The following is a 131,739-nucleotide window of genomic DNA, read 5'->3' on the forward strand; positions in this document are numbered from 1 at the left end:
GTCCCACTCCACCTCTCTCCCATTGATGAGGATGGTTCGGTTAGTGATACCGGACGGATCGTCCTTGGTGCCGTTAAAGTTTGCTGGGACGCCGATCTGAGCACCTGAAGGCAGCCAGGGGACCCCAGCTCCGACAGGATGGAAGCCATACGCCGCAAAAGCACTGTACTTACAGCTGGAACTAACATCTGAGTCCGTTAGAACCTCCTGGAACACCTTCTCCAGGTTCTCTGACAGCTCGGCTGGCTCCCCTTTACTCCAGGCTTGGTATAGTTTCCTGTACGTGTGATCTGGAAAAACATGGTAGAAAATATTGGCAGCAAAAACTCCCCCACAGCCAGTAAGGAGGAGAGGGGTCCGATACCTCTGCACCAGAGCTGAGAATCTCAGAAACCTGGGTGCCATCTCCTTCTTTAGATGGTGCTGTCTCTGTGAAAGTATAACACAATGAGCCCAAGTTATCATCAGTGATACTTACAAGTACAGTCCACTTTAAAATTTCGACATAACTGCATTCGACATTGAGAGTAACTCCAATTTCTTTACAGTGGTGATGAATGGAACCAGGCGTCAAATACCGCATTGGATTTACTCTCTACAACGAACAGTGAAACTATATATCATCGCTGTTCAATGAAAAACATGTATCTCCTAAAATAGTAACTTGACAAAAGGAAAAAGCCTTCATAACTTTCAGTGGAAGTTAATGGGAAAAAAACTTAAAATTTGAGGTCATTTTGGAGTATTTCTATTGGTCTATTCCTCACAAAACACAACCTGAAAAATGACTGTGTTCAGTTGATGTTGTAAACCAAAGATCCACAAAAATTGCGACATGTTTTAAATTGGACAGCTACGATATGTCTTGTGAGCTTCATATATTCACTGTCCAATTAAAAACATCTATCTCCATTTTTGTAGATTTTAAGTGTTTTTCCTATTTCTCTAATGTTTTACTTTGGGATTTTTTTTTCATTAGCGAGTGATGAAAAGGTAAAAAAAATCTTCTTAAAAGGGCTTTTTTTATAGGTAGGGTGACCAGACGTCCACTTTTACCCAGACATGTCCTCTTTTTCAGACTTGATTCCTCTTTAAAATGTCCGGCCGGAATTTCACAAACGTCCGGGATTTTGTTTTTCTAGCGCTTACATAGAACTTCGAGAAGTTTCGTTTACAACCTAGTCCCGCCCTCCCCTACTCCGATTGGTTCGCTTGAGTGAGTGGCCTAAAATCTTCTGATTGGACGTTCTGACAGTAGAGCTACCGTTATTGGTCGATAACCTTCTCTGTAAACATTTAATTGGTCAGTCTGCACATCAGTAGTCCTTGTTTACCTCAGGCAAAGCTCATGTACCCACCCTCATCTCGAGCAGCTATGCCGAAACCTAAATGTAAGTTCTCGGATGAATTAAAAAAGAAATTCCCATGTTTTGTGTAGCAAATAAAGGTGTAAAGGACCTAAAAGCACACATAGGTTCAGCTAAGCATACAACGGCAGCGAGCCCCGCCCACAAGACGTGTCCTCTTTTTCACCATCTCAGATCTGGTCACCCTATTTCAGGGCTTAGAACACACTACATCCTCCGCGAATGTTTCTACTGCATTCATCATTTCAGACGTCTGGTTCCTATAACCGCCACTGTACTGTACTTACGTGGTGTACTTACAAATAATTTAACATTAAAACGCTTTGAGTGACTCACTCCATTTCTAAAGACGGGATTATACAAGGGGTTTGAGAATTATGTGGACTTCCCCTTTAAGTGCATACCAGTCCCTATAAGCCTCTAGAACCACGCACACAGGGCACGTTTCATAATGAACATTTTTTCTAACATTTTCCTACATTCAGACAGGAACAGTCAGAAAGCAACAACACATGAATAACGAATAGAGAAAATGTATCCTCAGTAAACAAGTACCCTGCCGCACGTTTACGTATAAATACATTTTTTAGTTTATTATCAGAGTTCTTAAACAATGATTAAATACTAAATCTACTAACTTTTAACAGAAACGTACAGATAAAAACAACTCATCTCTACAAGGACACAATAAACACCCGCGAAGGAAAGACACGCGCGTCGCTGAGGTTTTACGTCGCGCAGTGAAGGTGGGGGCGGAGTTAAGAGGAGCGTTCCACTCCGTTTTACAAGTGAACATCCCTTTGCCCTACTCCCTAATATGTATACTCTTCCCCCTAATCTTTACACCCTATTCCCTAGGGTGACCAGATCTGAGATGGTGAAAAAGAGGACGACTACTGACGTGCAGACTGACCAATTAAATGTTTACAGAGAAGGTTTATCGACCAATAACGATAGCTCTACTGTCAGACCGTCCAATAAGAAGATTTTAGGCTGCTTCACCACGCCCCCTTCTCACTCAATCGAACCAATCGGAGTAGAGGAGGGCGGGACTAGTTTGTGAACGAAACGTTTCTCGAAGTTCTATGTAAACTCTAGAAAAACAAAATCCCGGACGTTTGTGAAATTCCGCCCGGACATTTTTTTAAGTCTAAAAAAGACGACATGTCCGGGTCAAAGAGGACGTCTGGTCACCCTACTATTCCCTAATGTTAATACCCTACTCCTTTATGTTTATACCCCACTCACTAATAATTAATTAACAAAGTATTTTCAGTTGTGCTTTCATTTGTAAGGAAAATGTTAAACAATTAAACTACCGTTTAACATTCATATCGAATATATTTATGATCGGCTCACTCTGGTTTCAGTCCGTAGGTGTTCAGAAGGCCTGCCTCTAGGGCATGATTAGATTTTTTATTTGATAATAATTAGAATTCATGTCTAATTTTTTAATTCAATGTTCTTATAACAGTTTTCTACATTAAGAAACCAAAGCAAATCACAGATAAGTACAAAAATCTAGAAAGCAACTAAAATCGTTGTCAGTGTCAACAGTCCTGAAGCCTCTGGGGCAGGTTTAAGATGATAAGAGAAGCCAGAGATTATTGTTTAACCGACATATCACCGAATTAAAAAAAAAACACCAATAAAGCATCTCTCATAGGACACTCTGAAGCAGCTGCACATGCGCCTTCCGCAGCGTGCTCAGTGACAAGTGTTTGACAGAGGGCATAGTGGACCCGTGTTTACTGCAGTGATGGTGCTCCATCCTTTGGGATTAACTAGAGTGTCTTTTGTGATCCTGAAATAAGCATCCAACATCAGGTGTCCATTACTACTTGTTGCCGTTAAATCCTAACAGCTACGTTGCAACATGTAGTGTAGTCCTCCCAAGAGTCTCTGAAACAAAGGGAGACTCCCTAATAATACGCTTCATTTCAGAAGAAATGTGGGATGCTGAGGTGCCTCCTCTAGTGTTGGCTTTTGTGATATCAGAGAAAGAGTGACTCATAAATGAGCCGTTTCTAACAGACAACAAATAGCCTGTGGTGTTTGAAGTGTGGGTAGTAAACGTTTGAACATTATTTTAAACCTTTTTTACACCAAAATACAACATAAATACGAAGACAGCCGAATTTCAATGATATTGTCTCTTTAAAGCTGAGCACCTCGCTGTGGTGGAACAGTCCACTTTCACAAGTGGGGAAAGATGGAGCTTTCTTTTAGAAAAAAAATGCTATAAATTTCTATAAAACCGCATAGAAACTGCACTTTCTTCACAGCATAGTCTACATTAGAGTCTGTAGGTTCAACCTATGGTTATGACACTGTCATAATTTGTGCAAAAAAGCCAGAGTTAAGAAGGCGAGGCCATTCTATTTATAGCAGCAGCAGCAGATATAAAGATTGTACGTTGTTAAGAGTGTGTTGTTTATATGGCGGCGCAGCGGAGAGCTGAGAGAAAGGGCGATGTTTTTGTTCAATTTACGAAGAGAACCCTGTAGATTAACGTCTTTTTGTTGAGTTTAAAGGCTGTAAAAGTGATGTGGGGACGTTTTTGGCAGATATTCTCCTTAAAAAGGAACGTAAATCGTTTTCTGGTAAGCTGCTCTTTCTTCTTTCCTTCGTCGCAATCTGATGCAATGCCGTTGCTAAGTGAACCGTTTTACAGAAATCTGTGTGGGCGGTGTCCCAAATCTATGTACACTACATAGTGCACTACAGTACCATTTAAACAATTACGTACTTGTGTATCCAAACTGTACATACTACGTTTACAAAGGGTTAACTATGTGTGTATAAATTCATACTAAATAAGTACTGGGCTATTTGGCTGCATAAATGAACAATTTCAAAACTCATGTAGTGCACTACAAAGAGTACAAGGAGTGATTTCGAACGCGGCCTTCGTCAAACTGATGAAAACACTGAGGAGATTTTCCGTAGAAAAACATTCCTGTTGAAGTATAATCACTTCTTTGAAATTTCTTTTGAAATTTAGGCGTAGTGTCTCCAAGTAGTGAATTACCATATCCAAATATTAACAGAGTTTCTAGAAATAGTGATTTAGTGTCTGAAAATACTGACTGTTTCTTGGAATATTATCTCCAGAAATATCATTTCTTGTCCTTCTTCTTCTTCTTCTTGATATTTTATTCTTCCCTTATCTTACTTTCCCAAAATATTGACAGTATTTTCTTACCACCTCAGAAATATTGAATAAAAATGACATATTGACATAATATTTAAAAATAATGTATTTCCCCTTTTAAGTTGAGCATTAATGGTGTAGCCATCCCTCCATACAGGTTCAGCATCCACAGACTCAACCGATCCTGGATCAAAAATACTAACCATAAAAAATGAATCCAAGAATAAAATGTGTGTGTGTTATCCCTTGTGATGGACCGGGGCCCTGTGTGGTGTATGTTCCTCTGCCTTGCATCCAGTGATTCCAGGCAGGCCCGAGACCTACCCTGACCCTGATGTTTAGGCCTATATATGAAATACATGGTTTGAATATTGTTTCTTGTTTTGGTTTCAGCAGTGGGAACCAGTTCTGGTTTCAATGTTAATAAATTGAGCATTATGTGTCTCAGAGATTTTGCATTTAATGTAGTTCAAACATCCGGAGGAGCCGCTCTATGAAGCATAAGCTGGCTCAGTTCATAGACAACAAAGCACATTGATTCTCCGATATTCCGATACTGAATCGTATCATTAGTGTCCAGCAGTGCTAATATGAAGCACATTGTGTCAGTGGTCACTGAAACTGTGACAGCTGCTCCAGACCTCCTCGGACACTGTGTGGAAATTTTTGAAAGGCATTTCGGGTGGCAGCAAATGGAGTTAATTACAAAGCAATGTCGTCAGTGATGGTATCTTCGTCTACAGTGATGACAGAGCTGAATTCAAGAGGAAAAAACAAAACGGCATTGAGTTGTAGCACTTCAGCTGCTCCGGACCGAGGCTGAGTTTCGGACACAGTTGTTTTAGACAAAAGCCGTGTTGTTCAGTGAGACACAGTTCCAATTATAAGTGACTCTTAGTGACACATATATAAACTATTAATAAAGTCTTTGAGCAACTCTGTAACCCGTATACACACAGAGAACATGTCTGATTTTGATTTTCAGTAGACTATTCTGTCATTATATCTGACAATATTTTGACAATATGGCATAGTATGAATTGTAATGAGCTACTGGCACATGGTAATGTTTTCTTTTCTTTTCTCTATGCGTGTTATTATCTGAGGAACTATTTAGGATCTATGGATTATTCAGCAGTTATAATGGATGATTTGAGCGGATTGATTTCTACTGACGCTGTGGTGGTTTACATATTCACAAGCTTGATTAAGTTGAGGGGGGGTTGGGTGAGTTCTCAGAAAACTGACAGTGGGGATCTCCAGATGACAGAGTTTGAGTAGCTCTGGATTAAAACCACAACTCTTAAAGAACTGAGATAATATTTTATGAAGTTTTAGAAGGTTTAGTCTGTTCCGGTGTTGCTTGCATTGTTAATAACACTGGCACAGTAAAATACCAGAAAACATTCAGACAGCAGAGTCTTTCCTGAGGACTTAGTTCTGTAAAGAACTGCTCTGCTTCTAAAGTGAGTGGACACTGAGGGTTGGTCTAACTGGATGGGCTTAGGTCCCTGTCCTCTGTGTGTGTGTGTGTGTGTGTGTGTGTGTGTGTGTGTGTGTGCAAGGCATATATCACACTGCCGGGACAAGAACCAGTTTACACACCTTGTGGGGACTTGTATTCCTTGTGAGGGCCCCACACTGTAATCATTACCTTTTACGCTGAAGACTAACCTTTTAACCTTTGATTTAAAGTTATGTGAAGTTTAGGATTAGTGTTGAGCTAGTAGTACTTATAGTAAGGTTAATAAAAGAACTCCAAAAAGTGAATGAAAGTCTATATAATGTCCCCACAATTCACCCATACAAGATTGTGTGTGTGTGTGAGTGTGTGTAAGAGAGAGAGGGTTTGTGGTGTTTCCTGGTGTATGAAATGAGTGTGTGCTGATATGAAGAGGGTGGAATTAGGAAGGAAACCCGCTCCTTCCTCGTATTGTGGGCCGCAGGAAGAGGCCGGCCGTCCTCTCACTGATGGACATTTCCTCCCAGAGCAGAGCACAGCAGAGCAGCTAGAGTCCTTTCAGATCTTGACGCTGTCCTCATGCCTTCGCTGGAGTCAGGACTGAGTCAGTGGGTCAGCTGCAGTAGCTTCGTTATTTAGAAGAAGAAAGAGAGACTCCTTTTAGGTAAGAATGGATTCTTTCGGTGTCTCGTAACGTCTGAGGACATCAGCTGGACACTACCGTGACGAATGGATGGATTGATAAAATATATTGATGTTAAGAGTGGGATGGTTCAGGTTGATTATACGAGCTTTTATGACGTAATGCGGTTTGACATCATTCATCAGGGTAAATGACACGTACATAAGCCTTTATAGGTGTTAATGCCTGTGTATGAACATTTATAGTAAAGGGCTGCTTACTCTTCTAATGCAGACTTGTTTCTAAAGGGTCTTCACCATGAAGTGTCACGTTAGCGTACATTGTTTGAACTAAACTGGAATCCATCTTCGTTGTTTATTGAGTACGCTGACGAAACGTTGTGGTTTGGTGGTTAGTGAACTGGGCTTGTAACCGGAAGGCTGCCAGTACGATCCTCAGAGCCGGCAGGTCATGATTGAAGTGCCTTTGAGCAAAGCACCTAACCCCCAACTGCTCCCTGGGCGCCGCGGCTAGGGCTGCTCACTGCTCCGGGCATTTGTGTTCACTGCCCCCTAGTGTGTGTAAATGTGTGTTTCACGGCACGGATTGGGTTAAACGATGAGAACAATTTCATCTGTGCGCAAGCACAGTGGCCAATAAAGTGATTTTAATTCTTATTCTAGAACATTAAAGGAGCGAGACTGTGCTTTGAGTGGATGTTAATTACAAATGTTGGTTTCCAGTTCATTTTGGACCGTTCCAGTCGTTCCGTTCATCACACAGTAGGCAGATATCCTCCTTGAGGTAGGACATTATTTCCACAAGGACACAAAGTGTTGCTGATGCAGAGCACGCAATAGCACCCCCTTGTGGAGGAGTGTAGGTTAATGTTACATGACATAACATGTATTCGTGAGTGAGTGAAGAAAAGAATAAGTATTTACATGAGCAAGTGAGTATGAGTGGGTGAGTATGTGGTTTTATGAGAGAGTGAATATGAGTGGGTGAGTATGTGATTGAGTGAGTATGAGTGGGTGAGTATGTGATATAGTGAGGGTGAATGAAGGAGAAAATGAATATGTGATTTTGTGAGAGAGTGAGAGAGTATGAGAGGGTGAGTATGTGATTTAGTGTGTTAATTAGAATATGTATATGACAACATGAGTGTGAATGAATGAAAGCAAGTATATGCGTGAATGAGAATATGTGAGGGAGTGAGCGAATGAATGAGAGGAAGAGAGTATGTCAGTGAATTATAGTGAGTAAATGTGTGTATGTGTCTGATTTAGTGCAAAACTGAGGTACCATACTTGTGTATTTATGTGTGTGGTTGTTTATTTGTTTGTTATGACATCATGTGGAACATTTCTGAATTATCTGAACTACTGGAAAGGGAAACTGTTCCCTGGGCGCAAGGCGGGAACAAACCCTGGGGGGGCGCCAGTCCTTTGCAGAGTGAGACACACTCACACATTAACTCATGCACTCACACCTCCGGACAGTCACCCAGAGGAAACCCACGCAGACACAGGGAGAACACACCAAACTCCTCACATACATTCACCCGGAGGAAACCCACGCGGACACAGGGAGAACACACCACACTCCTCACAAACAGTCACCCGGAGGAAACCCACACAGACACAGGGAGAACACACCAAATTCCTCACAGACAGTCACCCGGAGGAAACCCATGCAGACACAGGGAGAACACACCAAACTCCTCACAAACAGTCACCCGGAGGAAACCCACGCAGACACAGGGAGAACACACCACACTCCTCACAAACAGTCACCCAGAGGAAACCCACGCAGACACAGGGAGAACACACCAAACTCCTCACAGACAGTTACCCGGAGGAAACCCACGCAGACACAGGGAGAACACACCACACTCCTCACAAACAGTCACCCAGAGGAAACCCACGCAGACACAGGGAGAACACACCAAACTCCTCACAGACAGTTACCCGGAGGAAACCCATGCAGACACAGGGAGAACACACCAAACTCCTCACAGATAGTCAATCGGAGGAAACCCACGCAGACACAGGGAGAACACACCAAACTCCTCACAGACAGTTACCCGGAGGAAACCCATGCAGACACAGGGAGAACACACCAAACTCCTCACAGATAGTCAATCGGAGGAAACCCACGCAGACACAGGGAGAACACACCACACTCCTCACAAACAGTCACCCAGAGGAAACCCACGCAGACACAGGGAGAACACACCAAACTCCTCACAGACAGTTACCCGGAGGAAACCCACGCAGACACAGGGAGAACACACCACACTCCTCACAAACAGTCACCCAGAGGAAACCCACGCAGACACAGGGAGAACACACCAAACTCCTCACAGACAGTTACCCGGAGGAAACCCACGCAGACACAGGGAGAACACACCAAACTCCTCACAGACAGTCACCCGGAGGAAACCCACGCAGACACAGGGAGAACACACCAAACTCCTCACAGATAGTCAATCGGAGGAAACCCACGCAGACACAGGGAGAACACACCAAACTCCTCACATACATTCACCCGGAGGAAACCCACCCGAAGCGGAGCTCGAACCCACAACCTCCAGGTCCCTGGAGCTGTGTGACAGTGACACCACCTGCTACGCCCGAACATATCAAACACCCTTAAAGCCGTGTGCATTTGTCTGATTCATTCTGATGAATATTTAAAGCCAGGTTGATGTTCAGAAATTAATATTAAAATGGTGTATCCTATCTTACTGACATAGTATTTACTCTGTGGGATAATGAATTTTAACCTCTCCCTTATAGAATGGAGTACGGTAATTTCTTTTCAGCTTTTTAATATAGCAACAAGAGCGAGAGAGGTCATTGTTTAGATGCAGCATCCTACACAGCGAGAGATGGAAACAATTTGCAGCGTCTCGAACTCTATCGAGCTTTCTCTGTTTGTGTATTGCTTTATAAAAACCCCTACAATGAAATGGGGTTTTCTTGTGAGCTCTGCCAGCCGCTGGGGGAAAGCTCTTGAGCTGGGAGTGTGAGGCTGAAATGACTGAGTGCAGAGGAGCGTCAGAGCTTCTCTTTTTTTTGTGTGTGTGTTTTGCTGTGGTTTTGGTTTTGAGTGTGAAATGCTCATGAAGTGGTGAAGGGTTTTTGCTGCACTTCTGCGACTCCCACTCAGAATAATTCAATCGGTATACCGCCTCCTCGTTTCTACATTCACTGTCCACTCTCTCAGCCCCACTGACCACACAGGAGCACTTTGTAACTCTACAATCACAAGCTGTAGTCTACCTGTTGCTCTGCATACTTTATTAGCCCCATTTCCTCCTGTTGTTCAATGCTCAGGATCTCCACAGGGGAGGACTGATTCGGGTGATGGATCATCCTCAGCGCTGACGTCGTGGTGGTGTGTTAGTGTGTGAAACATCTCCTGTCTCTGACTTTACATCTACAAGGTGGACCATCGAGGTAGGAGTGTCTCAGAGAATAGAGTGGACAGTGAGTGTTTAAAAATGCAGTGCTTAAAAACTCAAGCAGCAACTGCTGTATCTGATCCACTCGTACCAGCACAACACACACTAACACACCACCACCACGTCAGTGTCACTGCAGCACTGAGAATGACCCACCACCCAAACCAATCCTGCTCTGTAGGGGACCTGAGGGTGTCCTGAGCATTTAAAGAACAAGATAAAAGGGGTAAGAAAGTATGCAGGACAAGATATCAACTACAGTCTGTATTTGTAGAAATACAAAGTGTAGCTGAGCCCTGAGCACTGAAGAACAGGGTGAAATGGGGAAAATAAAATGTCCAGAACAGACTAAAGTCTGAGAGAGAATGGGGAATGTAGGAAGCTATTATGTATATGTAATATAATAGGGCACTGTGGAGCAGCTGCACATGAGCCTAACTTCACCATGCTCAATAGCATGTATGGACTGGGGTAGGGGGTGGCTATAGAGAGCTTAGGAAGAAGTTAAAGTGATGTCTGTGATCCAGAATTCATCAAACAGCATCATTACCAACTTCATTAACATTTTTCTTCCTGAATGCCACAAATTCAAACAGCAATGTTCCAACATGTAGTGTAAAGCCTTCCTAACTAGAGCTGGATGATATGGTCAACATTTATATCACGATATATTTCTTAATTCTGGTCGATAACGATATGAACATTATAAAATCAATGAAAACTTCCAAGAAAAAACAAGAAACATGACATCACCATCAAGCATAAACCTATTGGCTTATAGATTCAGAATCAGAAATACTTTATCTCTCCCAGAGGGAAATTGCAGTTATTACAGTTGCAACCGTTTATATAAAAGAATAAACACTCTAATAATTAAAAAAATATATTGCAAAATGTACACTTTAAATTCTTACAGATACAATTAAGTGGCAGTGGTTGTGGTAATAAATATGGAATATTCTGCATAAAGCAGTTCAAATTATTATACCTTTTAATTATTGCACAAAAGAAAAATGAATTACATTATTGTTATTGAACATATGAACCGTAGTATCACACATTGAGGGTGGAGATATAGAGTCTGATGGCCACAGGTAGGAATGACCTCCTGTGGCGCTCTGTGGTATATTTTGGTGGAATGAGTCTGGCACTGAATATGCTAATATATTTCACTCACTGTGTCGTAGAGTGGGTGGCAGTCATTATCTATGGGATGCAGCTTAGACAGCATCCTCATCTCCGACACTGCCATCAGCAAGTCCAGTTCCTCACCCACAATATCACCAGCCTTAAGGATCAGTGTGTTGAGTCTGTTGGCATTTGAAACCCTCAACCTGCTGGCCCAGCATCAGTGTGCTGAACTGACGACAATGCCCTGTAATGACCGCCAGTCAGTGACAGATGCTGTAAATAATGCATATTGAAATATTGAAAATGTGTTTAAAAATCAAATCATATTATCACTGCTCAAAAAAACAAAGGGAACACCTAAACCACACGATGTAACTCCAAGTCAATCACACTTCTGTGAAATCAACCTGTAGAGTTAGGAAGCAGCACTGATTGTGAATCAGTTTCACCTGCTGTTGAGCAAATGGAACAGACAACAGGTAGAAATGAGAGGCGATTAGCAAGACAACCCCTATAAAGAGTAGTTCTGCAGGTGGTGACCACAGATCATTTCTCTGTTCTCATCTTTTCTGGCTGATGTTTTCGTCACTTTTGCATTTTGTCAGCCATTGGCGCCCTGTGCTCTTCACGGATGAGAACAGGTTCACACTGGACAGATGTGACAGAGTCTGGAGAAGCTGTGGAGAACGTTCTGCTGCCTCCAACATCCTCCAGCATGACCGGTTTGGCAGTGGGTCAGTAATGGTGTGAGGGGGCTTTTCTTTGGAGGGCTGCTCACCCCTCCATGTGCTAGCCAGAGGTTCCCTGTCCGGATGTACCGGGATTAGATCCTCAGACCCATTGTAACACCATATGCTGGTGAAGTGGGCCCTGGGTTCCTTCTGATGCATGACAATGCTAGGCCTGATGTGTCAGCAGTTGCTGCATGATGAATGCATTGATGCTATGGACTGGCCTGCCCCTTCCCTAGACCTCAGTCCAATCGAGCACATCTGGGACACCAACACCACGTTACACCACAGACTGTCCAGGAGTTGACTGATGCTTTAATCCAGGTCTGGGAGGAGATCCCTCAGGAGAACTTCTGCCGCCTCATCAGGAGCATGCCCCAGGAAGTGTAGAGAGGTCATACAGGCATGTGGAGGCCACACACACTACTGGGCCTCATTTGAACTTGTTTGGAGGAAATGTCCACTGAAGTTGGATCGGCCTGTAATTTGATTTTCCACTTTTATATTGAGTATGATTCCAAATCCAGACCATGGGATAATAAGTTTGATTTACATTGATCGTGTTTATGTTCTCAACCTGTTCCACTATGTGATGAATAAAGGTTTTCAACTGGAATATTTCATTCATTGAGATCTAAGGTGTGTTACTTTAGTGTTCCTTTTATTTTTTGATATGGAATTATTTTCCAGCTCCAAATAGAAGCTATTACTATTACATCAAAGATGGGGACACAAACGTGTAAAGAATATCTTTAAGAAATAAGACCACTGGATTTCAGGATGACCTCAGCTTTTGGCTCTGGACACAGCAGCATTGTTGCACAAAAACATAAGTGCCAAAGGAAATTTATGATGGCTAAACACACTAGACTTCTCAACATCTGGTGAAGGGAACGGGCATAATTAAAGCGAACCCCAGACTGAGAGTCTAGAGGAGACCACACTTCACTTCCTCTGTGGTTCCTAGGCTTGTTTTAGCTCTTGCTCCAGTGGAATATCGCTCTCAGACTTCCGCGTCTCCTCTGAAAGTGCTGCCTTCCCACATTTACCATCCAAACCACAAAACGAGTGGGTCCCCCTGTTTCAGCTGTGTTTTAGATGATTATCAAAGTGAAAATAGGTTCACACTTCATCTATGAGGAAAATAGTTGGGCACGTTGTATTGTAAAACAACACAGTAAGATTTGGCAGTTTTTTTTGACTCACAGGCTCCCCCTACCGATGCAGAGTGTAATTCATTTTTACAGCACGCCTCCACAAATGACATAGTGCAGTTTCTGCTGTGCTGAGCCCAGAGTAGCATCAACAGAGGCTCTATTCTCCCTCTTACAGTTCAGTAAATCTTTCTCTTTGAAAATCAACAAGCCTTCCCCAGTCATCCAAGAGTACCCAAACATTTGCACAGGCCCAGGACAAATCTCACGAGACTCCATTTGTTTTTCAGATCTTCAGATCATACTCACAGCACATTCTCCATCCCTGTGTTTCTAGGTTTAGCCGGCGTTGCTATGGCGACCAGCGCAGTCCCCAGCGACAACCTCCCAACCTACAAGCTGGTGGTGGTGGGGGACGGCGGCGTGGGCAAGAGTGCCCTCACCATCCAGTTCTTCCAGAAGATCTTCGTCCCCGATTACGACCCCACCATCGAGGACTCGTACCTGAAGCACACTGAGATCGACGGACAGTGGGCTATTTTGGACGGTAGGACTCTCCCAGACACTGTGCTAAGGATGAGAGGATGCTTCAACATGCTTGGAGGAGAACACTAACTCCACTTCTGTCATGTTAGTTAACAGATGCCTGCACTGAATAACATTTAGGGGGGTGATGGGGATGAGAGAGAGACCCCAGAAAGAGGGCAGTTGTGCTGTATTCTCCTCCAAGCGTTTTGAGCTCCTGAGGTTGTGCCTTCATCAGTTTGAGAAGGAGGGGCGGAGATTCTCTTTGGTGTCTTGACTAAACTGAGGCAAAATATTGGGGTACAAACCTCACCTCCATGTGATTTAGTTGCACTGTGTTACAGTAGACGTGTGCTGTGTTTGCAGTGCTGGACACGGCTGGGCAGGAGGAGTTCAGTGCGATGAGAGAGCAGTACATGAGGACAGGGGACGGCTTTCTCATCGTGTTCTCTGTCACGGACAAGGCCAGCTTTGAGCACGTGGACCGCTTCCACCAGCTTATCCTCAGGGTCAAAGATCGGTGAGAGGAACACGGGTGCAGGATGTTATTTCATTTATTATAAAATATTATTATTAGTGTCACAGTCACATAGATCCAGGGACCTGGAGGTTGTGGGTTCGAGTCCTGCTCCGGGTGACTGTCTGTAAGGAGTTTGGTGTGTTCTCCCTGTGTCCGTGTGGGTTTCCCCCGGGTGCTCTGGTTGGTAGGTGAATTGGCGACTCAAATGTTTTCTTAGGTGTGAGTGAATGTGTGTGTGTCACCCCTCCAGGGTGTGTTCCTATCACCCCATGAATTTCCGGGTAGGTTCCGGACCCACCGTGACCCTGAACTGGATGAGCAGTTACAGACAATGAATAAATAAATGAATGAGTGATTTTGTGATCAGCTGATAACTGAAGCTAGAGTCCACAATGGTACGCGTCATCCCGAGTGACTCAGGGGTATAAGCAGTGGCCCAGTCACTCAGTCTGTTTGCATTCTCTCTCTCTCTCTCTCTCTCTCTCTCTCTCTCTCTCTCTCTCTCTCTCTCTCTCTCTCTCTCTTGCTCTTGTTCTCTCTTTCTCTCCCTCTCTCTCTCTTGTTCTCTATCTCTCTCTCTCTTGTTCTCTCTCTCTCGTTCTCTCTCTATCTCTCTCTCTCTCTCTCTCTCTCTCGTTCTCTCTCACACTATCTCTCGTTCTCTATCTCTCTCGTTCTCTCTCTTTCTCTCTCTCTCGTTCTCTCTCTCTCTCTCTCTCTCTCACTTTCTCACCTCTCTCTGTCATTCCTTAATTTTCTTTCACTTTCTCTCTCTCCACCCCTCCCTCTCACTTTCTCTCCCACCCCCACACCTTCTCTTTTTTCCTTTCTCTCCCTGCTCCCATCCCCCCCCCCTCTCTCTCTCTCTCTCTCTCTCTGTGTGTGTGTGTGTGTGTGTGTGCTAGTCTTCTTGTTGAGGAGACTGAGAAGCAGAAAATATAGAAAATGGGAAGAACAGAGTAGTAACAGACAGAGAGAGAGACAGACAGAAAGAAAATAAAGCAAGAAAAGGACACTTAGTAAAGGAGAATAAACAGAGAAAGAAAAACATAAAAACAGAAAGAAAAAGAGAAATCAAACAGGAAGCAAACAGTGTGAGAATGGTGGAGGGAAAGAAAAGAGAGAGAGAGAGAGATGCAGAAAAAAGGAAGGAAATGGTGGGCTAATAAATTACATTAAAAAAGAGAGTAAGGAAAGATGGAGAGAACTAATGAGGAACACTGTACCCTTCTCAGCCGAGTTGCTTTAACTTCTGTCACATTTTCTTCCCAGAGAGTCCTTCCCCATGATCCTTGTGGCTAATAAAGTGGATCTGGTTCATTTGAGGAAGGTGACAAGTGACCAGGGCAGTGAGATGGCTGCCAAACACAGTGTGAGTCTTCCATACACACACACACACACACACACACACACACAAACAGCCTGAATGTTCTCAATAACAAGTATTGATCACTAGAATGTGACACTCTGGAGTAGCCATGCTGGAGCTAGAGGGGTCTAAAGAAACCCAGCACTGGGCCGTGGAGCAGTGGAACTGTGTTCTCTGGAGTGATTGAACTCCATCTAATACCTCTGGGATGAGTTGGAGTGTTGTCTGCAGTCCAGAACTAATCGTTCAATATTAGATCCTCACCTCAGAATTGCTCTTGTGGCTGAGCACCATCGGATCCTCACAGGAATGTTCCAACCTTTAAATTAATAGAGCTTTTCCACTGTGCCATACTCAACTCAACTCAGCTCTACTCGGCAATACTCACTTGGTCCTCCACTATAACCCTCTCATCTTGGAATGTAGCCAGTGTCATCTCAAACAGAGTAGAGTCGAAACAGAGTAGAGTCCAGTAGATAAGAGTATGGACCACACAGAGTGTGTCCACAATGTACCCAAGTGTCCTAACATGCCTGGACACAGTCAGGGTCAGTCTTAATGACCAGTCTAAAGCCTTAGGTTAAAATACAACAGCTGTTTTCTCATTTTTCCTCATCCGTACCCAGAGACATTTCCGTCAGGATTCCCTGCAGATTTCCTGAGAACATCTCTGCTCTAAAACTGCAGACTCGCCCACAGCTCTTCTGTCCACCCTCAGCACTGTCTTTAATTAGAAAACGATGAACCAGCCCAAAACCCAGGCTGTGGATGTCTGTCTGGACACAGAGGAACACACTCTCTCTGAGGCTGGACACCAGTGGGACTGGCAGCTATTGAAACCATGTGTTATTTTGGTGTTCGTGTGGTTGCTCATTTGTTTTTAATATATTTTCAGGATGTAAAAATGTTAAAATAACTGCCAATGGCATTGGATGGCTCTTTATTTCTTTATCACTCCAGAGAAGGCAATCTTTATAACCCTATCCCCAATGCTATAAAACCCTGGTACTGGGCCTGGTGACTCTGAGGTCATGTGCAGCTGCTCCAGAACATAGCATTTTATATCATGCTTTTCTATAGAGATCATACACTGCATATCCACAGTGGGTGCAGCTTAAAGTAACAGAATGTACAGATTATAAAGGGTGTCTTCAAATGTTTCAATATACAGTGTATGTAAGGATGCTGTCCCAAATGGGGTTTAGGCCTAGTCCTGGACTAAATACACTGTATATACACATATATAGACTATAGATACTTAAGCAACAATAAACTGTACACATCGAACCAATTCTTACATATAGATACTTAAATATCCTGATGCCATATAAAACTGTTTGTGTGTTTTCCCTGGTTTGTGGGCTGGAGTGTTGACTCACTCATAGAGACAGGCTGTGATTAAGTCCAGTTTTAGCGATGCGCCAGTCGTAGAGACTGTATTTTTCGCTCCTATTTAAAGATAATGAGTCACGGGGGATGGACGAGAGAAGCTTATACTGATTTCTCCTTTCATTCACAAAACAGATTACGTACATTGAGACGAGTGCCAAGGACCCGCCGATGAACGTGGACAAAGCCTTTCATGAGCTGGTCAGGGTGATCAGGTGAGTGACCAAGATGCGAACCCACTTCCACAGGTGACAATGATGCTATACCACTGTGACCGAGGTTAACGCAACACTAGGTCGTATTTTTACCATAAAATTACAGCTTCAAAATCGTTGTGGCGTTCCACTGAGCTGTAACAGGAAGAATAGAGCCTTTGTGTTTGCTATTCCAGGCTCAGCACTGCAGAAACTTCACTATGTAATAGGTGGAGGAGGGTGTCTGCTCATAGTTGTGTATTTTGTAACCTGGCTGCCATTTAAATAGACAGAAAACCTTAGTCACAAGGTTTTAAAGCAATTTTAAATGAAGGAGAGTCTAAATTAGAGTTGGACGATACGGCCAAAATTTATATCACAATGTATTTCTTACTTTCAGTCAATACAATATAATTCCGATATTGATATGAACAATAAAATAGCCACAGAAAAATACATTAAGAACTAAAAGAAACATGACATCACCAACAATCAGCAACCTCCAGGCTTTGTCAATGTTAATATTAATACTTTAAAATTATAATATATTTACAGTGTCTGTCACCGCCAGTCAGTGACAGACACTGTAAATAATGTATATTAAAATATTGAAAATTATTAAGTTATTTAAAAATGTTATATTGCGATGTATATTGATTGAATTATTGTCCAGCCCTAGTGTGTCCTAAAGGAAAAGCTACTTATCTCACCATCACCGTTTTCCCTCCCTCTCGGTTTTCTCCTTTTTTTTCCCCTCCTGGATTTGTCTTACCTTCCTCTTCCTGTATTGTGTTTCCTCCTCCTTCACTTCACCTAGGCAACAGATCCCTGAGAGGAGTCTGAAGAAGAAGAAGAAGATGAAGTGGCGTGGAGACCGAGCTGCCACCTCGCAGAAGCTCCACTGCAGCATTTTGTGACACTTTCCTCGACTGGGCTCCAGTAAACAGTCCAGAATTGGACGGTTCTCTGAGTGTGACTCTTCTCTCGGGACACTGTGTTGGGCTGGGGAGGACTACAGAACCGGGCGGGGGTGGGCTATAAACGCCAAAAAGGCCTTTAAAAACGCCTAAAGATGCTACCGGTTTTGCACACACTGAGTGACCGCAGGAAAAATGGAGGGTCCTGTCCGGAAGAGGTCACTTAAGTGTTGTTGCATCTTTCCTGGTTGTCTAACATCCAAGGGCTTTGGTGGAAGTGGGCAGAACTTGGCCTTTGTTGTCTCTGGACACGTCTGAAGTGCTGACGAATTTCGGCCAGTTAAAGACTTTTAATATTTGGTGCATCGGGAATCTTCAATACCTCCGTGAAAATGGCCTTAACCCTTCAGCACAAGAAACTACAGGCATCACAGATATGGGGTTCATCCATTTTGCACTAATATACGAATCCTTTGCACTTTTACTTGGAGTCAAGGGGTCAAATCTTGGGGTCTTAGTGTTGAAATGATGGCTTGTTTGCCTTTGTTGAAGTGGTCAGCGGTGTTCTTTCTAGGTAAATGTAGTGTGGTCACTTCAGCTGATGAAAGAGGTTATATTTATTGCCACCAACATCAGCTTTCAGGCCAAAATATCAGTATCTATATTTCTTCATCTTCACCTTACCTTCTCAGGCCAATGTAAGACTTGGCAGACATATACTTCTGGCCCAAACAGAACCCTTCAATCCACCCTACCCAAAATCCCACCCCCCTGGAAGACTATGTACAGACTATGGCATGCTACGACATACAGTATTTACATTTACAGCATTTGAGTGATGCTCGTATTTCAGGCTAAATGCAGTACAATTCTAATCATGTTATAGATGTAGGATACAGAAGTTGTTAGGGCTCATTTGTCCGTATACGGATAGGATTGGACCGTCCAATCCAGACTCTGTGTTTGTGCATGTTCTCTGGAAGCTTAAACAGAGCCGGACCACTAGACCTCTTTAGGGCAGTGTAGCTACTAGTTCATGCCCCACTCCTAGGTCTCAGGATTGATGTCTGGAGGGGACCACAGCGAAGCAGGTTACGGAATCCCCAGGAGACGTTCGAAAGCACTGTCCCTCCTCAGTTTCCCTCCAATATCACCCTGCGCCCTCTAGTGGAGCTGTTGATAAAAATGTAACACAACGTGAAGGATGCATGGAAGTGAGGGTTACGTACAAGGTGCATCTCGCTAAATTAGAATATCATCAAAAAGTTAATTTATGTCAGTAATTAAGTTCATAAAGTAAAACTCATATATTGTGTAGATGCATTACAAACAGAGTGATCTACTCCTAGCGTTTATTTCTGTTAATGTTGATGATTATGGCTCATGGCCAATGAAAACCCAAAAGTCATTAGAGAATTAGAATAATCAACACAAAACACCTGCAAAGGTTTCCTAAGCCGTTAAAATGGTCCCTTAGTCTGGTTCGGTAGGCTACACAATCATGGGGAAGACTGCTGACTTGACAGACGTCCAGAAAGCAGTCATTGACGCCTTCCATTGAGTGGAAGGAAAAAGTGTGGTAGTGAAAAGTGCACAAACAACAGGGAAAACCCCAGCCGTCAAAGGACTGTTGCTCAGTGTCCAAAGTCTTGTTTTCAGATGAAAGTAGAAATCAGAAACGGTTTGGGAAGCCGTGTCATCTGCTGGTGTTGGGAATCTATTGGCTATTGTCAAGAGGAAGATGAGAGGCACCAGACCCAACAGCGCAGATGAGCTGAAGGCTGCTATCAAAGCAACCTGTGCTTCCATGACACCTCAGCAGTACCACAGGCTGATCGATTCCACGCCATGCAATTCATGCAAAAGGTGATATGATGATATTCTAATTTACTGAGATGCTCCTGTAGTATTTCCACAGTGAAGGGAGCTGAAATCAGACATTTACTACATGAATAGCATGGGGTGATTACCAGAGTGGGGACTCTGAGAACCTTAGCGGGCAGACCGAAGAAGTCCAGCATGGCTAAATACTCGGAAGGATCACTGAATTAGGAACACCTACGTGAGCAGCACAACACACACTAACTCACCACCACCACATCAGTGTCACTGCCATCAGCCAAATCGTAGCTGCTCTGTGGGGGTCCTGAGCATTGAAGAACAGGGTAAAATGGGGATAAAATATGCAGAGAAACAGATTGACTACAGTCTGTAATTGTTGACCTACTAAGTGCTTGTGTGTGGTCAGTGGAGCTGATAAAACACAGTGAGTGTAGATACTAAGCAGGGGTTCCTAATCCAGTGATCCTTCAGAGTACTCCTCTAATAAAGCGACCCGAGGGCCCACATTTCAATGCACATGTATTGACCTCAGATATTATGTGGATGTTGATACTGACCATCCACTGACCGACTAAACAGGGTAACAATGAAAGTAACTGTGACCATGTTGATAATAGCCATTATAGACGTGGCTATGAAGCAGCTCTGAAGCTTCTGCTGTTCTGGGAAGGCTTTATACCAGAGTTTGGACCATTTCTGTGAGGTTTTGATGGTATTCAGCCATGAATGGGTTAGTGAGGTCACATGCTGATGTTAGAGGATTAGTTTTGGATCACAAACTCCACTCCAGCTCACCCCAAAGGTACTGAATGGAGCGCTATCACTCCAGATGATGCAGTTCCTGTGTTTCACAGCTACGTGTTGGGGGACTTTATACCCGTTTAGTTGATACTTGGCATCGGTGGCTCATGTGCAGCTGCTCCAGAGCGTTCTGTTTCATTTCCAAGCTTTTTCAGTGGAGATAAGTGTGAAGTAGTGTGTGCGTAACTGAACATTTGCATATTAATGTAGCTGATTATATTATGATAGAGTATTGTCCACAGAAGGCAACGTCCTGGACTTTAGGGAGCCAGTGGGCAGAGTGGACCATAGTGACCCTTGGAAAAACCTTCTGGAAGGATCAGTGCAACAGTTTTGGACCCAGATGTCTTTGCTGGAATGGATTCATGGTTTAAATCAATGACTCCTAAGATCTTTTACTGAAGTGGACCCAAAAACTCACTGCCTTAGGCTTGACCCTATTAACGTCCAGTGTTTACATCCAGCATTAATCCACAGGACAGTGACATGCAACATCACATTAAACAGACTGAAAAATATACTAGTATTCATTCATTCATTCATTCATTTATACACCTTTTGTAACAGCCTCATCCTAATCAGGATCACAGGTCAAGGCAGGGAAACACCTGTCGCACTCACCCTGTCACTCACACCTGTGGATAGTTTCACACACACATCTTGTCACTCACACACACACACACACACACACACCTATGGACAGTTTCACACACTTACCCTGTCACTCACACACACACACACACCTGAGGACAGTTTCACACACTCACCCAGTCACTCACACACACACACACACACACACACCTGAGGACAGTTTCACACACTCACCCTGTCACTCACACAATCACACCTGTGGACAGTTTCACACACTCACCCAGTCACTCACACACACACACACACACACCTGAGGACAGTTTCACACACTCACCCTGTCACTCTCACATACACACACACACCTGTGGACAGTTTCACACACGCACCCAGTCACTCACACTCACACCTATGGACAGTTTCACACACTCATCCTGTCATCATATGTGGACTGTGGGAGGAACCCGGCGCACACAGAGGAAACCCACACAGACACAGGGAGAACACCCCACACTCCTCACAGCCTCTGTGACTCCCCCCACAGCGCCACTGCCTCCCACACATTCCGTCATCTGACATGATGTGACGATTGCTGCCTTTTACACTGTGTGAGAACTTCATGAAGAACGGACCAATAGCAAAGCTCCACAGTGACTTGGACCCTCTGCTGAGAGCTGCCATTCGGGAGATACAAGGATTTCGTCGGACAGTGGTGATTAACGTGTTGTAATGATGTGCTTGAACTTGATCTTTTTTGTTGTGAGTTTGTGGTTGAGGCTACATTGTCAGATAATTTGATACATCTGTGTTTATTTAAATAAAATGTTATGTTTAAATCCTGCGTAGTTTTTTTTTTCTCCATCAATAAATAACTAAAAATACATTACAATCCTGCATCTGATTAACAGCTCGGCACTACATTCCCATTGGCTGTTTGAATCATGAGCTCTTATTGGCTGATTGATTCCTGTGAATCTCTTGATGTAATCCTGCACTCTGATTGGCTAATTTAATGCAGTGTTCTGATTTGTTGTCTGACTCCTACAGTCTGATTGGATATTCAAATCCTGTGTTCTAATTGGCAGATTAAATCCAACACATGAAGCTGTTGCCTGGTCACACAAACTGTTTCAAATATTTTGTGCAATCATACAATTTGAGTCCTGCGTTCTGATTGGAGGCCATCATAAATTTGGGTGGGTTTATATAATCTCCCTGTTCATTCCTATTATGGCCAGTAAAAGATACTGTCGATCTGTTCCTGGCCACTAGAGGGCAGCAGCGCATTAGAAAAACAATAGAAATAAGTGAATACATGAATTTCCAGAGTTCTGAAACGTCTTTGTTCTGCAGGAAAGTTATAAAAATGCTCTGTTTCTACTATTAACAATTTGCTTTTTTCCAAAAACGATTAAAAGAGATGTTTTGGTATGTAAATTAGTCACATTTCACTTAACCACCCCCTATTTTTCATTCCAGGGATTTTCATGTGTGTACAAAGTCACTGAGGGTGGTCTGATCTGAAGTGCTCTGTTCCAGAAGATCTTCACAGTTGTGGTGAATGGAACCAGACTTCTGAACACTATAAAAGCTCCTCACAGGCCTAAGGCCCGACACTTCAACTCATGGTGATTTTGAGAAGGATTTGAGGTCTATTTTACATGCAGTGTTTTCACTGACTGTCCTTTCTTAGACCAAATTTGCCAACTAGGACCCCTCCCCACCCCCACCACCACCACCAGAACACACACAAGACCCTCTGAGATATTACGCATCACAATGCGCCCCTTGTCAGACTGGTTCAAATCTTTACGCTGAACATTACTCCTGCTTCCAACATCTACTTTAAGAACATACCGTTCACTCACTGCCTGACATACAGCCCCCGTCCTCCTCCCCGCCCCCGTTGAGAGGGGCAATCAGACAGACTGTCTAAATAACGAATCTTCAGCCTCCTAAAGCGTGATCAACACAATAGATGTTCATTTGCATTAGCGCATATTTCACTGGTCTGTTTCCTTTTGTACAGTGACAAAGCCCCTGGATTTGCAGCTCATTTGCTTTATTTTTCTCTGCTATACTTATGGTGGAGATGTGAAAATCTACACAAGGGTATTGTGATCTCTAAGACATCCACTATACGTTTAAATAAAAATTCAGTGCTAAAAGAAACCGAAAAACAAAATTATATATATATTTTTTTTGGCATTGTTTTTTATAAAACTCAACTCACATGACATAAACAATCACATTGCTTTAGAATCCCTGAATGAACTAGTTTATGATCCATGGAGTGGGTCCTCCACATGGGGGGTTAGGTAGGGTGGGGGTGGACATTTTAAAATAATTTCAGTGCAGAATCTCTGATTTCTTGTTTTATCCCATGTTTTCTGGATTAGGCAGTGCACTTAAACTGTTGGTCTTGTTTCACAGTGTGTGGGTTGGTGGGCTCCAGATACACACATTAGTGTGCAAAGAATTTTTTTTGATATGTCTCATTTAAAGGAAATAGCCACAAAAATTATCTTAAAGCAAATCCAAAGGACACATGATGTTGTTGATGTGAAGCACTGAATAGCACCCCCTTGTGATGACGTTTGTAAACATGAGTGAGTAAGTTAATGAAGGACACATTACCCTATCAACAAATATCCCAGCATATTTAAAGGAACGCTATAGGTAAAATTTGGTCTTTTTGTTCCTGGGCTCCCCTACAGTTACAAAGTATTTCTTACCCTTCTACAAAAAGTGCTCTATTATAGCTCAGTGGAGCATCACAATGATTTTAACTGTGCTATTTTAAGTTAAAATACTACCAAGTGTTCCTTTAAAGCAATATTTTTGTTATGAAAAGGGTCTAAGCACAGTCTAAAAAGTCATGACTCTAATCAACGCATTACAACATTAACAGTTCTAGTGTGGCACAAATTCCCACCATGCAGAGTTAAGCTGACCAATTTGTCAGTAAACAGCTGCAGCAAACATCTGGATTTCAAAGGTGAGGCTGCTGAATGTGGGGTTAATTGCTTTGTAGCTTACCTGTAATCCCAAGGCCTCAGGGTCCTTTCTTTCATACCCCTCTAGCCGACGTTTGACACTGTGTATGGTGTCTTTAGAATCATCTATAGCTTCTCAAGAGGGTCCTGTTCCAATCCATGCTTTTCTATAGAGAATATACACACTTTGCACACAGTTACTGGAAGATTACACCCTCACACACTGTATGCCTCAGTAGTCCTCCAAAGACGTTTAGCATGCGCGTCCAGTCTTCACAGCTCAGCATCTGCACCCTTGTCCTCCTCTGTCCATCTGTAGGGGGACATTTAGGGACTTCAAATGCAATGGAAAGACCTAGGGGATGAATATGGGTCTCTCTACATGGCAATCCATAAACACACACACTAATTAAGTCCACATGTGACCTCCTGCTAGGCTGAAAGCAAAAGCAATTCCAAACTCACATACCATTATCATTGACTCTTACTACAACTGTGAATTCTAATGAGTTATTGCCTGTGCCACAACCACAGCTCTGACAATGCTTTCCCCAATGATTTCTCTATCTTTATGTATGCAGTACAGGGTTGGAGGAAGCAGGATTCAAAGGCTTATCAGCATCCACAACGTCTGGCTCATAATCAACTGTGCGTTGGAAAAACAAGGGCAGTATCATTTCAACACCGCTCTGCTTTTAGCCTCGAGGCTTCAGGAGGTGATATATGTGCTAATGTAAAAGAGGTGGTTGTCTTGATGAGTTTTTTTCCACACACCATTTACCACCTTTATTCTTCTCAATAATGAAAGGGTTAACACGTAAACAAGCTGATTGAGAGTGCGAGAGGCTCAAGAGTTTTTCACAGTGGTGGTGAATGGTACCAGCCGTCTTAGGGGGTGTGTCCACATGTAGCCGAGGACACAAGAATCACATGACACACAAAGGGGTGTGGCTACCAAAGCACAAGGACCACAAGCACCCGTGAAATGTGAACAAAACAATGAAGCACAGAAAAACCAATGCTGTATTCCCTATTCACTACATAATGCGCTACTTTGGGGTTCCACCATTTTGTAGTAGTGTCAGACCCTTTTCAGTGGACTCAATTAACACATCCCATAATGCACTGCAGAAGTTAGTGTACAACCCATGTACATTAGCTGGCACCAGTGGATAGCAGGTGGATACCCATAATGCACTGTGCCATTTGGTAAAAATTCCCATGAGGTAGTGTTCCCTATAATTGTGCACTATATAGTGAGTAATAGAGGGAATAGTGAGTAATAAGCCAATTTCAAAACATGCCAAGACAGAGATGGAAAGAATATAGACACAGAGCCAAGAACAAAGAAACAAAGAAAAGGGCATGAGGATGCCGAGTTGACCCTCGATGCCGGGTGCATGAATAGGTCATCACTTTGTTTGGACTGGTTCTGTACACATGTGTCCTGGCATTCTAGTGATTCACGTATATATCTAACAACATTGTTATTCCTCTCGCAGCTGTGAGAAAAACAGCCAAGCTATTATGATGCCAAAGAGCATGATTAATGCAGCCAACACAACCTGGACGGCAGCAGGCCAAAGACACATTTACGCTCTCGCAGCTCTGAGAGTGTCACAGAGGGACACACACAGCAATAACTCAGAACTCCTGCGAGTGTGTGCTTGACATGGACATGGACATGGACACACTTTCACAAACTTGGTATGGACTTTACTGAATGGGTTTTTGAAAAGTGTCCACCGCTTGACAGGCACAGCCCACCCATTTACACCTGCTCCAGGGAAGGTGGCTGTTAGGAGTCATGCCAAGAGACTTTTATTGTTGTAGCGTGGTAGGGGAGGGGAGTGTTTGAGTGACTGGGTGAGTGTTTGAAACCGTCCATAGGTGTTGTTGAGCAACAGAGTGAGTGTGAAGATGCTTTCCTGACGAGTGTGAAAGTTGCTAATGATAATGCAGCAAAATGGGAAACGTACAAATATAACATTTCTCGCCTTCACTGCTCATTTCAGTTGCTGCAAAATGTGTGTGTGGAGTTGTATTTCATTCGGAGTGTGTGTGATATAAAGGAGTGTAATCAGCCCCAGCACAGAAATCAACATGATGCTTCATAAATAACTAACACTTGACCTTGTCTTGGAGCTAAATTACACTGCGGTCTGTCTACCCTGTGATTAATCTATTTCCGACAATGATAGAATTCCCACCTTGATTTGGCTGAACACACCAAAACTTTCAGTACACCGCTTTGCAGCTTTGACTTCTACAGAGCATTTTCATATAGAATAGGACACGCTGAAGCAGCTGCACATGAACATAATGGTACTTTTCCACTGCAGCGTACCTTCTCTAATCAACTCTGATTTTTGGACTATGGTCGGCGGTATGGCTACGGCGGTGGTAACGCTAAGCATTATTTACTCATTGTGGATTGACGTTTTCATGTTGTTGTTGTTTAGGCACAGCTCCATCATCAGTTCAGACAGATCAGTAGAGTTTGTTCCTTCAAAGTTGGAGCGTCCAGTTCTCGCTGGATTCTTTAGTCAGCCACCGATCCAAGGAGCGTTTGAACCTCTTCAAAAGACCACAGCGTAATTTTACGAACTGCCGTTGTGAGTCGAATAAAAACAAATACGGCTGTAGCTGGAGATTTTACAGATGGAGAGTTTGTGCAGGACGTCTGCATTGATTGATGTAGACTGTTGAAAGATTTTGTTCTCTACACTGAGCCCCGCCTCCCGAACCCACACCACTACAGGATTGGCTTTGTTGTTTCTCCCTAACATGTGAGAGGCTGAGGCTGTAATGAGGCAAAGCGCTGTAAACCACAGCTGCGTGAGAGACGTCGTCAACTTCGGGTCTCGTATTGATTAAGGAATAGTGCCCCCAGCTCCAAAGGTGTTTTAGGGCCACTTCAACTCAACTGTTTTGGAAATTCAATGTTTGCGCTTTTCAGTGAGTTTTCCCTGTGCACTCACACCCATGTGCCTTAAAAGTCAATGTAGATGTGCAAGCGGAACAAATTTCTGTCCCGTACTCAAGTGACTTTATATTATCGAATTATTATGACTTTAATCTCAAAATAAAAAAAAAAATTCATTGTCTGTAACTGTTCATCCAGTGCAGGGTCGTGGTGGGTCCAAAGCCTACCTAGAAACACTGGGTGCATGGCAGGTACACACTGTAGGGGGCGCCATTCCTTCACAGGGCAACACACACTCACACATTCACTCACAAACTCACACCTATAGACACTTTTGAGTTGCCAATCCACCTACTAACGTGTGTTTTTGGACCATGGGAGGAAACCGGAGCACTCGGAGGAAACCCACGCAGACCCAGGGAGAACACACCAAACTCCTCACAGACAGTCACCCGGAGGAAACCCACGCAGACACAGGGAGAACACACCAAACTCCTCACAGACAGTCACCCGGAGTGGGACTCCAACCCACAACCTCCAGGTTCCTGGAGCTGTGTGACTGCGACACTACCTGCTGCACCACCCTGCGATACACTTTGTGTATCAGTAATAATTAAAAGTATATTTAAGACGGTAATGGTTTTAAGGTGGTACCTGAAATTTAATTAATATTCACAGCAGAACCAATTTTTTAAACCAAAAATGATCTCCACAGGTTTAAGTCTTGCATTTGTCTGGCTGTGTGTCAAACTTAACTGCACTAATGGTTGCCATCAAATCTTCACAGCAATGTTCCAAACGGAGAACAAAAACCTGAAGTTTGGGTTTAGACTTCTGAGACAGTAGCAGGTCCCTTAAATTCCTTAATCGTCCTGTTTTAGGGTGGTCACTGACTTCTGCACAGCTCTGTGTTTATTTACCTGTTGTACCAGGGTAAGAATTTCTTTCAACGTTTAAAATGCAATAGGTCTTCTTCAATTGCAGACAAAAACAAACAAATAAACAAGACAAGGAAGGCATAATTAATGTAAGACCTCGAAGTTAAGAAATAATAAAGAACGGCTGTTAAATGAATGCAGCAGTTTATTTCCAGAGGAAGGCTTTCTTTCAGACAGGTTATCTTAATTCTGTGTATAATTACTGCTGGATATGCATTGAGTGCTGTCATTATAATGTGCTTTGTCATACTTCTCAAATTTACTGCGGCAGGCAATTATGCGCATTATAATTACAGCACCTGAACAAATTCTAATGTGTGTGAAATGAATAAATGCGAGATTTATTTCTGCTTATGAATACGCTTCAGCAAATGTACTCCTGAGTAGTGGCATTTAGTCAAATAAAGCTAGTCCTTGAGGAGCTGGACAGACCAGAGTCGATGATTGAGGATGTCAATATTAACATGAAATTAATGGAAGTTTTATGACTAAGTCCTGTGAGTTCATTAATTCACATATAGGCCAGATCTCCAGGGGCTGGTTTTCGACTCTATTAAAGCTGTCTAGTTGGGAAAACCTGAACCTAGTTTTTCAAAATTGCTACATTATTTGATCCTGAAGATTTAATTCTGGAATCTGTAATTACCTTTAACCCGGATTAAATGCTACATCTGGGATTTATAAAACGTGAAGCAGAAATCTTGGTTACTTTTGATACCAAACGCTAGCATAGTTTTTAATCCCACATTGAGAGGAGGATTAAAGCTGAATTAACAAATTCTGAGAACACAATTGGGCAGCAGGTAGTGTCACAGTCCCGCTCCGGGTGACTGTCTGTGAGGAGTGTGGTGTGTTCTTCCTGTGTCTGCGTGGGTTTCCTCCGGGTGACTGTCTGTGAGGAGTTTGGTGTGTTCTTCCTGTGTCTGCGTGGGTTTCCTCCGGGTGACTGTCTGTGAGGAGTGTGGTGTGTTCTTCCTGTGTCTGCGTGGGTTTCCTCCGGGTGACTATCTGTGAGGAGTTTGGTGTGTTCTTCCTGTGTCTGCGTGGGTTTCCTCCGGGTGACTGTCTGTGAGGAGTTTGGTGTGTTCTTCCTGTGTCTGCGTGGGTTTCCTCCGGGTGACTGTCTGTGAGGAGTTTGGTGTGTTCTTCCTGTGTCTGCGTGGGTTTCCACCGGGTGACTATCTGTGAGGAGTTTGGTGTGTTCTCCTGTGTCTGCGTGGGTTTCCTCTGGGTGACTATCTGTGAGGAGTTTGGTGTGTTCTTCCTGTGTCTGCGTGGGTTTCCTCCGGGTGACTATCTGTGAGGAGTTTGGTGTGTTCTTCCTGTGTCTGCGTGGGTTTCCTCCAGGTGCTACGGTTTCCTCCCAAAAACACACGTTGGTAGGTGGATTGGCAACTCAAAAGTGTCCATAGGTGTGAATGTATGAGTGTCTGTGTTGCCCTGTGAAGGACTGGCGCCCCCTCCAGGGTGTATTCCCGCCTTGCACCTAATGATTCCAGGTAGGCTCTGGACCCACCGTGACCCTGAACTGGATAAGGGTTACAGATAATGAATGAATGAGAACACACTTTGTACAGAATTTTTTTTAAACAAACCTGTATTTGGGAAAAATAATTAAAAACAGTCACACAAATAAAATATTTAAATAAAATATTTAAAGTTACATTGTAAAAAACTTGTTTAAAACATATTCTAGGTAATAGCATACTTAATCACAGGAAACCAGAGCACCTGGAGGAAACCCAAGCAGATACAGGGAGAACACACCAAACTCCTCACATACAGTGACCCAGAGCGGGGCTTGCACCCACAACCTCCAGGTCCCTGGAACTGTGTGACTGCAACACTACCTGCTGCACCACCGTGCAACACACTGTGTGTATCGGTAATAATTAATGGTATATTTAAGACGGTAATGGTTTTAAGGTGGTAACTGAATTTTAATTAAAGTTCACACAATTTTTTAAACAAAAAGTGATCTCCGCAGGTTTCAATCTTGCCTTTGACTGGCTCTCTGAGTTAGAGCAGATCTGAAGAGTGCTGTCACCTGGGATTTGCAGAGAGGACAATTTGGCCTCTGTACCAGCCCCTGTCTGCTGAAGGACTGTCCATGAAGATGATGGCAACATTAGCGCGAGGCCGACGACTTTAATGCTTGCCTTCTCCTCATTTAAAATCAAATTGGGTGACCCACAGCGTCGACCCTTTCAGCTGTGCGTCAGAAACTCTTGGAGACATGTCAGGAATCCATTTCCTCTTGCCGTTTGTTCTTCTCTCTCTGCATCTCCAGACCAGCTCTGGTCGAGTGCAGCACGGCTGAAGCGATGATAATCAACAAGCATGAGGCGGAATACTGATGCTTTAAAAAGCCTGACCAGCACCAGAGCTGCTGACATTAGCCCTCCCTTCAGGAATAAGGGAGGACGATTGACTTTCTCAGAGCATAACTTTGAAAATGTCTGGGTGAGTGTGAGGGTGAGTATGTGAATCTGTCCACAGGTGCGAGTGTGTGAGTGACTTTGTGAGTGTGTGAAACTGTCCACAGGTGCGAGTGTGTGAGTGACTGGGTGAGTATGTGAATCTGTCCACAGGTGCGAGTGTGTGAGTGACTGGGTGAGTATGTGAATCTGTCCACAGGTGCGAGTGGGAGAGTGACCGTGTGAGTGTGTGAAACTGTCCACAGGTGTGAGTGTGTGAGTGACTGGGTGAGTATGTGAATCTGTCCACAGGTGTGAGTGGGAGAGTGACTGGGTGAGAATGTGAATCTGTCCACAGGTGCGAGTGTGTGAGTGACTGGGTGAGTGTGTGAAACTGTCCACAGGTGTGAGTGAATGGGTGAGTGTGTAAAACTCTCCACAGGTGTGTGTGTGTGGGTGACTGGCTGAGTGTGTGAAACTGTCCACAATTGTGAGTGTGTGAGTGACTGGGTGAGTATGTGAATCTGTCCACAGGTGCGAGTGTGTGAGTGACTTTGTGAGTGTGTGAAACTGTCCACAGGTGTGAGTGACAGGGTGAGTGTGTGAAACTGTCCACAGGTGTGAGTGAATGGGTGAGTGTGTAAAACTCTCCACAGGTGTGTGTGTGTGGGTGACTGGCTGAGTGTGTGAAACTGTCCACAGGTGTGAGTGTGTGAGTGACTGGGTGAGTGTGTGAAACTGTCCACAGGTGTGTGTGTGAGTGACTGGGTGAGTGTGTGAAACTGTCCACAGGTGTGAGTGTGTGAGTGACTGGGTGAGTGTGTGAAACTGTCCACAGGTGTGTGTGTGAGTGACTGGGTGAGTGTGTGAAACTGTCCACAGGATGAAGTAGCTACAGACGAACGAATGAACTGTAAAACTTTTCAAACACAACTTTTAATCTGACCATATCAACTGCACATTTGCAATTTATTAAGCACCTGAACCTGTTCTCAACCTGGTCCTTGCAAGTTTCTCACCAAAACAAGAGATTTATCAGCAGGAGGTCACAGAGCTCCTTCCTTCCGCTCAGTAAAGCACAATTCCAGGTAAAATCCTGGAGCCAGACGGCCCTGTTCCCATCCAAACCAGAGTTGGATTCCTCTGGGATCTGGAGAAGCACGTCCAGGCACTCAATACATGCCTGGGGACTGGCACCGAGCTTGTTGTTTTCCTGTGGATAATGAAAACCTTCCTTTAAACCCATAAAACGTCTAGTCCCTGCTCTTGGGTCCAGCTTCCAACTGGCCACTTGTATTACTCATGGGTAGTTGGAGCTGTAGTCAGTGTAATTACTGAGTAATAAGCCCTGGGATTTAATAAGCTGGAGATGAGTGGGTTAAAACTGATTGCTCTCTTCTGTAGTTGAGCAAAATCAGAGGCTCTTAGAAACTTGGCTGGAACCTGGTTCTCTTGCCCATTCATTCAGCAATAATCATCTTTTTCAGTTATACATAGTTTTAATAAACAAAAATTGAAAAGTGCAGCAGGGTGCAGAACACATGGTCCTCTCTGTAGTGTGTGAGTGAGTGGGTGAATGTGTGAAACTGTCCACAGGTGAGAGTGAGTGAATGGGTGAGTGTGTGTAACAGTCCAAAGTTTGTGTGAGTGAAAGAATGACTGTAAAATTGTCCAAAGGTTTGTATGTGTTACTGAGTGAGTGTATAACATTATCCACAGGTGTGTGTGTGTGTGTGTGTGTGTGTGTGTGTGAGTGTGAGTGTGTGTAACAGTCCAAAGTTTGTGTGAGTGAAAGAATGACTGTAAAATTTTCCAAAGGTTTGTATGTGTGACTGAGTGAGTGTATAACATTATCCACAGGTGTGTGTTTGTGTGTGTGTGTGAGTGACTGGGTGAGTGTGTGGTGCCCTCTGGACTGGTGCTCTGTTCAGGGTGTGTTCCTAGTGTCCAAAGATTCCAGGGAGACTTTGGAACCAATGCATGGATGAAGCTTCTACAGCATGTGATTGAATGAATGAATTAATGAACAAACTAACGAACGAACGAACGAACGAACGAACGAACGAACGAATGAATGAAAAACCAGGCAAAATTCCTAAAGAGCTGATATCTGTTTTTTAATTGCCATTTTCTAACCCAGTTCTCTCACAGGTCCACCCCCATTACTGCTTCCAAAACATCACTGCAGCTCTACACACTTGGAGGAGAACACTACCTGCTCAATTCTGTCATGCTGCTTTCTTTTGAGTGTCCCATTTTTGCTGCAGTTGAGCATCTAATCTCTTTAGGAGTTTGAAAATGTGTGAAGGAGAATGTTTAGCAAGAGCTCTAGAAAATAACTTTTCCAGCATTCCATAACAATGCACAGTCATGGGTCCCTCATCTTAATCCCAGGATGTGTCCTTCCGGATGAACAGCTGTTAAAACCCTGCTGAGAAATATCAAGTTGTCTAAAAATGAGAGGAACGGTAAGTACACTAAGTACAATCCAGTCCTTGAGTAAACACTGCGTCAGAGAGAGGCGGCAGGGCTTCACCTTTTGTTGATTTATACTGTGTTTGGAGTGGAACGCTGTTCCGAGATTAGTCATTAAGTTCAGCCTCAGAGTTTGAAAAGAGGGAGTGCAGGAAAAACAAAATGATGGACTCAAAAGAGGTCAAGCAACAGGAGAGTAGTCTGATCACCTGCTGGGCTGCATGTCCCTGCTGTAGAAGGTGTGTTCAGTCAGCGTCAGAGTACATGAGGGCTGGTTCTCCAGAACAAGAACACCAAGAACGGACTTGAGTTCCACTGAGGAACGTTCTTATGGAGTCAATTGGCAAGAAACGTTTTTCTGACACTACAATAAAAGGTGGGATTTTGAGCTCAGTCTAAATTTGTCAAATCATGATCCAATGTGTTAAGTTCAAAACCTGGCACTGGACCGTTAGGGTCTAATGCAAATATGTTGAGCTTTGGGTGGCACTGGCGGAAGCTGTATTTTTCATTGTAATTATGTGTGGAACTGACATTGGGGAGGAAACTGGGCTAAAATCATCATCACCATCAACAACAACAACAACTTTCTCTCTTGCTCTCGTGGGAGGCAGTCACATTTTCTTCCTCTCCGCTCCTTATCTTTCCTGCTTGGCTTCTCTGGTCTTGTCTTGTCTTCCCTCAGAGACTCTCTAGCACCGCTCTTCAAATTAGAGTTCGAATTAGAAATGGAATTGATCAACTGGTCTCTCAATGCTATTGACACCATCTTCTCGGGGGAGCCCACCTGCCCTGATGGAATGATGCCAGGTGGATATGCCATGGATGGATGGGAGAGATGGCGCGTGGTATGTCTGGCGCCTCTTTCCATCGAGGACATTGAAGATGTATACTTATTCGGACCTACAATCGTGGGCTTTCTGCTGATTGGATTAGGCGTCGCGCTGGAATATTGTGAAATTAAAAGAGGTGGGTCAGTTGTAAACAGTCCAAGGAAACTGCCCAAAATGATTGATGAGATGGGCAGAGCCATTGGTGCACAGACTGGGACTGTGAGTAGAAGCTTGGATTCCATCATGGAGCAACTAACGGCTTTGAACTCTAATTTCGAGTGTTTGGAAGACCAGAGCAAAAATCAAACTTTGAATCAGAGGGACTATAGGTCTCTGATCTCAACAAACTGAATTTATCTGTTTTGGCTGCCCCAGCTATCAGCGGCCTCGAGCTGCTGATAGTCAATCTCCCCCACAGGAATGGTTGCTATGCACTCCCCCCACACCGCCATGAACACGCCTCCTAACTGCTTTTGTCCACGTTACTGAACTATCTGTGTGTGTATTGCTTGTGTGCTACAGGTGTTGTTTTTTCAAGATCACACACCGTGCTTCCTTTAAGGCACAGCCTGGAACCTTTTTTGTTACCAACACTTTTCCTGATGTAATCCAGCTGTTTCTTCTAACTGTAAGATGGCGCGGGGAACCTGCTGCCGTCGTGTCTGTTGCACATACCTTACCTAACCCCTGTTAATGTGAGTGGACAGATGGAAGGTATTTCGCTGCAATGTTGTACTTGTATAACTTTGTATGTGACAATATAAAAGCTATTCTATTGTATTCTAACAACAACAGCAAAAACAGATAAAGAGATGTGGTGAAGATCTCACTGAACCTTAAAGATGCTGAGTGTCCGGGTCTCTTGACCCCTTGGTCTCAGCTGATAAACACAGAAGTGATTAGTGGGGATGCCGTAATGAGGACGAATAGCTTTAGAGCTGGATTCAACAAATTTGCTACATTCCAGTCTGGTTTCAACTACAGATGGCCCCTACAGACGAACAAAGGGACTGAAAGAGCTGTAATAGATGCGCTCTTCCTGCTGCTTTGGGAAGTAGAGGCTGTAGATTCTGCAGCAGTGTCCACCCTGCTCGTGCAACCTTTCTGCAGCTATCCCCTGGGGGAGACGTTCAGGCAATCCCCTAATGTCTCCCCCAGGTGCCGGGATGGCTGACCAGGGCTCTGTGTGACTGTGTGTTCATTGGGTTAAATTCAGAGTCTCAATTTCCTCAGAGTTAACTATGTATTCTTCTCTTCCTTCATCTACTTCTTTGTGCTTTACTTTTCTTCTTCTTTATCTTCTTCTACATCTTCTACTACAGCTTCTTGTTTTTGTTCTTTGTTCATATATTGTCAGATGAAACCTCCCCAGTCTGGAAGCTGCACACTGTTTTTAATGCTTAGGGTCTTAAAGCACAGGCTCTTCCTGCGGTTGTTTTTGTTGTTTTTGCACAGCTCCCGCTGTGAGTGGTGCCGTGTATAGGTTTTGCTTACAGTGCAGATACAGACGTCATAAAACAATGGGGCGTTTTGCGTTGGGAAGCAGGTTTATCTTGAAATATTGTTTCCTCGTACTTTTTATATTTAGCCAATTTATCTTATGCACCAGGGTGACATCATAACTATGGAAGCAGTGTATCTGGGGGGTGGGGGGTGGGGGGTGGTGGGGGATTAAGAACCCTCTGTGAGCACTGGAAAACTGAAATACTCCATATACACTGTTCACCTAAGAATGTGTCAAAACCCTGAAGTGAAAAGGTACATTCAGAATATAATGATCTGCGAAATCTGCTGAATGCCTCTTTTTCCTCTGTTTAGAATTTAAAATGGTTCAGTCATTGAGGTCAGTAAGAACCACACACTGCCAGGTCTACAGCGTTTTATATCTCTCCACAAACAGCAGTGAACTGCACAATTTTATAGGGAATGATGATGATATAATAAAGGGATATATCTCTCTACAATGAACATGGTTTGATAAATAACTTTGAGGCTAAATTTTATTAAAGAATGTGTCCGTAACATATTTGTGGTGCATTCATTTGTCTTACCAATATATTTTTAATAAGTATATAGCATGTGTAGTAAACATAAAATAATAATTTGTGAAATACCAATAGTCAATATGTAAACTAATAAAGTAATAGTTCAATTGCAAGTGAAGCAACTGTGTAACTATATTTCGTATTAAATATGCTTTACTCTGTAGTTATTGTGTAATAATAAATTAATAATTTGTTATAATCGTTGTATGGTAACCAAATAATTAAGGGATTAATTGTGAAAAAAAGTATTTATTGTGATATTATTCTATTCAAAAAGATAGGCAAAATGTCCTCCAGGAATGTGTGTGTGTGTGTCTGTCTGTCTAGCCGTCTATGTTCTGTACACAATTGAAGTTCACAGGGGTCAGCAGAGCTATTAAACTAAATTCATTCTTTTATATTCTAGGAAATCTTTTAGTTCTTCTCTAATACACTCTAACACACACTAAACATTAATTTCATTGTTGCAGAAGACCCCATTTAAAGAAAGAGTCTCTGAAATCACAGGCTTGATTGGAGCTCTTCTCTAATGGACATGATTTTCTTAGAAATTAAAAACCACTCATTTTCAGAGAATGAGAGCGGTCATCTTTTCAGAAACCCTGAAATGAATGGACGCCAAGAGACAGCTTGCTCTTCAAAATAAACAATATACACAGCGAGGATACAGTCACTGGGCAATTGGGACTTAAATTAGGAAAATGACCCACAAAAAAAAAGACTAATCCCAGAGTTTTTTTTCATATAAAAATGAAATATAGTATCTATAAGTAATAATAATATAACACATAGTGCTTAGAGTGTTTAAACCCCTCAGTGTCACTGCTGGACTATGAATAGTCCACAATCAAAGATATGCAGCTAAAATTGTCCTGTGTCCACTGATGAAGGACTAGAGGGCGACTAGCACCAACTGTGCAGTGACAGATGAGCTACTGTCTCTGATTTTACATTTACAAGGTGGACCAACAAGGTAGGAGTGTCTAACAGAGTGGATAGTGAGTGGACACAGTGTTTTTTAAAACTCCAGCAGCAACTGCTGTGTCTGATCCACTCACACCAGCACAGCGCACACTAACACACCACCACCACATCAGTGTTGCTGCAGCTCTGAGACTGACCTACCACAGGAGTCCAGAGCATTTAATAATGGGGTTAAAGGGAGCTACATCTGGACTACATCCCATGCTCAGTGTGTAAGTGTAGAATGACAAATAAAGAAAAGACAAGAGTTTGGACTTCTTTAAACAGTTTAAGTACTGTTTGGGAGCACATTGTTTCACTTGGCTGTTACCACTCCCACTTTTTTCCTAGTTTTAGAAAACTCTCGCAATATATTCCTGGAGCCTGAAGTTTTCCGTTTTAAAGAGAAATGAAGAGAATGTGGATTCTGGCTTTTCCAAAGCTGTGAATGGTAGTTTGCTGCCACCTCTGCCCTGTCCACTGCACACATTGTGTAAAGCAAAGAGAAACAAAGGAAAACCCAGTGAAATGTGGATGTAACAGACTGAGAGGTTCCTAGGACTGAAAGGTTTACTAGGGCTCCTTTCTGTGACTCATCCCAGCTCTCATTAATGCCGGGATGAATTGCCTTCCAAGAAACAAGCTCCACATTTTCTGTAATACAAGCCATTTAGTTGATTAGGCCCATCTTGTGGCACACAAACAAGTGTGAGATGAAACACATTCACCCTGCCTTGTACCTCACACATTAACACACAAACACACACAAAGGATATGTTTATGGTGGAAACCCCATCAAAAAACCCTACTCCATAGCATTTATCAGTGCTTTTTGTTTTAATGTTTACAGAAAATTGTATTCATCTCCTCTATTTACACCATGCTTCACACAAAAAGTAGTCGAGCACAAACAAATAAAAATGAATCCATGAGCTGAACTAGCCAAACCATTACGCTCTTCAAAACAAAATTACCAAGAAGGGTTCTTTGGAGCAACATCATAAAAGTGCTGAAAGCTAACTGAATCCATTCATGTGAAATAAATCCGTTTAAAATGTTTGAGAATACTGCCACAGAAACATTTTGTGCTGAAGAAAATAGTTTTGAATTGTTTTACAATCTGCTTTGGTCAAACATCTAACATCTATATCTGAACCACTCATGGATTTGTTTAAACTCACTCAGTCATGTTTAGCAGGTTTTACAATTTCCAGAAGAGGGCGACAATAGCAGTGTAATCAATTTATTTTTTTGTTTTTTAAGTGCTTCACAACTTTAAAAAGTGCATTACTAGTGGAGGCACAGTCTACAACAAATCTGTTCCAATCAAGTCTCCTATCTTGTTCCAGCTACAGGTGGACCAACAGATGGACTGATATTTATGAACTGCTTAAAACCTCCTTAAAACATTGTGTAATATTCTAAGACATTGTACAGTCCCATAATACCACTCAAGGGACATTTTTCTTTTTTTCTTTACAGTGTTTTAGCTAACCAACATAGGACCACCTACATTGATCCATTTACCTCCCCTGAATGTCATAATGTTTTTCCAATAGACATACTCTAAATGTCATAATGTAACATTACACAGTAGATGAAACTGGGGCATCAGGGAACATTAAGGGGACATGGCTTTGTGTTTGATTACATACCATTATAATAGTTTGACAAATATTTAATAATACTAATAAAAAACACTGTATATAATAGGTGATTAAAAAAACACCCTTTTTAGCCTTGTGGTATGATCTTCTTGACAAACATATTTTCTTTTTTTAGCCAGTCTCAGCTATACACTGACCAAAACTAATTTAACCGTTCAGATTCAGACCTTCAGATAGATTCAGATAGATTCAGATAGATAATTGATGGTCCATGTTATTTGCACATGAAAGTATGTTACACCGACATGACTCTTTCAGTTTAATTATTACTGGTCATGTTTAGTCTTTGATGGGGGAAATACTCACATTTTAAACAAGAAAACCAAGGTTTTCTTTCTTCTGGGGCCAACATCCATTAAAAGGCATCATTTCAAGAGAACCCTTCTTTAAGACCTTTATTTTGAAGTGCATAATAACCTCTCGACAGTTTCAATAGTAGATGATTGCACCAGTTTAGCTCATATTAGCAGTAGCCCTTGTTTACCTAACTGTCAGATTTTTTGTTTTGTTTTGTTTTTAATGTTTCTGTAAAAACTCTGAAGATTGTTAGAAAGTACTTGAGTAGGAAACTGTACATTTGTTTACAAACCCTGTTTCCAGAAAAGTTGAGACATTAAATAAAATGAAATAAAAACAATTATCTTTAACTGACAAAATCACAAAGACTAGATTAAAATGTTTTCCATTGAACAACTTGATTATATTTTGTAAATATAAACCCATTAGACATCTGCAACACACTCCAAATAAAGTTCAGACAGCAGGCTGTTTACCACTACGTAACATCGTCTTTCCTTTTAATTACTATGTGTAATCATTTGGGAACTGAAGATACTAATTGTAAAGTTTGTAAATCAAATTTTTTCTCATTTTGGCAATGCCCTCATCTGCTCAATAGTTCATGGTAGCCATTGCCTGATTCTCCTCTACATGATGACCACAGGAGACTGATCTGGACTGTACTCTTGCTGAAATAACCATGGACTTTCCAGGAAGATAAGTTGTCTTGATGGCATACATCTCTGATTAAAATAATCCAATGTTCACATTCACATCAACGAAAAAATCTTCATAGAGTGAAGTCACCCATGTTGTGGTCACTAATGTATCCTCCATACCATAAGATATGTTGGCTTTTGCACCTGACAGTTTGGATGGTCACTTTCATCTGAGATGAGCTTGGGCCCAGAGAATGTGTTAGCAGTTTTGCACTGTATCGATGGTAGAGATTCGCATTGCATTTCTTGATGCAGTGGTGGACTCTAAGTGACAACACATTTTTGAAGTCTTTCCAAGTCCATGTGGCTATATCCATCCTAACATTCTAATGCTGTGCCATCTGAGGGCGTAAATGTCATGGTCATTCCACAATGTTATCCAGCATTACCCTGATATTGACTGGTACTTCTCCAAATTTCCAGAAGCATTTCACAATATTAGAAATAGCAGATGATAAAAGACCTAAATGCTTTGCAAACCTCAACTGAAAAAAATTCTGTTTGACAGTCTCATGATATTTGGCATAAAGTGGTCAGCATCAATATATATGTATTAACAGCTGAGCCTTTTGTGAATGATCTTTAACATCTTTTATATTCACCTGCTTAATGCCTCAAAACAGATTTTTCTCACTTTTTTTTGCCCCATCCCATTTTTATGTTTTTGGAGTGCTGTGGCAAGTGCCAAATTAATAACTTCATATTGGTTACTAAAAACCAGCAAACATATATATATATATATATATTTGTTCTGTAGTCAACAATATTTAGATTCAAGAAAATGATAAATATTACTCAATATTGTTTTAATTGTATTGTAAAAAGTGCCCCAACTTTTCTGGAAATTGTTTGTATAATCCAGGATTTGAATTATTTACAAAATGCAAATATGTGTCTCCAAAACACTAGACACCTCTGGAACTGAGGCTCTGTCCTGTTCAGTTGATATGCAGTTAGTCTGGTATTATGAAGGCATCTGGAACGTTATCACAGAAGATGATGAATTGTTCAAATCTCCACTTCCAGGTAAAATATAGCAGCCCTTTGTAGCGCTACACTTTTGTGCAGAAGAACTGAACATTTAATGTTCTCCTCCAAGCATGTTGAGGCCAACTGTTCAAAAAGGCCCAAGAGGAAATATAAAAAGACAAAACAGAAGAGCTTCTTGAATGTGTCTGGACCAGTTCAGAGTCTAACAAATGTCCACTAATGCGTTCCGGAAAACACTTCTTTTCATTTCCATAGCTTCAAAAACACTTAAGATGGGAATCCACATGCAAAATCTACCATTCAAATTTAATATCAATGGCCTCCTGGGATTAGGACATGATCATGAACACTAACATTATTCTTTGTGACTAATACAAACACAGGACCTTCAAATCATGCAGAATTAACCCTTAAAATTCATAGTTATGGCAGATGATAACAGCAGCATGGTGGAATCCAAAAGGAAATGTTATGTACTCATAACACACCAAACAGAAAAGTTTGAAAAAGAAAAACATGCTAATTTTATGCTTTTCATTTCCACCATACGTGTGTTTGTAGGAGAGATTTTTTTAATTAATTAATTTTAAAGACAATATTTAGATGTTTGCCTGTTTTTGCATTTGCCATTTTCCTGACAATTAAAGAAATGGGATAAAGAAAAAAAAATCTCTTACGAGGGGACATACTCTATTACTTTTACAAAAGGGAACATGCCTCTTGGTCTTAATGAATCAGCTGTGATCAGCTTTGTTCAAAACCCCACAAGTCCCACAGCAGCATTCTCCCCATCCCTTTTTAATGCTTTCAATGTTTACCTCCACTTAAGTGCACAGCAGTGAGGAGCAAAACTTAATGCAACGTAATTGCAATTTGTAAATTTGTAACTATGTAATTACTATGTAGAGCAAGTAAAAAAAAGTCATAATAATAAATAATAATAAAAATCAAGTACAGACTTAGGGTATAACCAATTTAGAAATTTTGTAATTACTTGTGGTATTACATCATCAAATATCAACATTAATGTAACGTCTTGTCTTATATATACTTCTTAATTCCTGCTACAATTTAGAAATACTTCTGCAACATCTTCATGAACTTAGTTAATTCTTTCCTTTATCAAGTTTCTCAAAAACCTCTTTACTAAAAGAACCCACTGAAGTTTAGCAGAATCACAACAAAAAAACATCACAGATTTTCCTACAAGGGTCCAAGCCCTGGTTCGTCCATCTTGGTCCAGATGCTTCCATCTTTTTCAGGCTCTTCAGGAACTGCCAACAGACACAAGATCAGAAGGGCACCATCATGATCTACAGAGTCTCCTCCTCATCCTCGGGGCCAATGCTCGTCAGTGCAGGCAGGGACTCTTTCAGCAGGATGTCGTCCACCTGCTTGGCACTCTCCTCTGATTCCTCAGGTATCGAAGGCGGCAGACTGTCTGCATCTGAGTTACTGATGACGTAGCCTGGGAGAGATGCGTGAGCATTGATAGAGTGCGCCCCCGAGCTGCGGTAAACCCGGCTGGAGAACAGCGTAGTGGACCGAGTTGAGGGTCCTCCAGCCGCCAGCTGGGATTGGCTGCTGGTGCTGTTGTTGAGGCCGGTCAGTACTGAGCCGTATCGGTAACTTCCACATACCACTGGCCCCTTCCAGTTAAAGGCCAGGTTCCAGCGGGTCCAGGTCTTCTTGACCTCCGTCTGGACCTGAGTTGGAGACACAGGAAATATGAACTTCTGACCTGACAATAATGCAATTTAAGAAAAAGGTTCTACGGCTCAAAGCATTCTGAATGCAAATTGTGTGATATTTTTAAACAACATATAACATACTTTTTGTTGGGTCACTTCATTTGAAAATAGGTAACATTAGACATACCACTACTTCACTGAAGATGACCACAATCAATCAAAACCAGCTCTTAACTTCCCAAGTAGATGCTACCTTCAGATGAAATGAGACTGGAGCTTTGCAATCCAGCTTCTTGCTCTTTAAACTCACCTCACCATTGCAGTAACAGTAGATTATGGACACGAAAAAACCCTGGGAGAAGAGAGAGAGAGAATGAATTTCCAGATTAGATTTGAGCATTAGAGATAGTAACCCAGCCAACACATCCACATGGGCAGGAAAGCTGGGTACTAACAAATTTCGTCCATTGGATGTCCACCAGTTTCAGTGATGAGACAAGTATGGGTTTAATACTGGAACATTAAGACAATCCACTATGAACCCATGTGGACACCATATATGGCACAAGAGAACAGGGACTAAAAAAGAACCAGGTTCTAGGGACCAGGACCAAATTTTCCTGATGTAAAAATATCAAATCAAGTAGAGCTGAGTAGGTACCATGCAGTGGTAAAGCACTATTAGAAAGAGTTACTTTTCCACCCATGCAGGCCCCTCTAAACTGTGTAGATCCACGTCTTCTGAGAAAATATGTTGTAATGAGCTCACAAAACAACCTCACATCTCCTGTCTCCATTTAATCATCGTGGACTATTTTTATTGGTCACCACTCATAATGGAAAGCTGGTACAGTATGTTTTAAGATCCTGTGCTCCACTGCTGGTCATTGAGACCAGGGATTTTTTACAACAGCATATCTTCCACCAGCCTGTAGTTTTCCTTTGACTCCTCAGGCATTGAAGGTGGCAGTGACATGCTCAAGAATCGCAGCTGAAGTACTGGATGAGTACTGGACAAGAGGGGAACTCTGAACACGGAGAGTGGAGGAGATTAAAGGTGGAACCAGACAGGAAACAGCACCATTCAAGATCCAAGGGCTTTTCAGTTTGACTTCTTTCATATGAACAGAGGCCTGGTCTCTCATCTTCATTCCCCTGCTGCAGAGGGAACAGGCAATAGAGAAGGTGTGAGAGTGTGTGTGGATGTTAACAGCATGGGTGCATAGCCTATCACCTGCCAGTGTCTGAGTAATGCAATACAACGTAACACGTTTCACACATTATTTTCCCCATAACAATGAGGACTGGAATCTAAGGCTGGACATTCAAAAGTGCACAACCTTGATTTTTCTGTGGTAAAGAATGGCCCTCCCTCTCCACAATGCCAGCCAGCCTGGGCATCTGCTAGGTGACATACATTACACTGTCAAAAGTATTCAGTCAGCTGCCTTTGCACGCATCCGAACTTGAGCGACATCCCAATGTTAATCCATAGGGTTTAACAGGAAGTCGTCCCAGCCTTTGCAGCTATAACAGAATTAATTATTCTGGGAAGGCTTTCCACAAGTCTGTGTTTATAGGATTTCTTCTAGAAGTGTATTTGTGAGGTCAGATATTGATGTTGGATGAAGCCTGGCTCTAATTCATCCAAAAGGTGTTCTAACAGGTGTTCAGCCAGTCAAGTTCTTCCACACCAACTTTGCTCATCGATGTCTTTATGGACCTTGCTTTGTGCACTGGTGCACAGTCATGTTGGAACAGAAAGGAGGCAAAATTGGGTCCAAAAAAAGTTGGAAGAAAAACTGAACAGAAGACACTATAATTAAAGCAGGGACTCATCAAACAAACTAAAGAACTCTTTCACATTTCATGTAAACAAACAATGCTTAGATCTCAGCTTATTTACATTTGCATTGCTGTAAATCACTGGTGTTAACCACTATTTTGTTGGAGATTAGCAGGAAGCGGTGGCTTCAGTAGAAAGCCAGACCCAGAGGAAAGTAAATAAAGCCCAGAGAATCCAACACTGCAGTTTCCTCACAACTTCAGCCCTTTCATCTGTACCTCCAGCTCTTAGTGTCTGCATTCCTAAGCATGCCACGTTTTTAGTTGGAATATTTTATTAAACACATTTCATTACACGTTCAGGAAGTACTTAACAGTAGCAACAACAAACTAGTGAACGCTCTGAATGCCAATGATACTGAAACTCAAGAGAGTTGCCTCAAAAGACAGCTTTATAGGGATTTTTGAATTATGGAAAACACACAAAAATGTGAGTGAAGATCTAAAAAGTTATACCAGCATCCACAATTATTTAGAATTTAGGTTTATTGTACTATTATCATGCTGTAATAATGTGGACATGCTGAATTGTGTTGAAACAGTCTTATTGTGTTGATGTTGTGTGGTATAGTACTATTACAGTATAATCATTGTGTAATCCAAAGTGTACAATATGTATAACACTAAACCAATTTTAGTACAATAGTAATAATGCAGTCATTTTTGTAATAATAAAATGTATAGTGTTATCATGCTGTAATAAGAAATTTTGTTGAAATATGCTTAGTGTTGTACTGTGTTATAATAATAATGTATATTTATCTGTATATAATGTTAATAATATTGTAACGTTGTCATGCTGTAACAGTGTAATTAAGCTGTAATTAGCAATTATGCTAAATACTTTTATTGTGTTGTATAATGTTATTAAATAATACAACATCCAGAGGTGATGTGCCCCAAACCCCAAATATTACTATAATATTATTATAATATAATAATAATAATATTATTACTAGTATTGTTTTGTGTGTGTATGTGTGTGTTTGTGTGTGTGAGTGAGAGTGTGTGCTTGTGTCCTCTCCCACTAATGAGTTAAATGCAGATTCCAGACTACTGCTGCGCTAATATGTACATTTCATTAAAATTATTTTTTGTTTTTACTGAAGACTTGTTGAAAGTTATTATTATCTGAATGGTGCTGATGATTGACAGCAGATTAGCTCCAAAATTCAATAAATGTACCCACAACATCAGAAGTTGAATAAACAAATCCATGCTTGAATGAAATTACTCTGCTACATTGGTGCTGGAGGGCAAAGGTTAGTTTGTGGCTGTGTTAGAATCTCATTGGCAGAGTAGACTCTTTCCAAAGAGAGTGTGAGTGCACAATTCTCCCTTTTCCCAAGGGATTCTGCTGTGGGAGCCAGGTTTCCCAAGTTGCTTCCCTGAGTTTGTTCAGATGGATACAGTGTGAATTTGGCTCTGAGTTTCAGTCTCGGCTCACGACTGTGATCTGAGGAGATGGAGAAATGACAGAAGGATGTGCCAGAAGTAGTTGGACGTCCCAACTCTTCAGCTTGTAGATTTCCAGGCTGAAGCTGCACCTGTCACTCTGCATTTTTCACAGAGTCTGATCGGCCAAGAGCCAGGTCCACAACTCTATTTCTACAGCATTTCTTTCTCAGTATCAATTCCTGATTTATCCTTCATCTTCGGCCAACATGATTCTTTACTTTCTTATTTATTTTATTTGTTCTTTATTTAGATCTAATTGTGCAAGGAGATATTTCATTAGAGCCAAAGGGAAGCATGAAATACTCTGGCATATCTGCACATAGAATCATACATGCATATACGCAATCACAACAAAAAAACTCAATTACTGAGGTAGTAGAGAGCCATAAACAATCACAGAGAGATGAAATTTGGTGGAAAGTTTCACAAAACAAAGGTAAAAATGGGGAAATAAGACTTTAAGGCATGCTGTTGTTCTAAGCCAAAATATTGCCAAAGATATCTTGAAAAATACTGTTTTGTTACATATACCCATTAAAGAACATTATATATATATATATATATATATATATATATATATATATATATATATATATATATATATATATATATATATTTGTGCTTTGCAATAATAGTTGGGTCTCCATTGTTATTGTTTGTAATTCAAAAGCCTCTCAATTTCTTAAGCTTCAAAATAAGCCCAAGGCCACCTTCCTGCATTGAAAATGAAGCTTGCAGTGGCTAAATGTACCACATTGAAGAGTATGAAAACACAACTATCAGCTCTGCCTGCCAAGAAGGCAGCCCTTTGGAGTCCCCAGGAGAACATTTTGTACATTTGTACATTTAAGAAGCTTGGAAAACTGTCAGGCAGATGGTAAATATTTCTGCACAATATTATATTAGTATTCCACTCACTCTGTATACAGTGAGCGGAAAATAAAAGACCACACATTGTAACACTCTCCCAATTATTCACACATAAATATGCTCAGTGCTATTTTTGAATGCAAGCATCATAACAGGAAATGTTTTTCATTTGCCCAGTCGAAGTGGGACCATGAGGATTTGATTGGATTCACACACAAAAATATGAATAAAATGGGTGGCTAGTTAGAATGCGACTCGTCGCTAAGGAACTGAAAGGTGTTTCCTCATTCAACAGAGCAGTTTCTCTTCTCCTCAAATCTGGGAGGCTTTATGTCTTTCTAGCCAATGTTTATCATTGACTTTGGTCAGTGCTTTAGATCCTTAGGTTTTACACACTAAACACTCATTTCAGTCATGGAAGCACCAGAAAGGTGATGTTCATTTTTTTATTAAAAAACAAAAGAACCCATAAAATTCAGAGGATATTTCCTCACAATTTGTTACATCACCAGTAAATTTGCACACTGGAAATACCTGCGATATAGTTACACGGCTGTTCTTTGCTGCTATAAAACTAAACAGCTCGAGTTACAAGAGTTTCTGTGTTAATTCAAAGTGTGAATACAAACTTACTTGTACTTGCCATGTACAAACATTTTTTAAACACACCATCCCACCTTAATAGATTTGAGCTTCTGACCAAGGAGCAGTTCCCCAGAATCATCAATTCTGCCTTTAAAGCAGCAGAATACATCAAATGCAAATGGTATCTGAACATATTTTAATGTGGTATTGATGATAAAAATATGTTTAATTCTAATGTTGCTACTGCACTGATAACACTGGTACAGTACCAATATCCACAGACGCAGCTCATCTCTGAGTACAATTCACCCAATCAATGACATGTGATTACATTATGCATGCAGCTCCTGATGTGTAATCAACTCCTACCTGAAAGGAGTTGAAAAAGAGCTCGAAGTACATGCGGACCTCCCAGCCGAGACCCTCGAAAGTGTGTGGCATCCCCACAAACACGATATAGTGCACGCCAAACACCAACACCAGCACCAGCGTGGACTTGGCCAACTTCCTGCAAATGAGTTTCAACAATTTCACACTGTTAAAAGGAACACTAGTAAAAGACAGTGTAATATTATAATGCTTTAGTAGGCAAGTCAGTTTTAAGATATATTTATATTATATATATTTAGATATATTTATAAATATTAAGATATATTTATAATAATAATAATAATAATGATAGAAAAATAGAACACAAAAATAAATTGAATTATTATGCATCACCCTTGAATTACAACAAGATCTACAAGAATCTGAACATACAGACAAACACGAACAGCCAATATTTGCACAATTTTAACATCATGATTTGTTGTGATTCCTAGTTATTTTACGATTCTTAAACCAGCTCCTGTTCACTGATGGCATTTCTCTCTAAATCCACACAAACCTTGTTCTGTAGCTGAAGAAGTATGAGTGTGGAGGCATAGGATTATGGTCACGATTTAGACTTGGTAACGTTACACGCTGCCAGAAATGAACATGTGCATTCACAAAGGATAAAATATATATGAACTTACACAGAAAGACATTAAACAATGTGCTGTTTATCAGTTTTTAATATTTCAATCCACAGTTCAAGGCAAGTTCATGCAGATTAAACAGCTTTTGAGACTCTGAACAGAGATCTGTTTCTCAGTGAAGTACACTGTGAGTGAAATCAACAACTTACATTTCCCTCTTCATATGGGAATGTAGCTCTGCGGACAGTGAGTCATACCCAGACCCATATTTTGTTATCATATATATGGCTCAAATTCTCATTGGATCTAAATGAATAATTGCAGAGCTCCACCCACACACTTCCTCAGAGAATGGCTGAGCTATGTTCCACATTCTCAAGCTCAATAACCAGAAACCGGAGGATCCTGTGGGGATGTATTTAAGCAGGAAAGTAATAAATGAAGGTTAAAAGTGGGGATATTAGTGGGTTTTCAGTGGGATTCTATAAATGTGGCTTTCTATTAAGCACAGAAAATAATACATACTGTACGTTTACATTAATGTCCTATAGTTGTATTTAATGGCAAACTACTACAGTATTCTGCAACAATCAGAGACCACTCATTCTCACAGCATTAGAATTTGATTATTATTCTTTTTTTTAATGGACTAAGTTAAGCAGGTCACTCTGACTCAAAAATCAAAAGTAAACCACTACTAATATGTAATTTAAAGCACGTGTTACAGTAGTCATATGTTCTTTTTGTCACTCTTCTAATACAGCTGAAATATATTTCTCTGAGCTGTCGACTGAACTCTAAAACACATTCAAATGAGCTTAAGTTATTAATAAAATATAAAATAAAAGTCATTAATATAAACAAACCATGTCAAGATATTCACTAATACAAATTACGCAGTAGAACAAATAAAACCAATATATAGTATATATATATATATATATATATATATATATATATATATATATATATATATATATAATACACATTTACAATTTAGACACAATACAATTTAGTAGTTATAAAATAGTACAGTTTAAGTACACTCTCTTTTTCCACAAGGAAAGGCAAACAATGTAAATCTAGCAGTGAAATGATTTGATGACAACAACTCACTCCCATTAAAAAAAAAAAACAAGAAAACAACTACACAGAGAAAGTAAACATACAAATAATTCAAAAGACAAATTGACTTATACCCAATAACAAACAACTAAGAAGACGACTAACCAATAAAATAAAATAATAATAATAATAATAATAATAATAATAATAATAATAATAATAAGAAGAAGAAGAAGAAGAAGAAGAAGAAGAAGAAGAAGAAGAAGTAGTACAACGTATATAGCGCCTTTCCCTCAAGGATGCTTTACATATTGCTTATATACATTGAAAGAAAAAAAAATGAGAATTAAGTTACTGGGGAATAGGGTAAATAGGGACATAAGTAAGCAAATAAACCTAGGGCTGCCCACCGCTCTAGTGCATGTGTGCTCACTGCCCCCTAGTGTTCACTAGTGTGTATAAATTTGTGTTTCACTGCACAGATTGGGTTAAATGCAGAGAATTCTAATTCAAAAATGGGAAAACATGTGAACCACACTAACCTACAATCCTCAGCAGGAACAAAAGACAACACTGAGACTGGGGACAGGGCTTTTAAACAAATAAGAAACACCTGGGTGCGTCACATGAGAGGAATGAGGTGTGGCTAGGGAAACATGGTCATGAGCAAAGAAGCACAAAGGGAAAACATGTAATCTCTGAGATAAAAAGATTACAAATAAGATATAAACATGTAAAACAAATCAGAGATCTCAAATTAACATAAAATAGGATATATTCAGAGATAATACTATAATAAAACTAAGGAGAATGTCCAGGGAACTGGGCATCTCTGTCTGTATGTGTTCCTGGTATGTTCCTGGTTTGAACTTTCCTGGAGAGTGTAGTAGGGTGAGTTTGCACTGTTTTAATTTGCCAGTGTTTTCTGTATAGTGTAATGTCTCTTGTATGCAGCAGACTAGGGTTCAGTTCCCTGCTCAGGTAACCACACTCTGTGACATGGGCAAAGCTTGTGACTCTAATGTTGCTTCTGGAACACTATCAGGTTCTGAATGCCGTAAAATATATGTTTATTTTACGCTTCACTTTCTTTCCAGGATTAGATGTTTGTACATATTTTGAAAACAGAACAGATCTGGATTTAGTCGGCGGCTCTGTTTACGTCGCTAACGCTAAGCCACTGATCCGATGTGACTCATCGAGACTGATGTGTTTCCACACACCTCTGTGAACTGCTTCCTATTCTGACTGAGGGCTGTCAGCTGAACAGAGTGACACCTGGAGACCATCCACTGATTACTGTTATTACACCCACAAAATGACACGCCTTCAGTGCTGCACAAGCTCCCGAACCCTCACTGTCCTAGCAGAGACCCTCAGCCTTTTATCCTCCCTGAAGCGCAAGCCTGTAATTATCAGCGCTTTCTGTTGTGTGATCTGTGCTTCGTTATTTTTGTGTTTGCTCTCCTTTCTATCTGGATCAAACAGGTGGTTAAACCAGGCTAACGCGGCTCTATTTTCAGTGTTGACTGCTGTGGCTAACATGTAATGTAGGTGGACATTCATAAGGCTACAGAAGTAACAGCTTATTCCTTTGGGTATTCCTGACCACAACTGGCTTTACGACAACTGACAACTGGAATAAATTTTAATTGATGCCTGTGTTATAGAAGTCAGTGGCGGTGAAAGTCTTTCTTGCAGACATCATGCTTACCTGAGCAGGGAAATAAACCCCAGTCTTAGGTATAAGACTATAGTGGTGTCCACTACTCTGTACTAACAACATCCAACCCACCACAACTATCAACTATACACAACTATAATAGATGGGTCTCCTGAGTGGCCCAGTGGTCTATGCATTGGCCCTATCATCGGGAGATCACTGGCTTGATACCCAGCCAAGAGCATCTGTCAGTTGGTGTGACCTGGGCAGTTGGTGCTCTCCTCCAAGACATCGGACTGTTCATTGCCATTGCATTAGCTGAGGTTTGAAAAGAGACAGATGTTCACATCTGGTGGCATCATGTGTGATGAGGTTAGCTAACAGCTTATGGACATTCAGTCAGTAAACACTCAGGGGTGGTTTCACTGGGCTGTCCATTGCCATTGCATTAGGTGCAGTTTGAAAAGAGACAGTGGTTCACGTCATGTCTCAAAGGAAGCATGTGCTTGTCCTTAGCAAATGTCTATTAAATCCTACGTGGATCTATCTGCTTTCTCCTGCTTTTTTAAATACAGCCAGTTTTGCCCAAGGCTAACACTCTTGGGTCTTCTTTCTCATTTCATGACACTGAAAGCCAATTCTACCTCAGTGTTATGCCTCATTGAGGACAAGTCATTGAGAGCAACATTCCATGTATACGGTGCTAAAGCCATTAGCTACAAGGCCACATGAACATGAATCAAGCAGTTTTAAACAACAATACTTTATTAAAGTCAGAGTTGTGTAGTCCTGTGTCATGTCCATGTTAGGAATTTTGGGTCTAAGCTGCATTTCTGAATGACCAAATGAGTAAGATTTTCAGAAATTGCTGCCTGCCGTAAATAACTCCAAACCAGATATGATTTGTCCTATGCACAATTTTCCTGAAACACTATCATCTCACAGAGGTTAGAAGTTACCTAATCTGTCCCTTTTGTGTTTCCCTCTGTGCTGAAAGAAACTATAAATAACTAGTAATGGCTAGCTCAGTATAATTTTTACCATCAGCTACTCAGTACAGTGGACATGAAGTGTGATTATTCAGACACTGAACATGGCACATTGTATTCACTTCCTGTTCAATTTCTGCAAACTTTCACCAGTGACAAAAACTCACCCACCAATCAACTGTTGTCTCTGGAATTGGCATAGCAACAGTCAGCTAATAAGCTTATTGTATTTGTGTTCTGACAGAACTGCGCAGAGTGGACTGGTATCAAGGTGAAAAGGTTTACTAAAATTTGACTAAAAGAATATTGCAAGGAATTATCAAATTTTGTATGGAATTTATGTGAATATCTGGCAACCCAGCCTGAATAACAGCCCTAAAAATGTATTTACCCTAAATCTATCCCAAAACGTAAACAAAGACATGACAATAAAATGTGAAATGTAAGAAATGCAGGATTTGTTCTATTGCTAACAGAAAGCTACGCTAATTTATAACTCTTCTTTAGGACAATTACAGAGACTCTGAGTGTGTTTAGTGATACAGTACCACCAGGGGATGGAGGCTTCGTTAGTGAACGTACAACAACTAAATAATTAAGAACTCAATATATAAATAACTATGTTTTGGGAGGTAGTGTCTTTTCTGTGAACGGTTTATGTTTTGCACAGTTTGGTAGAAAAACACTCACCGGGGCAGGACTGAACACACCGGCCTAACAAGCTCTACAGAGGGTCAGCTCTCACTATGCTTCTTTCGTTTTTCTTTTTTTGAATGTACTCAATATCAGTGTCAGTGGAAAAAACTTTCACCAGAGAAAGAAAATCCTCATCATGTACTGCTATCACAAGTATTAGCATGGTTAGAACAACATTCAGCCAATCAGATTCCGTGGTTTAACTGTTGTATAATGTGTAATGTATGTGCACAAACCTGTACTGTTTTCTCGTGTCGTATCTGCCGGCATTTGTCTCGCGGATTTTGGTCGCCAGCACTCGCACGATATTCACGAACAAGATGAAGTTCAGCTGTGGAGGAGGAAATGGAGGAATAAAGAAATCAGTGGGCTGGGAAATTGCTTACAGCAGCTGGGTGTGATATCTAATCTGCAAAGGAGACGCAGCGTCTTATCTGGTTTCTTCTCACAGTGCTCCGTTCCTTTATCTCTGCACTAGACGCCTTGTATCTCTGTCAGTGGGGAACAGATTACATGGTGATGGTTGGTATTATTATTGAATGGGAAGCTGAAAGGACGCCTATCAATAGTTCCCTCACATCTGAGAGTCTTTTTACAGTTGTAGCAATTAAGCGATCTGCTGACCAGTGGATTACTACACAATGGGTATTTAGTGCTTCAGATCATAGACACTTTTGGTCTGTCCCAAAACCTAGTGAGCTGCCTAGGTAGGCACTGACTACATTGAGCGCTGTTTAAGGAGACAGTATTCTAACGATCGTCTGTCCTCATGGGTCAGATTACTGGGACTCAACAGGTGTTTTTTATATTTACCTCAGCAGCTAGCTTCGCCTCTGCGTTTCAGCGCGGTGGATTCTAATCTTCCAATTATTATCTCAATCTTTGCTCTGGGAGAAGAACGAAATGGATGGGAGTTTTTGTGTTGCATCCAGAGATTGCCTTCGCAGCTGAGGATGGGTTCGATGCTGCCTTAAAATTCAGCCAAATTAAGATATCTTTGGAGAATTATGTTTTATCGCAACTGTCTGCTTAATCTGAATTGGCTTAAAGTTGAATAAAGTATTTTAGTAAGTAGTTCTCCCAGGCTGAAAATGAGTATGATTCACGAGAGGTTGAATCCTCTGTGTCTCTCTACACCCTTCGTAGGGCAACATCTAGGTAAAAAATGTATGTTTTTCTGTACTCATGTACATTCCCTGTTTCTAATTACTAGGTGCAATATTTTTAGATCTATTATCTGGGATGTACACTATGTAGGGAGTATGGTTCTACTTTGAGACGTTTTAGGATGTTTACAAATGTGATAGGTCAGCGATTCATACTTAGATTGAGGACTAAAACTGATGAAGGAATCAATAAAACTATTAAAACACAGTTTCTATTTGTGTCTGAGTAGTGAGTAGTTCCCCAACATGGCCGCTGCTCTACACAGTGACAATTTTATTTCTAACCTTGAGAGGGTGCTATTGCTCATAATTAGCTTCAAGTTATTTACCATCTGCTTTATCTAGAAAAGAATAAGAGCTTAGTCTCACATTTACTGCAGTTACATAGATATATACACACCCCAAGCCATAAGCTGTGGTATCCAAATGGCATCTGAACAGGAATTGCAGTTGGTAATGATCAAGGTAATTGCAAATACAATGGGTCTACAGAGTTTAAGACCATTCAAAGGGCTTTGAGAGTTCAGCCTCTAATCTGTTCAGTTAATTAGGGTCAAATCCCATTCATTCACTCCTTCCTCATTCATTCATTCTAGTCTAATGATAAAAGCTTCTATGCCTGGGTTCATGCCAAATGTAAGTGTTTGCTTCAACAGTTCAGAATGGCATGAATGACTTTAGTCACACAGGAGAAGTGATTAGACAATTTGCCCAATGCATAAATGCAGTTCTGGCGTTCCTGAGAAAAACAAGTTTTAATGGCTTTGAAACATACCATTGAGTTTCATTCTTTCACGCACAAAGGAGCTATGATAAAAAACAAAATGGACTGAATAATAGGGTGAGCATTCATTGGGGGTGACACAGAGATTCTGGACATTTTGCTGAAAATTAAAGAGTCCGAATGTTCTTTTAGATTTAAATAGAATTTAATAAATATATATTATTTAATTGTTGTAAAATGCTAATTTGTCCCTGTAATATGTCCTTGGCAAATGTGGACAACTCATTTTCAGGGTGTGCTTGCACCAATTTGACTAAAAGTCCATTCCCAACATTCATATAATGTATACTAACTGTATACTAAATGTATTTCACCTCTCATGGATGTACACACATTTCTGAAGGCTACTCAGTGTAGCCAGTAAAGGCAATGGTAGATATTTTAATACACTTTTAATAAAATTCAGAGCATGTTTCCTCACCTTTTGCACACTGCTCTCGAGTGTGTTTGTGCTGGAAAAAAAGTTTTGTGATTGTACCCAGCCCTGGCTTGGTAAATGGGAAAGAAACTAAGCATCTCAATCTAAAATGCCTCTGGCTTTTCTTTGCATCGCTGGGTGAGCCACAGCCAAGAAACGGGGGCCTTAGAATGGTGAAGAGACCTCTGCATGTTGAAAAACATGAGAAGACATGGGGATATTGCTCTATTCTAACTCTATAGGTGGGTAACACTACTTATTTTGTTTGTGGTTTTATATGTAATACTTAGTTTAAGGTGGAACTTACTCAAACCGCTAACGTTCCATGAAAGTAAACACAGAGGAAAAGTGCTACAAAACTAAACAGCTTGAGTTACAAATGAGTATCTGTGATAATTCAAACAGTGAACTTCAACCATCATCAGGCTGCAGTCACTTCTTACTCAAACACACAGTTCCACCTTAAAAGATGTGCAGTTCTTGAACAAAAACAAACATGAAGGGCAGTTTGTTTGAGAACAGCAGTTGTCCAATAAACCTATAAGGTCCAGAGGGAGCAGGGTCTTTTCCTAACCTCCTCCAAAAGTTACATAGTGCTGAGCCCAGAGCGGCAAAGAAAATGGCTCAATTCTCCCTATTAAAGCTCATTGGAGCATCACAATGTTTTTGAAACTGTAATTTTAAGGTCAAAATTCCTTTCAGAGTTCCTTTAATCTCAAATCCACTGAGTGACTGAGGTTTGGGCTCTGGGGTGGCCAGTCCATGAGACTCAGACTCAGCTTTATTGTCATTCAAACCATGTGATACAGTTACCCATGCTTAGTGTATAATTTACAAAGATAAATATAAAATAAAATACATTTTTATAACTGAAAAAAAAACATTAATATAAAAATGGTTAAAAAATAAAATATCGCACATCTGTCTGATTTACACATGATTTAAATATTCCAGATGTTTATGTAAGCTCTGGATTTGTTGTAATAATCAGATCAGGCTGTTTTTACATTTAATATTTGCCCTGAAGCTTTTACTAAATTTCATGTGAATAATTAGCCCATAAAAGCAGAAGGTCAGTGGGGTCAAAACTACAGGACGGAGCTCTAATTTAACACAGCATCACAGCAACAGAACACAAATGTCTACTGACACTTTACACCTGACATCAAAACGACATCCACACTGAAACCAGAGGAAGTCAACAAACAGCAGGGAGTGGACAACACATGAATGGTAATGGTATAAAGGGCTGCAGCTGGCCATTTTGATGGATTCAGTTAACTGAATGCGGCCTCAATATACATTTGACAGAACAAACACAGCAACTGTACCCACCTTTAATAACTCCTCACTTCTATGGCATTTCATTCCTCTCATAACTTCATAACATTCATTTCAAATCCATCATCACGTGTACTGTACGGGAGCCCCTGAGATGAATTTAGCCACCATTTGTGTTGGGGTATCATGTGTGGTCTCCTACCCTCCTCCAAAATGTGCCTAGTGCAGTTTCTGCCATGCTGAGCACTGAGTAGCAATGACAGAGACCAGAGACACTACTCTTCTTATTACAACTCAGTGGAACATCACAGTGATTTGAAGCTGTAACTTAGAGGTAAAAACATAACTACGTAATGTTACTTTAAGATATAATTAAGACATTTTCCAACAATCACTTCAGAAAACAAGCACAAAAATTATGATTCACCCCTGTTTTGTGGCTGATTTTTCCATTTTCCCAGTGCATCTTCTCAACCTGCCACTAACTGATATTAATCCTCATGTGACGGAGAACATCAGCTCACTTTCGCTCACATCAAGACGCACTTTGAAAAATCTTGTAAGCTCTAGACCTAGCCCTGCATTAATGTATGCATGAACTGTTATGAAACACGAGGGACATTAGGGACAGGACATGGGTCTAAAATTACTGATGTCAAGATAAAAAGAGCAGCTCATAAACAGCCTCCTCTTCATCTTCCTCAGAACAGACAGAGCTGGGTCGGTATCCTGCTCAGTGTCAAGGGTTTTGCATTTAAATGACCCTCCACATCAGACAGCCCTCTCCACTCTGGAGCACCCATCTCGGACCGGCGGGAGCAGAATGTAGACAGCAGGGGCTAAAGGCCTCGTGGGCATGGTCTGTGTCCATTTACACAGCTCTCTGAAAAAAACGTTAATTACCTTAATAGGTAAACATCCAGCTTCATCTCCATAATCAAGTATGTGTCTCAATGAAACACTTTGGAGCAGCTGCATATGAGCCTAAGGGTGTTATAAACCACCCAGGATTGGAATGGAAGGTAATGGAAGCCCATACTGTGATCCAGAGGTAATCATCCAACATCAGTACCTGACCCCAGCTGAGTTGTGATGGCTGATTGCCATCAAATATACACTGAAATGTTCTAGTATCCACTGCAAAGAATTTCTAGAGAAGCAGAAGTGCTAAATGTTCCCATACAGCCTTCCAAACTCGTTGAAATATAGCTGTAAATATAAGCGTTTCATCCACATCGCACACTGTAGAGCATCCGAGGCTGTTTCATGATGAAATGTTCATAATCAGTTTGGGATGTTCTTGAGAAAAAAGCCATTGCTAGCTGTGTCTCAAATGAAGATAGCATCCCACCTTTATCCCAGCTCTTAATTTCACTCCTGAATGGTTTGGAAAGAGGAATAGCATCTCTGTGTGACGCCACTGTGAGCGATTCACTGTAAGGGTCTTATTCGTGTTGGGGGTGGTGGGGTGGGATAAATCCATCTGCTCTAAAGCTTGCATGCCTCGCGGCTACAGATATAGCCCAATTAGTCACATGATTAGTCACACAGCCCTATCTGTACCTCCGCAATTAAACACCATCACCATATTAATACTCTACCCGCAGACTAAGGGGGTTTGGGGGGGTGTATATGGTTTACACTCCACATCCCAACTTAGCTGTGTCTGAATACTGTTACTCCAATTAATATAATTTAACTACGAACATCAACATTCAACTGAACATCAAACGTATTTCTTGTTCTGCTATATATATTTTGGCTGCTGCCACTAGGGGTCGCAACAGGGGATTATTACAGTGCAGTGCAAATATCAGCAACCGCCATTCATTCATTTGATTTCCGCTAGAATAACAAACAGAGTGTGGTCTCCTCTCTTCCCCTGCACTCACCGCCAGGGTTTGCGCTTTTAGGTAGCTTTGTTCTGATCTCTGCCTCTGTTTTGAAATTCACACCGGCTGTGTTTACTCGTCCTAAACACTCCTAATGAAGTGTGGAGGACAAAAGGAGTATGGGTTCCCCCACTGTGTGGGCTGAGTGTTTACACGATCGCGACAAATCCCGGCCATCCAGAGTGTAAACATTAGAGGGGGAAGGTGGAGTGGGGGGTCTAACAAAATGAAACACTTTCCCTGAATGCACAGCAATTAGAGAGGGACTGGAGAGTGAGATTGGAGTCTCACACAAAACAGAGAACTGCAGAGTGTTGACTAGTAAACAGGAAAACATAAACAAACACAGACATCTAAATAAAAAATGCGTTTCCTGAAGAAACAGCAGAGATTATGAAGATAACTACAAATCCCAGGTTGTTGCTATAATGCTGCTAGGCTTTAGATGATTGCTATACTATTCCAGGTAGTTTGCTAAGAGATTGCTTTAGTAATTCCGGTGGCTGAAAGGGTTTCTGTAGTGAGCAACTATGGGATTTTGAGAGTTTATAAGGGGCTTGTTAGTATGTTAGTATTATTTTTTTTGTGGTTGCTAGGAGTAGCTCTATGTGTTGAGCAGAGGCAATTGCTCTAAGACTGCAAGGGAAGCTCAGCTTCCCCCCAAAAATGTAAAAAAATAAGTGATCAAATATATACTGTTGTGTGTACATGTCATTGAATAATTATTCACTACAACACACTCAACTTTTGTTCAGAATCAGCTTCTTATCACTGGTAAAGACGCGGCTTTCCTGCAGTTTCACGGTGCTTTAAACAGTGAGGACGCTGAGCATCCACAGAGTTTAATAGCGAAGCAGCGAAATGAGACAAGCCATTAGATAAATGCTGGGCTTTGTCCCGCCCATCGGACGCTCAGCGTCTCTGGGGGTCTATGGGGCAGTGGGCTGCATGATGATTGGATAATCTGTCTGAGGCTGAATCCCTTTTTGATTGACAGCGAAATGAGCGAATCAGCGATCCTTTGGTGTAGAGATCCGTGGGAGCATTAAATTTTCATTCTGTTCTGAGTTGAACTGGAGACTGTCTTAATCCTCTTAGCAGCATTTTCTTTGTTAAAAACGCTGAGCTTGAGCTTCCCCTCCTTGAAAGACCAGCATCCGCCACTGGTGTTGAGGTATCCCAGGTTGTTGTTAGGTGTTGCTGGAGTCCATGTATCATGATTGGATCAGTGTTCAAAATTTTTAAGTAACTCTCAAAACTCAGCTATTCATTGCAAGCAGGAAGAAAGCACACGCTGCAGCAGGAACTGTGTAGATATCTCAAAAAAGTTAGCTGTAATTTGGCTTTTAGTAAAAAGGCAACAGCAATTTATTTGGCTCAATTTGGGCACATTGTTTTCCCTTACGTTTCACTATATTCAGACTCTGTAATGTGCTTTCACTCGTTCGGTTTCCTAAGCTCTTCGCTCTGCCTTTTACGAGCTTGACACAGTATATGTAATGTATATTTATTTATATATTTAAAACACCCACTTACCCCGATGGCTGTCAGAATAGGGACCTGGTAAATCCATTTGATGTTTCCTGCACTCAGCTCCCAGCATCTGAACGACAGAACAAACAAAAGAGAGAGAGAGAGAGAGAGAGAGAGAGAGAGAGAGAGAGAGAAGGCAAACAGAGAGACAGAAATAAGCAAGGAATACTTATATATATTATTGAAAAGTATGAATATCTTTCCCTCCCTCTCAGAAATCATTCACTCACCCAGTCTCACATTTATGCACCTATAGGTGCATTCTACACTAGGGGTGTTTTTCAGATGCTGTGCATCTCAGTGTTGTTTTTTTTTTATTAGAGATTTCTTGTCTCTCCTTGTCCCCCCTCCCTCAGCGTCAGAGCTGTTTTCAATATTCTCCAGCTCCCATTTGTGTTCATTTTCCCCTCACTTTGTTCCAGCGTCAGTAATCCTGTTAGTGTTGTTTACTGTCACTCTCTGGAGCTCTGAGGATAAGTGTCCAGTCACAGATGATCACGCCGCTCATTAGTGAGATATTTCTGAGGAGCTTTTAATAGACAGTCAGACAAAGACGTCTCATTGGACACTCAAATGTGCTGATTAGGATAGAAGAGCCAGGTCTAATCCCTCAGTGTGCCCACCTTTTGCCCACCCTTCGTTACAGCTTGTACTCTTTCCAGGAGATGTGCTTTGAGTTGGTTGCATTTTCTGCTCTTTGCCACACAGGTTTTGGAGCTCTGGACACTGAAGTGGTCAGTGCATTGTTCTGTGAATACAAGCTGCCTTTTTTTTCATGTTTTCAAGAGATATTTTTTAAGAGTCCATCTCTTGTGTTATGTGTACAAATTTGTAAAGTGTTTCAGGCTGGTAAAAGTGTTTTGGTTGTTTGTAAAAGTGTTTCAGGCTGGTAAGAGTGTTTTGGTTGTTTGTAAATTTGTTTCAGGCCCGTAAAAGTGTTTTGGTTGTTTGTAAAAGTGTTTCAGGCCGGTAAAAGTGTTTTGGCAGTTTGTAAAATTGTTTCAGGCTGGTAAGAGTGTTTTGGTTGTTTGTAAATTTGTTTCAGGCCGGTAAGAGTGTTTTGGTTGTTTGTAAAAGTGTTTCAGGCCGGTAAAAGTGTTTTGGCAGTTTGTAAAATTGTTTCAGGCCGGTAAGAGTGTTTTGGTTGTTTGTAAAAGTGTTTCAGGCCGGTAAAAGTGTTTTGGCCGTTTGTAAAAGTGTTTCAGGCCGGTAAAAGTGTTTTGGCCGTTTGTAAAAGTGTTTCAGGCCGGTAAAAGTGTTTTGGTTGTTTGTAAAAGTGTTTCAGGCCAGTAAAAGTATTTTGGTTGTTTGTAAAAGTGTTTCAGGCCGGTAAAAGTGTTTTAGTTGTTTGTAAAAGTGTTTCAGGCCGGTAAAAGTGTTTTGGTTGTTTGTAAAAGTGTTTCAGGCCGGTAAGAGTGTTTTGGTTGTTTGTAAAAGTGTTTCAGGCCGGTAAAAGTGTTTTGGCAGTTTGTAAAATTGTTTCAGGCCGGTAAGAGTGTTTTGGTTGTTTGTAAAAGTGTTTCAGGCCGGTAAAAGTGTTTTGGCCGTTAGTAAAAGTGTTTCAGGCCGGTAAAAGTGTTTTGGCCGTTTGTAAAAGTGTTTCAGGCCGGTAAAAGTGTTTTGGTTGTTTGTAAAAGTGTTTCAGGCCAGTAAAAGTATTTTGGTTGTTTGTAAAAGTGTTTCAGGCCGGTAAAAGTGTTTTGGCAGTTTGTAAAATTGTTTCAGGCTGGTAAAAGTGTTTTGGCCGTTTGTAAAAGTGTTTCAGGCCGGTAAAAGTATTTTGGTTGTTTGTAAAAGTGTTTCAGGCCGGTAAGAGTGTTTTGGTTGTTTGTAAAAGTGTTTCAGGCTGGTAAAAGTATTTTGGTTGTTTGTAAAAGTGTTTCAGGCCGGTAAAAGTGTTTTGGTTGTTTGTAAAAGTGTTTCAGGCCGGTAAGAGTGTTTTGGTTGTTTGTAAAAGTGTTTCAGGCCGGTAAAAGTGTTTTGGCAGTTTGTAAAATTGTTTCAGGCCGGTAAGAGTGTTTTGGTTGTTTGTAAAAGTGTTTCAGGCCGGTAAAAGTGTTTTGGCCGTTAGTAAAAGTGTTTCAGGCCGGTAAAAGTGTTTTGGCCGTTTGTAAAAGTGTTTCAGGCCGGTAAAAGTGTTTTGGTTGTTTGTAAAAGTGTTTCAGGCCAGTAAAAGTATTTTGGTTGTTTGTAAAAGTGTTTCAGGCCGGTAAAAGTGTTTTGGCAGTTTGTAAAATTGTTTCAGGCTGGTAAAAGTGTTTTGGCCGTTTGTAAAAGTGTTTCAGGCCGGTAAAAGTATTTTGGTTGTTTGTAAAAGTGTTTCAGGCCGGTAAGAGTGTTTTGGTTGTTTGTAAAAGTGTTTCAGGCTGGTAAAAGTATTTTGGTTGTTTGTAAAAGTGTTTCAGGCCGGTAAGAGTGTTTTGGTTGTTTTTAAAAGTGTTTCAGGCCGGTAAGAGTGTTTTGGTTGTTTGTAAAATTGTTTCAGGCCGGTAAAAGTGTTTTGGTTGTTTGTAAAATTGTTTCAGGCCGGTAAGAGTGTTTTGGTTGTTTGTAAAATGTGTTTCAGGCCGGTAAGAGTGTTTTGGTTGTTTGTAAAATTGTTTCAGGCCGGTAAAAGTGTTTTGGTTGTTTGTAAAAGTGTTTCAGGCCGGTAAGAGTGTTTTGGTTGTTTGTAAAAGTGTTTCAGGCCGGTAAGAGTGTTTTGGTTGTTTGTAAAAGTGTTTCAGGAAGGTAAGAGTGTTTTGGTTGTTTGTAAAATTGTTTCAGGCCGGTAAGAGTGTTTTGGTTGTTTGTAAAAGTGTTTCAGGCTGGTAAAAGTGTTTTGGTCATTTGTAAAAGTGTTTCAGGCCGGTAAGAGTGTTTTGGTTGTTTGTAAAAGTGTTTCAGGCCGGTAAAAGTGTTTTGGTTGTTTGTAAAAGTGTTTCAGGCCGGTAAGAGTGTTTTGCTTGTTTGTAAAAGTGTTTCAGGCCGGTAAGAGTGTTTTGGTTGTTTGTAAAATTGTTTCAGGCCGGTAAAAGTATTTTGGTTGTTTGTAAAAGTGTTTCAGGCCGGTAAGAGTGTTTTGGTTGTTTGTAAAAGTGTTTCAGGCCGGTAAGAGTGTTTTGGCAGTTTGTAAAAGTGTTTCAGGCCGGTAAGAGTGTTTTGGTTGTTTGTAAAAGTGTTTCAGGCCGGTAAGAGTGTTTTGGTTGTTTGTAAAAGTGTTTCAGGCCGGTAAAAGTGTTTTGGTCATTTGTAAAAGTGTTTCAGGCCGGTAAGAGTGTTTTGGTTGTTTGTAAAAGTGTTTCAGGCCGGTAAAAGTGTTTTGGTTGTTTGTAAAAGTGTTTCAGGCCGGTAAGAGTGTTTTGGTTGTTTGTAAAAGTGTTTCAGGCCGGTAAGAGTGTTTTGGTTGTTTGTAAAAGTGTTTCAGGCCGGTAAGAGTGTTTTGGTTGTTTGTAAAAGTGTTTCAGGCCGGTAAAAGTGTTTTGGTCATTTGTAAAAGTGTTTCAGGCCGGTAAGAGTGTTTTGGTTGTTTGTAAAAGTGTTTCAGGCCGGTAAAAGTGTTTTGGTTGTTTTTAAAAGTGTTTCAGGCCGGTAAAAGTGTTTTGGTTGTTTGTAAAAGTGTTTCAGGCCGGTAAGAGTGTTTTGGTTGTTTGTAAAAGTGTTTCAGGCCGGTAAAAGTGTTTTGGTTGTTTGTAAAAGTGTTTCAGGCCGGTAAGAGTGTTTTGGTTGTTTGTAAAAGTGTTTCAGGCCGGTAAAAGTGTTTTAGTTGTTTGTAAATGTGTTTCAGCCTGTTAAGAGTGTTTTGGTTGTTTATAAAAGTGTTTCAGGCCGGTAAGAGTGTTTTGGTTGTTTGTAAAAGTGTTTCAGGCCGGTAAAAGTGTTTTGGTTGTTTTTAAAAGTGTTTCAGGCCGGTAAAAGTGTTTTGGTTGTTTGTAAAAGTGTTTCAGGCCGGTAAGAGTGTTTTGGTTGTTTGTAAAAGTGTTTCAGGCCGGTAAAAGTGTTTTGGTTGTTTGTAAAAGTGTTTCAGGCCGGTAAGAGTGTTTTGGTTGTTTGTAAAAGTGTTTCAGGCCGGTAAAAGTGTTTTAGTTGTTTGTAAATGTGTTTCAGCCTGGTAAGAGTGTTTTGGTTGTTTATAAAAGTGTTTCAGGCCGGTAAGAGTGTTTTGGTTGTTTGTAAAAGTGTTTCAGGCCGGTAAAAGTGTTTTGGCCATTTGTATTCACAAGCTCCATTATTGTATCCAAAAGTAAGTGTGAGTGTTGGTTTAGACGATTTAAAGATGGATCAATGTTTGCCATTGTGAAACTATCGTATTAATTCTTAATTTTTAGGTTATTTCTTGTTGAATAAAACAACAATTGTCATTTTTTTAAAATTATGCAACAGTTGCCATAAAAAAAGACAAAAGTGCAGATGAGATTTAAATTTTGAATTACAATTATGCACTACACAAATGTGCTTTGTAGCCTTAATGCATGAAGCATTTGAAAGTAATGTACAATTAGAAGGGTCATTTAATCAAGGAAAGGCGGTCTCTGACTTTTGCACTGTTCGGGACACTATGAAAGCATCACCTTCATTGCAATGCAATGGGCAAGTTTCGAGCTGCTGGTTGTTAACAACAATATCCCATTAGATCTGCCATCACTGACAGCGACAAAGCTGTAATAGGTTACACTGACACCTGACACACACACACACACGTGACAGAGCGTGAACCAGACTAATATGACACTCAGGTGGTAAATAAGCTTAACAAGAGGCTTGAGAACAAGAGCATGATTACAGAGAATCTTTTTAAAGGCAGGGGAGCTTCACAAACGACCAGCGGCCGATGCAGCTGCAGGTGCTAATGGACACAGTGTGACCAGGCTTGGACACGTTTGGGGTACGAGGGATTAAAAATAAAAAATAAGCATGCTGAAAGAACAGATGAAGCCATAAAAATTAGCCACAACATTAAAACTCTCTCAGCTCCACTGACTACACAGGAGCACTTTGTTCTTCTACAATCACAGACAGTAGTCCACCTGTTGCTCAGCATACTTTTGTTTTACCTGCTTTCACCCTGCTCTTAATTGGTCAGAACCCCCATTGGACACCCACAGAGCAGGTATGATTTGGGGGTTGTGTCATGGAACACAACTTGTGTGGGTCGTCCTCTAGTCCTTCATCAGTGGATAGAGGAAGCTGGATATCTTTGGTTGGTGGACTACTTTTAGTCCAGTGGTTTAAAAGTTCCAGCAGCACTGCTGTGTCTGATCCATTTGTACCAGTACAGCACACACAATAACGCAGCTCCACCACCACCTCAGTGTCACTGCAGCACTACGAAAGGTCAACCACCCACACCCTGCCTGCTCTGTGGGGGTCCTGAGTGTTAAAGAACCGGATGAAATTTATGCAGGCAAACAAAGTATGCAGAGCAACAGATGGCAACAAAGTGCACCTGGGTTCCATCAGATAACCAGTCCAAACAGCACTTTTACTTCAGATCTGAAGCAACCACAGCTGATATTCCACTGGAGTTTATTTACTTTGTATTAACATAATTAGTAATGATCATATTTATTTTCATGTCCGTTTACACTTCATCAGTCACCAGTGGTCAGCAAATATAATGCTGCAAGAATGAATACCAACAGATCTCTCTCTCTCTCTCTCTCTCTCTCTCTCTCTCTCTCTCTCTCTCTCTCTCTCTCTCTCTCTCAAGGCTGTGATTCAATTAACAGAGTACCCTTTGATGTGCGGCTCTTATTGTGTCTAATATGCAAATGAGGGGCGGTCTCCGGCTCATTACAAAGGAACAAATCTGTAATCTAATGGCCGCCTTTCTGCTCCAATCCTCTTGGAAAGTGACAGACACTGAGAGCATGTGTTTTTCCGAGCTGGTAGAGTGTTGGGAAATTGTTTGAGGCGAGAAGTGTGGATAACAAGCTGTGATGCAATATGTTTATTAATATGAATGTTTGGGAATGCTTTTTATATCATTGCAGCCGTATCTGTAGGGAATTTATAATCATGGGATAATTCAGCGTAACGTACTGGTATAAGGCTTAATTTGTTTGACAAATTCTGGACATTTATATTTAATTCTGTCCAATAAATTGTGACACAGTGTAAACACCGATTCACTCTATAACCACTTCATTTTGATCAGGGCCCAGGGTCACAGTGGGTCCAGAAAACACTGGGCGCAGAGACATGCCATGGACTGCATTCCACTGCAATATTAAACACCACACACTCACACCTGTGACACAAGTGAAGAAACCCATGCAGACACTGGGAGAACACCCCACTCTCCTCACAGAGTTGTCTCCGGCTGGTGTCATATGTTACCCATTATATTTTCACATGTAAAGATACACATAGAGAGCGTAGGAACAGTGCTGTCACCTCCCTCAACATCCACAAGTGAGGCACCCTTGTGCAAACAGCTATAGGTGCAAACATGAGACACAAGCCGGAGCACCTGTGAGTCCTTGTTCTCCAAGGAACCCAAGACTCCCATGTGTGGAGCTGAGCTGGAGCAGGAAAACAAAACAGAAACCATGTGGAAACAGAAACATGAGACTGAGGAGCGTGAGGACAAGGACAACAACAACAAACAGAGACGGAACAGTTGGAGTTTAGGTGCCTTGCTCAAGGGCACTTCAGTTGTAAATGTTCAGGGAGGAAAAAACACTGTCCCCTATCCCTCATTGACACACATAACACTCCACTACACCACCATTCTTAAAATTAAATGTTCTTTGAGTGATGCCATAGAAGAACCACCGTTGGTTCCATAAAGATACGTTTAAATGGGTAAAAAACCTTAACATCCTTTTAAAGGTTCTTAAAGAAAATCCTTCACTCACACTTCATGGTTCTTTATGGAACCAGAAGTAGTCCTTCAATGGTATTTCCCAATGGACCCTTGTTAGCACCTTTGTTTTTAAGATTGTACATTCAAAAAACTAGTAAATATTAGTGTTGAACGTATAGGCTACTACTTAATGTCATTCTATGGTCCAAGACTTATCCTAAAATGGACCCAAGTTATATTTCTCTATGATATAAATGAGAGGAATTTTTGAAAGTCACCACTATGGAGCCCTGTGGCGTACAACAGAAAATCCCAGCTGTTTCTGTAAATGAGAAATTCAGCTTACACCTGGAATTCCTACTAAGGGCATGACGTTGATTCCTGACTAACATCCGTACATATCCATGCAGAAAGAGTTCACAATGACTGGGGTGCTGACATGAAGCTCACCTGGAGTCTGCGAGCGTTGCCCTGACGATGGCCCAGGCGGAGACAAAGAGCGCAGGAACACCTAAAATCAGAGGCATTTGTAAGATGTTAAGCACAGCGTTTGTGCTCTTTTCCATCACTAATGGCTCTTTTTGTGCATTTTGCTTTGTCCCAAATAAACCTCCTGTGCTAATTGATCACTGGATACATTTTTTAAACTATGGAGAGGCATCAGGTGTAACAAGCTGGAGCCGGAGGAGGTGGGGGCTAATTGCGAGTTCTTTTATTTCAATGTTTTGATGTAATCAAGGTCAGCGCACATGCAAACGAGGGCAACAGAGAGAAAGGCGTAATGGCCATTCAGAGAGAGGACTTGTTCAAACCTGCTGGAACAGTGTAAAGACAAAGAGCTGGGAGCAGGGATCATGAGAAATATGGGACCATGACTTATGCAGCGTATGGTGCTAAGGTCTCTAATGCCTTTTGTGTAAACGAATCATGAATAAAGGAGTGGAATACTTCTATACAAGTTAGAATAGCCAATTTTTTGAGAAATGTTAGAATAGCCACATTACAAGTGCTTCAAAAAAATAGCACATATGCAGTAGTTACACTGTTGTAACATAGGCTGTTCATATGTTACTACATGGTTAATTACAGACATTTAATATAAGTAGAAGCAGGGACACTGGAAAAGCCATGCATGAGTCTAAACTGTCAAAAAAAATATACAGTATAGGTACATTATTGTCACTAAATGTACAGCAGTGGAGTTAAAGTCCAGTTGTGTTCCCTAAAGGTTCCAGCAGAAGATGGGGCATCTGTTATCATTCTTTATAGAACAGTGTCAAGTAAAATAACCTAATAAAAGTCCTGAAGATTAAACGAGGCGTATGAAATCGACACAATTTTAAACTCTACAATTATAACAGAACAAGGTACACTGTAAAAATGAATTTTACAGTGGAAAACTGTAAAACCATGACAGTAAATGACTGTAAATGACAGTAAATGACTCTTTACTGTAAAAAATACATTATTTCACTGTTAAATGCACAAACCATTATGGCCGTTACAAGTTTTCAAGGACTGGGAGGAGACTCATTAGGGAGCTCCCAGCATGCCATGCTGCTGAATGAGTTTCTTTGTGTTTTTCTGTCTTTAAGACTTTTTGATTTTGGGTTGCATTGGGGTGATTATTTTGTGTATTTGTGTGTGTGTGTGTTGATGTGTGTTGGTCAGGAAAGTTCACCATCAGTCTGTGTTCAGAGTGCTGGAGTGTGGCGCCCAGATACTGCACATTTCTTTGGTCCTTTCAGTAGTACTTCCTTTTAAGGGCTGAATATAGGATGTGAGTCGACTATATCTAAATATGGCTATATCTCAGTCTCCATTCTCTCATTTGTCACACAATTTACATGTTAATTTTAGGTTTTTATCATAAATCAAATTTATGATTGCCAAAAAACCTGACCATATATTTACGGTGAAATTCTGGTAACCACAGCTGCCAGTTTCTTACTAATTTTACTTACTAATAAGTGCACAGTTATGTTCCCTAATTAATGTTACAAAATATGTGCCCTTGAGGGTACCACCACAGTGAGAGTTATTCCAACAATGTAGACGGCATAAAGTGTGGAGCAGCAGAATGGTGTTCTCTGAAGTGAAGTTTCCTCATTCTTTGCAGACTGAGGAAAGCACTGGGAAATCAAATGTGAGTCAGAGAGAAATCAACAGAAATAACAGCTTCTCCACACACAAATATCTCTTTATGATCTTGGGGTTTCACTGCACCAGAAGTATAGAGATGTTCCAAGCACACAGTGGCCCTGTGGTCTACAGTGTAAGCACAAAGACGGCTCATTTTTAATTGCTGTTCCTAAGAAGCTTGTTTTGAGAGATAAATGAAGGTTATCCTCACATGTTGTTTGAGCCCAAATTGAGCCCCAAACACACACAGGCAAATTATTGGATTACAAAGAGAAATATATTTATTTTTGGAAAAAGCAGGAGATTAACACAGATCTGGGAATGTGCAAGAATTAACTGCAATTCAGCAGGGACAGCGGATTGGTCTCAAGGTGAATCTACATATCAGACTCGTACAAATTAAACTAATCATAATCATAATTAATAATAATCTTAAATAACCTCCTACAATTCTTTACAGCACTGTTTCTCTGATTTCTCTTCGGGTTCCTGACAGAGGGTAACCAGCAGATGGGAGCTCACTTTGTGAATGTAAAATAGCCACAAATCCTAACACATCCTGACCGTTTTTCTCATACAGGTGTTACTGATATCTGCAGTGCTCCATTTTATTGCATGTGCACTACTTTTCGGAGAGCTTATTGTACAGTTATTCAACATTTCCCTGAAAACCAGGCTTGAAACCAAATTACTGATGTTGAACACTCAGAAAAGACTCGCACAGCGCTTATCATCTAAAGACCCAAACCACAGGTGCGGGACACACTTTATCTCCAAAGTAGTCTCCCCCATCCCACTCTAAAGGCCGATTTCTACTTCTGTGTTGAGTCTAAGCGGAGCATATGGCGTAGTGAGATATGCAGTAGTGTAATACACCTATTTTATACATTTTTGTAGTGCGCCATTTATGGACTAGGTCCTTGTTTGGGACAGAGCAGAGTTTACATGAGGTGCCAGGAAATGAACAAATACAAAGCAGCACATTTTTCCCGCGTGGAATTGCTTCTTGTGGAGTTTTTTTTTTTTTTTTACCTCAAAGACCTTCCTATTTTTCTTTAGTTTAACATTCTTATTCATCCCTGAAGCCCACATCATGTCTAAGGAAACTCTTGCTATGAACCTGCCACTGTCTGCGTTTCTGTGCGTGGAGGAGAAGAGTTAATGTTTTGTACTTCTTTGGTTCAACATAAACAATGTCTGTCCGATTACTGACCATTCACAGTTGCTGCAGTCTGTGTTGAAGCAATCCGTAGTTGCATTTCTGTAGAGGTGTGCCTCAGGCTGCGTAGGGTTGCCTATGATGTTGGGTCGATGTAGAGGGCTTCACTTGTTGCCTGTTGTGCTAAATGCTGGGTTTAGCTTTTCTGAGTCTTTGTAAAGGTTGCAAGGATTGACCTGTTCCTTCACTCACCTACGGACACTTTTGAAGTCATCAATCCACCTACCAACTTGTGTTGTTGGACCACAATATGATGATTAAATCTGGATCCCAAACACCACCCCAACTCATCCCAAAGATATTTAATGAAGTTCCACCGCTCCACTGCCCAATGCTGGCAGGCTTCATAACCCTGTTATCCCCCAATGAATTTCATCCCATGCTTTTCTAAGTAGGACACAGAAGCTGGGTATATACACAAGGGTGTCTGTGCCCACACTGGAAGCACTTAAAGTAACATAAAGAGACTACATCTTCAGAAACATATATAATCAAAGAAAAACAGAGAGAATGGTTTCATGAAACAAAGCAGTTGTTCTCTCCTGAATGGTCAGTTTAGCTTTAAAAAAAATGTCCTCCTACTGACCACAATTAGACTCATTCTTTCACAGGTGTTTACTTGAAGTTTTGGCTTTGTAAGGCATTCAGTCACGAAGCTCTATCATCTCAGTGAAAAGACAAATGTGTTTTCGGTGTGTGCGAGTTACGTAACGGTCTGCTGTGGCGGCGGACCTCATTAAAAGCATTGTGTGGAGTCAGTGTACAGTAACGAGAGCTGCATCGTTATAGCTACGCTCTTACTTTGACTTGCAAATGTCTTATCGCTTCCTCTCTGTGATTATGCAACTGGCACGACTGACATTGTGGTCTTTTTTTACAGCGTCTTCCTTACGTTGCACTACCCAGGGGCACTGATCAAGCCCACACACCTACAGCTAACACGCAGGGCTAAACTTTTCCAATAGGCCCATCTGCATATCAAAGCTGTCTGCATATGTGCTTTACCTGGAGTGGCCCATCAAACCTGAGTGACACGTAAATAAAGCGCTCTTCACCACGTTGACACTTCAAAGCAGTTCCAAATATCAAAACACACAGAAGTGCTCTACGGTGGCGCGTTCTCCAGAGTGGAGTGGGAAGAGTTCGTGCTTATAGTGGAAGTGAGGCTTAGGCCAGAACATGAAGTGCTATGAAAGATCTGAAATCTGATGTTTTTTTTATGCTGCACTTATTACAATGTAAATAAAATGTTATTAAATAAAATAACTTTAATAACTTGAAGATTGATGATGTGATAATAATAATAAAGTGATCAAATTGATACCTCGGTGCTATTGCATGTTGGAAATTCACCACTTGATTTCAAAAGGGTCTTGTGAGGTCAGAGTTGGGAGTTGGTGTTGCTGTGTTGTTGTGATACTGTGTTAAGCTACAAGAGAGCAACAGGGAATGAGAGGAGAGTGTTCAGAAACCCCATGCTGAGGTGAAAACTCTCTTAAAAAACCCTAAAAATTAAAACTAAACAAAACTAAATATTAAAGTAAACTAATGCCATTAAAAATAGCATATTTCACAAAATTAAACACTTCAGTAAATGCTCATGAACACATTATCATCACAAACTTTTCATATATATTGTTGCCCTCAGTTTAAAAACATGTATCTCGAAAATACTAGCTTTATAAGAGAATTGAATTTTTAGGACGTCAAAGTAAAGCATTTTATTCTACGTAATTTTGGAGCATTTCTATTGGTCTATTCATTTGACAGTGATATGTTACTGTACCAACATATCAGTGTTTTGTTTTTGTGCCACTAAATGCAACCCTGTGCCTTAATCCTAACCCCACACTTAACACTAATCCTAACCTTACACCTGGACCTAACAATTAATTCAACATTAGGGGGTTATTCATCCCTGAAGCCCACATCATGTCTGAGGAAATCTCTTGCTATGAACCTGCCACTGTCTGCGTCTCTGTGTGTGAAGGAGAAGAGTTAATGTTTTGTACTTCTTTGGTTCAACATAAACAATGTCCGTCCGATTACTGATCATTAACAGTTGCTGCGGTCTGTGTTGAAGCAATCCGTAGTTACATTTCTGGAGAGGTGCGCCTCAGGCTGCGTAGGGTTGCCTATGATGTAGTGTCGATGTAGAGGTATAAATTGGGCTTCACTTGTTGGCTGTTGTGCTAAATGCTGGGTTTAGCTTTTCTAAGTAATTTTGGAGCATTTCTATTGGTCTGTCCATTTGACAGTGATATGTTACTGTGCCAACATATCAGTGTTTTGTTTTTGTGCCACTAAATGCAACCCTGTGCCTAAATCCTAACCCCACATTAAACACTAATCCTAACCTTACACCTGGACCTCACAATTAATTCAACATTAGGGGGTTATTCCACAAAGAAGGATTTCTCAGCTAGCCAGCTAACTTAAGCCCAAATTCAGGCCTGTCCAATAGGAACGGAGCTGAGGTTGAAAACTATTGGACTGTCCTCAACTTTGGGCTTAAGTTAGCTGGCTAACTGAGAAATCCTGCTTTATGAAATATTCCCCCAAGCATCAAATTTACTCTAACCCCAATCTCAGGTGTCACACAAACACGAACCCTAAAACAGGTAGTGTTTAAAGCAGCATGAACATTTCCCACTTTATTTGAGCAGAAACGTGACACTGACACAGGTCCAATTTGGAAATGGCTATGGCTAAACAAGTGAAATCACCATAACGCACACCCTTGAGTGGTTTATTTCTATATCTGTTATGACCTCTATTAAGCTTTATACAGAAATGAGATCATGGACAAATAAGATAAATTGACAGTCTAGAACAGTTATTAAATATGGGACTAACTTATATTTCCTGATTATTCTCGCGACGTATTTGCCAAGACACAAATAAGTACAAATAAGTGTTGCTTTTCTCTTCAAATGACTCTGATCTCCAGATGCTCACATTTCTCACCAGGATCTGTGCATAACACGTGTCTGAGTGTCTCTTTTTTGTTTTATTCTGGTGTACAAGTACAGATTTACACAGAGCTCTTCAGAGACACGTGAAGAAGTAAATGTGCCAACTGTGCTCCTCCAGCCTCGCTATGATACTGCTTTAATTGCTTTCCATATAGAAATGATTGTAAGGCAGTGGTTCTTAGCCAGGTTGTGTTTTCCATACTTTCATGCAGGAGAAGTTTAATTATTAAATGAAGTGTGATACCACTGGGAGACCAGCTGTGTGAAAGACAAGCTAATATAATACTGGTTGGGGTTTGAAATGAAGTCTAAATTCAATGTAAGAACTTCCCTGGCAAGGCGACAGCAACAAGTGCCTTCACAGCCTCATATTTAGAGAATTACTCAAGCTGCTTCACTAAACTTCTAACTTCTACTTTTTAATTAAAAGGACTCAAACATCTTCCATGTCACCTTTTGGTCATCGCCCCTTAAACTTTTAAAATCTGTCCTCAGGAGTTACATTTTGTAAAAAAAAAAAAAAAAACTTTGAGTAAATGAGTGTCTTTTATTATTATAGAATATAAAAAAATATATAAAAAAATATATAAATATAAAAAATAATATAATAATAATATAAAAATATAATATAATATAAAAATATAAAAAAAATATATATAAAAAAATATTATATTATAAAAGTGTCTTTTATTATTGTTTATTTATGAAACTCTTCTTAAAAAGAGTTTCATAAATAAACAATAATAAAAGACACTAACTCAGTAGATAGCTACAGTAATAAATATGTCATTAGGGTATAGGTATAACCTGTAAAAAGAAAGTAGAGAACCTATCTTTCAAAAGTTAATGTTGTTGCTGTATTTATGTCAGCAAAATATTGCAGGAATCACCTTCATATATTTAATATTTCCTGCAGTCTTTCTTAATGTGAGCAGCTGAAGGAGACCTGGCCTTGTTAATTGTAGCTGCTCAAGAAGGATTTTTACCTGTCACTCCATGGTAATAATTAGCTTTGCAAATTCCTTCACCACATTAATATCTCAGACACACAGGCCTTGGTGCAGGATTGTGTTAAGGTGATGGATATTTGGTGATCTCCATGTTAACAAGGTACCAACTGTCTACTTTGAATAATGAGTGTAAATTAATGATGATATATATATATAAGTAAGGTTTAATTAGTTTTCTTAAGTAAACAAAATGAAATCAAGTTCTTTTGTTTTGGTCGTTGATTGATGTTGGGTTTGCAAACAGTTGCAAACTAAAGGACTATCTAAAATTAAATCACAAATGACAATGTTATGGGTCCAAACACCTTGCATTTAAGCAAACATTTTACTCCTTATATTGTGCTTTGAATAATTTAGTAGTTAAGCATTAACAACACATCTAAAAACTATGTATCTACTGGTGAGGTTTTCTCTGTTAGGTGGATTACTTTGGCATGGTTCATGTAAATACACAAGTCTAAATTTTTATTTAATTTTACTTAAATATGCTTAGTCTTTTCTTTCTGTAATAACATGTGTAACCATGTAATTATGTACATATGAGCTAATCCAACAAGCCTTTTCCAATTGTAACAAGAGATATTGGTACCACTTTATATAAAGTGCCTCTAATAACTGTGTTATTACACATAAACAACATATGAAACAACAATGTAACTACTAATAAATTAGTAATTGTTACAGATGGATCACAGTAGTAAAGCTTATGTAATTACATTATGTATCAAAAGCTTATGTATCAACTTTAGTTTTGCCTTTTGAGAGAATATGCTGTTCCAACTATTAAGATCCACTTGTGTAATTACAAAAGGCAAAACTGAAGGTGATACACATATGTAATTGCATAAGCTTTACTACCGTGATCCATCTGTAACAGGTACTAATACATCAGTAGTTACATTGTTGTTGCATATGTTGTCCATGTATAATTACACAGATATTAGTGACACTTAATACAAAGTGGGACAGAGATATATATTTATCTCATCATAAAATTTATTTCACTTCAAACACACAGAAAAGACCTACTACAAACACTTGTGTTATTACATGTTCATAAGCTCAAGCTGCTGCTGTAATCCACCTACAATTGTGCACAAACCACCAGTTTTTACATTATTATTGATGCATGTTTTATTATTACATTATTACACAGTTCAACTGCCCTAAAATGTGGTTGGATAATTAGCCATATGGTTAGATACTTCACCATGTCTACATGAGCTATATTAACAATGCCCTCCATAATTATTGGCACCCCTAGTTAAAATGCAGTTTATTGCAGAATCATAATCTCATTCTGAAATTTTTTTTAAAAAAAAGCAACCTTCAACTGAAGTAAAAAAAATAAAATAAAGAAAAAAACCTGACCGAGAAATAATCATTTCCCATAAAATTACCTGTTGAACAATTATTGGCACCCTTAACAATTTCTTGGAAATAAATGTATTTGAACCATTTATGTCATTTCTACTGTAGTGTATAAAGTGTATCAAAGTATCTAGGAACCTGTAATTAATAATTCATCATTTCCAAAAGCCACTCACCTGTAGATGCCCTTATCTACAGTCAAAGCAATCATCAAAAAGTTCAAAACATCTGGAACTGTGACAAACAAGCCCGGAAGAGTACGCAAGTGTATCTTGCCCCCAAACACAATGAGAAGGATGGTAAGAGAAGTAAAAAGTACTCCAAAGCTCACTGTAAGGAACTGAATCAAATTGTAGCATCTTGGGGTTACGAGGACTTCCAAACAACCATCAGGCCCTATCTACATGCCAGCAAGCTGTTTGGGGGCATGCACGGAGAAAGCTATTTCTGAGTCATACTCATAAGCATAAATGGGTGGAGTTTACCAAGCGGTACTGGGATTTTAACTGGGACCGTGTGCTTTGGTCAGATGTGACCACAATAGAGCTTTTTGGCAACAAACACTCTAAGTGGGTCTGGCGTGACACCAAGGATGAGTACGTAGAAAAACACCTCATGCCCACTGTTAAGTATGGGGGAGGATCGGTTTCTCCTCCAAAGGACCTGGGAACCTTGTAAGGACATGGGATCATGAACTCTGTGAAATATCAGGACATTTTGAATCAGAATCTGGTGGCCTCTTCCCGAAAGCTGAAGATGGGTCATCACTGGGTCTTTCAGCAAGATAATGACCCTAAACATGTGGCTAAATCTACTCAAAAATTGTTCACAAGGCACACAATCAAGCTCCTCTCATGGCCATCTCAGTCCCCAGACCTCAACCCAACAGAAAACCTGTGGGGTGAGCTGAAGAGGAGAGTGCATAGGGAAAGTCCCAGAACTCTGGAAGATTTAGAGAGGTTGTGCAAAGAGGAATGGTCGAAGGTCCCTCTTTCTTTATTCTCCCATCTTGTGAAGAGTTATAGGAGACCATTAAGTGCTGTCTTGTTGGCAAAAGGAGGTTGTACAAAGTACTAACACCAGGGGTGCCAATAATTACATGATTTCATTCATAAGATTTATTTCTTAATGTGTGATATTTTTACCACAAAATAAAAGCACTTGAATTAAAGCTTAGATTTTTCTCTTTTTTTGCATTGTTGTCCTATATTATTAAAAAAAAGAATTTATTAGAAGACAAAGAACATTTCTTAACCAGGGGTGCCAATAATTATGGAGGGCGCTGTAAAACAATTTTTATAACAATGTAACCCTCCACGAGGGCTCTTTGAAATGAAAGCCTACTTCAGCCAGTGGCCCCATTATGACCTCAATGATAAAACCTATCACCATCGAGGTCCAATGTAGAGGAAGAAGTTTCTTCTAGGAAACAGCAACTGTGATTGAATTTCGATCCAATGTGGCACAGTAATGGAAAGCATATTAGAAGTCTCAGTTCGAGAGCTTGGTAAGAAAGAAAGAAAGAAAGAAAGAAAGAAAGAAATTATGAAAGAAAAAGAAAGAAAGAAAGAAAGAAAGAAAGAAAGAAATTACGAAAGAAAAAGAAACAAAGAAAGAAAGAAAGAAAGAAAATATGCTTGAAACTATCTGATTTTAGCAGTGTATGAAGTCCATACCTACTTGCAGAACAACAACCAGGTCAATGTGAATAAAAAATCACTGCCTCATACTCACCCCATCCAATCAGAGTGAAACCCCACAGGTATTTTGTGTCTGACAGGAAGGCCATGAAGATGAGGCTGTGTAGGTACAACCCCTCCACCAATATCCAATAATAGTTAGTGGCCAGAAAATAGATGAACAGCAGGACAGTCACCTTACAGCCCATCTGGAAATGAGAGAGGAGCATCAATAGCACTATTGGAACACAATGGAACAGAGGCTGATCTTTTGTGTAATGGTGATAAAGCACTTGTCCTCACATGTGGACTATACCTCTAGAATGTCCCCTAAAAATAAAACAAAAACCAGCAAAAATAATATAATTACTTAATTATTACATGGTAATAAATATATTTGAACATATACTAAACATGGAAATGTGCTATGTTACAGGTTTGAGTTTGAACTTTAAATAAAATATCAACTTCTCCATGAATCTTCCTCATGATGTTATATTGACACCAAGTTGCCTGGATGTATCAAATGTTCTATAGTAAAACTATTGTGAACATGGCTGCTTCATCAGAGGGACCCACTCTATGGAGCCTAACCTGGTTCAGGTTCATAAGCTTCATTTTGAAACGTTGCACTTGCAGAATTGTTACCTGCTGGATGCTACCGTACAATATGCAACATGTCAGCGTACCATAGCCAAGCACAGACTGTAACTTTAGATTTTAAAGTTTAGTAATTTGTGGTGGGAAAACAGATGTCTAGCAGAATGACCACCCTGTAGCCTGCTGCTCATCTGGAAATGAGAGCTGAACAGCAACAACACAGTTTAAATCAAGTGGTAAAATAGTGCTGGGAACTGTACGTCCCAACATGCTCAGCATTCACAAAGTGAACCAGGCACATTTCTCATTTCTTTCTCCTCAGTGGGAGACTGAGCAAACACCTGGGTTTCAGAAAGGAGCAGCGTCCTTGTGTTCCTGGACCAGTGGAGTCTCGTCTCAGTTGCGCAGGCACAGAACAAATCGATGAAAAAACTTAAAAAAACAAGAAGCAAGAGCTGCAGATGTCCTCCCTATATGTTCTCAAATGGTGAAGCTGGCGAACAATGCTCCAGAGTTGATGAGAAAAACAAAGTTAATCTCACACTCGGGTGGGTGAGGTTTTTGAAATTTTGAAGTGTGGTATCTCTCTCCCTCTGGAGAAAAGTTGTGCCTTCCCAAAGGGAGCAGAGATGAAAATTGAGGTTGTCCACTCAAAAATCAATCCAGCTTTCACTGAAGCTCAGCTCTGTTTGTCTTTTCATTTATGTATTTATTTATTTATTTATTTATTTATTTATTATTTTTGCAATGTGATTTAAATAAACATTTTCAAGTGAAATGAAGTCAGACACTTCATCAGTTTTGATACTACATTTTAAAACAGACTATACATTGTAAACAAACTCTCCAGACTTTTTACAATTACTAGGTGAACTCCCATCCACTAGAGGCACTGTTTCTCTAAAGCCACCCCCTGCCTGTTATGTCCCTGAAGAAAAGTCACAGAAACATTGCTGTAAACAGCTGGGAAAATATTACACACTCTACGACAAGTTTTTACACCAAGCCTGGTTTCTCAGATTTAATACAAAATATTTCAATTGAATTTTATGAGAAAACTATAATGAAATATTTAACACAATAGATTAGTTTAAAAGAATGAAAACAATACTTTGAAACCATACACACACATTAAACCAAAGTGAAGAGTAAAACCTGAACCTGATGAATACTAAGATTCCCATGTGACTGAGTGCCTCGCTTAACTCATTTCATCAAGAGCCATTGGAACTAAGTAACTGAACTAAGATGACAGCCCCTCGTTAAATTTAGTTTAAAAGAGGCTATCAGCCATGTATGCGCTTTAATGAAGCAATTAGCAGCAGCTATGACAGCTCCACACATGCGCATGGTCTGTGGAGCTCATCTGAGGCAATGACCCAGTCCAAAACGAACAGTCCATGCCACAGGTTTTCACGAAATAATGTCCCTTTCAATAACCAAATTACAGCTAATTAAGAAATAAAAGGCTCTATACAGGATTTTATCATCTTTAGGTCCTCCCTTTCTTATACTGAAACTTGATTGACCAGTTCCATGGCCTATTATAGGTTTGTTACATTATATTTAAGTCTATTTTAAAAGGCTCTTCAATTAACAGTGTAATAAGTGCATTAATATTAACATATTAAGGACACATAAAGAACTGTGTACGTGCATATGATGTGTTCACTGCTACAGATGGATCATAAACAATTTTTCATTTTTATTATTTTTTTAATTCCACATTTACTTTTTATAAAACGTGTATTATAAGGACAGTAAGGAGTTGAGAGTTGAATTGTAATAACTTTCTTTTGCTCAATATTCTACTGACATTTCCAAAGTAGACATCACTGAAGATGTCAGCCTTCAAAACAACCAGAGGGAGAAAATAAATAAATAAATAAATAAATACCAGAAGTCCCCTGTAAACAAATTATTGTTAATAATTGTTTCCTCTCCAGCTCATGAACCTATGGAATATTAAACCCTTCATGATAACTCAGACCCTCTGCACACCTAGTGTCAATGATTAGACTGAGCACAGTCACCCTCTTGGACTTTAATCTGGACTGACCCCTTCTAACACAAACCTGGCCTTTCTTTAAATGTACAGACACTTATCAATGCCAATGTCTGAAGATGTCTGAAAGGTTGTGTATTGTGTTCTGTCTGATCCTTCAGACAGCGACAGTGCAGGTCTAATATTGCTTGTGTAATGCAAGCTGCCATTACTCTCGAAATAGCATGTTTATCAGAGTGTTGGAATTTAAGCAGAAAAAAATGTGGCTCTGCAAAATGCCAGTGACATTTTCTCTCGCCGCTGTGTTTATGGAATTGCGTTCACCCAGTTTGTCTGTCATTACTCAAAGCTTGCGAGTTGTTCCTTCATCAGGGCAATAAGTGCTGAAGAAGTGTCAGGATGTGCCCCCTCCTCAGCCCGACGCTTCCTGTTCTACTTTTAGTTCCGAAAGGTTGCCCGAATTAGCTTTCTCAAGAAGAACAATCCCGCTGGCAATGTTTCACTGTGAAATTATGAACGCACTCTTCTACGGAACCCAGAAAAAAACCCACAATTCAGGCCAAAAGATTTCTGCCTGCTGAAATATTACAGATCTGGAATGACAAACAGAAATGTCAACAGGACAAAGTTCAAGAACCATTCGTCAGATACAAGGAACAACAAGATACAATGTTCTGATAAAATGGTCCTCTAAGTTGTCCTTGTCATTTTCTCATTATTTCATACATCCTTTCCATTTACTCTGCTCTCCATCTCAATTTGTCTGGAACTTGCTGCTTTAGAAGTGTCCACAATGTGGCAGATCTTCGTTAATGATGTCTCACACCTATGCCCCCACTGTAGGTCAGTGAAGTCAACACTTTTATTCTTTAATATTGAAGCTGAATCCGGTCTCAGGCCTGTGCAAGAATGCAACACTAACGACAGCTCGTGAAAAATATTCCACATGGCACTGTTTTGGTCACGTTGTCGGTTTTAACAACTGAGGAACCTCTCACTATGAATTGGCTCTGTCTCTGTAGTGAGTAGAAGAGGCCATATTGTGTGTACAGGCTATGGCATAGTGTACTGTGTAGAGTTCCTGTATTGGAGGGACCTATGCATTGCTTATGGAATAGGTTTGATGCAGAAGCATATATTTACCTTTACTGTGAGGGCCATACCACTTTAAAATGAGACAACAATTACAAAAATTTATAAACGGTTTACAAATCTGTTTAATACATGGTTATTAATTAAACCATGTTAACACCTTAAATGTCATTAATATTCCTTTGTAACACAGAGATAAAAGGGGAAATCATCTCTTTTTCATCTAATAGTGAAAATGTCAGGTAAAGAATGGGCTAAAATTTAAGAAAGTGAATTTAGTCATTTCACATGTTCAGGTCCACATCATTATCATCAGTGTCTACAAAGACATTCTATCGGAAATTATTTGACTAAACTTGGCAGTTAAATGGTTAAACTTTTTATTAAATATTTGCTGAAGATGACAAGTCGAAAGATACATTTTGGCAAACAGCAGGTCACTGTTGCACTTTCTATGTGGTATCAATGTGTTACTAATGACTTTTAAAGCATTTACAACCTAATTAATAACCATTAATTAAGAGATTGTAAACCATAAATAAACCTTTATAAGTGCAGTCTTATTCTAAGGTGTTGCTGTGATGCGTAGTGCTGAGGTTAGGGTTAGGTTTAGCGTTAAGCGTAGGTTTGGGATTTAGCTTCTGGATGTTAATTAGCGCTACTGTAGCAGCATGTGCACTCATGCTTTAGTAGCAAAAAAACATGACACTGACATTCTGATGCGCTAATGTGTTAATTACACACACTGCTGTGATTCTGAGACTGACAAATTAAAACCTAATGTTAGGATAATATTAGTCAACCTCTATTTGAATCATTCATATTTAACAAGTAATTAACTACACTAACTTTCATCTGAGAGTCACAGAACTGTCATAAAACTTTTGTCTTTGTCAAAATCATTGTCTATAGTCAATTGATTGTCAAAACCATACCATTCAATTACTGTTCCCCCTATGTGCAGTTCCTATTTTTGTGGCTTTCTGATTGTTCCCTGAAATTCCCAGTATCTTTGTCCAATTTGATATCACCCACCTCTTCTTTTACTATGAATCCTCCCTGTCCTGGTGTGTTATTATTATTTATTGGCCAGTCCACAAGCAAACCCGATGCCTCATGTTAACCCTGCTGCAGAGCTTAATCCTACTTGCTGTAGACATTTAAAATATGTAATATTTGCATCACTAAATCCTCCAGAGTAGCACAATCAGAGCGGAATAATGCAATTGAACACCTATTATATGTTGATTCAATGCAAAACAACCACAGGCTGAAAATTATCTGTAGAAAGCTACGGCTTCCTGACTTGAAAAATTACTGCTTAGTGTCAGAATATATTACTGGGAGTCTGGATACCTGCCTGAGGAACGATGACATCCCTCACTATTAGACAAGAGTTAGAGAACTGTAGGATGTGAGAGAATGCATTGGGCTTCAGCATGAATGCTTTGTATTTATATTCTGTCATATGCACTGTCATTGTGTAAAATGTGCGTGCTCTATCACTCTATACTTCAGTACTGTCCTTGAGCATTATATTAAACATGCACTGACATACTCTGTTCTAATATAGTCCTAAAACCCACCTTTAGAAGCCCTTAAAGGGTTCCAGTTTTGCTGATCATAATAAAGGACATGATGCAATTACATAATATACATTCATTCATTCATTCATTCATTCATTCATTGTCAGTAACCCTTGTCCAGTTCAGGGTCACGGTGGGTCCAGAGCCTACCTGGAATCATTGGGCGCAAGGCAGGAATACACCCTGGAGGGGGCGCCAGTCCTTCACAGGGCAACACAGACACACACACATTCACTCACACACTCACACCTTCGGACACTTTTGAGTCGCCAATACACCTACCAACGTGTGTTTTTGGACTGTGGGAGGAAACAGGAACACAGAGAAAACCCACACAAACACAGGGAGAACACACCACACTCCTCACAGACAGTCACCCGGAGGAAACCCACGCAGACCCAGGGAGAACACACCCCACTCCTCACAGACAGTCACCCGGAGGAAACCCACACAGACACAGGGAGAACACACCACACTCCTCACAGACAGTCACCCGGAGGAAACCCACACAGACACAGGGAGAACACACCACACTCCTCACAGACAGTAACCCGGAGGAAACCCACGCAGACCCAGGGAGAACACACCACACTCTTCACAGACAGTCATCCGGAGTGGGAATCAAACTCACAACCTCCAGGTCCCTGGAGCTGTGTGACAGCAACACTACATGCTGAGATAAGTAAATTAAACTTAAAGGGTTCATTTTAGTTCCTAAGTATTATTAACAGCACTATATCCAACTAAGTGTTTCTCTAATGATTTTTATGCATTCAAACAAAGATCATTTATCATTTGTCATTTATCATTTGTCATTTATAATTAAGGAATTAAACATTACTAAACATGTTATAACACAATAATTACTAAGATGTATTCACATTTACAGGACCCTACAGGGAATCCATGAGGAAAAATCTGGAACACTCCCTGGACAGTGTGCAAGACCATCTCAGTGACTACACATATTATATTAGATATTCCATATGAATAAATACAGCAGCAGTAGTTACACTGTTAATTCACATATTATTAATCTGTAACTACATATTAATACAGAACTTTTATATAAAACAGGTCTAAAATAATGTCAAGGATCAATACCAAGCAGGACAGATAAAAGACTGTAATTTTAGGCAATCATAGCTTCAAAACAAGCCCATCCCTGAGAAAAAAAAAATAAAAAAAACACCTGTAGGCATTTTCCCTCTGGATATAGTGATGGAAGCTCCAGGAAATGTCAGCTTGAGAGCAGGGCACTCAATTAAAATGCAATTATTTAGTGAAGTCATTATTTAAGCTATAATTGAACCTGCGTGACACCTAGAAATGAAGGCGATAAACAGAATAACAATGTTTCCTTATGAAAGAGAAAGGAGGATAGGCAAGATGGAGAGTTTTGAATAATGATGCATTCCTGTGGAGCCTACACTAACATTACACCCTGATGAGAAAAACACCTGATTAGAACCAGATAGTCCTGCAAAACAACAGTGTCCAGTATCAGTGAAGCAGAACCAATCCCAATACGTTTCTCAAGAGCAAGTGCAAGGTATAAACCCAATATTGCTGATGTAAAATGTATGGAAAGGACGCTTGTCAACCTTTGCAGCAGTTAACAGCTTCTACTTTTCTGGGAAGGCTTTACTACAGCTGTTGGACCATCTGTGTGGATCTGACAGCAGCCACAAGATCATCAATGAGGTCAGGTCCTGATGTTGATTGATTAGCTCTGGATCACAAACACATCTCCACTTCATTCCTAGGGTGTTCCATGATGCTCCATGTCTCCATTCTATAGTTTTTCTAAAATTCTGTGAGGGACACCAAAGACACTAAAGAAATAGATTCTGTGACTGTAAACACTTCCCTATGACTCCACCACTGATGGTCCCTGTAAGAGTCTCTGCTGACAGATGATCAAAGAAGCTTTGTACTGTCTCTGCCTAAAGGTTCCTACTTTCAAATGGTTTCCTCGCTCTTCGTTTCTCGTTCTGTCTTCGCAGAAGGCAGAGACTACCTCTCATGGTGCTTTTCATGGAAACTAAGAAGATTTAAGTGATGTTTAAAAGGATTTTCCACTCCCATGCATCGTCTTCACAGAGAATTTCAGATGTGGTCATGCAACAAACACAGCTGATGTTAAAATCACACAAATAAAGTGTAAAGACTTCTCCAGAAACACAATATCTCTTTCAGGTGCAGGTTGTCACTAAAGGTACAACAGTGGTGTTAAAGTCCAGCTGTGTTTCCTAAAGGTTCATTACATTCACTTCTCCAGAAAGAGAGGGAAATATTTGTAAGGATTCATTATAGAGCTGGGTACAATAAAATAATACAACGAAGTCCTGGAGATAAAATGGGGCATAAGAATTTACTACAATGTTAAAGTCAAAAATATACAATGGAAATAGAATATGGTACCATTTGTTCCCTAATTAAAGATACAGAACAGATCAATTTGAGAATACACTCTCAGGAAAAAAAAGTTACATTGCAAGTACAGTACTGTCACTAAAGGTACAAATAGTTTAATATACCTTTAAATGTGCAACAGTGGTGTTAAAGTCCAGTTGTGTTCCCTAAAGTTTCATTACATTCTCTTCTCCAAAAGCAGAGGGATATATTTGTAAGATTTCATTATAGAACTGTGTAAATATAACTTTTGGAGATGAAATAGGGAATCAACACTACTTTAAAATCTACAAATATAATAAAATATCATCACTGTTCAATTAAAACCATGTATCTTCCAAAATAGTATTGTTACAGTATAAGGGAAAAAGGTCTTAAATTTAAATGGAATTTAATGGAAAAAGATTTTATTCCAAGTTATTTTGTAGCATTTTAAATGGCCCATTCATTATGGAATTCATGTAATAAAAAATAAAAAATGGACATACATGTTTTAAATTGGACAGTGATGATATGGTGCATCTTTTGGATGGTGCAGGTTGGAGGCTGAGGTTATTATCTGATATCCCAAAGAAGGTAAAGTGTTTGGGGTCTAGAAAAAGCACTGCAGGGGATTGTACACCTCTATTACCTATTTTAACTGATGTATATCAATCCCATGTGGTATTACACTAACATACACTGGTTATAGGATGACACTATTCAGTTTGCCTTTGGTGTACGTTTGAGTATGATTCACTTAAAGACAAATTCTGTTCTATTTTTGACATTTTGAACAGCCAAGTCTTTGAGATGAGATTTTCTTTGAGGGAAATGAGATCAGGGCCCTACAGAAAGACTGGGGTTAAGTGACTCAAGGCAAGGCTTGGTGGAAAGTAAGAGTGATCACCATAGAACCTGCTGTTCTTAAAGTTAAGTCAATTTTCTCTAGTGGCTACTCAATCTGGCAACCCTTCATTCATGAAGTAATGGCCCACATCATACATCCACCACCTGCCCTCAAAGAGGAGGTTAATGGAACACTGCTGGAACCTGATATCAAGGCAATCAACACCCTTCCTGTTCCATGTCAAGATTCAAAGGCCAAAATATCTCTCTCTCTCTCTCTTTCTCTATCTATCTATCTATCTGTATATATATATATATATATATATATATATTTATATATATATATATATATATATATATATATGTCATAGTTTCACTCTCAATGTGGTGGCACTTTTGTACACAGCAATTTCTCCAGTGTTAATTCAACACTATTAGTGTTAACACTGAGAGTGTTAAATTATTACACTAACAGTGTTGATTTAACACTGGTGAACTTGCTGTGTACCTGGTACCTGTGTAGTCGGACCCCATGTCTCAGTACATTTAATTCAGAAATATAATTGGACCATATTAAATTTTAGACTTTGAAGCTGAGTTGATCTGGAGAAGAGAATGTAGCGTACCGTCAAAGTACACAGCTGTATGTAAAGACCGCTGCTGTATGTTTGACGTGACTTTAAGATGTCTGTATCTTTACCGAACAACAAGTTTTTTCTGACTGTGTAGAAGGTGTTTTGATTTCAAGTCCCTGTAGGAATAAAGCTTTTGGGTCAAGCAATGTTGGTTTATATCATTTTATATGTACAGTAGGTGTCATGTAGTCTTATTCATTATAATGTACATAAAAGCAAACAATATTTTGCAGTAGGTCATTCATAAAAACACATGATGACAATTCAGGGTAAATCCCATGTCATCCTTTACCCCATCACTCAGGCCTACACCTCTGTTTTGCCTAGGTTCGGTCTCAGTTCTTGTTGGGGTAGAGGGCTAAGGCAAAATGATCCTTCAAATTGACATATTCCAGAGACACACTCAAAACAGAGGGTTATGATGCCTTATGAATCAACAGCGAGATGCTGCGCTGCACCCAAAGTTTAAAAACCTTGATAACCACTGTATTACCATACTTTAATGTATTTTCAATGTATTATGTTCCTTTACATCATAACAAATAGAAAACATAACTAGTTGTACACTGATGTCTCAGTAGTTAACTGTTAGTTTCCCGTTCCACTTTAAATGGCCAATGCGCATGAGACTACTGCAACATTTAAGGTGGAACGGGAAGGTCTGATAAAAAAAGCTGCTGAATAAGAGCTGAATTTAGCCTGTAATACACCCTGTCTACACCCTGTAATTCAGTAACACTCATAAATAATGAGTAGGGGTATAATTAAGAAATAAAATTTACTGTTTTACAGTAAAATGCTGTAAATTTAAAAAATACTATTCAGCTACTGTAAATGTACAGTACTGTATTGGTGTTTGCTGTCAGTAAATAACAAACATTTAAAGTAGTTGAGGAAATATAGTAATATAGTAATTTTACTGTAATAAATTAAAACAGTAAATTTATAGTTTTTCTACTGTTAATTTATAGCTGTGTACTGGTGTCTGTGCTGCCTGTAATTTACTGTAAAATTAACTGTAAAAAGTCACCGTGGAACTTGATATGATATGTAGCCTTATAAAGTATAACAGCAAAGTGTTATCAAAAAATACATAAAATGCATAGTCATGCTTATGTATGTGAAGCCAGTCTTCAGCTCCAGTTGAGCCAAAATGATGCAACACCCTTCTACCAACCCTTGTCCACATGCAGGAGCTCAGTCACAACTCAAGTCTTACTAATAATAGACACAACACAGTCGATATTTGCCAGACCTCGAGGTGCTGTCAGGCCAAATTCACACTCAGAGTCAAATCTAGTGGCCATGACAGTTAATGATGAGCAGTGGCATTTTAATGACAAGTTCATGCAAATGCTATCAAATATGATGAAACTATGGCATGAGCGCTGGTGATAATCCATCTTGGAGTTTGTCCACAATCTAAGAAAAACATCTGTAATCTCAGGTCATGAAACTGTGAAAACTGTCCCTTATATCTTGTCCTATCACAGTGTTCAGATTCAGAGGCTAAATGGAAGAGGCGGACCCTAGTAGTCTTGTAGGCTGATTGCATTGAGCATAAACCTCCAGCTAAAGTCAGCAGCATAAAGCGAGTGGTCTCCAAGCAGCCTATCACAATTTGGCAATGCCTCTGAGCCATTCCTCTGTGGCTGACAAAGTGTGTGGTGGTGGTGGTGTTGGGGGGGGGCTCAGGCATACACACTGTGCTCTTCTCTGATTGGATGCAGTGGACATGGTTCCAGTTTGAAGTCTCAGTGTGGGCAGCAATAGAGCATCAGGAATAATCACATCCAAATGGCACCAGGGACAAAAGAGGGGTTTATATCTTAGAGAGCAGCACCAGCCGGAGTTGTAGGTGGTTAGTGTTTTTTAGAAAAAAAAAAAAAGCACAGAATGGAAAGAAAACAGCTCTTTGAGCCTGGGGATGTCTTCAGCTGAGGAGCTGACCTATGTATCAAGTGGGCTTGAACTTAGAGAGAACCAGCCTTTACGGCTCAGTGTAATCAAGTGCTCTGTCTTTGAGCTGTGGTATCCAACATTCTCTCGGGCCAATTCAGAACTCTGTTCCTTTCAAACTGTTCCCACAGACCATAACCTTGAATAAAACGCTGGAATATTTAACGTAACTGCTGCCACAATAAATGCCCAAGCCAATGTCCCCCTTTATTTAAAGACTGACCCAACTTTTAACCCAAGCTGTTTGTGTGCTGTTGTATCCCAATCCTGCTCCAAGGTCTTTCCGAGGCTAATGCTACCACAAGCGAGTGTGTCAGATAAGAATACCAGAGGAAAACACAGCAAAAACAAACAGCGTGCACCCGAGAGGCAAGAGTGAACACTTTGATCCAAGAGACTTTTCAAATGTGTCCAAAAGTTACATTTTTTCTAAACTTTAAAGTAGAACAGAGGCATTGACGCAGACAAAATGCATTTGTATGTATTCAAACATGCCTTAAAATATGCGAGTTTAGAATTCAAACATGAATCATGTTCATTCTGAGGTTCTAATTCTGATTTGGGTCATTTTACATTTGGCAAGTTCATTCATTCATTCATTATCTGTAACCGCTTATCCAGTTCAGGGTCACGGTGGGTCCAGAGCCTACCTGGAATCATTGGGCGCAAGGCGGGAATACACCCTGGAGGGGCCGCCAGTCCTTCACAGGGCAACACAGACACACACACACATTCACTCACTCACTCACACCTACGGACACTTTTGAGTCGCCAATCCATGTGGCGGCACGGTGGCTTGGTGGTTAGCACGTTCGCCTCCCAGCGCTGGGATGTTGGGTTCAAGTCCCATCTGGGTGGAGTTTCCATGTTCTCCCCGTGTCTGCGGTTTCCTCCCACAGTCCAAAAACATGGAGGGTAGGTGAATTGGCTTCTGTAATAACTGTCCTGGTTTGTGAGTTAATGATTGTGTATGTGTGAGTGAATGTGTGTGTGCCCAGATATGGATTGGCGCTCTGTCCTGGGTGAAATCCTAGTGCCCGATGCAGTCCTCCAGGTGGACGGTCGTTTCTGGTTGAGAGTACGCTGTGCGCGTTTGGCTGCCGCTTCTCGCCTGTGTGTGTGACTTGAGCGTTCTGAGCAGTGTAGATTGTAAAGCGTCCTTGGGTGTCTAGAAAGGCGCTATATAAGTGTTACGATAATAATAATCCACCTACCAACATGTGTTTTTGGACTGTGGGAGGAAACCGGAGCACCCGGAGGAAACCCACGCGGACACAGGGAGAACACACCAACTCCTCACAGACAGTCACCCGGAGCGGGAATCGAACCCACAATCTCCAGGCCCCTGGAGCTGTGTGACTGCGACACTACCTGCTGCGCCACCGTGCCACCCCATTTGGCAAGTTGTGTGTTTTGTTTTTTTTACATGTACAGGTGCTGGTCACAAAATTAGAATGTCATGAAAAGGTTGATTTATTTCAGTAATTCCATTCAAAATGTGAAACTTGTATATTATACTTATTCATTACACACAGACTGATATATTTCAAGTGTTTATTTATTTTAATTTGATGATTGCAAAGGCCTTTAAATGGTCTCTCAGTCTAGTTTTGCTACACAATCATGGGGAAGACTGCTGACTTGACAGTTGTCCAAAAGACGACCATTGACACCTTACACAAGCAGGAGAAGACACAAAAGGTCATTGCTTAGAGCTCTGTGTCCAAGGACATTAATAGAGAGGTGAAAGGAAGGAAAATGTGGTAGAAAAATGAGTATAAGCAATAAGAATAACCACACCCTGGAGAGGATTTTGAAACAAAACCCATTCTAAAATGTGGGGGAGATTCACAAAAACTGAACAGATGCTGGAGTCAGTGCTTCAAGAACCACCACGCACAGACGTATATAAGACATGGTTTCAGCTGTCGCATTCCTTGTGTCAAGCCACTCTTGAACAAGAGAGAAGCGAGTGTCAGAAGCGACTTGTCTGGGCTAAAGACAAAAAGGACTGAACTGCTGCTGAGTGGTCCAAAGTTATGTTCTCTGATGAATGTAAATTTTGCATTTCCTTTGGAAATCAAGGTCCCAGAATTTGGAAGAAAAGTGGAAAGGCACAGAATCCATGTTGCTTGAGGTCCAGTGTAAAGTTCCACAGTCAGTGATGGTTTGGGGTGCCATGTCATCTGCTGGTGTTGGTCCACTGGTGTTTTCTGGAGTCCAAGATCAACCCAGGAACATTTAGAGCACTTCATGCTTCCTGCTGCTGACCAACTTTATGGAGATGCAGATTTCATTTTCCAACAGGACATGGCACCTGCACACAGTGCCAAAGCTACCAGTACCTGGTTTAAGGACCATGGTATCCCTGTTCTTAATTGGCCAGCAAACTCGCCTGACCTTAACCCCATCTATAGGGTATTGTGAAGAGGAAGATGCAATACGCCAGACCCAACAATGCAGAAGAGCTGAAGGCCACTATCAAAGCAACCTGGGCTCTCATAACACCTGAGCAGTGCCACAAACTGATTGACTCCATGCCACGCCACATTGCTGCAGTAATTCAGGCAAAAAGAGCCCCAACTAAGTACTGAGTGCTGTACAAGCTCATACATTTCATGTTCATATTTTTCAGTTGGCCAGTATTTCTATAATTAAATTTTTTTTGTATTGGTCTTAAGTTATATTCTAATTTTCTGAGAAACTGAATTTAGGGTTTTCATTAGTTGTCAGTTATAATCATTAAATTATAAGAAATAAACGCTTGTTTCACTTTTCGAATGTAGTTACTGAAATAAATAAACGTTTTTTGTGATATTCTAATTTTACGACCAGTACCTGTATATTAATTTGTGTTTTTTAGTTTACTACATCATTTGCACACAGCAGCTGTCGTTTACACTGTGTAAAAGTTTCATGATGAATGGACCAATAGGAATGCTCCAAAATTTCCTGAAATTAAATCTATTTACATTGACTTCAATTGAAAGCTGAGTTATTTTTTCCCTTCTGCTGTAAAGTTACTATATTTGAGATACAAGTTATTTTTTTCTTTGAACAGTTATGATATCTAAAAATGCATTAATTCATTCATTCACTCAGCTTAATCCTGATCAAGGTCAAGCTGTGTGTCTGGAGTCTGCTTGACATAAGTGCAGGGTACACACACACACATATACTCACACACTCATATGTGGACACAGTCAATTGACTCACAAAATCAAGCATGCTATGATTCATTATTATTCATACTTTGTAAAACTAAATGATGACACACCACTTCAAGTTTACTTAAGGTATTCATGATGTCCCTGCATTTAGGCCTAATCTTAAGTAGATATTAAAAAAGCAGCTCCAGAGATTTCCACAGCCAGGTTTTCTACATTCTATAGTGGATGAATACATATTTAGTGACTCACAGTCCTGAGCTCAAAGACTTTGATAAAGAATGAGGCAAGGTTATTTAGATCCACTCTAAAGGTTCTGCAGATGCCCTGGACAACAGTTGAGGAATTACCATTTTTACACTCTGTTATATATGTAGCTATAACCTTTTTTTTATTATTCCACTCTGCTTCTCTTAGCACAACATTATCAGTAAAAGTAATAACTGCATTTTTGTGCAGCATATTCTAATCAAACCTCAACATTAGTTTCAGATTTGTCCATTTCTCCCATCTAAGTTAATCTCACTAAGGGGAGCAATGTGGTTAAAAGCCCTGCAGTGATTTAGCCAGCATGGATAGGCAAGTGGATAAGGTCATTCTAGATTAATCTGTAAAAATATATTATGAAGAATCAGCAACAGAATGCCCTGCAGCAGCTGTGAAAGAGTACAAGGTCACCATTCCCAATGTGGGGTATAAAGTGATTGCACGGTGGTCTCCGAAGTGATGGAACTCCACACAATTAGTCTGGGATATGCTGGAGTGGAATTTGTGGTCCAGAAATTATCATCCAACATCAGGACCTTATGTCACTAACTCTGTCATGGCCTAGTGCAGTTGAACTCTCATATAAATGTTACATTTTCCAGTCTGCAACCTTATTAAGAGAGGGACAAGCTCCCTGTGGATGCTCTTGAAATCAGAAAGCACAGTTTTGGATAAATATTGAATCTGATTTAAAAATTGAATTACGAAAATCTCACTTACATACTGAGAGGTGTCCACTGGAGCCACGTCCACTGCGTTGGTGAAGTTATTCATGAGGACAGAGTCAAACTCCTGGAGGCCAGCACTGGTGTGGACCACTCGGTCCTTCACAAAGATGCTAACAGCTCGTAGCATAAAGGACACAAACAGGTGCATGTGGATGTAGTTCCGCGTGCAGTGGAGACGCCTAGAAATAAGCAACAAACAAAAGTACAAAGAAAATGTACTATTTACTAATAAACCTAGAATACTGAAGGTCAGAAATTAATTTAGAAACCTTATTATTATGTGTATAATACACAAGATTTAAAATATCCTATGCCAATCCATTAGAGCTTCACATAAGGCCCACCACACTCTTTTCCTACCTTTTAATTCCTGTTGAATCCTGCACCTCAACACTAAGGTTTCTGTGGCCGTTTATGATCCGATCAGCAACCAGCTCCTTAACAACTACAGTTACTCATTGAGCCCATCACACGAGTATGCAAACCAGCCACTGCTGTTAGTTCTTCACAGGGGTCATCAGCTAGCCCCACTGGCACCGTTAATGCATGCTCAGTGCCACCCGTTCCTTTACGTGCTACATAACCAACAATCAAAATTTATTCTCAAACATTCTCCAATTCATTTGCCATTTTATAGTAACTGTGGTGTCATATAATCTTAAATAAAGTAGTGTGAAAACAGTGAGTGAAAAATTGATTGGTCGCTGCATTTGTTGTGTGTATTAATATTACTTTAAGTTATTTTTTCATTGTATAAAATTATAACCATCACACTTACTACCTGGCAACAGTTACCTGGCAATTTTCAATGACAATTATACCTTAAACAAATAGATTCCAAACAAATCTTCCTTGTCCTCTTTGCATGTGTCTCCCATGTTTTTCTGCCCATGTTCTTTGGATTCTGTCTTGCACTTTTCTTGTGTTGTCCCTGACAGTTGTCAGTAGATATTATCATTCATTGGTCACAGTTGTTCTTTGTTCCATGCCTTTTGTACTGGCCATGCTTGCTTTGGTCTTATGTTGTATTTCTAATGATGCCTCTTATTGATATAGTGTCTAACCGTGGAGCTCAGTCTGGGTTTTTGTGATTTGCTCCGTAACTTTCTGATTTATTAATTGTGTGTCTGTCGTTTTCGTCATGGATTCAAACAACTCACACCTGAATCCTTCCTACTGGATGTTAGAAATGGGAATAAGTATATAAAAGGAACAGCCTCTTATTCTTTAAAATTCTGGGTTATACTTGGTTATGATTGGTTGCTATTGTACACTCTGTATATGTACTCAAATCCACTGGTGGCACTGCTTGACCAAATCCTGTCCACTCTTTGTTATGTACAGGAAGAAGAATCATAACCTTCCAGACCTTACCACCATTTCTTTTCCAACTCACCCTACTGATCTTGAGCTCATTACAAACAACCTACAAACTTTACTGTGTACAAAACTAGATAGTGTTGCACCAGTCAAGGCGAAACAATTTAGAAAGAAAAAAGGTTTGCCTCACCAACTACAAACATGCCTTATCTAAAGCCAAATCACAGTACATCTCTTCTCTTATAGAAAACAACAAAGACAACCGTAGATTCCTTTTAGCACAGTATCAAATCTAATTGGCAACAAAAAGGAAATCAACTCCATTGTCCCCTCTGATTTCTGTAGTAATGACTTAATGAGGTTTTTAATGATAAAATTGATTGCATTTGCCTCAAAATCCAAAATCAGTCCAAAGTCACATCGGCTCTTGTAGATGAACCCCCCGCCAGCAGGTGCACTTAGACTACTTCAATTATGTCAATGAAAATGACTTGCTTAGTTTAATTAGCTCATCTAAATTATCTTCATGCTTACTGGATCCTATACCAACAGTTTGTTATTTAAACAAATCTTACCTAAAGTCATTAGACCATTGCTCACAATAATAAACTCATCCCTCAAAATTGGATATGTATCTAAACATCTGAAATTAGCGGTAATCAAACCAATTATTAAAAAAAAACAATCTTGACCCTCTTGTGCTCACAAACTACAGGCCAATATCAAACCTCCCTTTTATTGCTAAGATTCTAGAAAAAGTCGTGTCACAGCAGTTGTGCTCTTACCTACAAAACAATGACATTCATAACATTTTTCAGTGTGGATTTAGACCAAATCACAGCACAGAAAGAGCTCTAACAAGAGTAACTAATGACTTACTCCTTTCACTTGATAAGGGCTATATCTCTATTCTGGTGCTGCTTGACCTAAGTGCAGCATTTGATACCATAGATCATGTGATGCTTCTTGATAGGCTGAAAAATCTGGTAGAAATAAGAGGATCTGCCCTCGCTTGGTTCAGATCCTATTTATCTGACCGTTATCAATTTGTTTATCTGAATAATAAATCCTCTAATCATACTTTAGTTAAATATGGTGATCCACAAGGGTCAGTGCTTGGCCCTGTATTATTCACATTCTACATGCTGCCACTGGGTAGACTAATCCTTAAGCATGGTATTCAATTCCACTGTTAAGCTGATGATACACAACTGTATATATCAGCCAAACCTAATGATGTTGCTTGTCTACATAAAATAACAGAATGTCTAACTGAAATTAAAGACTGGATGATGCAAAATTTTCTCATGTTAAATTCTGATAAAACTGTCTTGTTACTAGGTACAGATACTCAGATACATTCACTCAGAAATGCTGCTATTAATCTTGATAATTTAACCTAGCCTTTAATTCGACTCTCACATTTGATACCCACATATCCAATACAGTCAAAACCACCTTCTTCCACCTACGCAATATTGCCAAACTTCGGCCTATTTTATCCTTAAAAGATGCAGAGAAACTAGTGCATGCTTTTATAACTTTACGCCTAGACTACTGCAAGACCCCTGGCAGGGAGCTCGTGCAAAGCGTTACACAGCTTCAAGAGTAGGTCGCCCATCTACTCTTTGCAGGAGGAAGAGCCTTTTCTCAGAAAGTTCCTCAACTCTAGAATAGCCTTCTGGTTACTGTTCGGGGCTCAGACACACTCTCAATCTTTAAATCTAGATTAAAAACCTACGTTTTCAAACAAGCTTTTGGTTAATCACTCACTTTCAGGTTACTCCTTCTCTATTAGTGTTCGAGCTGGTTTTCATATTATCACTGTTCTGTATTAACCCTGTCATACTACCATAGTTACAGCTTTTTTAGTTAGCTTTCTAGTAACTGCCAACACGCTGTTTGCCGCTAGGTTCTCTTGCCTGACCCGTGGAAGCTTTTTTCGCAGGACAATTTTGCCAGTTCTTTACCATGACCCTACTAACCTCTGTATTTTCATTTGTTCCCTTTGTCTGGTTTTCTTTCTCCTGTCTCTCTCATGCTTTGAGATGTCCTGCTGCTCTCCAGGTGTTGCCCCTGACCCTGTGTGTCCTGTACAAGATCCTGGCCTTGTCTCATCTACACTATCATGCTGGTGTTATATCTCAAATTAACTCTGCAACCTACTTTAACTTACAAAAAATCACTGATCACCTCCTCCTTCCTCAGACTCATACATCACTAATATTCTACATTCACATTACTATAACCCATTCATCTGTCATCAGTTCACTTTTACTTCTGTTCTCTATTGTGTCTCCGGTGTTGTCCCTAGGAGGATGGGTTCCACGTATTCCACGAGTCTTGGTTTCTTCCAAGGTTTCTTCCTCATGTGCTGAGGGAGTTTTTCTTTACCACTGTTGCCCCTGGCTTGCTCATAGAAGGCTTGGACCCGGATCTTAGTAAAGCTGCTTTGTGATGACTTTTTGTTGTGAGAAGCGCTATATAAATAAAATTTGATTGATTTATTGATAGAAACAGAACTGTAAACTGTTGCGGCAGAAAGTTACACTGGAGACAACCCTGCAGATCCTACATTTTGGGAGGTTAGGTTTACATTTATAATTAGAGCTAAGGTTAGACTTAGGGTTAGAGTTAGGAGCTAGAGCTATGGGTAAGGAGGTTTGGGAAAAAAAGGCAATTTTTTCATGGTATAGGTGTATACATCTAGTAAGGGTGAATATTATTCTATACACATTGTCCAATCCTGGGATGAGAGTTTATGTGAAATATGTACAAACCTGCATTCAGAGCACATTGCTCACTGGTGTGAATCCCACTCTTATATCTGGAAATTGACAAACTACTGCTTCACCTGTTTTGGCACAAGGTTGCCCTTGAAATCTACAGCAGGACTCTCATGAAGTATCTGACCTCCTCTGGTAAGATCCTATGGTGCAATTGAAATGTTTAGCCCAGTTCTCGGGTTTCTAACTGAGTCTGAGATGAGGTGAAAGCGAACACTGTTCTGATCTTGAAGAAAATATCAGCATTCTCAAAAACTCCCACTGCTGCTTTCTGATTAAAACGACTGGCTCCATTTATTTTTTTTTTAAATGGGCATCCTTCTTTGTAGCAATACTTCAGTTGCAGTTGATGCCAAGGCTGTTCGTTCAGAACCAGCAACACTTAGAGCCACTCTGTACATTTATCTCCTTCTGCACTCCAATGCCCCAAAGCTCATTAATTTTAATCAAACATGCTCCAAAAACCTTAAAATCCTGAGTCATGTCCTGTATTATCATCTCCTTTAAAGAGAGTGGTGTGATTGTGAGTGAAGTATCACGCCCTCCTTCTGAGGACCATTTTATTCCACATCTTTATGCCTATTTACAAAATAGCATCTTTACACAAAAAGTCTTCTTTCTTTCATGGCCCAGCAGTGAAGGAGAGATGAAGGAAGGCCTGTGAAGAGAGAAATTGCTTATAGTTTCACTTTGATTTCAGTGAAAACAGAAGGGTAGCTTCCTCACACCTGAGGCCTTGAAGGACCATCTGGAGAAGATCACGGCCCGTGCTTTGATTGAAAACAGACTCGAATGCGGAAGCTTTAAGAATTCGTATTTAACCATAAGTTTAACTTTTCCAGCTCTCTGTTTAAAGTGTTCTGTACCCTGTGTGTGAGATGTATTACATTTGCCCTCGTATTCTGGCCTCCAAATATTGCCTTACAAAACACCAGCTGTTCAAGGTTAGTTTCACTAACTCTACACTCACGTTATGGATCTGAATTGTCACATATATAAACAGTGAGGGGAAGTTTTCAACCTTCTATTGTTTTCTTGTTTAATATACTTCAAGTGCATATAGATTCAAGGTCATTATGCCAACTGAACTGCAAAGTATGGTGGTGGAAGTATCATCAGACCTGGCTAATTCAGTGCAAACATCATCAATGGAGCAATGTGCCAAGGCAAACCAGAGAGGAATTTAATATCATCAAAACCTACACCAAACATCTCGCTGAATAAGTTTAGACACCACTCCAACTCATTCTATTGAGTCCATTACACTGCTCTATATCCCTGGCATTACAGAGGCATTGTAGTTTAACTGATGCCTGACATTGGCCATAGTGAGCTTTTTCGCTCGAGAGTCCCTGTTCCTTTCCATTCTTTACCAACCCCCACATGACATGAGACAAATGCTGCAACATCTACAGTGTCAGCAGGTAGGCTGCTTCCATTCTCGAACCTCTCGTGCATACTCAGGATTTTTAGAAACCATAATCATCAGCTTTATGACACAAAGAACATCTGCTGCCATTCAGAACCCAGGGGATTTGAAAAGCTGGACCAATTACTGGAGGCCAAATGAAATTCCTCCCTCTGACATGAAGAGTGGATGGCAACCACTTTACAGGTATCTCTAATACTTGATTATTTGCTTTATAATATACACCCAGTTTATATCTCCATAGAAAGCTCTGTAAATGGGAAAAAGCTCAGATAAATGGGACACTCTGGAGTAGCGGGACCAGTATTCTCAATGCCAATCAGGCTGAGAGGTGTAAGGCTCTACAGAATTGGACTGTTCAGCTGTGGAGATACAGCCCCATCTTATACCTCTGGGTGTGAGCCAACATTTAGCATACAATCAGCATTTGGCTTCCATCATCTCCTCACAGCAATGTTCCAACATTTAGCTCAAAGTAGCTCAGCTACACCTATCCCACCTGAAATATCCAATGATGAGAATGGCCACCAGCAATGACGCAAAGGACACGGCGTAGCCCACTGTGTACATGATGTGGAGCCTCTCGAAAAACATGTGCTGTGGACAGAGATGGAGTTCAGTCAGAGAATATTTTCCAAACATTTGAACAACAGATAAGAATACAGCTTGTACCGGAGCTTACTCTGTCTCTGTTCGGTCCAGAGGACTTTATACACTCTGTGTAATTGGCCCATGTTTTATTTAAACCCTCTCCAAGCACCCAGGAGCTGTTGGAATCACACCTCCTGTAGGCATGGCCTGGAAATAAGGACAGAATTTATCAGTGCACTTTACAGTCTTAAAAGTAAAGACACACTCTGGGCAGTTTATAATGGTATCTAAAGAAAAAGTATTTTAAAAATGTATGTGTGAAAAATGAAGAGTGTATAGACTAATTTAACATTACTTATCTACACTTTGGCAACCCTCATCCTAATATTTTAGACAAAAACCTCATGATAAGTGGGTTACCAGTATTGTATCAGTTTCAGTATTTCAATGTGTGAGAGAAAAAGAAAAAAGTTATATCCTGGAAAGAAATAAAAATGAGTACATAAACAACATTCATTTTTCAAAATATTCTCTTATAGTCTATATATGTATAGTTGTGGCGTTCAGGAGCAGCACCGGCTTCATTGGGACAGTTCCACAGGTTATGTTTGTTGGTAAATTTAATCATTTATATGGCTCCTCTCCCACACATAGTTTCAGAGCTGAACTGGGATTGTACTGTGACCAGGAACATAAACCATGCAGGTTTATATTTGCGTATACAGCTTTTTTGTGAAGGTCTACTTTAGCACAGTCAGCTGTTTTGTGTAGGTCTATGTTAAGGCAGACAATTGTATTGAGTAGGTCTATGTTAGGCCAGACAATTGCATTGAGTAGGTTATATTAGCACAGACAGCTGTTTAGTGTAGGTCTATGTTAGGGCAGACAGCTGTTTTGTGTAGGTATATGTTAGCGCAGACAGCTGTTTTGTGTAGGTCTACATTAGCACAGACAGCTGCTTTGTGTAGGTCTACGTTAGGGCAGACAGCTGTTTTGTGTTGGTCTACTTTAGGACAGACAGCTGCTTTGTGTAGGTCTACATTAGGGAAGACAGCTGCTTTGTGTAGGTCTACTTTAGGACAGACAGCTGCTTTGTGTAGGCCTACGTTAGGGTAGACAGCTGCTTTGTGTAGGTCTAAGTTAGGGAAGACAGCTGCTTTGTGTAGGTCTACGTTAGGGCAGACAGCTGTTTTGTGTAGGTCTACGTTAGGACAGACAGCTGTTTTGTGTAGGTCTATGTTAGGGAAGACAGCTGCTTTGTGTAGGTCTACGTTAGGGAAGACAGCTGCTTTGTGTAGGTCTACGTTAGGGAAGACAGCTGCTTTGTGTAGGTCTACGTTAGGGCAGACAGCTGTTTTGTGTAGGTCTACATTAGGGCAGACAGCTGTTTTGTGTAGGTCTACATTAGGACAGACAGCTGCTTTGTGTAGGTCTACGTTAGAACAGACAGCTGTTTTGTGTAGGTCTACGTTAGGGCAGACAGCTGTTTTGTGTAGGTCTACGTTAGGGCAGACAGCTGTTTTGTGTAGGTCTACGTTAGGGCAGACAGCTGTTTTGTGTAGGTCTACATTAGGGCAGACTGCTGTTTTGTGTAGGTCTACGTTAGGGCAGACAGCTGTTTTGTGTAGGTCTACATTAGGGCAGACTGCTGTTTTGTGTAGGTCTACGTTAGGGCAGACAGCTGTTTTGTGTAGGTCTACGTTAGGGCAGACAGCTGTTTTGTGTAGGTCTACATTAGGGCAGACTGCTGTTTTGTGTAGGTCTACGTTAGGGCAGAAGCTGTTTTGTGTAGGTCTACATTAGGGCAGACTGCTGTTTTGTGTAGGTCTACGTTAGGGCAGAAGCTGTTTTGTGTAGGTCTACATTAGGGCAGACTGCTGTTTTGTGTAGGTCCACGTTAGGGCAGACAGCTGTTTTGTGTAGGTCTACATTAGGGCAGACTGCTGTTTTGTGTAGGTCTACGTTAGGGCAGACAGCTGTTTTGTGTAGGTCTACATTAGGGCAGACTGCTGTTTTGTGTAGGTCTACGTTAGGGCAGAGTCAAGGAAAGTTTCTTCTTCAATCAGAACATTCATTTAGAACTAGCAGTTGTATTTAAACTTCAGTCCTATTTTAAACTTTTTTTTTTTTTTGAGATGACATGTATGACCCCACCCATTTACACTGAAGTTATTAGAAGTGTTTCACCTTGAACTGTATTAATTTAGACACAATAAATGGACCCAGTCAGACAAGAGGGAGAAGTGAATATAACAGCAGTGCTCATACCTGCGTGGTTGAAGTCGTAGATGTATCTCGGGCAGGGCACTTTGGTCAGAGTCCCTGGTAAACCCTGTGGCCAGCAGATCAGACCGTCCCACTCTGGAGGACACTTGTCCACTTTTAACAAACAAGAAGAAGGTGGAAAGAGGAGGAAAGTAGTGATTAAGGATGAATTACTCACTCAATCTGAATGTGCTATTCAGTTACTATGAACGAAAGGGCTGTATCACGGTCACTATTTCTCTGAGATTCTTTGAAAGGATTCATGTTTTTCCACCACATTTAGTACATAAATCCTAGTGGCAAATTCTAAAAACAAAACTGGGATGTAGATCTAGTGTTTCAGCAGCTATTTGTCTTTTGTAGCTGCAGTGAAAGTACTTTTGAGCGTCTCTGTGGTTTTGTTCCTCTCTGCATGGTGTTTTCCACCGTGCTGTTGCTTTTGAAGTCTGTGGGAGCTCTACAACAATAGGTAAATAAAAATGATATCATTGTACTGTGTATTCAAGCCATTCTGTGACAATGGAGAGGCAAAGAGGTGTTTTATGAACGTGTTTGTATTCAGAGATTCATTGAAGAGATAAACATAAGGTAAAAAACTAGCTTGGGGTTTGATATCTCACACTATGCAACTTCTTCAAGCCTCCAGTCTACAGACTACTCCACTCCATGAATATAGGGTTACACTATAGTTTATGGATCAACATTAAATCAGTAATAAATTGGCAATATTATGATAATTATAATTAATATAAATAACACAGACTCAGTCTTAGTCAATAAGTGATTTATTCTGATGCAGAATGTGTCTTCTACTCTGAAGACTAGGGTTTGATTCAAGCTCAGATCAGTAAAAACTGAGTTCCTGTTTGGGTAAATCACAGATTGGTATGATATTATGAGTAGGGTTCAAATCCCTGCTCGGTTAAAGCTCATATCTGTATAAACTAACCATCCGGGTTCGAGTTACTGCATGGTTAAAGCTCAGATCAGATAAAACTAATGAATGCGGTTTGATTCTCTGCTTGGGTAGAGGTCAAACCAGTTAAAACTGATGACTAGGGTTCTATCCCTTGCTCAGTTAATGCTCAGATCAGATCTGAGACAAGGCTGAGATCAGTAGGAACTAAAGACTGGGGTTCAGTTCCCTGCTTAAGACCGAACCGATAAGAACTGATGACTAGGGCTCATTCTGATTGGAGGACCAAAACCTGGATTTGGATTTGATTAAAAATCCCTGTCCAACTAGAGTGGTGCTGAATGGAAATAATGTCTCCATATATTTGATGGCAGCCATAAAATAACTAATGTTGCATTGTTTTCATGGGGCTCATAATTCCAGAGAAGACAGTTCCACTGTTCCACAGACCAATGCTGGGGGACTTAATTCCCTTCTAGCCTTCCCTTCCCTTCTATGAAAAAGGGTGCTGTGGCTTCAGACTTTTGTGCAGCTGCTCTGGAGTGAAGCATTCTACAGGCAATGGTCTTTTCTATGGCAATTTTACACACTGTTAATGTTCAACTGAACTGAGTTTTAACAATGACTAGATCTACCAATTAGATCTGATGTGTTTGGAAACATGCTGTGTTTGATTCTCTTCCTTTCATTCCTCCTGATCACACATGTTCCCAGGAGCTTATTTTCCTGCCATGCCACGCTCTTGCCTGCCTTTCTTCTCTTTGTCGCTCTTGATGAGAGTTTATGCATACGCAAGTTCTGTTAGCTCATGCACCAGGACTTCAAAGGCAAACAGTGGAGGCAGATGCAGATGATGTCGGTGGGTCGTTTTTCCAAAATGATAAATTAGATTTGCTCATAAATTAATCCATTTAACATAAATGTGTTGTAACACTAAGACAAGATACTGTCATTGTACAAAGTCAATATTGAGATATGATATAAGTCACTGTCAGAAAACACAATATCTCCAAAAAGGCAAATTTAGAAGAAAAGAGGATAAATCCCTCTTTGTTTAAATAAATGCATTATTTATTCAGAGTCTTTTTTGACATTCCATATGGGTTCAATCATTAATCTATAACTTCATGTAAGAGTCAACTAGGATTTGTTTTTTAATACTCACATCACAATGGCAAAAAGAGAGATAGCAGGTTCTGTTTTGCGAGCGATGATATAGTAAAGCATGATACATTAAAAAATGACATTAAAGCCTACTGTACTGCCACTTTAACATTTCACATTTCACACTTTCACATTTGTAAGTTCTGTGTAATGTGCACTTGGAAAACAGTAGCCCTGAGAATGCATTAACAGTGCCAGTGGGACTGGATAAGGCCTTAAAGTGTAATAAATGAGAGTATGTGGAATTGCTGATACTGAGGAAGCCATAATGTTAGCAGTGGGAATAGGTATGACCTTAGCTGCAAAGGGAGCCAATACGTATTTTGCAAGTTAGGGAGTGATTTTAGAGTTGCACAGTAGGTAAATACAAGGGATGTGCTGTTGCTGTATTTGTTTAAATCCAGGTTAATCTGAGGGTACTGAGCAGATATTAATGGTGCCAGTGGGGCTGGATATGCCATTGGTCACCAGGGAGGACAGTGTGAACTGCGATTAAGATGGTAGTTATTGTGTAGCCCCAGTGATCAGGTCCAGAGAATTGTGCTGTTCTTGGTCTTCCTCTCAATGTTCTGACAGCATTTGTTCTGAACAGGTCTCTATTAATAAATAATTGCCTAAAATATCTCCTTTTTCAGCTAGTTACACATCAGAATAGACAGAATAGATGGAGGTTGTAAGGTATTAGATCTGTCCAACTGACAGTGTTTTGACGCTTTCTTAAGTCTGAGTCCACGAGATCAGTGATATTCATATCTTATATGTCACCGTGTGTCGTCTAGGGGAGAAAGAAGAAAGGAGAGTGAGGAAATGAGGACACAGAGTTCAGTCGGTGCTAAATGTCAATCCCACTCCTTGTGAAATACAAAGGGGCTGTTAATACTGCATTATTCTGCTCTCCATGACCTGGATTTTATATAATGGGGTTCACATCTGCAATATTTTCATGTACAATATGGATTTGATGTGCAATTAGATGCAAATATTCTTCAGAAATGTTTTATATTTATATTAATTTTTGACATTTATATTGTTAATAATTAGGGCGGCATGGTGGCAGAGCAGGTAGTGTCGCAGTCACACAGCTCCAGGGACCTGGAGGTTCTGGCTTCAAGTCCTGCTCTGGGTGAGGGGGGGAGGGGCTTCCTTATGTGTGTTTTCACTGCCAATATGGAAAATGAATTTCGTTTTACTGTTGTGTAGTGGTAATAAAATCACTCTTGGTTATCTCATTGGTCACAGGCACGCATTTGTTGCACACATATTTTTGTGTTATTAACAAACCTTTTACTGCTAATGCAGAGCTCTGGAAAACAAAGAAGACCATAACCAGCGAAGGAGGTGTTTGGTTATTTATGAGGTGCATTATTTGCAGAAGATGAAAGTGTCATTAACATACATTGAATGTAACATTTGGTCACTTTTATCCCCATTTTGGCTGTTTTTCATTACTGTTCCTCCAAGCTGTGTGATCCAATTAGCACATCTATTCAAAATGCTGCCAAAACAATGCCAGTGGAAAGCTCAACACACTTGGAGGAGAATGCTCCCTCATTATAAAATAGTGTAGTACGCATTATAATAAATACCTTTGGGGCAGTGGGAAGTGAAGGAACAGCACATTGTTCTCCCTCAACATCCACTGCAAAGTACCCCTGAGCAAGGACCTAACCCCCAACTGTTCCCTGGGTGCTACGACTGGCCGCCTATTGCTTTAGGTGTGAGTTCCTAGTGTGTATGTGTATTCAGAGAATCATTTCCCCCAAGGGGGTTAATAAAGTACCACTCCTTTTATTCCTGCTTCAGTTTCTCTCTGGAAATAAACAATATCCGCAGACGTTGTCATTTTGCAGCTGCTCTGTGATTTGTTACACAGTCCCAGATGTGGTGGAGGAATTGGTTTCCACCCTAATTACACCGCCTGCACCATCATTGCTACATCCCTGAGCTTTCCCTGTTGGGAATTTTGTGTAAGAATGGCTACATTTTCCCAATGGATTCCTAAAACCACCCTCAGACTCTGATTTGAAACACAAATGTTGAGTAGATGACAGTAGTGCTGGAACAATTCAAATGTGGACTTTATTATTGAAAACCTGTCGACTACTCAATGAGCGACTCTAGACAGAACTCTCCACACGTTCCTTCAGAGCTACAATTTGAATAAACTGTCGAGAACTGCTAGTTCTGTCTTGTGTAAATACCCTGCTCTTGATAATTGACCCTGTCAGTCCTCTCCACTGAAAGCATGCTGTGTCTTGACCCACAATTGCAGGTGTCATGTTATAAACTATCCCACCAGCAAACACATGCATTCTGTTCATGTATTAAAAGAGTCATTTTTACCACCAAACACACAAACAAAATTCATGAAACTTGTAACCTATGCTTTCAAGACCTCACCAGAGCAATCCACAAGAATCTATGGGAGTTGGGGAATCAGCAGTATTTAGGGGAAGTGAGAAATATTTGTCTAGTTCTGAAGATAATCCATTAGTAATTAATAGCCACAAGTATAATAAAGTAATGATGCAAATACACTAGCAACACTCTACCAACAACATGCATTCTTAAAAATAATGGTGCTACAAAGGGTTCTTTGAGCAATGCCAGAGATGGACGACTAATGGTCCATAAAAACACGTTTTGCTTATAACTTTTAAATTGGTAAAAGAAAAAAAAACCTTTAGATCAAACAAATGTTCTTTAAACTGTTAAAAGTTTCTTTACACTCAAAAATGTCTTTATGAAACCAAACAAGTTTCCATGTATAGAATCCCTCAAAGGACAACTTTGTACCACCTTTATTTTTTAAGCATGTGGGGCAATCATCATCGTCCAGGGACCCAAGGGACCAAAGCAAGGTCCTAGTAACACCAATAGCAACTACCTGGGACATCTCAGCCATGACTTGAAATACTTAAGCAACAGCTATAGCAACCACCTGGAACACAAGAGCAGTCACCTAAAATGGCAGAGCACACACATAGCAATATTTTAGCAACCACAAGGAAAATCTTAACAAACTTCTGAAATAGCATAGACACTACCATAGTAACCACCTGGGACACTATAGCTGTTACCCAGGAACACCTAAGAACTCATATAGCAGTATCTTAGAACCACCTGAAAAACCATAGCAACTACCAACAACCACCTGGAAAACTATCTTAGCGTCCACATAGCAATATTTTAGCCACCAAATAGGAAATCTTAGCAACCACATGAAATATCATAGCAACCATTTCTTCTGCCAAGCAACTGCCTGATATGCCTTAATTGCACCCAAGGACCTCTTCCACTGGACAACTATTCTGCAGGAAGGGAATCTTTATCGTTTTCTTTTTTTCTTTTTACACACATAACATGTGACCTTATTGCCCTGACCTTTCTTACATCCTCATGTTAATAGACCATAGAAAGCATGTCAAGAGTCTATTTTAAGCTCTCTAATGACGTAACAACACACAACTGACCAAGAAACTAAAGGGCAGTCAAAAGCCCATTCATTTTCTCCCTTGAAATGGACTGTGCAAAAGCACTGTTAACTGTACACCGCTTACCTGCTGTTTTTTTTTCAGTTTAGAATCATAGTTCCTCATTCATGTCAAGTCCAAGGAAATAGGGCTTAGCTAACCAATAAAATGGACATAGGAGACTACGTGAGCGACATGTGGTAATAGCATGTGGTAAGAGCTGATGCTCTACTCACAGATGTGGTCATATTGTATCATTTCCAAATCCAAGGAACACACAAAAACGCCAAACAAGTGTCACATATGGTGTCCACTGAACAAGGCAGGAAATTGCACTTGTTCTATTATTATACGCCATCCATAAAACATTCATGATACAATATATGGTCACTCACAAAGTTAATAAGCAGAAACGTAGTCACCATTCATCAGACGGTGAGCTGTGATAAATTATTTAAGGTCAAACTTCCAGAAGAACTTTTCGAACACAAAAGCGCATGTCATGAGTCATATAAATGTCTCTGCTATAGTTGTTCTTGTTATTCTGGACACGAGTAGATGTCCATTCGAGCTTCAGCAGGGTTCTGACCCGAGAGTGCTGCTGCATTTGGAACATTTAAATTGGGATGAGTGCTACTTCCCACCTAAAAAACATGCTGTTTGTGAGACCTGGTTTGACCTTGGATTGACCCACTCTCTTTGTCTTTGTCTTTATAAAGGCATATTACACACTGTAAATGCATCATATTTAAGTGACCTTCAACTCTGTGGAACTCTGTTTTTATGAGACCTCTATGAGATTTATGTTTTAATACCTTCACTCACTGGAGTCTCAGGTCTTTGTGTGCAATACCAAGCCTTGTGTAGAAGTCCAAAAAGCCCCCAGTGTTATGGGGTAGGGGGGCAACACACCAAGAAAAACAGCTCCACTGCTCCACAGCCAACGCTGGGGAATGTGGTTATTCCTAGTGGTCATTTGGCATTGAGGAAGGTGACCTTAGACTCACTTGCAGCTATGGTGCACAATACTGGCATTCACAAAGTAGCTGGCGTCACTAATTAAAAGAGGGGTCTAACATATGCCTTTGTTTCCAGTTTTCTATTTCTGTAAAACTGATGTTTGTATTTCAGACATCTCTAATGCTTCAGGATGTAGATACAAAGACACAGAAACCAGAACGAAATTAAAGCATTTTAGATGACAATATTACGGACCTGCTAATGATTTAATTTCATGCCACTAGTTTCTTTTCTGCAATCGATAAAAACAGATAGCAGTTTAAACCTGCAATCTGAGCACAGATGTGTCAAAATAATGAAGAAAAAATCTGGTTGAGTGTTAAAGTGGGACATGGACAGAGGAGGCTACATTCATTTTGTGGCTTTTATGTCAATCCATTACTGAATGATGTCACTGTGTTCAGTTCATTGTGAATCAGCCAAAATTTTTTTTTTTTTTTTGCGGGGAGCGAGGGGGGGCTGTATTTTTTCTTATTTTTTCCAAGGTCTGTCTGACGCATGTACCACAAAATCTAAGGTAGGGTGAAAGAATCAGTATTTGTCCAAAGCGAGGGGCGCCAGAAATGATTTCTTAGAGAAGAATACACTTTCAATTGAAGAACCATTTGCTGAAAAGTTTGTGAGGAGGCACATGTGGTTCTTCTATGGCACTATGCCACAAACACCTTTTTGGTATCTTAGATTTCGGCTGAAGGTGAAACCAAGTTTTCACGCCTAAATTTTGCTTTATGGCAAAAAAACTTAGCTTCTAACATTATACATTCCCATATTGAAGAACTATGAGATGTGCTCTAAATCTTTACTCCACCAGAGGTCAGTTCTGTTTTACAGAATCAGCATTTTGTTAATACCATCTCAAATGATAAGTGTTATCCTGGCTCTAACATTTTTTGTGCTTTTTGCCGTTGGGATACCAATCATGTTTTTGTTTTTAATTTATTTTAATAACCACTGGAAAAGAAGCATGTCATGTATAAACATCAAGCTCCAGTTCATCTAAGTGGATTCATGATGGCCACAGGCTCCTGTGCTAGATGAAAAATGAGGCTCTATTTATCTACTCCCATTCTCAAACAGGCATGAAAAGTCATTGCATGTTCCTTATATAGACATGCATTATAAATTTATTTTCTTTCCCTAAAACACAAGGTTTAATTTGATCGCCCAATACCAGTGTTTCAAAAAACAAAAGAATAATTTTCCTGTGCCATAAGAGTACAAGGATCCACAGCACATATTTTTTGTTCTGTTGACTTTCTGGGCATAGATGCCCCTCCTGTCCCATCATAATGTAAAGGCATCTTCCAGTGGACGCTATATGAAGGTTAATAGTTTTAACTATTTTTTAAATCCATTTGCCGGTTCCTTTAGACTTACTTCATGCCACACCTTAAGTGTTTGAGTATCTGCTGTGTGCCACTTTTATGTTTCCTTATTAGAACTGGAGCATGTATAATTTAGTAGAATTTCGTGTTGATTATTATTATTATTTGTTTCATTATTTTTACTCTTTATATATTTATGTACTTCCCCCTCACAGTTTCTGTTTCTGTAAAGCGCTTTGAAATGCCATTGTGTATGAAAGGTGCTCTATAAATAAATGTGCCTTGCTTTGTCTTGCCTCTTGGCTTGGTACATGAGTTATTAGTGGGACACATGTGGAATTCTTATTTAAGAAAAATGGGCAGCACAGTAGGTCTCTCTGTATGGGTCTACGTGGACTCATAGTGGGTTGTGTTAAAGTTGTGTTAGACAATGCATTTTCAGGTGGGTTGGACATACACTATTAGGCCCTATGTGTGTCTCATCCTAGTCTCATTACTGACCATTGAGGGCATCCATATGTGGGGCACATGGATGTGTTGGGTGGACAAAAGTAAATATTTCAGTATCTCATTAAGGGAATTAATTGTTTGTTATCAGCTAAGTACCACTTCCCGGCTCCCTGCTTAAACGCTCTAATTTTCTATAATGATATGCATGAAGATGTAACTACATAAAAAATTATATTATTAATGTATTAATTATATTAAAGGACATTCATGGGGAATGGTTAGCTATACCCTTCTTATCTGAACGAGTTTTCATCTTTAGCACTACTCTAGAACGACTTTACCTCTGAGAGTGCAGGGTGCAGAAGGTCAGTGAAGGCGGAAAGAAAAGCTGTTTGAGAAGATTGTGGGTGTAATTTTACCTGTGAGGTCAGGGCTGCTGACCGTCTGGAGGCACTGCAGTCTGGCATCAAGCAGCAGCTGCACCTGCTCTTCCGCTGTGATCTCTCCATCTGAATCTACCTGCAAAAAAATAAAAAATAAAAATAAACAACAACAGATTTATACACTCATTCTCAAAACACTAGCCCATATCATTGTCATGATTGCAGCCACTGAATGCAAGGTGTTTATCAAGAGTTTGTCTCCTCTTTGCTGCCGTATCAGCCTCTACGTTTCTTGGAAGGCTGTATGCACCTTCATCACCTCCCAATGACAAATAGAACTTCATTCTAGATTTCCATGACTCCACAGCACAATGTGTGGTGTGGAGAGGTTAGACCCCTCTAGCTGGGGTACTGTCACCCAGTATGATGACCTTGAACTACTCTTATGAGAACTTAACATCATTGTAAATTAAGAGCCGGGTCTCATGGTGAAATCCTAATTATTTAACTAAAAGACCATTCCCAGGTTTGTAAATTGTTTACAAATTAAAAGTGAATGTATGGGAACCCAGAAAGAAAAACACAGCCTTAAAACCTGAAATTAACCCTAAACCTAATCCTGTCCCCTAAACCTATCCTAAATCCCCCTAACTCTAACCATAAACCTAAACATTCCAAACAGTTTTGAAAGGCTGTGTTGTATTTGTGTAACACTCTTGCTAACAGAAAACTAGCTCTTCTTTTTAATCTCTTCTTTGGGTACATTACAGCCTGTTTCAGAGAATGTTGTACAATGGCGCCATCAGTGGATGTTGAATGGCGCCTTAGTCAATGTTAAACACCTATAAACTCTGATGAAGCAAACTGTATAAATGACAGTGTTGTAGTCTGGAACTGTTTATCTTTAGACTTGATTTAAATTTGCAGCTAAAACAATTATCTAGACTTCATAGGATTTACATCCCTTGCTTAACTATCTGATACCTAGAACGTAAGGGTCTGTAAAGTAAGTCAGTACCAATCTGACTGGGACCAGAGATGGAAATGGAACTGCAGGAATCATTTTTTCTGGCAAAGTGGTGAGCTCTGAAAGTAGATGAAGGTGATGCAGGGCTAGTTAACTTTGCTTATCCAACCATGAACTGTAAAATCAAAGTTGTGTGTTGCCGTGGCTACCGGAGGAGAGGTAATGATGGTTCCTCCTGCAAAGGGAACCTGATCTGTCAGATTTAAAAAGCAAGAGAGAGAGAGAGGGAGAGAGAGGGAGAGTAAGAGTGAGAGGGTGCACTGTCTCTCCAACCTCAAAACTCCCTGTACATTCAGTAACCTGAAGAATATAATTACAGCTTATTCTTTCAAAAAGTCTTTCTAAAGAAGTTCCCCAGGTCCCAGTGCTGGGTTTCTTTACCAGGACCTCGCAGGGTCATGGCAGTGTTCAGTCATCTATGCAGCTCTACTGAGGCTCTTTTATACTGAAAGTTAAAACCCATCATTGAGAGATCAGTCCATATATGTTTTTTATGGGGATACAAAAAAAAACATATATGTTTTCCATATGTGGGAGTCAGTAAGGTGGAGAGAAAAATGCAACCATGGGGACGTGATGGAGACACATTAAAAGTTGCAAAAAACAATTGTACTGTTCTTTACAACAACCTTAGCTGTGTTACAAAGCACTATTCCCAGTCTCACCATGGAGTCATACATATCTGAATAAAAGGCATCTCTCAGGATTTGTACAATGTATAAAATATACCTTGGGTAGAAGTACATGTACATTACTGATCCTGGTTCAGTCTTAAAAATACCTGACTATAAACCTAACCCTGGCCTTTACCCAAAAGCATAACTGTAAGCATAAGCATGACTCTAACTCTAACTAACTCTAAAACTAACTCAGAAGCTGAAGGGTTGTCACCTAATATTCTTCAATAACAGTTTACAGCACTGTTTCTGTGATTCTGATTTATTTAAATAGCGCCACCAGTGGAAGGGAGCAAGGAATGTGGGAGTTACAAAATAATAACAAATCAGAGCATTACTTCACTGTCATATATGGTAAAAAAACTGTGAAACATATCTAATCATTATGTAGAAATATTATAAATATCTGAGCTGCTCCTTTTGCATTTAAGTTGTTTAACTTAAAATATACTCCAGCTTTAAACCACATTATACCAAACCTAATTTCATGTCCATTTACTACTTGGCACCAAATGGCATTTTTTCACTGAATGTACCTACTCTAATGGACTCTATCTTAGTTTGGTCCCTGGTTTCTGGTTTATTTTTCAGTACCATGTATCTAGTGTCTTTACAAACCCCTGTCTCTAAGGGGAACAGTGGGCTTTGGAAACCACACTCACGAAGACGGTTACATTAAACGTTGTTTAATTGTCATGTTTTAGTGTGTTTTTACTGTTGTGGTTTGGGACTGAACACAGATCGGTCATCAGTTCAGACAGATCAGTAGAGTTTATTCCTTCCTTGTTGCAGAGGCCAGCTCTCGGTGCTTTCTTTCGTTGGTTTGAACCTCTTCAAAAGACAGCAATGTAATTTTATGAGCTGCTGTTGTGAGTCGGATAAAAACAAATGCGATCTCTGCTGTAGCTGGAGATTTAGTGAATAGAGAGTTAGTGCTGGACGTCTGCATTGTGTGGCGTAGAGTGATGTCTCTCTCTGGACAATCAGAGCTCTGCAAGGTCCACCAATCACAGTTTAGTCCCTACTCATCTCACTCAAAACCACAAGAGAACAGGGACTAAATAAAGAACCCAGTTCCAGGACCAGCACCAAATTTACCTGATGGAGAAAGAAAAAGGCAGAGTAGAATCCAGTAGAGTTGAATTGAAGGACCAGTGGAAAAGCGCCATTAGGCAAAGTTTAACCTTAACCACATCCCCCACTGTTGCTCTATACACACTATTCAAAAGTCTGTATTGCTGCACATACTCCCAAGTATAATATGCAACACTGGGGAAATTCGAATGCAGATAGTTTGTTGAAATATTACAGAAAGTTTGTTTTTTTAAAGTTGTAAAGCATTTCCCTAAGAAACTCTGCCATCGTTCTTGCAAGAACAGTATGTGACTTGGTAACTCACACATTCGCTTACTCATGTTTAGCAGCCTGAATTTTCTCCGTAGATCAGAGGAACAATACACAATGGTTTGGGTCTGTCTTCTTCACCACAGGGTGCTAAAGCAGCAGTTTTGTAAAATCCCTTTCTTTTCCATGATAATGAAATCCAGCTTAGATGTGGAATTCCTAATGCGGATATGCTGCAGGACTATGTCCTCTGCTGCCATGCCACTTTAGTTTACTATTTCTACAAGTACACTCTTTTCATTTCCTCGGAGGGCAAACTATTTCCATTGACAAGTAATTCCAGCGAACATGTTTCACTCCGTGCCGAAGCTCTGCATCATCGCTTCCCTCTGATTTGACGGAGCAGTTCTGTGTAGTGAAGAGTAAATGTCAGCATCCTATCTCACCCCTATTATTTCTACTAAAGTTTGACCCCTCAGAGCACATTTACATCCTTTCCTATGCAGTGAGTGCAGAGATAACCATTTGTGAAATGCTGGAACAGGCAACCTTTAAGACTCAGGAATTCCGTACTTCTCCACATGGAGAAAACACGAACCAGGGTCACGAGAGGAGCCTATTATAAAAACCCTATGGTGTTTCTCACAAAGGCCTTACTCTCAGCGCTAATGGAGATGAAAAAAAAAAAAACAGCCACTTCAGTTACGCTACAAGCTTCTGGATCTTCACGTGTTTCCCACTCGTGAGAATACACATCACATTCACACAGGGTGAATTCATTCGTTTAAACATTTAATCCAAACTGCCAGGGAGTAAACAATAATAATAAAAATCACCAGTAGTTTCTTCTTAAAATGACAGTTTCTAAACCAGTGTGAGCTGTAATAAGGAGAACAGAGCCTCTGTTGTTGCCACTCAGCACTGCAGCACTGTGTAACTTTGAAGAAGGTTAGGATACCACCCCCCAACACTTATCCTTCCCCCTTGATTTCAGGACAGTGCTGGAAAAGTGAATCTCACTCTGCGAATGTATCTGGAGAGCCTTACCAAATGTTCCTCGAACAGATGTGCTCCAAACTCCCCAGTGTATTATTACAGATTGTCACAGCTGTGAGGTATTGAGGTAAGGCTTCCTTTATTTAGAGAGACCTCCAGAGAGCTGACACTGCTTGAAACTGAAGTCTGAAGGCTTTCACAACTCACTAGAACCTCAGTCATAACAGTGGATCAACTTTTTTTCATTGGATTGTACAATGTGGTGGTGACAGGAACCAGACGTCTAAACCCACGGAAAGCTCCTCACAGAAAAGTGTTCCTTAAAATGGTCCCCGACGTGGCGTCTGATGCTTGAGACATTGTTTTACAGAAGTTCAGCAATAAGGCTTTAAAGACATGATATGGTAGAGAGGGATGAAGGGCTAATTCTTTTAATATTTATTCTTTTGCATATTTATTTTGTATTGGAGGGCGGCACGGTGGTGCAGCAGGTAGTGTCGCAGTCACACAGCTCCAGGGTCCTGGAGATTGTGGGTTCGATTTCCGCTCCGGGTGACTGTCTGTGAGGAGTTGGTGTGTTCTCCCCGTGTCTGCGAGGGTTTCCTCCGGGTGCTCCAGTTTCCTCCCACAGTCCAAAAACACATGTTGGTAGGTGGATTGGCGACTCAAAAGTGTCCGTAGGTGTGAGTGAGTGTGTCTGTGTCGCCCTGTGAAGGACTGGCGCCCCCTCCAGGGTGTATTCCTGCCTTGCGCCCAATGATTCCAGGTAGACTCTGGACCCACCGCGACACTGAACTGGATAAGGGTTACAGATAATGAATGAATGAATGAATGAATGAATTATTTATTAGAGCGGCATGGTGGTGCAGCAGGTAGTGTTACTGTTACCCATCTTGTGCCCAGTGATTTCGGGTAGGCTCCGGACTCACCGCGACCCTGAACTTGATAAGCGCTTACAGACAATGAAAGAATGAAAATTGTTTTATTTCTAACCATATTTCATATAATGTTCAGAAGGAAAGTGGAGTTCCTTTGGTGCTTGTGAAGAGTAAACAAAATGACGCTTGTTTCCTTTAAACCCAGAGATGTTTGGTTCCATTTCTCAACAATTTAACTGCTCTAAATGGCTTTGTTTACATCTCATCTACTGTTATGTGCTGAGTTAAAGCATTATTACCACTTTACCCTGGAGTGATACGAATCTAACTGAAGCTCAATGAAACACCAGTGTTATTCTCTCTTGTTTTGATCAGATTTCTTACTTTAAAATGGCCCAAGGAAAGACCACACACTCACAATCTGACTGATGAGTCATGTTTGAAAGAGCTAGTACTCACCTGCTTCAGTCTGTATCACACTTTCCCTCTCTTTCTCTTTTTCAAACTCATCATAAAGCATACTCTCACGCTGTCCTTTTTTCCTTTGTTGAGTGATTGATCTGTACGTTCTTTAAAACAAAACAACAAGAAGTAGAGCACTCAAATGAAACCAGGACACGTTAACAAAGATGTGCACAGATCTGTGAGCATAAAGAACAGCCCGTTCATTATTTTACTTTCATGTTATTGAGACTGTTGGGAGATAATACAATATAATGGAGATAACTCATAGAGCTAATTTATGCTGGGGGGCACTGGGGATGTGTACACTAACAATATTTTACATAACAGATTGTTTCAGAGTTTAGACTCTCTATGGAATGCTAGTTCTGCTAAATACACAGCTTGCCTCACCTACTTTACACTTGTCATTTTACTTTTTGGCAGCTCTGAACATATGGAACAGACAATAAGCTCTGGTACTTCAGCTGCCTTCAGTGTGGCTCACTGTAGAGGAACAACTGGGTATGAAGGTGGGTATTACCCTGGAGCTAGCTCTCTAGCCCAGGAAATAGAAGTATAGCAAACTTATTTCACCTTAATTGCCCCAAGCAATCACCAGCAACTTGTATATTATAGCAACTTGTATAAATATGCAATTGCTAAACCCTAGCAACTACCTGGAATACCATCACTCTGTAGCAACTGTCTAATGATCCTGCTGCACAAGCTAGACAAACACTCTACATTTCTTCAGCCACTAGTTATCTTCAAAGTGGTCAATGGTTAATAAAAAAAACCCTGTTCTGCTCATGAGGACAACCATTGGCTCAGAAGCTGTTGAACGATTTTATTCATTTGACTCACCATGGCTCTGTCTGTAGGAATTAGAATTTGTTTTATATACACACTGTGAATACACTGTGTATGGAGCTTTCAAATGCTTGGCTTGAGCCATTACTTCTTGAAACAAAACACAATAAAATGAACAACCTGGATTCAAGGTCAGTTCAATTCATTTGTCACAGATTTTTTTCCCCTCAGGATTTGTACGATGTGTACTAAATATAATTGGCATTCATAGAATCTTATTTATATTAGTGGGTGTTCAAATGAATCTCTGGCAACCCAGCATGACAAATCAGCCTTAAAACAATCCTTAAACAAAGACATTAAATGTGTAAATGTTATGAATATATGATTTTCTAATAAAATATGTTCGACACAATATTAAATGTCAAATATTTTTTGGTGTATCACCATGTGTGTTGTGTTCTGATTCAGGTCCAGAAGTCTGAATGAGCGCATGTAATGCTTGACTGAGAAAACAAGCATCATGCTGTCAGAGAGGCTATTATAACCATTATATTTCAGCCTGTGGAAATCTGTTCTGCTACAGTTAAGCATTTTTGCATAAATAGATTTTTCCCTCATTTTGCAGCTGAATTATTCATTCACAAATGACAGTGATATGTTTCTAATTAATGCCATGAAGCCTCTCATCAGAGTCCCTGAGTCTAGAGACGTGACACTGTGTGGGATGAGACCTTACGCTGTCAATACAAACATGTCCACGGTTCTAGACTTCAGCTCTTAAAGCAGGGGTTTTAGAAGTGCTGGGAAAATTAGAATAAGGGTCCAAGGGCCCTGTAAATGCAGGGGTCCATAACAACAACAGCTTGTTGTTCCTCATTTGCTGCAGTTCTTTGTACTTTTCTGGGAAGGCTTTACAATAGACGTTGGAACATTCATTCATTCATTCATTCATTATCTGTAACTGCTTATCCAGTTCAGGGTCACAGTGGGTCCAGAGCCTACCTGGAATCATAGGGCGCAAGGCGGGAATACACCCTGGAGGGGGCGCCAGTCCTTCACAGGGCAACACAGACACACACACACATTCACACCTACGGACACTTTTGAGTCGCCAATCCACCTACCAACGTGTGTTTTTTGGACTGTGGGAGGAAACCAGAGCACCCGGAGGAAACCCACGCAGACACAGGGAGAACACACCAACTCCTCACAGACAGTCACCCAGAGCGGGAATCAAACCCACAACCTCCAGGCCCCTGGAGCTGTGTGACTGCGACACTACCTGCTGCGCCACCGTGCCGCCATACGTTGGAACATTTCAGTGAGACTTTGATGGTATTCAGCCAGAGCAACCTATTAGTTTGGGATCACATACACCAACCCAACATATCCCAAATGTGTTGAATGGAGCTCTGGCACTCTCCACTGCTCTACAACCCAGTGTGGGGAACCAGCTTTATACCCTTCGGTGATTGGCATTGAGCATGACGGCCATTTGGAGTTTGAATGTAGAGTCCAGGAGCTGAAGTAAAAAAAGGCACAGCCAAAGCGTCCACACACTCCTCTACTCAGCAGAGCTGATGTAACCTTATGCAAAACCAACAAGGTGTTGGTGCATAGTTGTTTGTTTTGGGATATAATTCATATGCATGGGGATATGTGTAGGCAAACTAAATCTGCTTATGCACCAAAGGACACTGACTTCACAGATATCTCCACATGCTTAAACACAGTTCGAAACAGTACAACGAAGGACTGCAAACCACTGATTATTCACTAGCACACTTCAGCCCGGACCACTTTCCTCACAGATAAACCCCCACTGTGCAGTAGGTTACTGACCTCTTCTGTCTCCGTTTACACCAGGCTAGTTTTCTTTATGTATTTCTCTAAAAGACACAGGATTCCCAGGATTTGTACAATGTGTACTAAATATAATTAGCACATTGGAAACAGCCTCATCCTGTTCAGTGTCGCTGTGGGTACATAGACTATCAGGAATCATTAGGAACAAAGCTGGAACACACCATAGATCACAGGACATCACACACTCAACCAGTCACTCATACATTCACTCACACCTGTGGACAATTTCACACACTCACCCAGTTTTGTGCTTGTGTATGACTTACAGCTTACAGCACAGTTTCTGCAGCTTTTCCTCAGATGCATTAATATACTGTTTGAATGTAGTTTGTGAAATAGCCTCAACAGTGGATGGGTGCGTACTTATTCAATGTATAATACCTGCAAATATTGAATAATGAATCTAAAAAGGCAATGGTAAGAATAGACAAATTACTGTTGTTAGTAATATAAACACTCCTTTGTGGAAGTCTTTATATTTTCACTAAAAGCACACAGCACCTAGTCAATGGATGCAGCTCTGTTAAAATGCACCCACTGAGGACAGTGGAGTACCGATGTGTTCACACTTTACAATCTCAGTTCAAAGCACTGACCAGCAGAATGTGCTCTCAATCCACACATTGTAACCCTGGGGTCACCATGTCCAATACTTAGCACTGGTTAGAAAGCTTAACCCCCCTGGGGGGAGTGGAACTGTGTTCCCTGGATTGATGCAGCTCCATCCAATACCTCTGGGAAAAGTAGAGTTCCAGGACTAAGCATTAAAACCAAGGAGGTGAACTCACTGATTCACTTGTGGCTGAAAAACATCAAATCCTCACAGCAGTTTTCCAATCTCTGAACTCAGCCACTGCCTAGCAACAGCTTGGCAACCAGCACCTACACCATAGCAGCATGTTAGCAACCTACTAGCAACACCTTAGCAGCCAACAACTAAACCATAGCAACATATTAACAACCACCTAGCAACACCTGAGTAACCAACACAGACACTGTATCAAAATCTTAGCAATCAAACCCTATGCAACACCTTAGCAACCACTTATCAACATGTTCACAGCCAACTAACAACACCTTAGCAGCCAAAAACTAAAGCAATAGCAACCACTTACCAACACCTGAGTAACCAAAAAGTACACTGTATTAAAATCTTAGCAACCAACCCCTGTGCAACACCTTAGCAGCCAACAACTAAACCATAGCAACCACCTAGAAATGCCTGAGTAACGAACCTTAGCAAGCAACACCTTTCCCATAGCAACACCTTAGCAACCACTTAACAAACAAATAACAACACCTTAGCAGCCAACAATTAAAGCATAGCAACTGACTAGCAATACCCGAGGAACCAACATGTACACTGCATCAAAACCTTAGCAAACAATGCTTATATCATAGCAACATATTAGTAAACACCTAGCAACACCTTAGCAACCAACACTCTCAGTTTCTGCAAGAACTGCAGTCTCTAGTTAAGTTATGCACTACCAAATGTTTTGGATGCAACTCTGTCCCTCCAGAGACCACAGTCTGACTCCTCCACAGCCTGATGCTGGCTGGCGGGTCCAGTTCACACCCGTGGTCACCAACGTGGGCACATTGACTTGTGCAGGCCCATGTGCAGTTGCTCCCACTTCATTTCATCCTTCTCTATGAACAGTATACAGTGGAATGCCCCTGCCCACCGTGTTATCCCCCGCTAATCAAGGGTTGTCTACACAGAGACAGCAGATATGTATACACTTTAAAAGGATGCGTGGTTAATGATAGCTTATATAAGGAGGAGTGCAGTGGTCAATAATTATGTGAAGATGCAGTAGCCCACGCTGAGAGGAGCGGTCATTCAGCTGCAGGATGGCTAAAAAAAATCTGATAAATACATCCACAACTCCGCAACACTATAAGCGTCAGCCGCTGGGAAACACTGGTATACTGTATACACCAATCAGCCACAAGATTACAACCACTAGCAGGTGATGAGAATATCATGATCTGTTTACAGTGTTCCATGTCTAAAGGGGTGGGATATACAAGCAGCAAGTGAATAGTCAGTCCTTGAAGTGGATGTTGGAAGCATCAGTAATGGACAATGTAAGGGTCTGAGCCACTGCGACCAGAACTACACTGTGGTGGTCATGTTTTGGACAAGACATTTCCAAAACTCAGGTCTTATGGTGTGTGTCCAGGGTGCAGTGGTCAGTACTGGCTAAGAGTTGTGGAAGGAAGGATGACCAGTGACAGGGTCAAGGGTGCCCAAGGTTCAGTGATATTCAAGGAGACAAAAGAGTTAATGCTCCTCTGAAAGAAAGGGATCAGAAAACACAGGCCAGCACAGCTTCCTGGGGCTGAATGACCACACTGACCCCTTTAGTCTCCTCATATGTTGCTGGCTGTGGTCCACTTGTAAGGTACTAAAGTGCTGACCACCACATACACTTCATAAGACCTGGATTTTGGTGATGCTCTGACTGGAATGTTATGACCATCCCATAATGTCCCTTGCCAGTTGATGTTTCTGACATCCACTTCAAGAACTGACCATTCCCCTGCTGTCTGCTATAACCTCCACCCCTCAACAGGGGGTAAAGTAACCAGAGTGTTATTTAATTCGACCTGCCAGTGTTTTTAATCTTGTGGCTGATGGGTGTATATTGACCATATGCGTGTTATTCATCCTCAAAGCATTTGTGTCCAGTAACTATCACAAACTAATGACTGGGATGACCGTGAATTGTGGAGCCATAACAACTCTAAATCCAGTTCACGTACAGTGCGTAACTGCATCAAAGCAGTCGCTTACGCCGCCGCACGCGCCCAACGCACCGGCTCCACGAGAGCCTCCAAGAAGTGGCCGGACTCACCTGCGCGTGCACCAGCCTCCAGAGCAGAAAGACCGTGGCGAACTTCCACCACGGACAGCTCCTCATGTTGCTCGCGAGGCGTTAGCAGCTATCTCCCGGTCTCCGCGAGACGCGGCTCGTGCGTAAACACAACGACATGGTTCCCGTTGAACGTGACCGAGCGCGCGTGAAAAGGCAGTCCTGGGGGAGCGAGGGGAACGGAGTCATCACTCGCCACGCACTTGGTTCCGCGAGAAGTTCCCACAGTGCGCGTGCTGCCTTCAGTTTCCCGCTGTAGTAACCAGAGGCGTGGCCAAATGTCCAATGGCACGAGCGACAACAACGAACCGCCCCACCTCCCCCCAACGCGCTCCATCCATTAAACCCCCCTGTACTGAGCTGTGGAGCGGAGGAACTCTGTTCTCAATCAAGTCCTTTTTTCACTGGGCGTTTTGGAGGAGCTGGTCTCCATACTCCACACACACACACACACACACACACCTGGCCACTCATCAAAGCAGAGCAGCTTAGAGTTGTGCAGTCGACTGCTCAGTGCCGAAGCTGTAGAACAGTTGAAAATGCTTAAATTAGGGAGCTCTCCGTGGTGCTGAAACACTATGTACCACCACAAACTCAAACTCAGTCACTTACAGGAGGAGAGCATGCATTTAAATATTCATCAGGACGATCTCATTATAATCTGAATGTATATAATTTCATTTTAATGAGATCAAAGTGTGAAAACTCAAATATTGTAGATGCCAATTCATTATTATGATATCTGAAGTGATTTGTGTGAAATCTGAAATCATTATCAGGAGATTCAGTCTTTCTAATGTGATCATGAGTCGTGACACTCTGTCATACGAGGACTCAGATGTGTGAATACACATCATGTTAATGAAGCACAAAGGTTAACAAACCAATGAAAATGAAGCAACACAAGGAAACATATGCAATGAGCCACAGAAAAAGCAAAATAGGCCTTAAATAGAGAAACATAATTAGGATCACCTGTAAGCTTGGCCTCATGACCAACACCAGCTCACAGGTGCGGAGGCATGACTAAAGATGGCACAAGGAAGTCAGACAAGGACACAAGGCCAAAACAACACAGTGTCAGTACAGAACAGGGTGATAAAAAAGGTGAAAGATCTGAAGAAAAAGGCAATGAAGAGAAGTAGAAGAACACAATGAGGGAATTAGAAAAAAAAGTAGTAGAAGAGGAAAAATAAGAAAAAGGAGAAAGGAAAAGTAGAGAACACACTTTCAGAAAACCTGTCACTGTGGTGGTGACCTCAACAGAACATTTTCAGTACCTTTACTTAAGGAAACAATTGTCCCTTATTCTGTTATAATTGTATATTTTTTTAAATTGTGTTGATTTCATACGCCTCTCTCCAGGACTTTTATTATGTTCTTTTATTTTACACAGTTCTAAAACTAAAGATTACAGATATCCCACTCTCTTTCTGGAGAAGGGAATGTAATGATTCTTTATGGAAAACAACTGGATTTTATTGCCACGGTTATATTGTCAAAGCTACATTTATGCTGTTTGTACCTTTAGTCACAATAATGTCTTATTTTTCTGAGAGTGTAAAATGAAAAAGAACTAGCAACAGATGAAGAAAAACAGTAGAAGATATAGGATTAGAAAGAGAAGTATAAGAAAAACAAAATGAAGGTAGAAAAAGGTAGAAAAGTAGAAATAAAGAAAAGTAGAACTTTTCAAGAAATTCATTCATTCGTTCATTCATTCATTGTCTGTAAGCGCTTATCAAGTTCAGGGTCATGGTGAGTCCAGAGCCTGCCCAGAATCACTGGGTGCAAGGTGGGAACACACCCTGGAGGGGGCGCCAGTCCTTCACAGGGCGAGAAGGACACTTTCAAGTTGCCAATTCACCTACCAATGTGTGTTTTTGGACCATGGGAGAAACCCGGAGGAAACCCACGCAGACACGGAGCAGGACTCGAACCGACAACCTCCAGGACCCTGGAGCTGTGTGACTGAGACACCACTTGCTGTGCCACTGTGTTGCCCAATTTTCAAGAAATTAAGAAGAAAAAAAAGACAAAGAGAAAAAGAAAGAAAAAGTAGAAGAACACATTGAAAACAAAATTGAAAAAGAAAGACAAGTAGTAGAAAAAAAGAGTATAAAAAGAAGTAGAAGATAAACAAGAAGAATGTGTAAAAAGAAGAGAAGGAACAATCTGATGGAGAAGAAGAAGTAGTAGAAGGAGGAGAAGATGAAGACGTCTGAATGGGTATTGAGGCATTATTGATAAAGACTAATTAGTCACAGCTCGAGCTCCCTGTGTCTGTAATTAATAACTGCTCTGTGACCTGTGCTCATGTCCAGGAGCGCGCAGGGAGATTAATCACACTGGAGGAAGCGCATACATTCTGATAGGTCTCGCAGACACCGTGTTTACAGCCTGCGCTGCATGACTGCGTCCCTGCGTTACAGAGCACTCTCTAATGGTGGTCCACGTCAAGAACATTTTACAGTGTGGATAGTTTGAAGTGACTCACTTGTTCACCACCAGGGGACGTTGGGAACATTCAGCATTAGAACCCAGAGGCAGTTCCTGACAAATCTCTTGCGGGGGTGGGAATTGTTGTGATAACTGCTGTTCACTGGACAAATTAGGAGCTATACAATTGGCACATTGCACTGTACAAATTAATCAGGAATCAAAATTGACAGTGTCATCTAACGTTGAAGAGTTTTATTTCTGTGGTCACCTCATGTAGAAATACCACCAGTAACCACTAGATTCATAAAGCTTTCTCTTTATCTACATACAGTGCAGTATTTGTGGAGAGCTTTTTGTGAAGTTTACGGAAGTTGTATGGGACCAAATCGCTAGCTGCTCTCTTTCTGGCTGCTCTGGGTATCCGTACAGGGTTGTGCCCCAAATTAATCAGTGCCCTATTCAGTATAATTCACTACATAGTGAGCAATATAGGGGGCCAATTGGAACATGGCTCACCTTGTATATGATGAATGTATGTTAGGGCAAGCCCTCCTGGAACCCACTGAAAATTTACTGAAGGCTCTGCTGCTCGAAAAAATAAGCCTTAACATGAGAGATTATGAAGGGAGTCTGGGGCAATTTTCCACCATCTTGAAATTGCCCAAAAAAGAGGCAGGACTGTACAGAACAAAACCTAACACTGATTAGACTGTGATACTTAAAGGCTGGACAACCCCTCTGTCAGAGCTTTGTTAATACAGAGCCATGGGTTTTTACTGTAGTATAATGAAAGGAAACAAATCCTCCCTTTCCCTTTTGGGGGTGTGTTGCCCCATCGCCCTAATGAATGAACTGCCCCTGATAGAACCTGATGTTGTGGTTTAGTGCCATCAAATTCTCACAGCAATATTTCCACGTGTAACGTGAAGCATTATTTGGAGTGTTGAATAGAGTGGGGGTGGCAGGGGGCAATCTGTCTATTAATAACCTTCATTTCAAAAGAAATGTTGAATGACCAGACTATTGGACACATACTGGGTGTCCAATATGTGTTTGTCCACTCATCATGGCTCTCTTCATGAACATTTATTTATTTATTAATTTTCAAAAGCAGACACACATCAAATGGCTTCAAAATCAAGCCAAAATGACAGAAACGCTTCCCAACAGCCCTCAGTGTGCTACGTCCAGTAGGAGAGTGGATGCAATAGCCCAGACCACTCTGCTCATCTCATAGGTGCAAATTGAAGCTCATGAACTGATGGTACTCTACTTTCATCTGATGCTTGGTTGGAAGAGTGCAGTCTGTTGTTAAGTGGATCCACACTCAGGTCAGAACCAGGGGGCAAATTAACTTAGAAATACAATATAATTCCAGTAGTGAACTTTTAATCATCCAACATTTCCTCTAAAATGTAGCATGAATTTGTTGCTCATCCTGCACTAGCAGCATCAACACTCCTTGAAAGGCTTGACACTATGTTGGAACAGGGTTGTGAGGATTTGATGGCATTCAAACACATCATCACAAGGTCAGGTCAGGCATGGTTGTTGAACGTCTAGTTCTGGACCACAAACACCACACCGGATTGGAATTCAGGTTTTATTAAGAACTGAAAAGTTTAATGCAATAAACTCATGCAATAAACTAGCAACATATTGCTTTTTTTACAGTTTTAAATTATTACTGATATCAGTTCATAATGCACTGCATGAAATGTTAAAATTTCAGAAATTAAATAATCAAAAACGACATGTTTTTAGGTTTTAAATGCATAACAGTACTCCATAAATTTGTTTATTGTATCAAGACTTTTTGACTTTGTCAGGAACTTCTATTTCAACAAAACAATATATATATGTATATATTTCTTTTTACTAAATTATAAAATGCTCTTGTTAAAATTCTGGCTTTTCTCTTGTTAGGATCAATGTTGACCCAGGTATATATCAGAAAACCAAACAAGTGCCAAATCTGGAATCATAAACACACTGTACACCAACAGCCTACAGCCAGCTCTTCTTACAACCACTGGAGCTTCAGTTAGAGGCTTTTATCTTTGTCTGTTTCACAAAACAAGGAAAGGCAGACATGTCCAGACATGTAAGGCCCAGTCAGTTTAGAGCTTGTGTTTTGTATCGTGTACATCTCCAGTTTACAGTCTGCAACAATGAACAATTAAAACCAATCCTTTCACGGATAAGGAAAACTAACACGGTCAACAAGAGGTAAGAAACTAATTGGTTGATAATTAATTGTTTTTTGGGTGTGTTATGTCTGATTTAAGACATGGGTCAAAACCAACCAATTAACATAAGAGATGGTAACAGAAAGCTAACACAGGAGGAAGGTTAATGATTCAACAAAACTGCAGCAGTTTATTTGGGGATAAACAAATAAAAAGAAAACCTTATAACATTCAAGAAATACAATCTTTTTTTGTTATTCTATGTGTCAGGATTTAAAAGACTGAGAAATTACAACCAAAAGCTGTTTGGATCCCGGTTCTATGGAAAACCATTTAGTGAAAGATTCTTCCACAGCTTTGCTCCACAGACTTCTTCTGGTTTAAGGTGGTCTATATGTTTTCTGTACGTATCTCTCTTTCTGCTTGCCTCTATGTTGTCCCAGTTATTAACAGTGTATTGTTGTCATGCTATGTTTATTTGATTTCTCTCCTTCTGTGAGGCTACATCTTCCACAAGAGCATTTCATTTGACCCTGTCTGTTGTTATTTAGGGCCCACCTTAATTTAAAGGTGATAGCAGACTCAAAGTGGGAGGATTTTTCATGCATTTATTTGTAATTTGAGAGTATGCAGTATGTCTCCATGTTCCATTAGAACAGACAGGATGGGTAGATGGACTGAGGATCTTCACCCTTGTCCCATTGTCTTCCTCTCTATCAGCTTGTTTCACTGCAATGTTTCCCACCTCAGTGGAGCTTAGATACGTCAGAAGTGCCCTTAAAAATAAAAACTGAATTTGTCTTCATCCTCATGGTTCAGGATTTTCCTCCTGGATACACTTTAGAGGCAACACTTGATTTGGCCTTTATAACTTGCTCTAGTTTCAGAGGTCAGATTATTAAAGCTGAGCAGTTTTTGGGCCATCATTCTTCTATCGGTTCAAAGCCATCTATTCATTCCACAGAAGACTGCTGGCTCGGATCCGGTCTGGCGATGATCTTAAATCACAGACATGGAGCTGGTGGAACTGGCTTGAGACTCACTCCCTCACCTACGTACTCAAATATTCACTCATTCATTTAGATACTCACTCATTTATACACTCACACACTCACTCAACAAACATAAACCAAGCGAAAGCCTTTTTATGAGTGGGAGCCATTTTATTAACCATCAGACCACAATATTACGATATTATATTACGATAACTACAAAAGTAACCATTAAAAAAGATACTATTTAGTGGATGTCTGTTTAAGCTCAAAATGTGCAATGTTTATTGGTTTCCCACATGCCATTTGTAACCCCACCAGCACCAGGAGTCTGAAGCATTCAAACCCAAAACCTCAGCTTCTTTCTCAACCAATGAGATTTATCTGAGATCTTGGGCGGTGTAAAGAATGTCAGATTGGAGGAATTCTTCAAGGCTCTGTCTACGTTATTCTGGCTGATCTTCCTCTTGCCACTCACACATCTCTGCATCTTCTCCATTTTCAGCAAGTGCTCTCATCTTCTCTTCCCCCTCCTTCACTTCTCAAATTGGTCACACTTTGGCCAATTAATCTAAAGCCCTACCCACTCTTTGAGCCTTAGTGTTATCAACCAGTGCTAGAGCATAATGTTATGAGATGTAAACAAAGTCGTTCAGAGTGGTTTGATGTGGAAAAAATGGCTGTTTAATGTAATTGACTCTGATTTCTTCACATTGGTGGTGAATGGAACCAGGGGTCACATGGCAAGACTGCAGTAGTCAACATTCTATTTATTCTCCACAGCAAACAATAAATAAAAAAGTGATATATCCTTTGCATCAGGCTTTAAGAGACCTTATAACTAGAAGCTTAAAGGTTAGGAAAAGTGACACTCAGAAGCACCCATACTAAGGTGACCCTGCTAAATGCCAAGAGTAAAATCCCTTAAGAGTATAGACAAAGGAAACATTAGATGATGCTGAAATATCTTCTTCAAGATAGTTCTGTCCTTCATGTGTTATGAAGGCAAGGTCAAGTCAGAGACCTGTAGAGTACAAATATAATTTAATTGCTTTTAAAGGCACTAGCATGGTGACCTAACACAGCAACTTTGTCACTTCTCCTGGGGGTCACTTTCCACCAATTTTCCACCACTCTTTAATGAACTGTAGGAATTACTTCTTTTGCACATAGCCGAACAACTTCACTTCTGTTCGCTCTGGTGCTGGAGCACTGGGGTGTGGAGATTACTGGGGTGTGGAGATGCAACCTCTGCTTATGATTCATCATTTGTTCATTATTTGCCGTGTATGCTACGGCCACAATGGAAGTGTAATTGTGCTCCCCAAAACTGCAACTTCCTCCCAATACCTCATTTACACATTCGTCCTAAGCACACTTTATGTGAGGCTTTTCTTGGCAAATAATTGGCCTTTTTTCTGTCATAAAGAACACATCCAAAGGAGTTTGAGGACCTACAGATGATTTTTCTTGGGAACTTTAAAATAGCCCATTTTACCCAACAAAGAATTATTTCTTCCTCCTACAAAACTAACTCTACTCTGTAGTTCTCTTATCATGTTTAGAGTCTTTTAATTTTTTCACCCTATTCTCACCCAAAAATATTCAAAATGTATTTCATTAAGTATATTACACTTCTTGGTTGTTTTGGCTTTGTTTGTAATTTAACATTGAACCATTTCTTTACCAAGAATGCATCTGTTCTTATCGAACCACTGGAAATATGTAGTGCCTAGTTCCATCAATATCAAGGTTTAGTTGTTCCAATTTTGACTGCTCCTACAAGTGATTACCATAGCTGATATTCTGCCAAATTGTCTACACACAAGTTTTAGGTTGGATTCTGTTCAATTTTCCGCCTCACAACTGTGCTGCAGCATAGATTGAATCCCATCATAAAGTTTGCAGATGACACCACTGAGGTGGGTCTCATCAAACGGAAGATCAAGTCGGTGCAAGGCAGCAGCAATTGTAAAGCAGCAGACTTTAAAATAAAGTGTTGCCCCAACTAACAACCTGTCTCCAAATGTGAACATGACTAAAGAGATGGCTGTTGACTTCAGGAGAGTACTATGTGATTACTTTCCACTGCTGAGGTCTTTAAACAACTACGTTCCTTGTTGTTTACATTACAACCTCACCTGGAACTTCAGCACCTGATTCAAAGCCAAAAACATCCCAGCACACCCCTTCACATTCTCAACATGTTCTACTCCAAAGGACAGTTTTATTAATATACCTAGTTTGGGAATTGCAACAACTTTGAATGCAAAACACTATGATGGATAGTGATGACATCTGAGATTGTCAAACACTCTTTTCTTTCTATCATAAACATATACCCCATCAGCTTCATCGGCAAAGCCCTTAGCATCATGGATGATCCCTCATACTCCTTTCTCAGTTGATCTCTGGCAGAAGGTACTGCAGCATCCAGGCCATCACTACCAGTTTGGAATAGCTTCTTGCCCCAGGCCATCAGACTCCTTAGCAGTCCCCACACACTCACACATGCCTCATTTATCACACTCCAACACTACATTGCATTTTCTTGCACATCTTCCAGCAATATTTTCTGCTGTGTACTGTATTTAAAGAAACACCATATTCTGATTTTTCTATAACTCATGGGTTCAGTGAAGTGTACTGGTGCTAATTTGTTGCATTTTTTTTTATTATGCCTGTCTTTTTGTGTTTTCATATATTGAATTATATTTTTAATTGCATTATATATTTGCACTGTTGCACTTTATTTCATCTTGGGCAGTGTAGTTTTGTCCCGCTGTATGTTGCACCAAGGTCCTGTAAAATTACTCCTGTTTCCTCACTGTGTAGAGTTGCATATGGTTGAATTACAATTAATCCATTAAGGCACTGTAATATAACCACTTAATCCTGGACAAAGACAGAGTGAACCCAAAGCTAAAACAAGGCATGAACACACCCTGGACAGAGTGCTAGTCTATCACAGTGCTGCATTATTTATAATTTATATTCCATTTATAAAACTCTGAGATTTCTCAGCATGTTTATTAAGCCAACACAAATATAAAAGTCAGAATATTCTGGTGAGTCAGAAACCAGGTGAGCAGTTGAATGGGGCAAATGAAATAAGCACATTGAACAAAATATGTAAAGTAGATTCAGAGAAAGATGTCAGAAAAAAAAATTCCCAGAAATGAAACACTCAGAATTGTTGATCATGATCACACAAGACTTCCTGAACAAAACAACGAGCTTAAATCACCTCATAAACAATCAGATAACAAGGAACAAGTGAAGGAACCAAACTAGTATTCAGGGAAGAGTGACTTCTGTTGGTGTGGAGGGGAACCACACCAACAACAGGGGCAGGTGTAACAAAAGCATTATGTATGCAGGATTTACTTTGTCTTATTTTGGTTAATGCTACTATCCAGAAATTAACATTTCAGGTGAAAATAGGTTTGTTTTTTCACTGCTCTTACTCTTGCCTCAGGATATTTCAGGTTAAACACATTATTTGGACAGAACCTTTTTCTTGCCTTTGGGACAATAATAATAAACGGTTCCTGTGAGGTATGTATAGTTCAGGCATCAGCTGTCAAAAATGCCCCACAGCTTCTGAAGCATCCAAATGAAGGTACTGACTTTCAAGTAGGAGGCTCAGTACCCTCTCTCAGCTTGAAGTCCACAAGGATCTGAAGGATTTCACCTCTAAAACCTACTTTACCTCTCCTCACTCAGAGAAGATGAAGAGCACATGACGCAGAATATGGAGAATCATGGTGGATTTGGAGGCCAGAGCTAAGTGGTCGAGGGGGTATTTTACTATATTCTTATTGCCTTGGACGTCAATACTCTCCCTCTTTTGAGAACTCCTTGCTTTGATGCCAAAATCAAAACTAATGAAAGCTCAGAATACAGGGAACATTTTGTCATTGCCAGAACAGAACCTTGAATCTCTGTGTTTTATATTTGAACATGATGTGAAATCATTAGGTGAGGTTTATTTTCTGTCAAAATGTCTTGGAAAATACTCTGATATTACAGAGTAAAAAAAATCATAACATTGAAAATTAGCAATTATTATTATTATGTGTACCACTCTGGAGATAGGTGCTTTGAACATGTTCACTAACATATCAGTGTGCTGGAGATAGTCTACTACCCAAATAACACAGGGACAACAGTGGTCCTGTGGTCAGTGTCTGATGGCAAACTGAGGAGCTCAAATACTTAGTAGTGGAAGTATATGTACTTGTATATGTATGTGTATATATGTATATGTACAGAAAGCCTGACAGAACAAGGACCCCTAGGCTAATTCACATTACCAGGCTTAAGGGACTTGATATTTTTTCAGAACAGTGTGGAAACAAATCCACATATATTTTGTCAAATCAGATCTGGGCCACTTTCGTATGTGGCTCTAGATATGATATATATATATGTGAACACTCAGATAAAATTTCATGTTTCTCTATTGCCTGTATGCATGCACTTAATCCTGTGATCCTCAGCTACAATATAGTAAGAGGCAAAAAATTGCATTCCAAACAGCTCCCTTCAACTTGAACACCCTTCAATTTATTTAGACATATTACAAACTACAGGAGTGCAGAAACTGTAGACATTTGGCAGCTGATCTCTCAGTGCAGCAGTTAAAGCCACCTGTCTTTTTTTTCTACACCTACTACCACATCTGGATTTCCAGTTTTAATACAAGGATCCATCTGAAAATTATTTTTATTTATTGATTTTTTTGATGGTGGTGAAGGAGTCTACATGTTTAAATGTGTCAATGTCTGCATTTGTGTCATTTCAAGGACAAATTCATTCACATTACAGACAGATGCAAATTTCAGGCAGATTAAGGCACTTAAATTTCTTAATGTGTACTCTCAAAATAGCTAAATTCCATCTGAGCAATATATATATATATATATATATATATATATATATATATATATATATATATATATATATATATATATATATATAGAAACTGGAATTGGTGAATAATGTGAAAATATTTGTGTCTTAGATTTAAAAAAAAACCACTGAATAGCTCCCCCTTGTGGAGCAGTTCATTAACATGTGTGAGTAAGTGGTTGAGCAGGAATGTGTGAGTGACTCAACCAGTAAATGAGTATGTATGTAAGTGAGTGAGCCAGTTTTATGAGGTTATTTGCATGTAAAGTCATCTCTAGTACCAGGTCTATAAATCAGTGAGTGAGAGAGTGAATGACGCACTAGCCACATTGAATCTCAATATAAAGATGACAAAATATATATCTGGCACCAAATGTAAAGAATCAGCCCACGCTGCTGGCTGCCAGCAGGGGGTGTGGGCTGCTCTCTAGGAAAATCACAGACAGTAGCCATGGATACTCTATTTCCGAGACTTATCCAGGGTTAATTAGGGCTAACTAGGTTAATCCTCTAAGTGTTGTATTGAAGACAGATAGGCAAGTAAAATAAGTAAATAAATAAATAACACTTGCATTGTTTTACATCCAGGTTTTGTGCTTGTTTATGGGACTGTGGCATTCCTTTTGTCATTTTCCGCATTTGTGATGATTAGCGGCTCTCGTTCACTCCTCTTGAAGCACCACACTGAAGTGTTCCTTGGCAATCTCCTGTTTAACAACAATTAATTAGACACAAATATGCCACTGAAGGTTGAAGCTCCTGTCAAATGTCAGCATGGCTTTGCTCTTTCCAAATGGCTTTGTTTATTCTATCATGCCAGGCATATCTCGGCAAACATTAATTTCCTCCCATGAGCCTTTGCGGTGATGAGTAACTGGAGTTGACGTCTCTGTTAATCTGTGTTCACACATGAACATGATGGAGGCTTCAGCTTGCGTTTAAGGCTGCTGGTGAATTGCCATTAGTCACAAGGTGAACTGTGAACATATCTGTGTTGAATAAGTAAAATAACAGTGGAAGTTTATAGATTATTTTAAATACACTGCATAATTTAATGTAAAGCAGATGAACTCATACGTAACAGGCATGGGTATCGTGATTGGGTTCAAATGGAGATTTCGTGGCTCCCTCTGCACAAGCAGTGATGGGTCATGGCTCACCACTGTGTGCCAAACTCTGTGTGAAAAACAGTTCAAAACAACATCTGAAATATTTCCATATATTTCACCATTTACTGTACATTACATTGTAAAAAAAAAATAGTTTGAGGTAATCTGGAGAGATCTCTGTAATCTGATAGAGTGTGT

The 131,739-nt window shown here is 40.4% G+C and overlaps 3 protein-coding genes across 5 annotated transcripts in view; 1 reads left to right on the forward strand and 2 right to left on the reverse strand.

The window, feature by feature from the left end:
• The window catches only part of LOC136684432 (transmembrane protein 177-like), a 3,821-nt gene extending 1,680 nt beyond the window's left edge, over positions 1-2,141 (reverse strand). The window contains exons 1-2 of one of the 3 annotated variants that reach the window (XM_066659189.1): positions 2,023-2,141; positions 1-429 (exon numbers count right to left, since the gene is read on the reverse strand). The exon at positions 1-429 is cut by the window's left edge and continues 75 nt beyond it. In XM_066659189.1, the coding sequence (XP_066515286.1) occupies positions 1-405 (405 nt within the window). In that variant the 5' untranslated portion in view covers positions 406-429; positions 2,023-2,141. Of the gene's footprint in view, positions 430-1,056; positions 1,457-2,005 lie in introns of those variants that run through there. The other 2 variants (XM_066659191.1, XM_066659190.1) reach the window with 2 other exon arrangements.
• Positions 2,142-3,718: 1,577 nt separating this feature from the next.
• Positions 3,719-22,036, forward strand: LOC136684430 (ras-related protein M-Ras). The gene is made up of 6 exons (XM_066659187.1): positions 3,719-3,970; positions 13,428-13,637; positions 13,982-14,135; positions 15,408-15,507; positions 17,029-17,108; positions 17,905-22,036. Exons 2-6 carry the CDS (start codon positions 13,445-13,447, stop codon positions 18,002-18,004), a joined length of 627 nt encoding a protein of 208 aa, XP_066515284.1. The 5' UTR covers positions 3,719-3,970; positions 13,428-13,444; the 3' UTR covers positions 18,005-22,036.
• A 19,760-nt stretch (positions 22,037-41,796) lies between these two features.
• LOC136684428 (parathyroid hormone 2 receptor-like) lies at positions 41,797-119,943 on the reverse strand. The gene is made up of 13 exons (XM_066659184.1): positions 119,878-119,943; positions 109,005-109,104; positions 100,241-100,351; positions 98,064-98,179; positions 97,881-97,978; positions 91,839-92,025; positions 76,620-76,773; positions 66,619-66,679; positions 59,385-59,451; positions 52,544-52,638; positions 47,302-47,440; positions 42,485-42,526; positions 41,797-42,189 (listed from the first exon to the last, which is right to left on the reverse strand). Exons 1-13 carry the CDS (start codon positions 119,941-119,943, stop codon positions 41,797-41,799), a joined length of 1,629 nt encoding a protein of 542 aa, XP_066515281.1.
• Positions 119,944-131,739: the final 11,796 nt, after the last annotated feature.

This window comes from Hoplias malabaricus, unplaced genomic scaffold, assembly GCF_029633855.1.
Source record: "Hoplias malabaricus isolate fHopMal1 unplaced genomic scaffold, fHopMal1.hap1 scaffold_62, whole genome shotgun sequence".
NCBI lineage: Eukaryota > Metazoa > Chordata > Actinopteri > Characiformes > Erythrinidae > Hoplias > Hoplias malabaricus.

Excerpts from the sequence above, each read along its gene's own strand:
- LOC136684430 (XM_066659187.1), top strand. The coding sequence starts at position 13,445 with ATGGCGACCAGCGCAGTCCCCAGCGACAACCTCCCAACCTACAAGCTG. Across the intron at positions 13,638-13,981 it reads ACAGTGGGCTATTTTGGACG|TGCTGGACACGGCTGGGCAG; the intron begins GTAGGACTCTCC and ends CTGTGTTTGCAG. Across the intron at positions 14,136-15,407 it reads ATCCTCAGGGTCAAAGATCG|AGAGTCCTTCCCCATGATCC; the intron begins GTGAGAGGAACA and ends TTTTCTTCCCAG.
- LOC136684428 (XM_066659184.1), bottom strand. The coding sequence starts at position 119,943 with ATGAGGAGCTGTCCGTGGTGGAAGTTCGCCACGGTCTTTCTGCTCTGG. Across the intron at positions 97,979-98,063 it reads CTGGACCGAACAGAGACAGA|CACATGTTTTTCGAGAGGCT; the intron begins GTAAGCTCCGGT and ends CTCTGTCCACAG. Across the intron at positions 92,026-97,880 it reads CTCATCATTGGATATTTCAG|GCGTCTCCACTGCACGCGGA; the intron begins GTGGGATAGGTG and ends GCTTATTTCTAG.